Raw genomic sequence first — 106467 nt, 5'->3', positions numbered from 1 at the left:
TAGTCCCTCCACTATAGGTATATGCTTGACAGAATGAACTGTGCACTATAATACACTTGAAAGCAATGTGTCAGAGGTGAATAGCCTATATAGAGGACCTGAAATGTCAACTTGAAGGTGACATTTAAGCTTTTCAGTACAATGTTAAGATTTCAACAAGGTTCATAATTTTTTTAAAAAGTGCTTTAGTATTAAAAGTGTGAACAAAAGACCTTGAAGTGTGAAGAGCAGGATGTGTTCCAAGGACATAAAGCTGTTCCCCAATTAACTCTGTCTCTCATGGTACTGTGCTTTCTTTCCTTTAAAATACACATTGCAGCAGTGTGCCAGTGGCTCAGGCCTGTAATGCTAAGTAGGAGGCTGAGATCTTAGTGTATGAGCCTTGTATCTCAAATAACAACAAGAATAAAACAAAAAAGAGCCAGAAGTGGATCTGTGGTGCAAGTGGTGGAGCCCTAGCCTTGAGCAAAAGAGCTCAGGGGCACACCCAGGACCTGAGTTGAAGCCCCAGTACTGGCACAAAAAGAAAGAGGTGGAAGAGAAGGTAGAAGAAGAAAAGGGGAAAAAATTACTCATCTAACCTGTCTCTACCCTCCTCTCATGACCTTTCTTCCTGACTTACAATGTCTCCCTACTCTACCCTCCAATTCTCTACCACATAAAGGCCAAAGACCATTCTGAAGATATGTCTCAGATCAGAAAACCTGGAAAGGAAAGACTGAACATCAGGTCCAGAGCAGGGGGAAGGAAATTTTTTTTTGCCAGTCCTGGGGCTTGAACTCAGGGCCTTTTTATGCTTTTTATGCTCAATGCTACCTCCCTACCCCTTGAGCCACAGCACCACTTCTGGTTTTCTGGTAGTTAATTGGAGATAAGAATCTCATGGACTTTGGACTTTAGTGCCCAGGCTGACTTAGAATCACCATCCCAATATCTCAGCCTTCTGAGTAGCTAGGATTACAGGTGTGAGCCACCTTGCCTGGCTACTTCTGGCTTTTTCTGTGTATGTGGTACCAAGGAATTGAACCCTAGGTTCAAAGTGATTGCTAGGCAAGCACATTACTACTAGGCCATGCTCCAGCCCCTATACTTTTTTTTTTTTTTTTGCCAATCCTGGGGCTTAAACTCAGGGCCTGAGCCCTGTCCTTGGGCTTTCTCAAGGCTAGAGCTCTACCACTAGGGCCACAGCACCACTTCCAGCTTTTTTCTAAATATGTTGTACTGAGGAATGGAACCCGGGCCTTTATGCATGCTAGGTGAGCACTCTACTGCTAGACCAAATTCGCAGCCCATACTTTTCTTGAGAGTTAATGTTGCTGTGTAGCCCAACTCTGGCTGGCCTTAAAATCCTGATCTTCCTGCCTCAACCTCCCCAGTGCTGTGATTATAGGTTTGTAGCACCACATCTAGCCAAGATAAATACTTCCTCTATATGTCTATGCAAACATGTTAGACTGAGTGAATAAACAGATTAGCCTAATGTGATGCATGTGTGTTTGCCTGTTAGCTGGAGGTAAGAAGTGGTCAGTAACTGCTGAATGAGTATTCAGCAGTCAGATATGATTATTATTCAAGATGTATGGCAGGCCAGGCCCCGGTGGTCCATACCTGTAATCCTAGCTACTTAGGAGTCTGAGATCTGAGGATCACAGATCAAAGCTCGCCTGGGCAGAAAAGGCCATTGGCACTCTTATTTTCAATTAACCACCAAAAACCCAAAAGTGGCACCGAGGCTAAAGTAGTAGAGTGACAGTCTTGAAAGAGCTCAGGGGCAGCGGCCAGGACCTAAGTTCAAGCTCCATGATAAGAAGAAAAGTTGGGAAGGGCTGGTAAGGAAGGACCTTGCGTAGGGGTTTTGAGCTGTGTTTTGGATCTGTGTATAGAATCTGAGATGGTCTAAAGCCCTGTCTGTCCCTATAGAGCTTGCTAATTTACTTTCCCTTCCAAACCCGCGAGCTTGCCATTGTCCCAACATTTCTACAAACATTTCCAACTTCCACCTGTTTTCACATTTCTCCTGTTCTCAAAATCTGTTGCCGTAGACTGTGAGCACAGAAAGTACTCTGTGTTTCAAGTCGTTGGTGCACTCTGTTCCCTCAATGTTTTCTTCATTCGATGTGAAAAGAAGACTGAGGAGAAGGAGCATCTTCCCAATTGCCTTCTTCAGTCTTTCCCTCTCCACTTTCCACCCACAACGTGTCCCTCCCACTATGTCGTGTCATGACACTGTCATCAAAGAGGGAATACAGAACTTGAGAGCTCTTTGCTGCATCTTCCGTGCTGTGCTCCACGGAGATTCACAGGTGGCTGTCCTGACTGAGTTAGAAGTTGGGAACCCTTGGAAATCTTTTGCCAAGGAGACTCTGATTCATCAACTTTTGAGATGGTCATTCACTAGGTCAACACACAAGAAGATAAGGCACATGGCAAATGCAAAAACCCAAAACTTTGACCGGTTCTTAGTGGAAACCAGCAATCAGTTTGAACACAAATATTGTTATTTTTCTAGTATTCCACTTTCTCTTCTGAAAATGAGGTGTTAACCAATTCCATATAGCCTCCCTGACACCTTTCTACCCATTTTTTTCAAGTCCCTGGGCTTGAACTCAGGGCCTGAGCACTGTCCTTGGGCTTTCTCAAGGCTAGAGCTCTATCACTTGAGCCACAGTACCACGTCCGGCTTTTTCTATGTGGTACCAAGGAATCAAACCAGGGTCTTTGTGCATGCTAGGCAAGCACTCTACTGCTAGGTCATGCTCCCGACCCTGTAAGACTGGTAAGCTACTTTTCAAAAATTTAACTAGGGCTATTCTAAGGTTTTTGCTCCCCCACCCCGCTGCCCCGCTGCCCCGCTGCCCCACCGCCCCGCTGCTCCATGGATATGGTACTGAGGAATCAAACCCAGGTTTTCAGGCATGCTAAGCAAGCACTCTATCACTAGGTCAAACTCCTGTCCCTGTCCCTACTTTTTTGTTTCTGCACTGGGGCTTGAAGTCAGGGCCTGAATGCTGTCCCTTAGTTCTTGTTTGTTTTGTTTGCTCTAGTGCTAGGTCTTGAACTCAGAGCCTTGGGTGCTATACTTTTGGATTTTCTACTCTAAGCTGCTGTTCTTCCACTTGAACCACAGTTCCACTTCCAGCTTTATGGTAGTTAATTGGAGATGGGTTTTATTGGCTCTCCTGCATGAGCTGGCTTCAAATTACAATCCTCAGAACTCAACTCTCTGAATAGCTAAGATTATAGGTGTGAATCACCAGTGTCTGGTTTCTGCTTGTCCTTTTATATCTGAGAACTTTGAGCCCACTTTCCTCCCTCTCCCCTCCATCTTCCCTTCCCTTCAGTCTTTCCAGCTGAGGATCAAACCTAGGCCTCATTCATTCTAGACAAATGCCTCACTGTCAGCACATAGACACTTTCAGCCTTATTCTCCCAACATCTGTGTCTTCAAATATTTTCCTTGTGCCTGGAACACCGTTCACTTCCTGAAACACAGCTCTTTCATCTTATTCCTCTACCTGGCCAGTTTCCAATTCATCTTTCACATATCAGCTTAGAATCATTGTATTTATCCAATTTTGCTCTTTCTCTCTCTCCTAGCACTTTCACTCACACATTTTTTGTTGGTGGTGGTGGTGGTGGTTGTGGGGCTTAAACTCAGAGCTCTGTTGTGGGGCTCTGTCCTTGAACTCTTTTGCTCAAGGTAGGGCTAGCACTCTACCTTAGGCCACAGCTCCACTTCTGGTTTCTGAGTTGTTAATTGGAGATAAGAGTCTTACAGGGCCTTTTTTTCTTGGGCTGGCTTCTAACCTCAATCCACAGATCTCAGCCTCCTGAGCAGCTAGGATTACAGCTACTAACACCCAGAGCTACTCACACATTCTTATTGCAAACATTGAAAGCTTATCATATCTCAGGCATTGTTCTAGGCTTATCCAATAGAACTGCATTATCACTACTGGCTTTGATAATGTTTTATTTGGAATGGGGGCTCTAACTAGGGCTTTGCACTTGTGGTAGACACAGAACTATATATCGAGATCAATACTTTTTTGGATAGATAGTATTATATTGTAATTCATAAATGATACAATGACACCTTTTTATTGTGGGGTAATATATAGAGGGGTTACAGTTATATTCATCAGGTAGTGGATGTATTACTTTTCCCAGTTTCCCTCATGTTTTTGTCCCCATTTCCCTCCACCCACAATGATATCTTTTCAAATATATAATTAATGGACTCAGTATTTTCACATGGTTGTATAATCATCACATTATCTGATTATAGAACATTTTCATCTCTTCAAAAAGAAACAATGGGCTGGGAGTTTGGTCTAGTTATAGAGTTCTTGCCTACCCGGTTTGATTCCTCAGTACCACATAACATACACAGACAAAAGCCTGAAGTGGTGCTGTGGCTCAAGTGGTAAAGCTCTAGCCTTGAGAAAGCCCAAGGACAGTGCTCAGGCCCTGAGTTCAAGCCCCAGGACTGGCAAGAAAAAAGAAAGAAAGAAAGAAAGAAAGAAAAAAAGAAAGAAAGAAAGAAAGAAAGGAAGGAAGGAAGGAAGAAAGAAAGAGAGGAAAGAGAGGAAAGAGAGAGAGAGAGAGAGAGAGAGAGAGACAGACAGACAGACAGACAGACAGACAGACAGACAAGCTAGGTGGGGTGGCTTAAGCCTCTAATCCTAGCTACTCAGAAGGCTAAGATCTGAGGATCAAGGTTCAAAGCCAGCCTGGCACTAAAAGTCCATGAGACTCTTATCTCCAATTAACCACAAGAAAACTGGAAGTGGTGCTGTGGCTCAAGGGGTAAGGTGGTAGCCTTGAGCTAAAGAGCTCAAGGACAACTCCCAGGCCCAGAGTTCAAGACCCTTGCCCACCACCACCACCACCACCAACAACAACAACAACAAAAGAAAGAAAAAAAGAAAAAAGAAAGACAGACATACATACACGTGGAATCCTAGTACGTGGGCGGATGCCTCAAACTCCCAAGTTGGGATTCCATGTGTTTGAGGCCTTGAGACCCAATCACAACAAACAAAAAGAAACTTCTTAGTAGACTCTGTTCTTCCTTCCCCTCAGGTCCTGATAGCCAACAATCTGTCTCAAGGGATTTGCCTACTCAACATTTCAAATAATTACAATCATATAACTGGCACTTTTTCAAGATTGGCTTCTTAGTATGATTATTTCATGCTAGGTTCATTCATTTAGTATCATGTAGCAGTATTTTATTCTTTTTATGGCTGAATAATATGTTGTGGCATGGATAAATCATTATTGATTTATTTGCTATATCCATTGTTGGACACAGGTGGCTTTCACTTTTTAGCTATTTTAGATAATGCTTTCATATTGTTACGCTATATTTCATCTTTTTGAGGAATTGTCAGGCTGTTTTTTTTTTGTTGTTTTTTTAAGAGGAACTACACTATTTTACAGTCCCACTAGCAAGGTTTAAAGACCTGAATTTCTCAGCTTCCAATCAACACTTCTTATTGTCCTCTGTTCCATGTGGATACGAAATAGTTCTGAAGTTCTATGAGAACAAAGACTCCCTCTGACTTGTTTATTCTGTATCCAAGAATCTAATACAGTGCCTGACACTTACTAGCTACTAAATATTTTGCTAGGAGATGGGGCTTAGTGGTAGAAAGTTACCTAGAATGCTTAGAGTGTTGGGTTCAATCCCTCACAGTGCTGAATGAATAAAAATGGTTGTTGTATATTTATGCCCCAGTAGGGACAAGACAGGAATCTTGTCTGTCTCTGTCTCTTTTTTGTCTGTCACGGGGCTTGAATTCAGGGCCTGGGAGTTGTTCTTGAGCTCTTTTGCTCAAGGATTGCCCTCTACCACTTTGAGCCACATCCTTCACTTCTGGTTTTTGAGTAAAGTGGAGATAAGAGTCTCACAGGGAAAGGAAATTGGGAAACGGCTCGAGCTGGCTTCAAAGGGCTATCCTCAGATCTCAGCCTCCTGAATACCTAGGATTACAGGCACTGGCAACCTGTGATCTAGTCTCTTTTCTTTCTGCACAGTGTTTAACTACCTCCTGACACAATAGTCTTTTTTTTCCCCTCTGGGAGAAAATTGGGTTAAATATAAACTTGCTTTTCTTCCTTTCAGTCATTTGGATTTGAGATGTGCACATATTAATCATTAAGACACTTACAGATAATAACTTGAATATTGACTCATTTTGTTTCTATTTTCATTTGTTACAAAATTCTCAGCTTTCTTGTGTGGGGCTTTTTGCTCACCCCAAGGCACTCCATGCATGCAAAGAATCAACATCTTAATTGATTTACAGACTGATTTCACTGGAACAATCATTATATCTTTTTTTGTTTTCTTTTGATATTCTATTTGGATTTTAATTTGGAAGTACTTGGGGGCATTTAAGAGGGAATAGGCCAAGAACTAGGTGATGTTTATAACCAGCATCACTTGCAAAATAATTGTTTAATGAATGAATGATGTGAATATGTGAAAAAGACAGGAGCAGAAATGGAATGGAAAGGCAATTCTTGGTTGCAAAATGTAGATGTGGTCAACAAACATATTTTGGGTACTTAGTATATTCTTACCTTATGCTTCTGTTGGCAAACTGCTCCATAAAGAAAGCGTACAGAGTAGACTCAACAGGTCATGGTGGCCTGAGGAGAGTCAGGAGACATGAAGCATAATGGGGACAGGGGTAGAGGGCCTTAAGTAGGGTCCCAGGTGAGGGCAGGGTGGAAGATAGCTGTTGGGAATTTATAGTTCAGGTCTGGCTCCAGGAACATATTGTTTGAGCAAGTCTCCTGTCTCCCTCTGCTTTGAGGAACTCAAGTGCCAGTCAACTGGTGAAGTGGGGAAGTGAATTTTCACAATTTAGATTAAGATTCTGGGCTGGAGAATTTCTGGGAGGTCTCCAGGGAGGAAGATAGTCAGTGGGCCATGCCATGGAAGCCACGTTGAATTATGAGAACAAAGCAGATTCCCACCAGCTTCTATGCAAAATAATAATAATAATACACAATAGGTACTGGTGGGTCATACCTGTAATTCTAAGTACTCAAGTGGCTGATATACAAGGATCATTGTTCAAAGACGGCCTGGGTGAGAAAGTCCTTGAGACTCCTATTTCCAACTAACCACTAAAAAGAAAAAGAGGTTGGGCTCATGTGATAAGAGTGCTGGCCTTGAAGAAAAAAAGTCAAGGGAGGTTGCCCAGGCCCTGCGTTCACGCCCTAAATATCAGCACAAAACAGAGAAAGTAAGACATGATAAATAAAAACAGGGGCTGGTCTTGGGACAGTTTCTAAAAATCAATTCTTCGCTGCATAATCTTATTCCATGTCTACCTCACCTTTTAAAACTACAGTGAGCTGCTTTTTGAGGGTTACATATTTTTTCATATATTTTTTAATTGTAATTAATAGAAGGGTTGCATGATATTCACCAGATAGAAGGTGCATCCATTCACCTACATTGGTACCCTTTCTATGTCTTGGTCCCCCTTCCCCTCGCCCCACCCCCACGAGGGTTACATTTTAAGTGAGACATTGCCTCATTTAAGTCCAAAACAAGCAGTCCTGTTAGCAAAGCCTCACTTCACAAGCGTTCCCGGGGCACCACTGTGTGTCTTCCAGCTTTCCCTCCCCACCCCCCGAAATGTCCTTGGGCTGGGGATCCCCGGAAAGAAGGACCAGCACGTCCACCAGAGGGTGCTACAGGGGCAGAATAGGGCCGGGCGGGGCGCTCGACCGGTGACCCTCCAAAGCCAGGTAGGCGTGCTGAGGGCTTTCCTCTCTTCCCGGTTGGTTCCTTCTCACCCCCCGGGCCTAGAACCACGCCGCCCTCCTCGACAGGTGCCCCCCCTCCGCCTCCCCCCCCCCCGCGCTCCAGGCCAATGATTATCCACTCCCGAGAACCTTAGAGCTAGCTTTTGGCAGCTAATGTCCCCAAGGCATGCGCCACAGGGATGACAGGCCAGGCCCGGGGCGCGACGGCGGACGGAGGTGGGGGGGACCTCAGGGAAGCCAGCTGTCTGGGCGCCGCCCCGGCAGCGAAGGAGTTAAGCGGGCGGGCGGGGTGGAGGGCGGGGGGAGCGAGGGGCCGCGGGCCGCGCCTGCGCACTGCCGCCCTCCATTGTCTCCGCGGCGGCGGTGGCGGAGGAGGCGGCGGCAGCGGCGGCGGCGGCGGCGGCGGGGAGCGCCGGCGAGCGCGGCCCCGGGACCCAGTGGGGTTGACGGCGCGGCGCGGCTGGAGGGGGCCGGCGGTGGCTGGGGCGAACGCGCGACGCGACGCGACGCGACGGTGGCTTCCAGAGCTCCGCCTCAGCCTCCCGGCGCCGCAGCCTTCCCGGGACCTCTGGAGGGGTCCGGGCCGCCGTCCACGGTCGCCGCCGTCCTGAGGTGCGGGACGCGCCCGGCGTCCCCAGCCCTCCCCCGCCTCCTCCTGAGGGGCGGGCGGCCTCCCCGGCGCCTCCCCGCGCCCGCCCGCCCGCCGGCCCTCCTTCCCTGCGGCTCCGCCGGCGCTCGCGCCCGGGGCGGCCTGAGGCGCGCCGAGCCCGCCGGCCTGCGCGTCCTGGACCTGGAGGGGAACATGCCTTGGGCTGGGGTCGTCTTCAGCCCTTAGTGTGGGGTCCGCGCCCGCGCCTGCCTCTTCCGCTCCCCGGCTTTCTCTCCGTGGCTTTATATTTTTTCTCCCCCCCCTTGTTTTTGATCCCCCCCCTCGTTTCTCTCTCCGGGTCTCCTTTTTGACCCCCTCCCCCTGTATGCTCGCCCAGCCCTCCCCCCGCTGCTGAGAAGTGGGGGAGGGTCTCGGCATCCACGTTCCCGCCCCACCGGGGGGCCCGGGCGAGCATGGGGGGCAAGCAGAGCACGGCGGCCCGTTCCCGGGGTCCTTTCCCGGGGGTCTCCACCGATGACAGCGCCGTGCCTCCGCCCGGAGGGGCGCCCCACTTTGGGCACTACCGGACCGGCGGCGGGGCCATGGGGTTGCGCAGCCGCTCGGTCAGCTCGGTGGCGGGCATGGGCATGGACCCCAGTACGGCCGGAGGGGTGCCCTTTGGCCTCTACACCCCCGCCTCCCGGGGGACCGGCGACTCGGAGAGGGCGCCCGGCGGCGGAGGGTCCGCGTCTGACTCCACCTATGCCCATGGCAATGGTTACCAGGAGACCGGCGGCGGTCACCATAGAGACGGGATGCTGTACCTGGGCTCCCGAGCCTCGCTGGCGGATGCTCTACCTCTGCACATCGCACCTAGGTGGTTCAGCTCTCACAGTGGTGAGTCCACGGGTGGCGGAGGCCTTGGAGGGTGGAGTACAAGGGAGGGCGCGCCGGGGCTCCCCGAACCCTTTTCACGGGAGCGCTCTCCCGTATCTGCCATGCCTTTTCCTTTGGTTTCCAATACTAAGAGGATGAATGGGGTACTTACCTGTCCAGAAAGGTTGTCGTCTGTGAGGATGTCCGTTTTAGTACTCTAGGCATGTGTTCACTTGTGGATGGCAGGGTGAAACTTGACCATTTCAGACCTATTTATTGGCATCACCATCCTCGAGAGAGGTCCTGTCTGGTTTACAAGGAATCAACTTGGGCACATCCAGCCTGCCTCTGCAGCATATGGTGCCTACCTCATCATTAACCGAGACAGTATCTCTAAACAAAGAGTGTGAAAAGAAAGAAAATTGGGGGCAAGTAGTGCTTGGATTAGATCTCTCACCCTTGCTGGGAGAGGATGTGTGTGTGCAATTTTACCACCCTAGCTGGTGATCTGAATGAATTGTTTAAAATGGAACAGGCGGCTGACATAGACAGGTGTGGCCTGCTGTATGGATATGGAGAGGCTCCCTCCTTCCTGGTTTGCAGGACCAAGGCCCTGGTCTCTCCTGCTGCATGCAGTAGGCTTGGCTCCATGATTCTCACATCCCTCCATCTTTTTTTTTTTTTTTTTTTTCCTCCTGCTTCATGCTAGGTGCTTGCTCTTCCCATGAATCTGCATCTTTTTGTAACAGAGCCTGACATGGTGGGGTATTATTGCCTGGCAGTTAGCACATGACTGGAGAAGAGGCGGATTCAGAAAATCTAGATGAATTCATTTTGTGAACTTCTGGTAACAGGCCAGCTGAAGGCCCAAAGGGGATTTCCCAGGCACTGGCCCTGCAGGGCAGAAAAGGCCTGGCTGGCTCTTCTAGAGGAAAACAGGTCTGTCTGCTTGGCTTTCCTGAGAAGCCCGGTCAGGCCTCTAGAAAATTGGTTAAAAGGGGTGTGGGACTGCTGTTTGCTAATTGCCAAGCAGAGTGAAGAAGTTATATTCAGATTCCCTTGAGTGACTTAGGAATATTTAGACACTCCTGTCCTTAGGGTACTCTATGGAGGATTTCCTATTGAATTACTGTTGGAACTATTTGGAAATAGCCTCCTCCCCCACTTTGTTTTTTATTTTTTGGGGGTTATATCCACAAACTTTAATTTGGGGAATAACTGGGGGGGGTATACAGTGACTAGTTTAGGGTTATACTTGGAAGTCGCTTTTTAGCTGCTATTGAAATGGTATTTTAAATCTCTGCATATCATCCGAGCTTCTTTGGTTTACATCAAACTGTTGTGAATGAAGCCCAGCATTGGTGTTTACACCTGTAATCCTAGCTACTCAAGGGGGTGATACCTGAGGATTGTGATTCAAAGCTGGTTTAGGCAGGAAAGTCTGTGAGATTCTTGTCTCCAATAAATTACTCAGAAAAAAGAGCCAGAAATGGCACTGTGGCTCAAGTGATAGACTGCTAGCCTTGAGCTAAAAGAAGCTCAGGTTTAGAGCCCAGGCCCTGAATTCAAGCTCCAGGACTGGTAATTGTGTGTGTATGTGTGTGCGCGCACCCCCCCCCCCCACTTACCCTTATCCCTGCTCTGAAGGAGATGCAAGGCGTGTTTGCCTTTGGTACTTTTAGGCATTTGGTTAATTTAAAGCATCTTAAAATGAATAATCTTTCTGTTTGTATAGTCCAGAAAGAGTCAGCTGTATTTGTGAGATGATTTTGGTTAAATTTTAAAAAGAGCTCTCTTTAGTCTCTGTTAGTCTGAAAAATATTGTAAGCCAGTTCTTTAAGTCACTGAATTATGTGTGTAGCAGTAACAAATGTAATCTTTTGTGAAGGAGGAAGAAAACTATTTTTCTTTTTGCTAAAATTTCTGAAGTCTGTTTCTTTCTTATCCATATTCCACTACCAGGTCCAGTGCTAAAGTTAGGAGCTTATAGTTGGATTCCGAAATGTTTTTTGTTCTTCATCCAGTTGTGACGGTAGGGAGCACCACTGAATGGTGAGGGTACAGGAGAAGTTGGGGCATGCTAACACTCCTTTAAGGAGGGGTATCTCTAAAGTATGCATGGGTGGTTGCTGTTAATATTCTGGATAATACATTTTTTTAGTGTGTAGGGTTGTCCTGTCTGTTTGAAAGACATTGCACTTACTAAATGTAGCATCCCACAGTTTGCCCCCAAAATGTCTCTGTGAATTCCCAGATGTCTTGACTAAGAACCACTGTTTTAAGAATTCATTCTTTTATTTAAAAACACTAATTAGCTTTTCTTGCACTGTTCACTTGAGATGAGCCTGTGGTTCTATCACCTTAAACAGGCCAGGGGATTTTTCTGGGACATCCTTTCCCTCTCTTGTTCATTACTACAAGAATAAAAACTTGTTTCTACTTGGAAGGCTTTGAGTCAGGTCTGAGCATTTTTCTTTTAGCTCGTTAAGGTTCAGGTGGTAGGAATTTCAGTGCACAATTGACCAGATGCCTGGAAGTTGATAGGATGTTGTTGCTTGTGTTTTGTGGGTGTTGTGAGGACAGAAAGCAGTCGTTAGTGAACTAAGTAAAACAGGCAGGGTTTTGTTGTATCCAGCTCCTTTTGAATAATTGTGACCTTGGACAAGACACACCTCCTCTCTAGCCTCATCTTTGTTCTTTTAAAAATAGATGTGGTAATCCTCAATGATGGCAGCCCATAAAGGTTGTTCTCCAATCCTATTTGAGGATATACACACAGTCACATTGTCTCTGAATTGTGTGCTTCCTTATTCCTTACCCCTCACACATCCTGTCCTTGTACCAGGAATGCTTTTCCTTCCATTTTTCTTGGGAGCACATTCTCTGGAGCCCTTGGCTCAACAGAAATTTCTCCTCAGAGACCACTCTTGGAACTTGACCCTACCTGTGATTCTTCCCATCCATTTACTTTTACCTTAATAATCCTTAACATTATAAATAGTTTATTCATCTGTTTATTGTTAGTCCTGTGGCTGGAAATGAAGACCTGAGTACTGTCCCTGAGCTGCTTTTGCTCAAGGCTAACACTCTACCACTTGAGCGACCGTGCCACTTCTGGCTTTTTCTGTTTATGTGTTACTGAGGAATTGAACCCTTGGGCTTCATGCACTCTAGGTTAAAAGCACTCTACTACTAAGCCGCCACATTCTCAGCCTCATCTGTTTATTTGTATTTCCCCTATAGCTCGACTTATTCTTATTGCTTACTTGAAACATATTTCTCACTCTCTCTCTCCATATATATATATATGTATATATATATGTATGTATTTTTTTCTTTTTTTCGGGGAGGGGGTCATGGGGTTTGAACTCAGGACCTGGGTGCTGTCCCTGAACTTTTTTGCTTGGGGCTAGCACTTTATCACTGAATTACAGCTCCATTTCTGATTTTTCTGGTGGTTAATTGGAGATAATGGTCTCATGGACTTTCCTCCCCAAGCTGGCCTCAAACTGTGATCCTCAGATCTCAGCCTCTTGAGTATCAAGGATAATAGGCCTGCGTCACCAGTGCCTGGATTGCTTGTAACTTTTTTTTTTTTTGCCAGGCCTGAGCTTGAGCTCAGATCCTGGGCACTGTCCTTGGGCTTTCTCAAGGCTAGAGCTCTACCACCTGGCTAAAGCACCATTTCTGGCTTTTTCTATGTCTGTGGTACCTAGGAATCAAACCCTAGTCTTGGTGCATGCTAGGCAAGCACTCTGCCATTTGGCCAAACTCTCAGCCCTGTTTGTAGTACATGTATTTGCTAAGTGAGAGAATTTGACTAGCTTATGTCCATTATCTGAATTAATCATCATTGTAATTCTATGAGGTAAGGCTTTTCTCCATTCCCACCCAGTTTATAGGTGAGGAAACAGGTTTAGAGGGAAGTTAGTAAACTCACACAAGATCAGACAGCTAGCAGAGCAGAAACTGGAGTACAAGTATGGTGGTGCTGGACTTTGTTTTTTTTTTAAGACAGGGTCTCACTATGTAGGCTAGGCTATATCAAGTCTTGCTGTGTAGCCCAGACTGGCCCTTAACTCTGATTTTTCTGAGTCGGGTTCCCCAGGTGCTGGGATTATAGGTATGTACTGCATTCTGGGGTAAAACCAGACTCTTAACCATCACTGTCTGTCTTCTCATATGTAACATAAGAAAGCTGGGTAATAACCTGGAAACTGTACTAGCCAAGGAGTGTGAGGGCTAGACTCAGCTCATGGCTGGGCTGCTGCTGAAGTTTCTGGCCTGTGTGACCTCGGGTAGGTGACTCGTTTAGTCCCAAAGTTACTATATCTTCATCTGTAAGACAGAGAGGATGCCTGTGTTGCTTACCTTGCAGGTGTTTGGGCAGTTTTGTGAGACAATGAATACCAAAGCCAATGGGCATATAATTGGAAAGTGGTGGCACCTTGTGGGGATGATTCTGTAGTTCTCTGGGCGAAGAGAGTTACATGTGTAGAAATGTTGTCCCCAGGTAGAAGCTTATGGCATCTGAAGTCTGACCTACATTGATGAGCTTTGCATGAAGAGTAATGTCACTGAGGAGAGCAGCCTTCGAGACATAGGTCTCTTCCTTTTACTGTCCAAGTGTTAGTATTGCTATGAGATAATATTGTGTCTCCTGCTGCAAATGTTCTGGCTTGCTTAGTAGTCCTGTTTATCTGTGATTAGAAGGTTCCGGATGTAGAGGAAGAGAACCTGGAGGACTACCATGTTGGGAGACGTTACTGATTTCTGGGTCCTTTTATAAAATTGCTAGTCACTGAGGGTTTCACTCTATCTTCATTTTGTGTGTGTGTGTGTGTGTGTGTGTGTGTGTGTGTGTGTGTGTGTGTGTGTGTGTATGTATGTGTGTGTACCTGTTAACTATTTAGAATGGTCCACATTTTTCTCTTATAGTTAAGCCATCAACTGCAGTTGAGATGTACATTTTGATGTCTTTGAATATGCTAGCGGATTATCTGCTGGGTTCTATTTTGACCTTATCCTAGGGTTTAATGTTGTCTTCAATAATGAAGGAGGAGGCCAGGAGCATAGCTTAATGGTAGAGTGCTCGCCTAGCATGTAAGAAGGCCCTGAGTTCAATTCCTTGGTACCACACATAGAAAAAGCTGGAAGTAGAGCCATGGCTCAAGTGGCTGGCAGGGTGTTAGTCTTGAGTAGAAAGTGGTCCAAGGACAGTGCCCAGACCCTGAGTTCAAACCTAGGACTGGTAAATTAAAAAAAAAAAAAGAAAGGGTGCCAATTCCTTTGGAGTGACTCAGAAAGCCTCTTTGTATCTCTCCATAGATATACTAGAGGATATGGGCTCTTGAGTGGTTCCTAAAAGAGGAAAAGCCTGTGGTCTTCAAAATACCACCCCTTCTCCAGTTCTGTAGAAATTCTATTCTTTTTTTTCTTTTTGCCTAGGGCTTGAAATCTGGGCCTGGGCACTCTCCTGAACTGCTTTTGCAAAGGCTAGCCCTTTACCCCTTGAGCCACGGCACCATTTTCGGCCTTTTCTGTTTATTTGTTACTGAGGAATCCAACCCAGGGCTTCATGCATGCTAGGCAAGCACTCTACCACTAGGCCATATTTACAGCTCAGAAGTTCAATTTTTTTTTTGGCCAGTCCTGGGCTTGAACTCAGGGCTTGCGTGCTGTCCTTAGGCTTTCTCAAGTCTAGCACTCTACCACTTGAGCCACAGCACCACTTCAAGCTTTTTCATTGCTATCAAGGAATCCAACCCAGAGCTTTGTGCATGCTAGGCAAGCACTCTACTACTAGGCCATGCTCTTGGCCCTGGAAGTTCTATTCTTTTTTGTTGTTTTCAGTCTTGGGACTTGAACTCAGGGCCTGGGCACTGTCCCTGAGCCTCTGTGCTCAAGGCTAGCACTCTACCACTAAAACACAATATCACATCTTTTTCTATGTATGTGGTACTGAGGAATTTGAATCCAGGGCTTCATGCATGCTATGCAAGCACTTTATCACTAGACCACACTCTTGGCCTAGAATATCTATTCTTTTTTTTTTTTTAGAAGTTCTATTCTTAATGAACACTTATTTAAATTAAATGCAGAATTTCTACTTTTCTATTGCTATGAGGGCATGTTTTATAAGATAAGTAACTGAGCAAGAGTAATTCCTTAAGGTTAGAGTTAACTATTCCTCATGAGATTGGAAAGGCATCGCAAGTAAATAGCTCAGTTCTTAAAGTGTTTGTCTTATGAGATGTGTACATTTTGATACTAAAACCCACATCAAATATGCCATAAGGAATCTTCTGAGCTCTGAGCCATACTTTTTTTTTGTCCTAGAGCTTGAACTCAGGGTGTGGGCACTGTCCCTGAACTTTTCTGTTCAAGGCTAGTGCTGTACCACTTTGAGCTACAGCTCCACTTCCAGTTTTTCTAGTAGTTAACTGGAGATATGAGTCCACTGGACTTTCCTGCCCAGATGGCTTCAAACCATGATCCTCAGATCTCAGCTTTCTGAATTGTATTACAGGCTTGAGCCCATCAGTGCTCAGTTTCAGGCCACTCTTAACCAAATTAAAAGAGCTCTTGATTCTTTTTGGGAGAGGAAATGTGCTTTGTAGTCTACAAATGTGTTGGTATTCAACTCAAGCTTATTTGGCACTGAAATTTTAGTGTACCCAATTATAGCACTAACCTTCACTTATGACACTTTCAAAATTGGAAGAAAGGGCTGCAGATGTGGTGCAAGCAAGCAAGCTGAGCCAGTGCTCAGGCCCTGAGTTCATATTTGATACCACCAAAATAAAACAACTTCATGAGGAATTGGGATCTTGGTTCTGTGTCTCCTAGTGCTTAAGGTTTAATGATAGTGGATCATGGGGGATATAGTACTAGAATCTTAAAGCTAGCACCAAACCTGAATCCTAAAGCTAGTCTTTTAGAATGAGTACATATTTCAGTGTTTCTTTTTCAAGCTTTGCCCTGATCCAATCTGAATCATGTGGGTTATAACATCTTATTGTGGGGTATAGGTTTAAAAGTATAACAAGGGTCTTAGTAGAGACTGCAGTTTTCATGTCTACATTGTATGTCTTCCTAAGGACGTAGATTTATCCCTGAATTCAACATGGAGATGAGATAAACCTTCAAGTGTGAAGCTAATAAGGAATTAAAAAAGCAAAACTACTTTAATTGTAAAGAAGGGTTGTCTTTGTACTGATGAGACTATTCACCTTGAGTACTCCCTAGCCTTCTAGTCTTAGGAGTAGCATCACCTTCTTTTGTTGGAAGGCAAAACTGAAGAAGAATTTACTGGGTCACTATAAACTCCAAGTTAGGAGAGGCACAGTGAGAATTTCTAGTACATCTTTGGATCTTTAACAAGAAATCCAAAGGGTTCTTTTTTTCTTTTGTCCAGTCCTGGGCTTGAGCTCAGGGCCTGAGCACTGTCCTTGGACTTTCTCAGGGCTAGTGCTCTACCATTCGAGCCTCAGCACCACTTCCAGCTTTTTTCTTTGTATGTGGTACCGAGGAATCGAACCTAGGTCTTCATGCATGCTAGGCAAGCATTCTACCACTAGGCCAAACTCCTGGCCCCAAATCCAAAGGATTCTTACATTTGAATATGCCCAATAGTGACTATGTCTATAATACTGGACATAATACTCTCAGAATTCAGAAGAGCTGAAGAAAGACCCCTGAATCTGAATTTGGAACAAAAATACTGAAAGTGTAGTCAAAGAGCATCTATATTAGTTTTTCTCTTCCGAAACAAAAGAGGAATTCTGAATGCTTTTTTTTTGGCCAGTCCTAGGGCTTAAACTCAGGGCCTGAGCATTGTCCCTGAGCTTTTTTTGCTCTTTTGCTCAAGGCTAGCATTCTACCACTTGAGCTACAGCACCACTTCCAGCTCTTTCTGTGTATGTAGTACTGAGGAACGAACCCAAGGTTTCATGCATGCTAGGCAAGACTCTACCACTAAGCCATGTTCTCAGCCCACAGTTCTTTCTGAGGATCTTTGCTTCCTCATTTCTTGAGAGTGTGAGGATTGCAAATTGTGGGTTTACCTCCTTCCTTGGTTCCTCTGTTGCATAAGCAAATTTAGGTTTGTAGGACTGCTTCAAAGACACATTTCTTCTCTTCAGTCACACTATTCATTTCCCTGAACTTTACTTCAGGGCAGAGGCAAATCATCTTTGTTTTTGTGATTCTAGTCAAGTGCCTACTAAGACATTTTTCAGTTGGGCACAGTGGCTCATGCCTGTAATCCTAGCTTCTCAGGAGGCTGAGATCTGAGGAGCGTGGTTCAAAGCCAGCCTGGGCACTAAAAAGTCCCAATAAATCACCAGAAAACCGGCAGTAGTGCTGTGGCTTAGGGGATAGGGCAGAAGCCTTGAGCTCAGGGGCAATGCCCAGGTCCAGAGTTCAAGTTCTATGACTGACCAAAAAAAAAAAAAAAAAAGGGCCAGAAGTTTGGCCTAGTAGTAGAGTGCCTGCCTAGCATGCACAAAGCCCTGGGTTTGATTCCTCAGTACCACATACATAGAAAAAGCCAGAAGTGGTGCGGTGGGTCAGGATGGAACACTAGCCTTGAGGAAAGCCCAAGGACAGTGCTCAGATCCTGAGCTCAAGCCCAGGACTGGGGAAAAAAAAAGAAATTTCTCAAATGTCCTCTGTAAGGGGTTCTCTGTTCTCTCAATGACAATCTCAAAAGAACTATTTCACAAACTGTGTTAATCATTTGACTTCAGTGTCTTTGTCACCCATAGAGCCACATTTCTTTCTGATCATTAAACAGTCTTCTTGAGACATGATTCACCACTTTTAAAAATCTGTCTTTATAAAATTGGTCCCAAGCCACAAAACACCCATCAGGAAATTTCCTTGTTAGTGTAAGTTTCTGAGTTGCACAACGTTGATACTTCATTACTTGTCTCATTATTGCCAGTCCTGGCAATATCAAATCCAGAGTCTTATGCACAGTAGGCACGTATTCTACCACTGTTTCCTTTCTTCACCATTTTGAAGTATATAATTGAATGGTACTATGTATAAATGGATTCATTCAATATCTCTCTTTGCTTTTGGGTACTTAGAATCAAGTACAGGTTCTCATGTACCTAGGCAAGTACTCAACTACTGAGATATGCCACCAGTTCTTTTGGGTTATATATTCAGAATTGTTAGACTGTAAGTAATTTTATTTTAAATTCTTGGAGGAATCGCCATACTGTTTTCCACAGCAGCTGTATCATTTTGCCTTTCTATCAGTGGTACCTGTGCTTCTGGTTTCTCCACATCCTCTTCAGCACTTCTTTTTCTTTCTTTCTTTCTTTTTTTTTTTTGCCAGTCCTGGGCTTGAGCTCAGGGCCTGAGCACTGTCCTTGGACTTTCTCAAGGTCAGAGCTCTACCACTTGAACCTCAGCACCACTTCCAGCTTTTTTCTATGTATGTGGTACCGAGGAATCGAACTCAGGTCTTTGTGCATGCTAGGCAAGCATTCTACCACTAGGCCAAACTCCCGGCCAATCACTTCCTTTTCTTTTCCCTTTTCCCTTTTATCTTCCTTCCTTTCCTCTCTCTTCCTTTCCTCTTTTGCTTCCTCCCTCCCTTTTCTGATACTGGGACTTTAATTCAGGAATTCATGTTCTCGCTGAGCTTTCTTACTCATGACTGACATTCTACCATACGCCTCTAGCCCAGCATTTGCTGGTTAATTGAAGATGTTTGAAGATTTTTCTGCCTGGGCTGGTTTTGAACCATAGTCGTCCAGGTCTCAACTTTCTGAGCCACTTGTAAACTACAGCGCATGGCTTATTTTCTGTTTCTGTTTTGGTAACTATCAAAATGGGTACGATTATGTTGTATCTTGTGGTTTTGATTTACACTTCCCCAGTTGTTATTGGTGAACATCTTTTTGCCTTTCCTAGCTATTTATATGCTTTCTCTATAGAAATTCTTGTTAATGTCCTTTGCTTTTTTTTTTTTTTTTTTGGAGTGGGGAGTCCTGGGCCTTGAATTCATCAGGGTCTGAGCACTGTCCTTGGGCTTTCTCAAGGCTAGAATTTTGCCACTTGAGCCATAGTACCACTTCCAGCTTTTTCTTCTATGTATGTGGTACCAAGGAAATTGAACCCAGGACTTCATGCATGCTAGGCAAGCACTCTACCACTAGGCCAAACTACCAGCCCATCCTTTGCTCATTTTTGAATGAGGTTATTTTTCTTTTATTGTTTTAGTGAATTTGTCAAAACCTTACTTGTGATATTCAACACTTGTTATTCCCTAGCCACAATTAATCATACATATGGGTACTTTTTTCTCAAAATGAAAAATTCAAAAGACATAAGTCTAGCTATCAAGTGATGGCTTTAGAAAAAAATGTCACTTTACATTTTAGGTATATGTTGGTGTTAGAGAATTAGATTTATAGCATGGCTTTACCCTTCTTGTTGATAGCACCCTTAGCTTACTTAAAAGTATGGTTATGTTATGCATACTTCACAAAGAACATTTCTAAAACCAGTCACTTCTAAATGTTGTATGTCTTTTAAGGTCAAACTTGATTTGTTGGTATGTGGGAAATTTGAAATTTGGAGTTAACAGTATGGTCTGGAGCATAGCTAGAGAGAGAACCCAAGACTCTGGCCCTAGCTATTGTGGTCACTTTGACCATATTTCTCAGCTCTTTGAAGATCTTTTCATTTGTTTCCATCAGAAATAACCTTTATCCCTGCTGAGACGGTGTCTTTTCTTTGAGCTGTTAGGATTCTTTTATTCTGATGCCTGGCTAAGGACTCAGAATCCTATAGGGAGCCCTTGGGATTCCAGACTCAACAGTTAGATGTGTGTAATTCTGTTTTATTCCACTTAAATCAGTTTCATCCTCAAAGATGTAATGTTAGCCAGGCACTGGTGGTTCACGTCTGTAGCTACTCAGGAAACTGAGATCTGAGGATCATGCTTCAAAGCCAGCCCAGGCACGGAAGTCCTTGAGTCCTTTATCTCCAATTAACCCCCAGAAAACCAGCAGTGGCACTGTGGCTCAAGTGGTAGGGCACCAGATTTGAGCTGAAGAGCTCAGGGACAGTGCCCAGGCCCAGAGTTCAAGCCCCACAACCAACATCAACAACAAAAAAAGGAACATCATTTAAGCTACTGTTTCAAGCAAACTTTCTTTTGCTCAAGGCTAGCACTTTACCACTTGAGCCATAGTACCACTTCCAGCCTTTTCTATTTATATAGTACTGAGAAATGGAACCCAGGGCTTCATACATGCTAGGCAAGCACTCTACCTACCACTAAGCCACATTCCCAGACCTCAAACAGACTTTCTTATAATGTTGTTTGCTACTGTAACAAGCATCCCCAAATATATGTATATCATGAGGAAATTTAATAATTTCCTCAACCTTGGCTGAAATATTTATACCATTGCAGCCAGGTGCCCTGAAGAGTTGTGGGTGAGTTTTAAGATCTCTGATGCAGGCTGAGCAGTGATGTTTCATGCCTATAAAGTTAGCTACTTAGAAGGCTGAGATCTGAGGATTGATATGTGAAGCCAACATATAGAAAAGTCCATAAGATTTTTATCTCCAGTTAACCAGCAAAAAACTGTAAGTGGAGCTGTGTCTTAGGTGGTGGAGTGCCAGCCTCAAGAAAAACTATGTAAGGCTCTGAATTCAAGTTCCAATACCTCCCCCCTCCCCCCTGCAGTCCTGGGGCTTAAACTCAGGGCCTGGGCACTGTCCTTGGGCTTTTCCAAGGCTAGTGTTCTACCACTTGAGCCACACCACTTCTGGCTTTTTCTATATATGTGGTACTGAAGAATCGAACCTGGGTCTTCATGCATGCTAGGCAAGCACTCTTCCACTAGGCCAAACTCCTGGCCCCCAGTTGTTATTGTTGCTGTTGTTTTGCTAGTCCTGAGGCCTGAACTTAAGGCCTGGGCATTGTCTCTGAGCTGCTTTTTGCTCAAGTACTCTACCACTTGATCCACAGCACCATTTCTGGCTTTTTCTGTATATTTGCTACTAAGGAATCAAACCCAGGGCTTTATGCATACTAGGCAAGTACTCTACCACTAAGCCACATTCCCAGCCCCCAATACTTATATACCTGTTTGGGGGAAGGGGGTGGAAAGACCTGCAGTGAGGGTTAGCATACAAGCCAGCTCTCTTCCATCTTAAAATCTGGCAAGTACAGTCTTGTTATCAACATTTAATCCATCCATTTCCTATCTCCTTTCTCAGCCTATATGCCAAATATAACACACAAAAATATAAGTAAATATAAATGTTTCAGTATTTTGAGGTATAGGAATCTCCTATGAAGTGTCAGACCTTTGAAAAAATACTATTATGAGCTGTTCTGTTTTGCTGTGGCTTTGGAAAACCTTTGGATTCCTTTACTGAAATTTGTTTGAAAAAAAAAATCTCTTTAATGAAACAGTGTGAGTCACAAAGCAGCCACCTCTTCTCATAATAGCGTTTCTCACCAGGGGAATTTTTGGTAGCTGTTGGGGGAGGGCTTTGAGTAGGTTGTGATGATACATGCCTTGGTAGAACATAACTAGAGGCTGCCACATCAGAACTCTGGTGCTTTCCATGCTGACACCATACCATACCTTGAATTCAAACTGCAGGGCAGCATAACAGAATGGAGAAGCATGGTCCATTGGATGGATGCAGTAGCGTGAACAATGACATTGCAACTTCATCATTGAAAACCAGATCACTACAACTCTAATTCCACATAAAAGAATCGTAAAATGGAGCCTTGCGTCTGGCAACCAGAAACAGTCTGTAGACAGAACATCAGCTTTCTGGGTTATGGGATGGCTGTGGGTATAAGTGTGCCAATTTTTGAAGGTCATGAGTGCCTTCTTTCTTTTGTCTGTTCTGTGCCATGTTTTTCCGTGTTGTAAATTGGCAGCATGGCACTTGACATTGACCATGACGCCTCTTTATAAAGAGCAGATTCCTATAGACTCTTCTTTGCTTTTAATGTTTTAGGTCTAAAGCACACAGAATGCCACCCAAAGGAAATGCATTACCTAGTCATCTGCTTTGTAGGATGGTGAGAAAGATATCAGTTCTGCAGAGAGTAAGAGTTTAGAACTGGCCAGAATTAAGTTAACAGTGTCTAGTTACCTTCCCTAAATCTTTTTTTTTCACAGTTGAGCTGGAGTTTTAACACAGCTTCATTGATTTATAATATTTTTTTTGGCAGTTCTGGGGCTTGAACTCAGGGCTTGGACATTGTCCTTGAGCTTTCACAAGGCTAGTGCTCTACCACTTGATTCACAGCACCACTTCTGGCTTTTTCTGTGTATGTGGTACCAAGGAATCAAACCCAGAGCTTCATGCATGCTAGGCAAGCACTCTACCACTAGACCATTCTCCTGGCCCTGATTTATAATTCTTTGGTTTTATGTAAGCTACAGATTGAGGAAAGCCTGAAAGGTTATTATAACTCTGGTAAGACTCAAAAGTCATGGCTATTGCCCTTCTGTATTTTCTTGGCTTTGTATTTTCCTTCAAAGCATCTTACCAGCTCTGAGTCTCCCGTACTTAACAAAAGGGAAACAAGAAGTTAGTGTTTGATGCCCAGGAGGCAGCAACAACTAATAGAGGAAAGGGCACAAGCATGCTATTGGCACTGAGGGGGAATTCTGGGCCCTAAGCACTACCAGGCCTGTAGAATTATGGATAGTATCTTTCCACAGTGCCCTTCACTAATTCCTTCAATGAGGAAAAAGTAATAGGAACCACTGTTCAGAAAAGACAAAAAAATTTTAGGTTGTGAAACAAAATCTCAGCACTTTTAAATGATATCTTTTGCCTAAGAGCTTTAAAACACTTAAGGAGGTGGGTGCCAGTGGCACATGCCTGTAATTCTAGCTACTCTGAAGGCTGAGAAGTGAGGATTATGGTTCAAAGCCAGCCTGGACATGAAAGTCGAGTTAACCACCAGTTACCTCCAGTTAACCACCAGAAAACCAAAAATGGTACTGTGGCTCAAGTGGTAGGGTGCTAGCATCAAGCTGAAGAGCTCAGGACAGCATGCAGGCCCAGAGTTCAATTAAACAACACACACACACACACACACACACACACTCTCTCTCTCTCTCTCTCTCTCTCTCTCTCTCTCTCTCTCTCTCTCTCTCTCTGTCTCTCTCTCTCAGAAAATAATCAAATAATACAAGTGACTTTCCTGTCTCTCTCTCTCTTTTTTTTTAAGGGGTCTGATGCATGTGTCTTTATCACAGGATCCAGGGTAGAGTCAGCCCTTCCTTTTCCATTTGTTCATGAGCTCTAAAATTTTAGTACTGTGATGGCTGAATGGAAAGTCATAGGGGCCCATGCTGTTTCATTTTTGGTTTCAGTTGTACATTTTGGGAAATCAGTGAAGTAATCCTGAATGGGAACTCACTGATATCTTGGAATCTTCTAAAAATGAACTCTCAGGAATTTTAAAGAGACAATATACTTACCTACCAAGCAGATTTGTAGTAAAAGATTATAGATATAATGGTATATACCCTGTTTTATTCCCATTTCCTCCTCAAAAGTAGATATTGCCTTGATGCTAGTGTTAATTCTGCTATGTACAATTACATTTTTACTGTTGCATCTATCCAAAGCAGTATTCATTTTACTTGTTCTTCCCCCCCTCCCACTTCCCCAATCATGGGGCTTGAACTCTGGGCCTAGGCATTGTCTTTGAGCTCTTCAACTCATAGCTAGCTTCTGATTTTCTGGTGGTTAATTGGAGATAAGAGTCTCACGGACTGACTTTCCTGCTTGGGCAAGCTTTGAACCATGATCCTCAGGTCTCAGCCCCCTGAGTAGCTAGGATTACAGGCATGAGTCACTGACGCCCAGCTGCTTGATTAATTTTTTTTACATTTATTTCTGTTTATTGTAATTAATAGAAGGGTTACATTATATTCGCCAGATAGAAGGTGCATTACTTCACAAACATTGATACCCCTTCTCATGTTTTTGTCCCCATTTCCCTCCCCCCACCCATGCTTGATTAATTTTATATAAACATATATATGTGAAGTATTATATATATAATGTCTACATATATATGTATATACCACTAAACAGGTTTGAGATGTATAAATGCATTTACTACATACTACATTCATTTTACACTACTAGCACATTCATGTTCATTGCGTTATAACTATTACTATCTATTATTCTGTTCTCTTATCAGTGGCCTTTAAAGTTATTTTTAATTGTTTGGAGAATGAGAGACAGAGACAGACAGAGACAGAGAGACAGAAACAGAGACAGAGTTAGTTCAGCGCTTAATTAAATAGTGCTCAATAAGCCAGGTGCTGGTGGCTCACATGTGTAATCCTAGCTACCTAGGAGGCTGAGATTTGAGGATCACCTTTCAGTGCCAGCTCAGGCAGGAAAGGCCATGATAGTAGTGTATCTTGAATAAACTACTCAGAAAATGCTGGTAGTGCTGCCTTGGCATTACTATATCAAGTGATATAGTGCTAGCCTTGAACAGAAGAAGCTCAGGGATAAGTATCCAGACCTGGACAGACAGGAAAAAAAATTTTTTTTTTGTCCAGAAGTATCCAATATGTGGTACCAATTTACACTACCCAAATAGCATTTTTACTGGCTGTATGTCTTTGTCATATTTGTTATATTATTGTTTCTTAACTTTTGGCAAGTTCTGATGGAAAAATGGTATCTCATTGTGATTTATATAGTTGTTAAAATGTAGTTTTATATGCTATGTTATATGGTATATTTAATAATTATATTTCATCTTCAGTTAAATATTGCTTATATATCGTACCCATGTTTTTATTGGGTGTTTCTTCCTTTTTCACTAACCTATATGGATTTATGTTTTTGTTTCCTTTATTGTCATATGGAATGCAGAGCTGACTTATCTGTTTATCCTTTTGTGATTTTGTATGGTTTATTTATTTATCTATTTGTTTACTTGCTATCCTGGTGCTTGAACTCAGGGCTTGGCTGTTGTCCCTGAGTTTTTTTTGGTCAAGGCTACGGCTATACTACTTGAGCCACAGTTCTACCACATCCTACTTTCTGGTGGTTAATTGGAGATAAAAGTCTCACTGAGGGGCCAGGAGTTTGGCCTAGTGGTAGAGTGCTTGCCTAGCATGCACGAAGACCTGGGTTCGATTCCTCAGTACCACATACATAGCAAAAAGCTGGAAGTGGTGCTGAGGCTCAAGTGGTAGAGCTCTAGCCTTGAGAAAGTCCAAGGACAGTGCTCAAGCCCTGAGCCCAAGCCCAGGACTGGCAAAAAAAAAAAAAAAAAAAGTTTCACTGACTTTCTACTCAGAGTGGCTTTGAACCATGATCCTTAGATCTCAGCTTCCTGAGTAGCTAGATTACTGGCATGAGCCATCAGCACCTTCCTTTGGATGGTTAATTGTGCGCGCGCATATATGTGTGTGTGTGTGTGTGTGTGTGTGTGTGTGTGTGTGTGTGTGTCTGTGTGTGTCTGTGTTGATTGGTTGGTTGGTTGGTTATAGAATTTGAACTTGAGGCTTGTGCGCTGTCCTTGACCTCTTTTGGTCAAGGCTAGTGCTCTACCATTTTGACCATTACCACTTCTGGTTTTATGATGGTTAATTGGTGATGAGCTCTTCCCTCTCCTCTACCTCTCTTCTTTCTTTGCCAGTCCTGGGGTTTGAACTCAGGGCTTGAGCACTGTCCTTGGATTTTTTTCCTCAAGACTAGCGCTCTAACACTGGAACCACAGCACCACTTCTGGCTTTTCTTTTATATATGTGGTACCGAGGAATTGAACCCCGGTCTTCATGCATGCTAGGCAAGCACTCTACCACTAGGCCAAACAGCCCCTCTTTTTTTTTTTTTTTTTTTTTTGCCAGTCCTGGGGCTCAAACTCTCTGCTTTTTTGGCTCAAGGCCAGCACTCTACCAATTGAACCACAGTACCATTTCTGGCTTTTTCTGTTTGTATAATAATAAGGAATTGAACCCCGGGTTCAAGGTAGGCAACCACTCTTATCACTGAGCCACATTCTAAGTCCCTGGTGATAGAGTCTTACAGACTTTCCTTTCCTTCCCCAGCTCAACTGGTTTGAACTGTGATCCTCATATCTGAGTCTCTTGAGTAGCTGGGATTACAGGTATGAGCCACCAGTGCCTAGCTTATATAATTAATTTTTTTTTGTCAGTTATGGGGCTTGAACTCTGGGCCTGGGCACTGTCCCTGAACTCTTCAGCTCAAGGCTAGCACTCTGCTACTTGAGCCACAGTGCCATTTCTGGTTTTCTGGTGGTTAATTGGAGATAAATCTCAGGGACTTCAGTGCTTAAGTTGGCTTTGAATCATGATATGATTGACCAGACAATTCCTTTTCTCTTATTTGCTTATGCATTTTTATGTCAAATATCTTCTTTCCCTAAGATCATAAAGATATTATTTATACTTCTAAAAGTTTTTTGATGTTTTCCTTTCAGATTTGCATCCTTTATAGACAATTGAAAATTATGAATGGGAGCGATAAGGATAGCTTTTCCTTTTCCCATGTCACTCACCAGCTTTTCCAGCATCCTTGAGGGATAAAAAAATCCTTCTTTAATCTTCTAATTTGCAGAGCCACCTCTATCCTGTGTCAAGTTTCTTTCCAGATGTATTTGTTGCTGGACTGTTTGTTCTGTTCCACTGGTGAATTTATCTCACATAATACTCATAATAATTTTTGTAGTTCCATAGTTGGTCTTGCTGTGTGGAAGGGCAAATCTTTTTACCTTGATTCCTTTTTAGAACTGTATTGGTTAAATGAAACTTTCTAAGGGACAAATGAGGAACTTCAGATAGATAGGATCAACAAAATGAAATACAAGTACCAGGAACTGCTCTGTTTATAGCTGGTATTCTTCCTTAATGACAGGACATCTGGCAAACTCACCCTAATGGGCAATTTCACATTTTCTCCCTGCTATATTGCACAAACAGTAACATTTCCCTGTGTCTTTGTATTGCAAACAGCAGCACAAACAGTTCTGTATGTTACAGACGACAATAAAAACAACAAAAACTGCTTAGCTATTTTTGGCACTTTATGCTTCCAGAGGAATTTTAGAATCAGCTTTGTTAGGCTATTTATTGGCATTACCTAGAATTTATCAGTAACCGTTTTTATAAAATTGGGTCTATCCATGAACCCCCGATGGGAGTGAATTTATAGATATAAGAATAGACTTTTTGTGGTTGGAGACATGGCTCAGTTGGTAGAGCACCAGCCAGTAAGCAAATGTACCAGGTACCGAGTTTGAGTTTCAATCTCTGACCTAAAAAAAACCCTTCTCTCCCCACCCCCCAGTATGCTGAAAGTTGAACTTGAAGCCTGTAAGCATGTGCTCTACCACTTGAGTCCTCCCTCAGCCCATTTGCTTTTAGTTTTTCAGATAGAGTCTCAAACATTTATGTGGGTTAGCACTGAATAGTGACCGCCCCCCTCCAGCACATGAGTAGCTGAGATTATAAGAAGCATGTATATGCTCAGCCTGTTGTAGAGAAACATCAATGTAAAAATCAAGGAGAGGGGTCTGGGAGTTTGGCCTACTGTAGAGTGCTTGCCTAGCATGCATAAAGACCCAGGTTTGATTCCTCAGCACCACACACATAGAAAAAAGCCAGAAGTAGTGCTGTGGCTCAAGGGTAGAGCTCTCTCTTTGAGTAAAAAGCCCAAGGACAGTGCTCAGGCCTTAAGTTCAAACCCCACAACTGGCAAAAAGAAAAAAAAAAAGAAAAAAAATCAAGGAAAGGGTTGGGATTGTAGCTTAGTGGTAGAATGCTTATCTAGCACATACACACTTGGCCCTATGTTTCCCCAACATACACCCACACACACACATGCACACACATACACACATACAAAAGAAAAATAAATTCAAGAGAATCGTATCTTCTTGGAGGAGAAAATGTATTTTGCTTCTTTTCTAATCCTTTTGTGTGTCATTTGTCTTCTTTATTGTAAGATTTCTGGCTACTTCCTTTAGTAAAAACATTTATTATGGAAGTAGAGCTATAACTCAAGTGGTAGAATCCCAGTTACACAGAAAAAGCTAAAGAAGAGTTCATTCCAGACAACAAAAAAGGAAACTTAGAATATAGAATATATAATCAGTCTGGGAGCGTAGTCTAGTGATAGAGAGCTTGTCTAACATATATGAAGCCCTGGGTTCGATTCCTCAGTACCTCAAATGCAGAAAAAGTCAGAAGTGGTGCTTTGGCTCAAGTGGTAGAATCCTAGCCTTGAGAAAGCCCAGTCTCTGAGTCCAAGCCCCAGAACTGGGAGGGAAAAAAAAAGAAAATGTATATTATCATAGGAGTCTTTTCCCTCATATTCTTAAGTGTTTCTCTTGTATTGGAAACATTGCACATTTTTGATAGATAGCCTTTATTCCCATCCATTCCTTATTTCCCAAATTATCACAAATGGCTAGTTACCAAAAATTTCTCATTTATTAATGCAATCATCTAATCTCTTCCTTTCATTTGTAAATAAGATGAATTATATTAATAGGTTTTCTAATCTTAAACTATCCTTATTTCTCAAGGTAAACTTTGCTTGTTTTTTCCCTTAAAATTTTTTTTAACATTTGAGAATGGGAATGTGGTAGAGTGCTTGTTTAACATGCATGAAGTCGATTCCTTGGTATCACATACAGAAAAGGCCAGAAGTTGTGCAGTGGCTCAAGTGATAGAGCTCTAGCTTTGAGAAAGCCCAAGGATAGTACCCAGACCCTGAGTTCAAGCACCAGGACTGGCAAAAAAAAAAAAAAAATTGAAAATTGAAACTTGAACGTTTAGGGGCTGGGAATATGGCTTAATGGTAGAGTGCTTGCCTAACATGCATGAAGCCCTGGGTTTGATTCCTCAGTACCACATAAACAGAAAAGGCCAGAAGTGGTGCTATGGCTCAACTGGTAGAGTGCTAGCCTTGAGCACAGACAGACTCAGGGCCCAGGCCCTGAGTTTAAGCTCATGACTGTCAAACCGGCTTGAGCCGGTGGTGGCTCAAGCCTGTAATCCTAGCTATTCAGGAGGCTGAGATATGGGGAACCAAGGTTCAAAGCCAGCCTGGGCGCTAAAAACTCTGAGACTCTTCAATTAATCTCTAGAAAACAGGAAGTGGGGCTTGGCTCAAGGATAGGGTGGTAGCCTTGAGCTGAAAAGCTAAGAGACAACGTGAGCTGAAAAGCTAAGAGACAATGCTAAGGCCCAGGAGTAGGGCAGTAGCCTTGAGCTGAAAAGCTCAGGGACAGCGCCCAGGCCAAGTGCAAGCCCCATGACCCACTAAAAAAAAAATGTTTTTGGTTATGTTTTGTGGGGTTGTTTTTAGGTGTGTGTGTGTGTGTGTGTGTTGGCATGAGGCTTGAAATCAGGGCCTTGTACTCTTGGCTTTTTCACTCATGGCTGACACTCTACCATTTGAACAACACCTCTAGTTCAACTTTTTGCTGGTTAATTGGAGATAATGCCTTTTTGGACTTTTCTGCTCAGGCTGACTTTGAACTTTGATCCTAAGATCTCAGTCTCCTGAGTAGCAAGAATTACAGGGGTGTGCCACTAGCACCCAATTGCTTTGGAGATTTTGCACATATATTATGAAGTTTCATTCATAGCCTTGTTTTGTATACTTAATTTTCTTTGTAATATTAATGTGACCTCTCAAAAGAGGTTGAGAAATGTGTTAGTTCTTTTCTAGAAGAGTTTGTATAAATGCCTATATATATTAAAATTGTGGGTCCAAACAGATGGTATGCTCAGAGAGGTAATTAAATTAAATTTAATAAAGAGACAGTTTACAAAGGTGTGGACAGAGTGAAAGGAGCTCTCAGTGGAAAGATGAAGCACCAGAGTGACATCCCACTGTGCCCAGTGGGAAGCTGTTACCAGTTCTAGATCTGAAGGGCAGTGGGTGGGAGCTGTTCTCACACTTGGTGAAAACGGAAAACTGTAGCCTTAGGAGAGGCTATCCCACAGGACTGTGGATTTACTTAGAAGGATGAACTTACTGCCAAACCCTGGCCAGGCACAGAAAGAGCCAGTAATAAAACGCACAGTTGTTCTTCATTTTATCTTCTGGTCTCCTTCCAGGTACTTCCCACTGGCTAAACTCAACTGCAGTTTGAGAGTGTGGTAACCTTGTCAGAAGTGTCCCAGTGACACAACAGGGTAGGAAATGGACATGGAAGAAAGAAATTTTAAGGCCTGAGAGAACTCACATGAATTTTCTAAGAATATTATCTGTGTCTAGAACTTTTTTTACTCAGTAGGGTTTTGGGTTTGTTTATGAGTCATAGGACTTGAACTCTGGGCCTGGGCACTGTCCCTGAGCTCTTCAGCTCCAAGCTACCACCCTACCCCTGCTCAAGGCTACCGCCCTACCCCTTGAGCCACAGTACCACTTTCAGTTTTCTAGTGATTAATTGGAGATAAGAGTCTCGGGGTCTTTAGTGCCTGGCCTGGCTTTGAACCTAAGATCTCAGCCTCCTGAGTAGCTAGGATTACAGGCAGGAGCTACGGTGCCCAGCTAGTACGTTTTGTGTGTGTGTGTGTGTGTGTGTGTGTGTGTGTGTGTGTGTGTGTGTTTAGATGATTTGTTTTTCAATATTATTGATTTAGTTAAGTTTTCTATTGTTTGTTTTCCCAGTCCTGATGATTAAACTTTGAGCTCTCTGTCACTCAGTCATATCTCCAACCCATTGATAAGGCATGTATTTCAAGGCTAAATCTGTGTCTATTTATTTTTTTTAGTTTCAATTTTCTTTTCTTATGTTGCTTTTATATTTTCTTTCTGTTCTTGATTAGGCTTGCCAGAGGTCTATTTTAGCTTGCTTTCAAAGGGCCAGTCTTTTATTCTGTGGATTATCTTTTATCTCTATTTTATTGCTTTCTGCTCCTAATTTTATCTTACCTTTCCTTTTGCTTACTCTGTTGTTTTTCTAATGTCTTATTGATCTCTAATGATCTTTTCTAAGATAGGCATTTAAAGCTGTAGAGTTTCTTTTGACTACTTCTTGGTTCAGATCCCGTAATTTGTGAATATATACTATGTTCCTTATAATTTGTTTTATTACTTACTACTGTTTTTTATTTTTTCCAGTCCTGGGACTGAAACTCAGGTCTTAAGCACTCTCCCTGAGCTTCTTTTGCTCCAGGTTAGCACTATACCACTTAAGCCACAGTGATTTAAACCCGGGCTTCATGCATGCTAGGCAAACATTATACCACTAAGCCATATTCCGAATAATCTACTTGATATTGATGGTTTATTTTTATGAGTATTTGATTGGTGGCATGTAACATAGTTTTCATAAATACTGTTTTGTTTGTGCTTGAGAAGGTTGTATTGTAAATGCTTTTGTATATCCTTAGATAAGATTTATCCAGTGTGTTTTTTCTTTTTTCTTTTTTTTTGCCAGTCCTGGGCTTGAGCTCAGGGCCTGAGCACTGTCCTTGGACTTTCTCAAGGCTAGAACTCTACCACTTGAGCCTCTGGCTTTTTGCTATGTATGTGGTACCAAGGAATTGAACCTGGGTCTTTGTGCATGCTAGGCAAGCACTTTAACCACTAGGCCAAACTCCTGGCCCCGGTGTGTTTTTTTAAAATTTGAATATCTTCCTAAGTTTTGGTGGCTTTTTGTTGATTTCTTTTTGTTTGAATATCTTCCTAAGTTGTTTTTTTTTTTTTTTTTTTTTTTTTTTTTGCGCCAGTCCTGGGCTTGAGCTGAGGGCCTGAGCACTGTTCTTGGACTTTCTCAAGGCTAGAGCTCTACCACGTGAGCCTCAGCACCATTTCTGGCTTTTTTCCATGTATGTGCTACCGAGGAATTGAACCCCGGTTTTTGTGCATGCTAGGCAAGCACTCTACCACTAGGCCAAACTTCCTGGCCCCTGGTGGGTTTTGTTTGTTTTTATTTTTTGAGACTAGGACTTGAACTCTGTGTCTGATGCTTGCCTTCACTCACTGGTTGGCCAAAAAATGTGTTATGATTATATTAATATTAATTTAATATTTTATGTATAGCTTATTTGCTATCTGATCAATATATTTTAAAATAGTATCTTTGCTATATGTCTTCTTTGTATCTGGCTTCCTTCCCTGTCTTCGGTTTTCTTATCCACACTCACATTCATACCTATCTCCACACTACCATCTGGAAGCTTTGTTCTTTTAGAAGCTCTTCTTAAATTGTGGCCTACTTGTTTCATTAAAGTCTAAAGTCTAAATCATTATCTCTACTCTGTTCCCAAACAAGAGCCACAGTTTGTCTCACACATTACTGTGTTTCAATGTTATAATTCTACTGTTTTCATACTGTAGAATTTGTTATTGCTACTTTTTTTTTTTTTTTTTTTTGTCATGGGGCTTGAACTCTCAGCCTGGGCACTGTCCCTGAGCTCTTCAGTTCAAGGGTAGCACTCTACCACTTGAGCCACTTCTGGTTTTCTGGTGGTTAATTGGTGATGAGTATCATGGACTTCCTTGCCCAGGCTGGCTTTGAACCATGATCCTCACATATCAGCCTCCTGAATAGCTAGGATTACAAGCATGAGCCACCAGTGCCCTGCTTGCTATTTATTTTTTATTTTACTTATTTTTTTTTTTGCCATTCCTGGGGCTTGAACTCAGGCCCTGGGCACTATCCTTGGATATTTTTTGCTCAAGGCTAGCACTCTGCCACTTGAGCCACAGCGCCACTTCTGGCTTTTTCTATGTATGTGGTACCAAGGAATCAAACCTAGGGCTTTGTGTATATTAGGCAAGCACTACCACTAGGCTACATTCCTGGCCCTAATTTTTATTTTGTGCGGGTCCTGGCTTGAACCCAGAGCACCTGGCTGCTATTTGTTCTTGAAATATGAGATTTCATGTGTTAAAAAGCATTTAGGAAGTTCATTTTCATTTATCTCTTCAACTTTACGTTTTATCCTCTCTATTCTTTAAGAGATCCTGGAGGTCATATGTTAGCTTTCTTATTCCACCCTATTTTTTTTTTTTTGTCAGTCCTGGGCTTGAGCTCAGAGCCCGAGCCCTATCCTTGGACTTTCTCAAGGCTAGAGCTCTACAACTTAAGCCTCAGCACCATTTCCGGTCTTCGTGCATGCTAGGCAAGCACTCTACCACTAGGCCAAACTCCCGACCCTATTCTGCCCTTCTTGTTTTTGATTTCCAGTTCTTTGTGCTCTTACCACTATCTTTCAATACATTGTTTCTTCTACTTTTAACCTCTATACTGAGTTTTATAGTACATTTTGACTTTCCTGGAATAAATTACTGCATTGTTTGGTTATTGAATAAAAAACAAAAATGAGCAAATATCACTCTGTTTATGTTTTTCCTGTTTCCCTCTTTGGAAAAGTGGGCTTGGCTAACTACTTACTGTTACATTCTCTTCCTGCCCAAAAATTCCGTGAAGCCTTATCACCCTGGCATCATACTGTGGAGCAAACAAGCACTATGATCAGGAGACAGGAAACCAGAGACAAGCATAGTTTTGTGCTCCCAGAGGAAGAGCGGCTCCTGAGTCATGTGGGGAAACCTTTCAGCATTGCACCTCTGGGGGCTCACAGCTGCTACAGGGATCTGTTTCTATGGCAACAGAAGGCTTAACTCTTCCTCTATACTCAGAATATCCAGAGAGAAGTGACATGATAAACTTGTAGAGCCATTCTAGAACATTCTAAGCTAGTTTTATTCTCTTCTACTCCCTTCTGTCCAACTCTGTAGTTACTAGCCATGGTGGTTATTTAAATTTCAATGATTTAAAATTGATGCAGATTAAAAATTCAACTTTTGGTCCGGGAGTTTAGCCTAGTAGTAGGATGCTTGCCTAGCATGCGTGAAGACCCAAGTTCAATTCCTCAGTACCACATACATAGAAAAAAAAAAAAAAGCCAGAAGTGGTGCTGTGGTTCAAGTGGTAGAGCTCTAGCCTTGAGAAAGCCCAAGGACAGTGCCCAGGCCCTGAGTTCAAGGCCCAGGACTGGCAAAAAAAAAAATCAGTTTTTGAGTTATATTATTTGCATTTTAGGGCTCAATACCCACAAATGGCCAGATAGTACTTTAATTGGACAGAACATGTAAGGAGCACTCTGGTCATTGTGGAATGTTCTATTGGCATGTACTGTTCTGAACACTTCCACAGAGTTCTCAGTGTAGACACAATTGGTAAATGTGAAATTTTAGAAAATGGAACCCCTTGAAGCCCAGAATCTAGAAGGCTGTCCTTAGAATTTCTGCCATTTTGTTCTATCTGTGCAGGAAGAACGCAGAGAGGGTATTGCATTCTGAAAATGATTGGTGGGTCCTCGGTGATCTAAGCCTACTTATCTTAGCCATAATTTGGTACTGTGATTTCCTCAATCAGACACCTAGAAAGGTGAATGGACTGATGTCAAATAAGCTTTGGGGAAAATGGAGAACAATTTCTGCTCTAATCTATTACTTTATGCAACTATGATTAAGCCAAGACTTGGGGGGGAAGATAAGTTTGTAAAGTGACGAGGGAAAATTTCATTTGGGTAGAAAATTCTTTGAAATGAAATCATATTTTCACCTTTTTAAGTTGCTATACAATATTTAAAGGCTAAAGAAAAGAAATTGCCCCTCCGTAGCTTTAAAAATCACAACCATATTTTAGTGACTGGGCCCAGACAAAACAAGTTTAAGAACAAAATGGGTTGGGCTGGGAGTATGGCTTAGTGGTAGAGCGCCTGCCTAGCATGCAGGAAGCCCTGGGTTCAATTCCTTAGAACCACATACACAGAAAAAGCCAGAAGTGGTGCTGTAGCTCAAGTAGTTGAGTACTAGCCTTGAGAAAGCTCAAGGACAGTGTTCAGGCCCTGAGTTCAAGCCCCAGGACTGGCAAAAAGAAAAAAAAGATGGGCATAGTGGCTCATGCCACCTAGCTACTCAGGAGGCTGAGATCTGAGGATCAAGGTTCAAAGCCAAAGCCAGCCTGGGCTCTAAGGAACATGAGACTCTTATCTCCAACTAACCACTAGAAAGCCAGAAGTAGGGCTGTGGTAGGGGTTGGAGGGAAATATGACTATTGCCTGGAGCTGAAGAGCTCTGGGACAGGGCCTAGGCCTAGGGATAGGGTGGTAGCCTAGAGCTGAAGAGCTCAGGAACTGTGCCCAAGCTCAGAGTTCTATTCCCATAACCCCACAAGAAAAAGAAAAAAAAAATAAAAAAACAATAGGGGTCACATAAGCCTTGGTGTCAATAGGCAGTACAGAAAAGGAAAGGTCACAGACTCCAACCTTGTTTTTTTGCTTATGGCAGATATTGCTAATATTTAGTTAACTTTTTTTTTTAACCTGGAGTTCAAGGGGACACAGAATCTTTAGCCACAGTACTTACTACAGTGCCCATAGTTCATATCAACTGCTGGAACTGGCATATGAGACTAAACCTATTTACCTTCCTTTGTTAGGGATTTGGGGCCTGGGCTTTACTGTTTTGAGAAAAAATGTTGAATTTTTATTATGAAGCAATTATGCTAGATGAGAAAGTTGTTTTTTGTTGTTGTTGTTGTTGTTTTTGCCAGTCCTGGGCTTGAGCTCAGGGCCTGAGCACTGTCCTTGGATTTTCTCAAGGCTAGAGCTCTACCACTTGAGCCTCAGCACCATTTCTGGCTTTTTTCTATGTATGTGGTACCGAGGAATCGAACCTGGGTCTTCGTGCATGCTAGGCAGGCACTCTACCACTAAGCCAAACTCCCGGCCCGAGAAAGGTATTTTGTTTTGTTTTGGCCAGTCCTGAGGCTTGAACTCAGGGCCTGGGCACTGTCCTTGGACACATTTTGCTCAAGGCTAGCACCCTGCTAATTGAGCCACAGCACCACTTCCATCTTTTTCTGAGTATGTGGTACCAAGGAATCGAACCCAAGGCTTCATGTATGCTAGGCGAGTCCTCTGCCATTAGGCTATGCTCCCAGCCTATGTTTTGTTTTTTAATGGAGTCTGACAGGAGCATTTTTGGTCCATGACACAGCTAAGTAAAAGTTTAATGAAGATAAAAGGTAATTTGTATTGGAAAGAGTTTAGTACTAAGTTCATTCTGGTGATGTTTGTAGGGTTGGCAAACTAGCTTTGAGTTCACTTTCTAGAAAACATTAACTGGAAGGAAAAAGGATGGTTTGTAAGCTGGCAGGGAGCAATTTAGAAAGAATTCGGAGACAGCATTTGTGGAGGGAAGAAGTCATAAAGAAAAAAGTGCCCTAGAGAGGATGAGCTAATAGGTGCTGTCTTGTCCAAATGGCTTCTAATTCCATGATCTCTGTGTGGCTTCTAAATCAGTGGATTGTTTTTTTCTGTGACTTTTTTTTTTTTTTTTCCAGTCCTGGGCTTGAGCACTGTCCTTGGACTTTCTCAAGGCTAGCACTCTACCACTTGAGCCTTAGCACCAGATTCTGTTTTTTTATGCAAATCTGGAAGCATGGATTCTTTTTAATTATTTCCTGATCACAAAATAATCAATATGTACCATAAAATTTTCAAAAATGTATGTAAAAAACAAAAGTTCTCCTCTCCTCCCCAGCACCTCTCAGAGGCTCATTCAGTATGTATTTCTCCAAATGTTTGTCCCTGTAGGTGCATGCCTATATATAAAACAGTAAAAAATATGTTATGACATTATGCTATTTGTTTGTCTTTATTTTTAAATGCCTTCTTTATTGTTTCATGTTCCATGCTTCTGTAGATTGTATATCATTTTGTTCTTGTCTCTGCTGTAATTTCTGGAAACTTGTCCTACCTGGAAATTGTACCTATTTAACAGCAACTCTCTTTCCTTCTACCCCCATTGTGCCTGCTTGGGTGAAGTCATGATAAAATCCTTTTTCTTTGCAAAGGGGACTGTATCTACCATCTCCGTAAGTTGTCATAAGGACACCACAGGGAAAGATCACATAGCGCCTCCTATAAGGCTTAGTTGGATCTTAGGGAACAATTAAATCTTGTGATTTAATAGAAAGAGCTCAGTGCTTTCCTCCAACTGCAGGGAACATGTGCTCAATAAATAACACAGCCTCTAGGATTCACAGGAGCCTTATTCTTTCTTTCACCTCTCCTTTCCCCTCTTTGTTTTTTTTTTTTAGGACACTCCCCCACTCTCCCCTGTCCCAGGACTTGGAATTCTGAGCCTGGGTGCTTTCCTTGAGCTTCTTTTGTTCAGGGTAGGTGCTTTACCACTTGAGCTATATAGCTCAACTTCTAGCTTTGAGTAGTTTATCAGAGATGAGTCTCATGGAGTATCCTGCCTGGGCTGGCTTTGAACTGCTGCCTCCTGCGAAGCTAGGACTACAGGTGGGAGCCACTGGTGTTGGGTACTTTTTGGGTTTTTTTGGACTGAGTTTCACTATGTGGCCCAGTCTGACCTTGGGCTCTAGATTCTTTTTCCTAAACCTCCTGAGAAATGGGATTACAGAAGTATAACACTATACCCAGTTTTATAGTTTTTTTTTTAATATGAGCATTTAAAACTATAAAGTTCTACATAAACATAGCTTTGTTTCTGTTATATATCTCATAAATTTTGATATGTTATACTTTTATTTTCAGTCGTTTCATTATGCTTCCCTCTTTTTCTTAGAATTTTTTCTTCTATGATTTATGGGTTATAAAAACTGCCTTATATAATTTCCAAATATCTGGAGTTTTCCCATATGTCCTTCTTTAGCATAAATTTGCTGTTTATCTGGGGCCGGGAGTTTGGCCTAGTGGTAGAGTGCTTGCCTAGCATTCACAAAGATCCAGGTTCGATTCCTTGGTACCACACACTTAGAAAAAGCCAGAAGTGGTGCTGAGGCTCAAGTGGTAGAGTTCTAGCCTTGAGAAAAATCCAAGGACAGTGCTCAGGCTCTGATCTCAAGCCCAGGACTGGCAAAAAATAAATAAATAAAAATAAAAAAAAAATGTGCTGTGATCTAAGAACATACCTAGCATGACTTGAATCCTCTTACATTTTTTTTTTCAAGACTTGTTGTAAGGCCCAGAATGTGTTGTAGCTTGGTGAGTTATCCACATGCATTTTCTGCTGTTGGTGGGTGGATTGTTCTATCAGTGATAGGCCAGTTTGATTGTTGGTATTTTCAGTTCTTCTGGAACTATACTGATTTTCTATTAGTATTATTAACCACAGAGGAAAGGGTGTTAAAAAGTCACTATGCCATGGCCCGGTGACTCATGTCTATAATACTAGGTATGCAGGAGGCTGAAATCTGAGGATGGTAGTTTGAAGCCAGCCTGGGCAGGAAAGTCCCCATGAGACTCTTACCTCCAATTAACCACTCAAAAACCAAAAGAAAACTGGGCGAAAATGAGCTGGGTGCTGTGGCTCACACCTGTACTCCTAGCTACTCAGGAGGCTGATATCTGAGGATCATGGTTCAAAGCCAGCTTGGGCACTAAAGAACTTGAGACTCTTATTTCCTTAACTACTAAAAAATATGAAGTGGGGCTGTGGCTCAAGGGTAGGGCGGTAGCCTTGAACTGAAGAGCTGTGGAACAAAGCCCAGGCCCAGGGGTAGGGCCTTGAGCTGAAGAGCTCTGGGATAGCGCCTATACCCAGAGTTCAGGCCCCACAACTGACCCCCTCCCTGCTGCCAACCCCCCCAAAAAACCCACTATACTGTAAACCCAGCTCACATCTGTAATCTTAGCTACTTAGGATGCCAAGATCTGAGGATTCAAAGCCAGCCTAGGCAGCCAGTCCTGGGCTTGAACTCAGGGCCTGGCCACTGTCCTTGGACTTTTTCAAGGCTAGTACCACTTGAGCCACAGCACCACTTGTGGCTTTTCTGTGTATGTAGTACTGAGGAATCTAACCTAGGGCTTCATGCAATCTAGGCAAGCACTCTACCACTAGGACATACTTCTACCACTAGGCCACACTCCTGGCCCCTCTTTTTTGGGGGGGAGGGGGTCAGTCATGGGACTTGAACTCTGAGCCTGGGCAGTGTCTCCCAGCTCTTTAGCTCAAGGCTGTTGCTCTACCCCTTGAGCCACAGCGCCACTTCCGGTTTTCTGGTAGTTAATTGGACATAAAAAATCTCACAGACTTTAGTGCCTGGGCTGGTTTTGAACCATGTTCCTCAGATCTTAGTCTCCTGAGTAGCTAGGATTATAGGAATGATGAACCACCAGTGCCCTGTTTTGTCTGTTTGCTTTTTATGCCAGGATAGGTGCATGAACTCAACACCTTGTCTTATTGGTTCCTCGACCCCACTCATGACTGGTTCTCTGCCACTTGAGTCTCCCCTCCAGTCTAAGTATAAAGCCTTGAGTTCAAACTCCAGTGCTGCTCCCTCCACCAAAAGAGGTTTTTCTTATAGAAAATGTATGATGTGGTATTGTTACATTATTATTATTATTATTATTATTAAAATCCAGACTTTAAGTTTGAACTAGAGTATTCTCATTTTGATCCAATTGCCTAATATAATTGGGTCTAAGTTAGCTATCTTGCTTGTCTTCCTACCCTCCTTTTGTGCCTTTGTTTGTTTTGAGAAAAGTTTTCATCTTATTTTATCTCCACTAAGGGTTCTTAGCTATATCTCTTTAGCTTATTTGGGAGGTGGGGATGTTGCTCTGAGTTTTGATCCTTTTTTTGGGGGGTGGGTGGGTCATGGGGCTTGAACTCTAGGCCTGGGCATTGTTCCTGAGCTCTTTACCTCAAAGACACCACCCTACCCCTGGAGCCACAGCACCACTTCGTGTTTTCTAGTGATTATTTGGAGATAAGAGTCTCAAGGTCTTTTGTGCCTGAGCTGGCTTTGAACCACGTTCTTTAGATCTCAGCCTTCTGAGTAGCTAGGATTACAGGCATGAGCCACTGTGCCTGGCTACAATATTGATCTTTGAAATCATGGTATCCCTTCAGTTAATATTAAACCAGTTCTTGGACTTTGTGAGAACCATTTGGCAATATTTTTACATTTATCCCCTCCAGTTATCTCTGCAACTTTGTTGTCATATTTCACAACACACACGCACGCACACACAAATACACATTGTAAGTTCAGAGGGGGGCATTGTTGATTTTAACCAATTATCTTTTTTTTTTTTTTTTTTTTGGCCAGTCCTGGGCCTTGAACTTAGGGCCTGGGCACTGTCCTTGGGCTTTCTCAAGGCTAGAGCTCTACCACTTGAGCCACCATTTCTGGCTTTTTTCTATGTATGTGGTACTGAGGAATAGAACCTGGGTCTTCGTGCATGCTAGGCAAGCACTCTACCACGAGGCTAATCTCCGGGCTCAATTAATTATTTTTTGAAGAATTTTTGTTCTACACGGGTTAAAAAATACATGCTAGCTGTGTGCGGTGGCTCATGCCTGCAATTCTAGATACTCAGAAGGCTGCTGACATCTGAGGATCGCAGTTCAAAGTCACCCTGGGCACTAAAGAGTTCAAGAGACTCTTATCTCCAATTAACCTCTAGAAGTGAGGCCTGGCTCAAGGGTAGGCTGAAGAGCTCAGGGACAGGGCCCAGGCCTAATTCGAGCCCCATGACCCACCAAAAAGAAAGAAAGCAAGAAAGCAAGCAAGCAAGCAAGCAAGCAAGAAAGCAAGCAAGCAAGCAAGAAAGAAAAGAAATGAAATACATGCTACCCTTCATCACAAGAAAGGTGCATGAGTAGGTCCTAACTCAGAATTCATAGTTCATGTAGCAATGAAATAAGTAGTAGGACTGAATCACCTCATATTTCTAGTTCTGTGCTTCAAGTGGCTAAAAGAGTGAGGGAAATTTTTATTACAACAGTGACAGGTAAAGTTTGGGCTATAATTAGTAGGAGGCTGCCATCATTTAATGCCAGTTAGCATAGCAGATTCCACTTACATAACAATCAGAAAGGATTTCTACTGATTCTTACATACTCAGGCTCCTCTAGCAGCTGGCATTCTTCTGAACATCATTTATCTGCCCTGTTTCAGCTAAGCCTTCATTTTCTTTTTGGGAGCACTTTTGTCTACTCAAGAACCTGTTGCAAGCTGGGTGTGCGGCTTATACCTGTAAACCTAGCTACTCAGGAGGCTGAGATCTGAGGATCACAGTTCAAAGGCAGCCCAGGTAGTAAAAGTCCATGAGACTCTTATCTCCAGCTAACCACCAGAAAACTGGAAGTGGCATTGTGGCTCAAGGGGTAGAGTGGTAGTTTTGAGCTGAAGAGCTCAGGAACAACACCCAAAGTTCAAGTCCCAGGACCACCAAAAAAGAAAAAAAGAAAAAACAAAACAAAAACATGTTGCTTCCCAACATTAGGGATGATTGGTCTCAGTGAGGAGTAGGAATCATTAAGACTTGGTTAACTTCCTTGGGCTCCTGGCTTATCTTCGCAACTCTCCTTTTAAGGATGCATCTCTAGACAAGCATGGCCTTTTCTCTGGTAACTAAATTATCTGCTCATCCAGAGAGCTTTGGATAACCTATTCTCCAACATATAAAGGGAACTAAATTCATTTTCTTGTTGTTCAGTGTACCCTAGGATGGTGTGTTTGTGTGTACCTACATTTGCCTACCTTGAATTGAGTTATATGTGATTCAATTTCTTTTTCTTTTTTTTAATGTGTCATGGGCTTGAACTGGGCTTGGGTGCTGTCCCTAACTTCTCAACTCAAGGCTACCATGTTAACCTTGAGCCAAGCCTCACTTCCTTTTTTTTTTTTTTCCTAGAGATTAATTGGAGATAAGAGTCTCAAGTCCTTTTGTGCCCTGGCTGGCTTTGAACCTTGATCCTCAGATCTCAGCCTTCTGAGTAGATAGGATTACAGGCATGAGCCACTGAGCCCAGCTATTCAATTTCTTTAATGTGTTTGCTTAAGAAAATCTTTAGACTATGTAATACCTGTATAGTTCCATTGAATTGGGCTGGTAAAAACAGAAGGAATCGAGCTTGGCATTTTTTTTTTTTGCCAGTTCTGGTGGGCTTGAGCTCAGAGCCTGATCACTGTCCTTGGACTTTCTCAAGGCTAGAGCTCTACCACTTGAGCCTCAGCACCACTTCTGGCTTTTTTCTATGTATGTGGGACTGAGGAATTGAACTCAGGTCTTCATGCATTCTAGGCAAGCACTCTACCACCAGGCCAAACTCCCAGCCCCGAGTTTGGCATTTTTGAGTGCCCCTTTTGTGCTGGGCACTAGAATAGCACTTAATACAGACGTCTTTTCCTTACAACATTTCCAAGCAATAGAAGGAAATTATTCTAATATGTAGATGGGGAATAACAGAGCCAGAATTTATTGAGACAAATTACTTACTATTTAGGCCCTGGATACTTCTGCCTTAGCCACCTGAGTGCTGGAATTATAGGCTTGCACCAACACAGTTGGCTAGAGCCAAAATTTAAATCTGACTCCAGCAGTATCTTTTGCAGTCTTCACAACAAGTCTCATTTTAGATGTGGATGTGTTTATACTTGTTCCTGTTAGACAGTTATTTTTTTTCTTTTTTTTATTGTAATTAGTAAAAGGGTTACATGATATTTGCCAGATAGAAGGTGCATTAATTCACATACATTGATACCCTTTCACATGTCTTGGTACCCATTTCCCTCCCCCCCCACACCCCCCACCTGTTAGACAGTTATACAACTTACAAGAAGTGTTGGTATGGAGAGGAAACTACAAAGTAGATAATACTATTGAGATCTACAGCTTCCAGACCTTTTGTTCATTCTGTTTCAGCAAACTTAAGGGTCAGAGCACAGGGATAGATTGCTATGTGTAATGGCAGTTTATTTCCATTTTCTTTGTTAAATAAGAGAAACCAAAGAGAGTCAGTTTTGATGTCATTCAATCTATTTCCTATATTCTCTGAGAAAAAAATCGTGTTTTCTGGCTACCAAATCTATCAATAGACTGCTTAGACAGAGAAGTAGTGAGCCAAGAACATCTTACTCAGCCACTAAGTTTTTATTTTGGAGCCAATTTTATAGTTGAACTCAGGGCCTGAGCACTGTCCCTGAGCCTCTTTGCTCAAGGTAGCACTCTAAGACTCGAGCCACAGCTTCACTTCTGGCTTTTGGATGGTTAATTGGAGATAAGAATCTTACCAACTTTCTTGCTCTCTGCTGACTTCAAACTTCAATCCTCAAATCTTACGGCATGAGCCACCTGCGCCCAGCATCAACCACTCAGCCACTGATTTTAGTAAGCATAATCTTTGGAAAGTACATAATATACTGATGTAATTTGTTTTTAAATTGTGTGTGTGTGTCTGCGTGTACATGTGTGTACACGTGTACTGGGGCTTGAACTCAGGGCCTGAGTGTTGGGCCTTAGTTTCTTTGCTAAAGATGATATTCTACCCTACTTGAGCCACAGCTTCATTCCTGGCTTTTTTTTTTTTTTAACTCCACCTGGGCACTGTCCTTGGGCTTTCCTCAATGCTAGAGTTCTACCACTTGAGCCACAGCACCACTTCTGGCTTTTCTATGTATGTGGTACCAAGGAATCAAACTCAGGTCTTTGTGCATGCTAGGCAAGCTCTCTACCGCTAGACCAAACTCCCAGCCCCCATTTCTGGCTTTTTGTTGGTTAATTGGAGATATGCATCTCAGGGACTTTCCTGCCCTGGGCTGGCTTCAAACTGCAATCCTCAAATCTTCTTCTGAATAGGTAAGGTTACTGATGTGAGCCACTGACACCCAGCTTCAATATAAATTTGAGAAGCAACAAGACATTTTGCTGAAAGATGTGGGAAAGTCCATGATGTGGAAGCAAATAGTTTCTGACTAGTGAGTGTTTATTTTCTTCTATCTGGTAGTTACATTTTAATTTCACCACTGAGATGTGGAGATCAAGCCCATAAGATTTACCTAGAAGAATGACAGTAAACTCAACCCATTTAAGAAGAGGGAAGGAAGATAAAGGAGAATGATAGAGGGGGTAAATTTGATTGGGATACAGTGCATACATGTATGGAAATATTACAGTGAAACCTCTAATAAGATATAACTAATAAGATATAACAAATGTAATGACCGAAGACAGACAGACGCTGGTGGCTCATGCCTGTAATCCTAGCTACTCAGGAGACTGAGATCTGAGGATCACAGTTCAAAGCCAGCCCCGGTACTGTTATCTCCAATTAACCAGAAAACCGAAAGTGGTGCTGTGGCTCAAATGGTAGAACAGTAGCCTTGAGCTGAGGAGCTCGGGGACAGTGCCCAGGCCCAGAGTTCAACCGATAAATGACTAAGAACTATAGCCATTCTATATTTGAGCACAGTTCCGTGACAGGAATTCAGACAGGGCTTAGCTGGGTGGTTGTGCTCTATATGGCAACAGCTGGGGCGTTTCCTGAGGTTGTGGAGCTGGAATACCTAGGATGGCTTCTCATGTCTGCCATCTCAGCTGGATGACTAGGAAGAAGAGACCTCTCTCTCCCTGTGTGGCTCTGCCTCCACTTCTCTGAGTTAGATTCATATGGCAGCTGGGTTCCAAGAGTGAGTTTTCTGAATGGCCAAGGCAGAAGTTGTGGTTCCCTAGGACCCGTCTTCAGAAGTTATATGCTAAAGCCATCTGTTTTTATAGAATGATGATCTGTTTTTGAATCCTGATGCTTTCCAGTCATTGATGATTATGCCTTCTCACAGAGGGGCCGAAACCAGCGCACAAAGGCTTTTTTTTTTCCAGTCTTGGAGTTTGAACTCAGGGCTTGGGCACTGTCCTTGAACATGTTTTTGCTCAAGGCTAGCACTCTGCCACTCGAGCCACAGTGCCATTTCTGGCTTTTTTTTGTGTGTATATGTGATACTGAGGAATTGAACCCAGGGCTTCATGCATGCTAGGCGAATACTCTACCACTAGGCTACACTCCCAACCATACAGCTCTTTGAAAGGTTATCACAAGTACTTGATGTCCATACACACTGGATGTCTTGGCCTTCTTCCAGGTGAGGGGTGTGACTGAACACTAGTGTGAAAGAAGTCTCACTCCAGACCTCTCAATTATACTCCCAGCTATTGGCCTCATTGCCTCCCTGGTAAGTTGGCACTTCATGTACTTTTTGGGTAAAGTGGGAGAGCATCTAGGAGAAGAAAACAAGTGGAGGCCAGTATTTTATCATGACTCTTTTTTTGAGGCTTCTTTTATTATATGATGTAGTTTTTTTTTTTTTTTTTTTGTTTTTTTTTTTTTTTTTTTTTTTTTGCCAGTCCTGGGTTTGAGCTCAGGGTCTGAGCAGTGTCCTTGGACTTTCTCAAGGCTAGAGCTCTATCACTTGAGCCTCAGCACCACTTCTGGCTTTTTTTTCTATATATGTGGTACCAAGGAATTGAACCCGGGTCTTCGTGCATGCCAGTCAAGCACTCTACGACTAGGCCAAACTCCTGGCCCCAGTTTTGTTTTGTTTTTTAATAAAGTCTCACATTGTGTAGGTTAAGTGGTCCTTAAACTCACTGCTATCTTGTTTTATCTCCCAAATATTTTAGTATGTTGATAAATACCTGTTTATTCCTAAGTTATTAGCTTCTGTTACTTGAGTAAAGGGGTTTCATTGTGATACTCCCATCTATGCAAACAACTTCCCACAATCAAACTCTTCCATCCCTTCTTCTCAACCTGCTCCCTGCTTCTTAAAACAGATTTCCTTGTTCTACTCTCATATATGTGTATAGTGTTATGTCGGTCATTTTCATATGGCCCCAGCTGATACTCATCCTGAAACAGAACCCATTTTCCATTTTTTGGCCCGTTTTTTGGGGGGGCTTGAACTCAGGGCCTGGGCACTGTCCTTGGGCTTTCTCAAGGCTAGCACTCTACCACTTGAGTGTTCTACCACTTGAGTACCAACTTTCTGCTTTTTTCTATGTATATGGTATTGAGGAATCAAACCCAGGGCTTTGTACATGCTAGGCAAGCACTCTGCCACTAGGCTACTCTCCTGGCCCATTTCCCCCATATTTTATTTTTTGTCAGTTGTGGGACTTGAACTCTGGGCCTGGGCATTGTCCCTGAGCTCTTCAGCTCAAGGCTACTACCCTATCCCTTGAGTCACAGAGCCACTTCTGGTTTTCTGGTGGTTAATTGGAAATAAGAGTCCCATACACTTTAGTGCCCAGGCTGGCTTTGAACCATGATCTTCAGATCTCCGCCTCCTGAGTAGCTAGGATTACTGGCGTGAACCACCATGCCTGGTTTCTCCATGTTTTAAAGCCAATTTTATGCCAGAGTTTCTGAGCCATCTGGCCACTTATGTTCCAGGAGCGATGGACAGCTTTGAAGTTGATTGCATTTATCAGATTTGTCTCACCTTTTCTTGTCCAAGACATTATTACTCAAACTAGGCATGTTTTATCTTCTTAGAAGCTGTGAAACACACTTCACTCCAGTGCTTCTCATCCTTGATTGTGGATTGTGGAATTTATCACCTTTCTGCAGAAATTTTATGTTCATCTTTTAATATTTTAGATATAATTCCTTTTGAGCAAACTGACTTCCCAAACTGAGTTTTTCTCTTTCTTCCTCAAGAAGCCTTTTATAAGTTGGATTTACTCAGCTCAACTAGTATTTATTGAGTAACTACATGCAAGGACCAGCATAGGCCTTAATGTGCAGAAATGGATTAAATATAGTTTTAGCCCTCGGAGAGCTTAATCTGGTAAAAGTACTTGTGCTAAAAAAGTCGGAAGTGGAACTGATGGCTCAAGTAGTAGAGTGCTAGCAACCATGCAACAGAAGGCAACATTTAAGAGCAAGAACGGGGGGTGCTAGTGGCTCACACCATTAATACTAGCTATTCAGGAGACTGAGATCTGAGGGTCATAGTTTAAAGCTAGCCTACACAGAAAAGTCCCTGTGAAACTCTTATCTCCAATTAACCACTCAAAAAACAGAAGTGGTGCTGAAGCTCAAGTGGTAGAATACTAGTGTTGAGCACAAAAAGGCTCAGGGACAGGCCCCAGCCCCCAAGTTCAAGCCCTACAACTGATCCCCCCGCCCCCCAAAAAAAGTGATCTTGGGCATGCACTAGTGGCTCATGCCTATAATCCTACTACTCAGGAGGCAGAGATTGGGAGGATTGTAGTTCAAAGCTAGCTTGGGCAAAAAAAATGTTTAATAGACTCCATCTCAGCAGATCAAAGCTGAGTATGGTGGTGTGTGCCCATTATCCCAGCTACCTTGGAAGCGTGGAAGCGTAAAACAAGACAATCATAGTGCAGCCCCACCTGGGCAGTAAAGAAGATCCTATCTCAAAAATAATGGGAACTCGGCGGGGAGTTTGGTCTAGTGGTAGAGTGCTTGCCTAGCATGCACAAAGACCCAGGTTTGATTCCTCAGTACCACATACGTAGAAAAAGCCAGAAGTAGTACTGTGGCTCAAATGGTAGAGTTCTAGCCCTGAGAAAGTCCAAGGACAGTGCTCAGGCCCCAAGTTCAAGGCCCAGGACTGGCAAAAATATATAAATAAGTAGCAGGAACTGAAAAGGCTGAGGATATGGCTGAAGTAGTGCCTAGTATACGTTTATGTCCACAGGTATATGTATAATTTTAACTTTCAGAATTTAAGCTCAGTAGTTTATGCCACCCTTCCTTGGACAGAGTTCTTGACTTTTAGGGATTCTCAACTTCTATGAACTCACTTTTCTGCCACCAATCTCAAATTCTCAGACTGAAATGATCCTTTCACCTCAGCCTCCTGAGGATTATAGGCTTGTAGCACCAGACCCAACTTAAGCTAGATTTATTTATTTATGCCAGTATTAGGGCTTGAACTCAGTCCTTGGGATTTCCTCAAGGCTAGAACTCTTACCACTCCACACCACCACTTCCGCCACACCATCACTTCTAGCCTTTCCTTTTTATGTGATACGGAAGAATCAAACCCAGGTTTTTGCATGCTAGGTAAGCACTCTTTTTATCTTTATGTGGTACTGAGGACTGGAACCCAGGATTTCATGTATGGTAGGCAGGCACTACACTGCTAAGCCACATTCCCAGCCCCTTCAGCTAGATTTTTTTTTTTTTTTTTTTTTTGCTGGTCCTAGGGCTTGAAGTCAGAGCCTAAGTATTGTCGTTGGGTTTTCTACCACTTGAGCCACAGCACTACTTCCAGCTTTTTCTATGTATGTGGTACCAAGGACACGAACCCTGGTCTTCATGCATGCTAGGCAAGTACTCTACTGCTAGGACCTAGTTAGATTTTTTTGTTTGTTTTGGTGGGTCATAGGCCTTGAACTCTGGATGCTATCTCTGAGCTCTTCAGCTCAAGGCTACTGCTTTACCCAGGAGCCACTTCCTTACTTCCGGTTTTTCTAGTGATTAATTGGAAATAAGAGTCTCAAGGTCTTTGGTGCCTGGACTAGCTTTGAACCATGATTCTCAGATCTCAGCCTCCTGAGTAGCTAGGATTGCAGGTGTGAGCCACAGCACTCGCTCCGAGCTAGGGTGTGTGTGTGTGTGTGTGTGTGTGTGTGTGTGTGTGTGTGTGTGTGTGTGTGTGTGTCTGTGTATGAGTCATGGGGCTTGAACTCAGCCTGGGCACTGTCCTTGAGCTCATCAGCGCAAAGCTACCACCCTACCTTTGGGCCTGGGTATTGTCCCTGAGTTCTTTAGCTCAAGGCTACCACCCTACCCTGGAGCCAAGCTCCACTTCCCATTTTCTAGTGTTAATTGGAGATAAGAGTCTCAAGTCCTTTTGTGCCCAGGGCTGGCTTTGAACCTTGATCCTCAGAGCTCAGCTTCCTGAGTAGCTTGGATTACAGGTGTGAGCCACTGCGCCTGGTTTCCTAGCTAGATTTTTAATTAATTAATTAATTAATTTATTTATTTTTATAGACTTTTTTTTTTTTTTTTTTTTTGCCAGTCCAGGGCTTGAGCTCAGGGCCTGAGCACTGTCCTTGGACTTTCTCAAGGCTAGAGCTCTACCACTTGAGGCTCAGCACCACTTCCGGCTTTTTTTCTATGTATGTGGTACCGAGGAATCGAACCCGGGTCTTCATGCATGCTAGGCAAGCACTTTAACCCCCGGCCAACCTTGAGAAACTCTTATCCCCAACAAAACTCTTGTCTCTCTAACGGGAAACTCTTATTTCCAATAAACTACTCAGAAAAGGCCAGAATAGCACTGTGGCTTAAGTGGTAGAATGCTAGCCTTGAGCACCAAAAAACTCAGGGACAGCACTCAGTCCCTGAGTTTAAGTACTAGGACCAGCAAAAAAAAAAAAAAAAAGAAGAAAGAAAAGGGAATTGTATAACTAACCATTACCACAGTCAATTTTAGAACATTCTCGTTAGCCCCCAAATAAACTCCATACCCTTTAGATATACCTGTTTTCCTGAAGGTCCCCAATCCTGGGAAAGTTCTCTATGTACAGATTTATTTTTCCAGAACATGCTTTTGGGACTTTTCCCCCTAGGTTTTTCTTTAGCTGTATCCCACAAGCTCTTTTTATTCATAGAGGAATTATTTTCTGTCCTCTTTTTATTGTTTCTTTCTAAAAATCACTTTGATATTAACCTAAGAAACCATATGCTTGTTTAAGAATTCAGGATTTTTGATTATAGAATATAGTGAAATTATTCTTAGATCTTTTAGTGAAGTTGGCAGTTACATTTCTGTGTATGATCCAATACCAGTGCAAGCATTTGCTCTGTTTTAAGTAATAGGGACTTGAGATTTCAGGAAATAAAATTCCCCTTCAGTTGATCTCTTTGGGATTTCCTTATCTGTGCATAGTATTTGGGTTGGAACCACATGCAATTCTTCATTTAATTTTCTTGTTCTTTTATTTCTCTTTTTTAAATATATTTTTTATTGTAATTAATAGAAGGGTTACATGATATTTGCCAGATAAATGGTCCCTTAATTCCCACACATTGATACCCTTTCACATGTCATGGTCCCCATTTCCCTTCCCCTCTCCCCCACCCCTCATCTTGTTTTCCCTGTTCCCTATCCAATTTGAGATAACCAAATACAAATATCTCTTTTTTTTTTAACATGCCCATTATAATTTAACCTGACACACAGGTTCTTGTGTGCACATCTAGATGATTTTTTTTTCCTTTTCAGCTAATTTTGGAAATTTTAGAACCCACAGAAAACTTGAGAGAATAAAACAACGAAGTCTTATATATCTATTAGCCATTAGCTAGATGCAGCCAGTTAGCATTTTGCCATTTTGTATCAGTACCAAAGCTTGAACTCAGGACCTGTGCTCTTGCTCAGCTCTCTTGCTCACTGCTGGCAACTCTATAACTTGAGTCATAGTCTGACATTTTGCTGGTTAATTGGAGATGGAGGTTCTTAGACTTTCCTGTTTGGGCTTGCTTTGAATCTCAGTCCTCCAAATCTCAGCCTCCTGAAGAGCTAGAATTACTGGCATTATTTATTTTTTCTGAACCATTGAAAAGTAAAAGTCAGGTGCTGGTGACTTTTGCCTGTAATCCTAGCTACTTAGGAGGCTGAGATCTGAGAATAATGGTTCAAAGTCAACCCACCTAGACAGGAAAGCCTATGAGACTCTTAGCTCCAATTAACCACCAAAAAAGTCACAAGTGGAGCTGTGGTTCAACGGGTAGAGTACCAGCCTTGAGCAAAAACACCATGGACAGTGCCCAGGCCCTGAGTTCAAGCCATTACCCTCACTAGGAAGGCAGGGAGAGAAGAGAGAAAAGGATAAAGGGAAAGGAAACAAGGAGGGGATGGAGGAAGAAAGGGAGGGAGGCAAAGATAAAGAAAAAAGGGAAGGAAGAGTGAATGAATTATGCTTTGCTTACTCATTGTTGCTTTGGTCATTGTATAAGGTGAGGTTAGGTCCTCTGATCTCAAGTGTACGGTCATTCTCATTCCTGCAAGATGACTACGTCCATCTTTCAGCAAACAAGACTGTCAATGACAATAAAATTGAGAAGCAGTTGCTCATAATCTACTGACTCTACAGTCAACATTTTCCTATATTTGTTTAATCAAAACCACTCATCTGGGGCCAGGAGTACAGCCTAGGGGTAGAGTGCTTGCCTAGCATGCACGAAGACCCAAGTTTGATTCCTTGGCACCACATATACAGAATAAGCCAGAAGTGGTGCTGTGGCTCAAGTGGTAGAGTGCTAGCCTTGAGAAATGCCTGTGGACTGTGCACAAGCCTTGAGTCCAAGCCCCAGGACTGGCCAAAAAAAAAAAAAGAAATCATCTGAGCAACCCTCTCTTTTCTCTCCCTCCTTCCATTCATCCACTCTCTTATTTTATCTGCATTCTCGTGGCATCCTCTGTGATTCTGCTTCTGTGGAGCACAGACTTCCACACTGAAAGAGGAACTGGTGGCCTGTGTGAAAACGAGGAGAATCTTGGCCTGCATACAGAGCAGCTTTCTCATTGGTTGTCATGAGGGTTGATATCTGTAGATGTCCTGTGACTTAGCTCCATGTGATGTCTGGATTAGAACCAGGGAGAAACCTCCTAAGGAAAACTGACTTTCTGGAGTCCTGGCCAAGGTAGGCAGAGTGCCTTCCTGAGGCTCCATTTATAGACTTCAGAGGAAATCTAAGGGATTTTATCTCACCTCCCACCCTACCTTATAAAATTAGTTCAGGTGGGTGGTTAGAACCTTGGAGTTAAACACCAGTTATCTAAATATATATACGAGGTGGGAACACAGGGTCAGAAAAGAATTGTATTCTCTAATTTCAGGACTCCAACTGGAAAGATAAAAATCTCTCTTGCCTGATGCCTGCAGCTTGGGCATTTTCTTCTTGCAGTCAGGATTCCCATCATAGTTGTGCCTTGTGCTGTACAACAAGAATTTTTTTTTTTTTTTGGCAGTCCTGGGCTTAAGCTCAGGGCCTGAGCACTGTCCTTGATTTTTCTCAAGGCTAGAGCTCTACCACTTGAGCCTCAGCACCACTTCCAGCTTTTTCTAAGTATGTGGTACCAAGGAATCGAACCCGGGTCTTCAAGCACTCTACCACTAGGCCAAACTCCCGGCCCCAAGAATTTTTAAATTACTTAGTGTTTTGGAAGATAGGGGAGAAGCTCTTTGAAACAAAAGGATAGTGAGTTCAAAGCCAGCTACCTACTAAGCCCCCTGTTTTGATTATGCCAAAATGCAGTCTTTCAACCACTATCCTCAGATCTCAGCCTTCTGAGTACCTAGGATTATAGGCGTGAGCCACCAGTGTCTGGCAGCTAAATGCAGTCTCTTTCTGCATTATTATGGTGTTTTTTGTGATTCTTTATTAAGTTCTTATATGGTGAGAGCCACCATTGGCAATTCACATATTAAATAATTCGACTTTTTATATAATAGAGTTTTCCTCATAAGTTCAGATTTTCTTTTTTTTGTTTGTATTTTAAAGACAGTCTTGACAATACAAAGCACCTTTGTTTTTTAGGCTTGTTTATTATCTCAGCATGGTGGCTCACATTCTTCCCAAGCTATTGGTAAAACTTCATTTCTTGTTGAGTCAATTATGTATTTCTTCTTTGAGCTAATAGGGTTGTGTTTCTTCCTTTATTGTCATCTGGCTTTGTGTTTTTACCCAAGTCTAACAAGGCCCCAAGGCCTCTGAGGTTTTTGTTTGTTTTTCTGTTTTTGGTTCAAGGAGCAAGTTGGGCACTTGCTCATTGTTTTTTCTTTTTTCCTTTGGCCAGCCCTGGGCCTTGAATCCAGGGCCTGGGTACTGTCCCTGAGCTTCTTTTGTTCAAGGCTAGCACTCTACCACTTGAACCCACAGTGCCACTTCCAGCTTTTTCTATTTATGTGGTACTGAGGAATCGAACCTAGGGCTTCATGCATGCTGGGTAAGCACTCTACCACTAAGGCACATTCTCAGTCCCCCTGGTTCATTGTTTTCTTTTCTTTTTCTTTTTTTGTCAGTCCTGGGCTTGAGCTCCTTAGACTTTCTCAAGGCTTGAGCTCCACATTGCGCCTCAGCATTACTTCCGGCTTTATTCTATATATGTGGTACCGAGGAATCAAACCTGGGTCTTCGTGCAAGCACTCTACTACTAGGCGAAACTTCCGGGCCTGGCTCATTGTCTTCTGAGATTTTAGATTGATTTTCCCATAAGGCCTGTGAGGAAATGGGGTGGCAGCGGGGTGGGGAGGATGGGGCGGGGGTGGCCAGGGACAGAAATTGTGATATGATCATGAGAAGATAGGAGATGATCCTGGACTGTGGCTTCTGAGTATAAGCATCTGAGTCTCCATGGCTTTTTACTTAAGCAGTGATTTAATAATTTAGAAAATAGCAGTGTTCTATATTCTAATACCTCAGTGGATACCTGGAGACCCAAAACCTAAGTTTTTTCCTTCATATAACATACAGTGTGTTACCATATAATACTAGAGTTAACCTGTCTTTCCATGTTTTCCCTCCAGTTAACTTTGCATCTTTACCCTTCAGCTGTAGGGACATTATTAAGTAAAATAATAGTTACTTAAACAAGCACTGTTGATCTGATAACTGATACCTAACGGGCTGGTAACATATACAACATAGATATATACTGAGCAAAAGTATGGGTCCTATCTCAGGTAGGATGGAGCGTGATAAAGTATGATAGTATGTTCAGCATTGCATATAGCTTAAAGCTTGTGATGTATTTATTTATGGAATTTTCACTTAATATTTCTGTGCTACAATTGGCTTAAAGTGACCAGTACTTACTGATCCGCAGAAAGCAGAATCATGGGGTAGGGGTAGGGGGTGGATTTTAGGAGACCGTTCTGTGCTTCCATGACCACTTTCTTCCACATAGTTCTGTGTTGGCTTTACTTAGTCTCTTCCAGATATTAATCCTTCTGGGAGATTTGTATAGAACATGGCATCTTAGAAATGTGAGACTTGCTTTGTGGTGATGGTCTTTCACTGTCCCCCCCCCCCCACCATGAGACAGACAGTTCTGGTCTCACACATACTACTTTCCAACTGGTCAAGTTCAAACAAGAGTGTCTGGATGTCTTCCTTGTCTGGTCTCTCATGTAGCTTTCTTGTTTTAGAGCAGTAATTACAGGATCAGAATGTCTTGATCAGATCAACTTCCCAGAGCAAGTGTAGAATTGTAGCAGACAATGGGTGGGTGGGTGGGTGGCATTATTTTTAGAGTTGGCTTCCAGAACTCTCCCAGTAAGCAGGGTCAAGCATTGTCCCATGTTACATTGATACAGGACGTGAATTGAGAAGTATAGGGACAACATTTGGACTTTCCCCTTCACTTTCATCTTAATGCTTCCTAAAGAAACTATCCCCTGGTTTAGATAAAGTAACAGGACTGCCTTAGAGTTTTGTTTTGTTTTGTTTTTTGGCATTTCTGGTGCATGAACTCAGGGCCTGAGCACTATCCTTGGGCTTTCTCAAGGCTAGAGCTCTATCACTTGAGCCACAGCACCACTTCTGGCTTATTCTGTATATTTGGTCCAAGGAATCAAACCTAGGTCTTTGTATATGCTAGGCAAGCACTCTGCCACGAGGCCAGACTCCCAGCCCGAGAATTTTTTTTTTTGTCAGTCCTGGGGCTTGAACTCAGGGCTTGGGCACTGTCCTTGGACACTAAGGCTAGCGTTCTGCCACTTGAGCCACAGTGCCGCTTCCAGCTTTTTCTGGGTATGTGGTGCTGAGGAATCAAATCCAGGTCTTTGTGCATGTGAGGTGAGCACTCTACCACTAGGTTATGCTCGTGGCCTAGAGAATTCCCCACCCCCACTCCTGGTGTGTGGCATGAACTCAGGGCTTGGGCACTGTCCCTGAACCTCTTCCTGCTCAAGGCTAATGCCCTACTACTTGAGTCACAGCACTATGTTTGGCTTTTTCTGAGTAGTTTATTGGAGATAAGAGTCACAGGAACTTTCCTGCCTGGGATGGCTTTGAATTGCCGCTCAGATTTCAGCCTCCTAAGTAGCTAGGATTACAGGTATAACCCACCTAGCACCAGCAATCCAGGCATTTCTGATCACCATGTCCCATCTAAATCCTAAAGGCAGTGCTGCTAAATCCTGTATTTCTAGTGCTGCTTTCTAACAGTGATCCTGAGATCTCAGTTTCCTGAATAGCCAAGATTACAAGCTTGAGCCACTGGCATCTGACTTTTTTTTTTTTTTTTTTGCTAGTCCTGGACCTTAAACTTGGGGCCTGGGCACTGTCCTTGGGCCTTGTAAAGGATAGCATTCTACCAGTTGAGCCTTAGCACCATTTCCGATTTTTTCTGTGTATATGGCACCGAGGAATTGAACCTAGGGCTTTGTACATACTAGGCAAGCCACATTCAAGGCCAGGGTAATATCCCTAAGCTTTTTTTTTTTTTTCCTCAAGACTAGTGCTCTCTGCTTCTGTCTTGTTAGTGGTTAATGGGATGGGAGTCTCATGGATTTTTCTGCTAGCTGTGAACCTTGATCTTCAGACCACAGCCTCCTGAGCAGCTAGGATTATAGGTGTGAGTTACCAGTGCCAGGCAGACTTATAGAATTTAGAACAACTCCTGCTTGGACACATCTACTCATTTTTTTAGTCCTGTCTACAGAATTTAGAGTCTTACCTTATTGGGGAAGAACTTGAACCCTGACTGAAGATACTGGATGATTCTTGTAAAGAACTTAGTCTCAGGACATGCACAGTAGGTCATGTCTATAATCCCTGCCCTTTGGGAGGCAGAGATCATGAGAGTCATGATTTGAGTTAGTCTGGGCAAAAATTTAATTATACCTCCACCCTACACAGGAGCCTAATGCAGTATTCACCTGTTATCTCAATGTAGGTAGGAAAATTGTGGTCTGAAGTTGGCCACGGGCAAGAACATGAGACCCAATCTGAAAAATTGGGCAAAAAGATCTGGGGGCATGGCCCCAAGTGGTATAGTGCCTGTCTAGCAAACACAGAGCCCTTAGTTCTGACTCCCAAGCACCTTCATTTCTGTGAAAACAGGCCTAGGCTGTGTTCTATTCTCAGGCAGGGCAGATTTCTCTGGGCTTGATATCAGACCAGGGGTATTGATTGTACCCCTGAGAGAGGGGGGGTTTCCTTTGCCTTGTAGGTGCTTTGGTGTTCTCATTACATCAAATTGAAAGAGCTCTGAAAGCACCAAATACAAGCAGGGGATTTCTCTGATGTTTCCTTGTCTGACTGAAGAAAGTTCCTCCGGCAGAAATACAATTGTCATAGGCCTCTGCTTGGTATACCACTAAACAGAAAAGGTTAACACAGGAAAAGGAGAGCAAAAGTCTAATACCTCATCTGGAGAGGCTTTGCCACAGATCCATCTGTTCTTCTGAGGGTAGTTCCCTGGAGACCATGTTTGCACCGCAGGATAGCATTTGTTCACAGTGCATTTCTTCTGCTTACTCCATGGCCTGTATTCCCTGTGGAGGTCCTTTCCAGTCACCATCTCATGAAGAGAACAGGGAGGGGCTGCTCTGTTCCTTTAGGATGGGTAGAATACTTTTAGGCGGTGTGTAGCTTTGACCCACTTCATTTTGTAAAGCACTGGTTTTAATAAGCTACGATATCTGGAGTATAAGTACCCAAACTGAATGACTTACTGTTTATGCAAGTGAACAACTACCATCTGTCAGGCACACAGTGATACATAATCTATTTGTGCCAATACACAATTACACTGGCAAATAACAAACACGAGGTGTAAACTTGCTGGACATACCAGGCCCAGTGATTTAAGCAACTCCCTCATTTATATAAAAGGAGGAACCTCTAGCAATGGGACTTAGTGGCACACACACTAACAGCCAGCTCCTGAGTAGCTGTGCGTGAATCACCAGCTCCCAGCTTTGGAGAGGTTCTTGATAAAGAAAAACTACCTTAAGCTCTGAAAGTAAAGAACCTTCCCTTGGCAAGACAGCACAACAAAGATATTATTATTATTATTATTATTATTATTATTATTTATTATTATCTTCCAATGAGGAATTTCTCTGCTAAATTTTCCACACATTTGGAGTATGTTTTAGTCAGTCTCACTCATGAACATTATTTCTGCTCTTAGATTGTACTTTCTTTGGGTTCCTTTCACTTGTGAACCTTCTAGTTCTACTTCCAAAGGCTGACTTAGAATGGTGATTAGCTTTACAGAAGAAAAGTGAAACTTCCTAAGCGAAGGATTCCTTTTTCCTGACCTTAAGATTGTACCCTCGTAAGGAAGTCAATAGAACTAGTTTTTTTTCTGTTTGCCTTGAAAATTGCTATTTATATGTGGCGGGCCATATATGGAGAAGAGTAGGAAACAGTCCCTCAACAAATACGGGGCCTGATAGAGGACCTCTATTCTACCGTTTCTTGTCCTATGAAAGAAAATATATGATATTTGGCCTGGGCTTTTCCTTTTGCTTTCTAGGCAGGAGTGGATAGGTCTGTTAGGGCTGACTGCAGTTGGGTGGACTGTTCTCATCCATGACATGCAGTTTCTTTGTTGGCCTGCAGTAGCTTTGCTTGCAAGAGTCACTCTGAGAATAATTTGATGATATTTAAGTCCAAGGATCATTTTTTCTCATACCTGATGCTGGCTTAGTCCCGTTACAGGCATTGGAACTAAGAGGAGAGACTGTCTGGCCATGGCCTCTGAGAGCAGAGGGAAAATTAGTGAAAGATGGAAGCAGCTATTCCAGCAAGAAATGGTAGGGATTGAAGAAAAACTGGAGCCTTGCTAGAGTGTAGGGATCCCAACCCTTCCTGTGGTCACTTGGGCAGAAAGTGAGCATCAAACCTCAGCAGATTGCTGTGGGAAGAATGGTTTGGATTGATTTTGATAACTCAGTCACAGGAGACGCCAAGAGGTTGGATAGCAACAGGTAGTGGTCCTTATGCCTACTCTGTTGGATCCAGGAGAGCTGTTCCATGTTCTGTGGTTCCTTTTCTCTTCTTGTTTAGATGACTCAGGTCTCATGGCCTAGGAGATGTGTTGAACCTTCTAGGCATTAGTTGAAAGTGTTTAGCCAGGCCGGGAGCATGGCCTAGTGGTAGAGTATTCTCCTAGCATGCACGAAGCCCTGGGTTCCATTTCTCGGTGCCACATAGAATAAAAGTGGTACTGTGGCTCAAGTGGTAGAGTGCTAGCCTTGATAAAATCTAAGGACAGTGTCCAGGCCCTGAGTTCAAGACCCAGGACAGGGGGTAGGAGGTGACGGGAAGTGTTTAGCCACCTTGATTAAGCTCAGGCGATTTCTGAGCTAAGTATTTTCTACTCAAGGAGGTGCCACCTGCTAGATATTGGCCTCCATCCCTTCACTGTGTGGGCAGTGAAGACAGCCCTCAAAGTGCCCCAGGCCTACCTGCTGTAGGAAGAGCCATAGGAATTAATTTGATGTCTGAGCTGATTTAAATTAGGCATTAGGACTCCTTATGGCCACTTTGCAGCTACCCTTCCCTGTTACAGGCTTGGTGCCAAGTATTTTCAGGTTTTCAAAGAGAACAGCATAATAAATCAAGATCAGTCACAATAAATCTCTGATGCTGGAGGAGTATTAGATAAAACTGCAAGTGTGTGTGTGTGTGTGTGTGTGTGTGTGTGTGTGTAGTATAAAATGGCTCAAATCTCCTAGAAACCTCTTTTTTTTTTTTTTTTGGTGGATTATGGGGCTTGAACTATACCTTGGCGCTATCCCTGAGCTCTTTAGCTCAAGGCTACTACCCTACCCTGGTGTGGAGCCCCACTTCCCATTTTCTAGTGATTAATTGGAGATAAAAGTCTCAGGTCCTTTTGTGCCCAGGCTGGCTTTGAATCTTGATCCTCAGATCTCAGCCTCCTGAGTAGCTAGGATTACAGGTGTGCGCCACCTGTGTAAAAAGCACCTTTTTTGCCATCAAAAGATTCCTGTCTCTTGTAGTTGGTTCTCGGGTCTTTCTTAATCCGTCCATTTCTAGATGTGAGCCACAAAAGTGTTTGGAACCAAAAATTTGTGGTCTTCCTTCTATCTGTAGTGGTTGGAAGTTGTATATGTCAGTTTCAAAGTAAGATGAAATCTTAAGCTGATGGATTTAACTCTTTCCCTTTTTCCTTCAGGCTAGTTGTGTTTAACTCTTGTGAGTCATATTCTTTGTGTTCCTTTATCATATTTCTCCCTTTATTTTCTTACAAAGTCTGTTAGACTAGACTACTTTGGAAAGGGCTATATGATTAAGCATTCTGGTTTTATTATTTGCTTCAGTCCAGGATATGAGGCTTCTCTCTCAGTTGTAGAAAACGAAGAAGCACTTGAATTTGCCATTACCAACCAAGGTGAAATATCTGTATTCTAAAATAGGATAGACATGTTTGGCCTGTGGCAGGAATGTGAAAATATTTCTAACTGTAATATAGTTGAGCACCAAGCCCATCCAATTCACCCTAGCATACCAGATTCCAGAAAGCTTGATGTTTGAAGGGGAGTGTGTGATTTGAAAAACCTGGATTTAATCTTGACGAAACCTTTGATTTTGAAGGAAGAGTTGTAACACTGTCTTACTTAATACTCTACGATACAAGGGTCCTTAAATTTAACAACATAAGAAGGCCAGGAAAAGAAAGAACAAAGATCTAAACAAGGCCACTCAGGATGACTTCCTGAGTCACTGAAGAATTCAGACCCTGTTCTAGAGATCTAATATTCTTTTTTTTTTTTTTTTTTTTTTTTTTGCCAGTCCTGGGCTTGAGCTCAGGGCCTGAGCACTGTCCTTGGACTTTCTCAAGGCTAGAGCTCTACCACTTGAGCCTCAGCACCACTTCCGGCTTTTTTGTATGTATGTAGTACCGAGGAATCGAACCCGGGTCTTCGTGCATGCTAGGCAAGCACTTTAACCACTAGGCCAAACTTCAGGCCCGAGATCTAATATTCTTGCTGGCAGGTTTGTGATTTGGTATTTTGTGAGAGAGAGAGAAAGTGTGTGCGCACGCGTGCGTGTGTGTTTGTGTGCGTGTGTGCGTGTGTGTGTGTGTGTGTGTGTGTGTGTGAAAAATAGGATAGTCAAGTCATAATAAGCTAAAGTCATAAAAAGTATGAGACTTTATCCCTATGTACAACCTATTCCTCTGTGTGCTTCACAGACTTAATCTTATTTTCAGTTTGGTTTAAAGTGCTAATATATATAGGAGCTGGCAGCTGTGTGTAAGTAAAAACTGCTAGCCTTTTATAGTTGGGAGAGCAGTACTGCACTGAGACCTTGAAAGATATTGCTGTATGTTATATTTCCCTTCAGTTACTCTGAGAGAAATGTAAAATTGAGTTACATTTTTTACTTGACTAAAGTGTCAACGAGAAAATATGTTCTTGCTGTTAGGCTGCATAAAACAGTCTAAGCAAATGGCTTTCCAATAACTTCAAAAGAATTGAAATAGCTTAAAGAACTTGCTTTGACAGATCTGGTGTAGTTCATTTGTAATAACATGCCTTTAGAACCTTCTGTGTGTAAAAGCATCTTAGGAGGGCATTGCCTTGAAGTGTCTCACCAGAGCAGCATTAAATGCAAGAGCTGACTCAGCACCAACTTTCCAAGGCATCACTAAAGATGGCTAGAGAAGTTTCTACCTACAGTGGCTGGTGGTCAATACTCTGATCTCTGCTAAAGTTAAGAGTTAAAGTGAGATGAATTATTTATGAGTCATTAAAAGGGGGGCCGGGAGTTTGGCCTAGTGGTTAAAGTGGTTGCCTAGCATGCATGAAGACCCGGGTTCGATTCCTCGGTACCACATATATAGAAAAAAGCCGGAAGTGGTACTGAGGCTCAAGTGGTAGAGCTCTAGCCTTGAGAAAGTCCAAGGACAGTGCTCAGGCCCTGAGCTCAAGCCCAGGACTGGCAAAAATAAATAAATAAATAAATAAATAAATAAACAGCAGACTTGTTTCCTTATTTTGATACATAAGGACATATAATGTGAAGCTAATTGAAAGGACCTCCAGGATAGTGAAACAAAAGCCATATAATGAATGATTGTTGTCCTTAATGTAGTATGTTGTCTCTCATCTCCTTTGCTGTCCCTTGGTTATCTCATATTGGTATAGTATCTCACTTTGTTATCTGATAAATTGAATTTATGTGTATTTGGATATTTGAAATTTGATAGGGAAGGGGGGAAAACCAAGACGGGTGGGGGGTGTGGGGGGGGAGGGAAACGGGTACCAAGACATGTGAAAGGGTATCAATGTATGTGAATTAATGCACCTTCTATCTGGCAAATATCATGTAACCCTTTTACTAATTACAATAAAAAAATAAATTAAAAAAATGAGTCATTAAAAGGATCTCCGTGGAACAGTACAAACATGAACCTGCCTTTAACTTTCCATAACAGCTTTGGCAGCATGTCCTTGGGTTCACTTTTGTCATCTACTTATGTAGCAATAGGTGCTTGGTGGCAATCATAAGCGAGAAGCTGGATGTCTCCTTTCAGTTTCCTTATAGTGCCTAGCAAGTTGAGGGTCACTGCTGTGTTCTTTAGTCTTGAATCTCTGTGAGCATCTGTGCTTCAGGTCATTGTATGCAGCATAGATGGGGACAACATAGCACTAGGGCCAAAGAAGAGGGGTCCAGGGCTGGAAATGGGGCTTAGTGGTAGAGTGCTTTCCTGACATACATGAAGCCCTGGGTTCCATTCCTCAGTACCACTTACACAGAAAAAGCCAGAAATGGTGCTGTGGGCTCAAGTGCCAGCCTTGAGCAAAAGATGCCCAGGGATAGTACCCAAGCCCTGAGGACTGGCAAAAAGAGGGGCTAGCCTCTGGTAATGAGAAAGAATCTTCAGTGTCCAAGTTAATAAAGGAAAAATTCAGAGACACTAAATTTAATTATAAAATCAGGAGAGGGAGATAAGGGAAATTAATCAGTTAATGTCTACAGGTCCAAATGATTAACTCTCCCATATGTTCTCCTGAACATATGTGAAACCCTGAATTGAAACCCCGACACCACTGCCTCCTAGACTGCTGATTTCAGCTGATCTAGAAGCAATAATTAGCACTTATCCTTCTGCGCTGCTCTCATCCCAAAGCTTTCCCCATCTACCTGCTATCTCACCTTGTTGCTGATAGTCACAACATTTTATGTCCTTAGCTTGCTAATATCTTTTTCCTTTCTTTTTTTTTAAACTCACAGCCTGGGCACTGTCCTTGAGCCTCTGGTTACCCAAGACTAGTGCCCTATCATTTGAATCACCACACCACTTCCAGTTTTTGAGTGGTTAATTGGAGGTAAGAGTCTCATGGGAACTTTTCTGCCTGGGCTGGCTTCAAACTATGATCCTCAGATCTCAGCCTCCTGAGTACCTAGGCATGAGCTACTAGTGTCCACCTTGTATTGATACCTTTTTTTGTGTGTGGGTCATGGGGCTTGAACTTGGCCTAGGTGCTGTCCCTGAGCTCTTCAGCTGCCCTACCCTTGAGCCACAGCCTCACTTCCCATTTTTTTTTTTTCCCTTAGAGGTTAATTGGAGATAAGAGTCTCAGGTCCTTTTGTGCCCAGGCTGGCTTTGAACCTTGATCCTCAGATCTCAGCCTCCTGAGTAGCTAGGATTACAGGCAAGAGCCACTGTACTTTGGCTTTAATGATATCTTTAATGGTTCAAACCCTTTGAATTCTGGAGAGCCCTCAGTCAATAGTTGTGAATAACAAGTATTACCCCTTACCTTTTGTAATACAAACTTAAATAAAAATGATGCTGGTGATCACACCTAGGACTTTACGTTTACTAAGAAGGGCATTACTATTGAGATCTGTACTAATAGGCCTTAATATGACTCATACAGTGGCATGAGTTCTGATATCTTATAACATTTTCCATGTGTGAAGCCCAATTCCTTTTGTTTACCGGTAAACAGAACTCAAAATAGTCTTCTCCTTGAAGGAACTCACGCATAGTAAGAGAGATATACCACAATAAACTCTTAACTTTGGATTCTGCTTTTGTCCTGTAATAAAGGAGGGAAAATAGCCTTTTTGATTGACTATGAGTTCTGTGTGCATCTACTTCCATCTGCTTGATAGACTAGAAAGGCAGTCCTCTGGCTTAGAATTTTTGTTGAAAAGCCCCATTCCCTATATTCTTACAGTTCTTCCTGTTTATTTCTGTATCACCCAAGCAATATAGAAATATTACTCCTGAAAACTTCACTACTCAAGTCTCCTACCAACTGATCTTTATGACAGGTGCTTGATTTTTTTGTTGTTGTTGTTGTTGGTCATAGGGCTTGAACTCTGGGCTTGGGTGCTGTCCCTGAGATGTTCAGCTCAATACTACTGTCCTACCCCTTGAGCCACATCACCACTTCTGGTTTTCTGGTGATTAATTGGACTTTAGTGCCTGGGCTGGCTTTGAACCATAATCCTCAGATCTCAGCCTCCTGAGTAGCTAGGATTATAGGCGTGAGCATCACACCTGCCTGTTGCTTGATTTTTTTTTTTATAGTCCTTGGTTGAATAAGAAGTTTGGGGAGGGTGTTTGTTTTAGTCCCCCCCCACTCCTTTGCCTCAGGCTTTTTCTTTCCAAGTTGTGCTGGAGTCAGTCTGCCAGATTGGGATCCAATTACCCATTCCCTGTGCCTCAGTTTTCTCATCTATAAAGTAGAAGTAATAATGTGTCAGCACTAAGGTTCAAGGGACTAAGTGCATGAATGATGATAAAGTGCCCAGAATTGGCCTGGCACACAGGAGGGGTTCCAGAGATGTATTTTTCTCCCCACTATGCTTTCCCTCCCACTGCCTCCTGGGTGGATAGAAAAGCTAAGTGAGCAGCAGGTGCAGAGCTGCTGTGGAGAGGTTCAGAACAGAGAGCTGTTCTCTGCTATTCTTTCAGTGCTTGGCACCCTATGTGTCTTAGACCTATAAATGCCAAAGGGCTTTGCAGAATAATAGACTGCCTAGACTGCCCCAGCTTACTGTGTGCTCTCTGGATAGCATAAATGCCTGGCTATCCCTCCATAGGTGCCAGCAAGGGGCATAGGACACCACCACTGGAGGCATTGGGAAGCAGAACTGATCATGTGGGGACAAAACATCCCTTTGAGACCGATGGAAATGTAGAGATAAGTATACCCCTCTGGACTTTGCCCAGTAGCCCTTGTGCTTTCAAATAAAGAAAAGTAGAATGGGCTTCCATGGAGTGAGAAATTATCCCAATCCTGTTGCCTTGGTCATTATAGCATTACATATGCTAATGAAGGGAGCCAGAGCAGAAAACAGAGCACATAAGAAAATCTCATTCTACTGCAGTCTTCCAGTTAGGGTACCCTGCTGTTCCTGTTGATATGCTCCCTTAGATGGGGATAACCCTATAGACTATTGTCACTGTTAGATTACAGCATCTTTTTTTTGTGCTAATGCCATGTGTCCTGGTCCAGACTGGGTTATGCTTTTTAATTATCAGGCCCAAGAAAGTAAAAAGCAGGAAAACAAACAAAAAAATATACTTTCTGTTGTCTCTAGTCAAAGATGTGAACAGGATTAAATGATTTCATCCTCCAGATCCAAGTTAAGTATAACCAAAGTCAAGAGCATTTTAGTAGCATTACTGCCTATCCAGAAAAAGGAAGGAAGAGGGGATAAGAAGAGCCACTGTGCACATACCATACAGTTTAGGAATGTCACTTATTTTGGTGATGTGCCCCATGCAGTATACTGTAAATACTGTTCTTAGTTGTTCTCTTTTATTATCTGTGGCTACATGGGCTCTTCAAGCGTGATCCATTTAAGTGTTTCCCTCCTTGGTTATCTTCCTTAGGGCTAGATCTGAATCTTTTTTTTTTTTTTTTTTGCCAGTCCTGGGCTTGAGCTCAGGGCCTGAGCACTGTCCTTGGACTTTCTCAAGGCTAGAGCTCTACCACTTGGGCCTCAGTACCACTTCCAGCTTTTTTCTATGTATGTGGTACCGAGGAATCGAACCCAGGTCAAGCACTCTACCACTAGGCCAAACTCCCGGCCCTTAGACCCGAATCTTTATGACTTCTCCTGATCTGATCTTTTCTGATCCCCCAAGATTTTTTTTTTCCTTTAGTTATTTTTTTCATACAAGTATGCATACTTTTCCCTGGGTCTGACCTTAGAATAAGCTCTGCCACAGCACCACTTCTGGCTAGAATGTATGTGATACCAAGGAATCGAACCTGGGTCTTCATGCATGCTAGGCAAACACTCTACCCATAGGCCAAACTCCCTGCCTGTTTTAAACTAACCTAACCCATATTTCCAATGCACATACTTTTTCTGGGCCTTTGATATTTCCACTTGTCTGTCATTCCTCAGACTTGGTATGTCCAAAATAATCATTATTTTTCCTGCAACCTATTTTTCTAGGATTAATATCTCCATGAAAACCACTATTTAAACAATTGCCCAAGCCTAAAACTAAAATGCCTTTGTTAACTACATTTTTACTCCTTGGTGCACTTCCCCCCATTCTTCTGGCTGCTGTTATTGGTTTGTTTGGTTGATTTTGGTTTTGGTTTGGGATTTTTTTTTTTCAGACAGTGTAGCCCAGAAAGCCTTCAAATTTGAAATCTGTCTGCCTTAGCCTCCTGAGTGAATGTTGGGATTATAGGCATGTATCACTATGATCAGCAAAGTCCAAGAGAGTAAAGCCTTTGAAGATTTTTTTTAAATATGTTTTTCTGCCAGGGCCTAACACAATTATTAGGAGATGCTAAAAACACTTGGTAATCAGGGTAAATAATTGTGCAGAGTCAGGTCGACCAGATGTCCCTTCTGGATTTGCAGTCCACCAGATGGCCCATTGGGCAGTCAGCCCAGAGTACCAATAACATAGGGGACCTTGATATTTACCAGAGGTTGGCAGGGCAATAAGGCCTGCTTCTTTCCATTCTTACTACCAGCAGCCTAAATGGCCCTTAACAGCTATGCAAACTTTCATGCCCTCCTAGCCACTCTTTAGGCCAGAGTGGGATTTCTGAAATATAACCCATTTCAGAATTGTGCAATGTGCAGTGTTTCTGGAATGATTTATAAACCATCTGTGTAGCTCACTATACCCATACCACATCAGATCCGTTTTACAAACTTTCACTTTTGTGAGTTTTGCCACTCTAACTTGTAAACAAATTTAAAAAGGAAAAAAAATTAAAAAACAAAAAGATTAGAGAAGAAGTCAAGGCCAGGCTTCTTTTACAGTTGTATTTATTTTGTTTTTAATTATTATTACCAATGAGCTTTTATTCTCCCTTCCATTATCCTCTGGAACCTCCCTCTAATACACAGAATTGAGTTAATGCTATTCTATTCATGGCATCCTATCCTGTTCTGTCAAGGCTGCTCTCAGTTTTATTCATTATTACCATGTTTGTCCCTTTATTCCTATTCTTGGTTCCCTTCTGCTTCATGGCCAAACTCTAGAGTATGTTTGGTATGTATCTTTTATTAGTGTTTTAGATTGTCACTTAGTGTATGAACATACGGGTTTTGTATGTTTTGTGTTTGTGTGTTTGTGTGGGGTTTTTTGTTTGTTTGTTTTTGGTTTTGCCAGTCCTGGCTTGAACTCAGGGCCTGAGCACTGTCCTTGGACACTTTTTCCTCAAGGTAGTGCTCTGCCACTTGAACTATAGCACCACTTCCATCTTTTTCTATGTACCCAAGAATTGAACCTGGGTCTTCGTGCATGCTAGGCAAGCCCTCTACTACTATGCCACTCTCCTGGCTATCATGAAATATTTATGGGTAGATTTAGGCTTAGAATTTGCTTCAAAATAATCTAGTACAGGGGTTTTGGTTGAGGTAAAGCACAGATGTCCAGTAATATCACCCAATCTCAGGCACATTTGAAAGAACTAATTAATGACACCAGGACAACCAGGATTGACCTGGCAAACCAAAACAAGGATACCCTCGGGGAGTATTGTTGAAGCTAGGTGATGAGTACCTCTGAGCTCACTGAATCCTATATTTCGTTAGTTTGAAAGTTACCATAATAAAAGGGGCTCTTTTAAAAAATATTTATTTTTGTCGGTTGAGAGGCTTGGCCTCTGGGCCTGGGCACTCTTCCTGAGCTCTTCAGCTTAAGGCTACCGCCCTACCCCTTGAGCCACAGTGCTAGTTCCTGTTTTCTAGTGGTTAATTGGAGATTAAGAGTCTTGTGGTTTTTAGTGCCTGGGCTGGCTTTGAACTTTGATCCTCAGCTCTCAGCCTCCTGAGTAGCTAGGATTTTAGGCATCAGCTACTGGGCTGAGCTAAAAGGGGGATTTTAAAAAGAAAGTTTATCAGGCTGCTGATAAACATTTAGAAGTTTCCATTCGCTAGGATTTGGCTGTGGAGTTTCTTTCCAGTCTGTGACCTGTGGAGAAAGCCCAGGTAACCCTTCTGCTGGCTGCACTGGGGACACTTCTGATGGGCTGGAGTGGGGAGAAGTAGATGGAGAGAGGCTCCACCTGCTCTTGTTGGCAGGAAGAATGAGAAAACTGCAGGTTGTTCTGGCCTAGCATGACTTGGTTTAGTATGGGGCAAGGACTGACCTTTGTTGCCATCTCGTACTGTTAAGTCCTGCCCAGGTGACAACCAAAGCAGTTCCTTTTCTACCCACAGCACAACCTGGTAGCAGGGATGCTGATGTCACAGTCTGGGTACGTGCGCATGTAGTTATCTGTTATCTGCACCCTTTATCAAAACCTCGGGTGGCAGGAAGTAGCATGACCACAGTGGATTCCTAACAGGCATTCTGAGTATGCTTTCTTGTCCTACTTAACTCTGGCCAGGGTGTGGCAGTTGCTGAAACTTTGAGTGATAGAAGGCATTTTCTTCAGGGAATGGACTCAAACAAGACTGACATACATTTAGTGTATTATCTCTCTCCAGTTGTATAGCTGGCCTTTCCCCCACACTTCCACAAAGTGTGATATTCATTCACTTAACGTATTTTCAAGAGCCCCTCATATGCCAGGCTCTGGATATACAGCAGTAAAAGACTGCCTTCAAGGAGCTTATATTGTAATGTGGGGCAACAGACAACAGGTGCAGCAGTGGTGGTTGCTAAGAAAATAAATTGATGGGTGGGAGCCGAGGATTAAGAGTGGGGGCTTTTCTAGATGGATTGACTAAAAGCAAGTATCAGAGGGAGGCTACAAAGCAGGTTTGACGTTGGTAGGGAGTAGGCAGGTGGGGTAAGAAGGTCAACTTCCACATGATGCTGAGTGTCCAAGAATGAGTGTAAAGCCAGGCAGGGTTGCTCACGTCTGTAATCCTAGCTGCTTAGGAGGCCTGAGGATCACAGCTCAAAGCCAGCCCAGGTACAAAAGGACCTGAGACTCTTATCTTCAATTAACCACTAGAAAATGGGAAGTGAGGTTGTGTCTCAAGGGTAGGGTGGTAACCTTGAGCTGAAGAGCTCAGGGACAGAGCCCAGGCCCAGAGTTCAAGCCCCATCACTGACAAAAAGACTATAGCCAGGTGTGCTATAATCCTGGCTACTCTGTAGGCAGAGATTGGGAGAATCATGTTTTAAGGCCATTCTGGGGAAAAAGCTAGTAAAACCTTCATCACAACATTTCAGGCATGGTGGTTTATGTCTATAATCCCAGCTAGGGAGAGACATAGGTATAAGGGTAATGGTCTAAAGCCAGTCTGGGCCAAAAATACAAGACTATTCAAGACATAAAACAAAAAAGGGCAGGGTGCAGTGGTTCACATCTCTACTCCTAGCTACTCAGTAGGCTGAGATCTGAGGATTGCAATTCAAAACCAGCTCGGGCACTAAAGTCCATGAGACTCTCATCTCCAATTAGCCACTAGAAAACTGGAAGTGTTGCTGTGGCTCCAGGGGTAGGGCGGAAACCTTGAGGAATAGTTGAGGGCCTGCCCCCAGGCTCAGAGTTGCAGGGGTTTTTTTTGTATTTTGTTTTTTAAGTTTTGTGAGTGTGGCTCAAATGGTAGACTAGTACCTAGTTACCTATCTAGCAAGTACTAAGTCCTGAGTCCAAATGAAATTTAGGAAGTCACCAGTGAAAATGGTGAAGGAGGTTGGGGGGTTGGAATAGATTTAAGGGGTTTTTGGGAGCTTGGTTGTAAATGAGGCTGGAGGTGTAGGTGTGATTGAGAGCATAGATATAGCTGTAGGTGTAGGCCCATGTACACTGATTCCTTAGACAAGGGCAATGTGCTTAATGAACACCTTGTAAATGTCTCTCTTACAAGCTTTCGCCAGTATTAAACGACCCTGATTGTGAAAGGTAGGGCCCTACAGACCTAGGTCAGTGTTCTTTCTTTTTCTGTCATGGAAAATGTGTTTAATCTTATATCTGTAATCTTTTCATTGTAGTGCTGGCACTGGACTTTGGGACTGCAAGTTACTAGACCTTTTTTTTTTTTAAGTCGGTTGTGGGGCTTACAGTCTGAGCTGGGCACCATTGAGCCACCTTGCCATTTCTGGTTTTCTTGTGGTTAATTGGAGATCAAAGTCTCATGGACTTTAGTGCCCCGGCTGGCTTTGAACCACAATCCTCAGATCTCAGCCTCCTGAGTAGCTAGGATTACAGGTGTGAGCTATCGCACATGGCCTCTAGACCTTTTTGATCATCTAGATCTGTGGGTCCATTCACCTTAAAAGACACATCTGACTTAGAACTTGACATAATTTCTGGAAGTTGATCCTGAGTCTATCTGAAGAGGATTCAAGTTAAGAAGCTGTGCATTCATTTTACATCATTAGTTTGCTGCTGAAGGCTTTGAAAAGTAAGACAGAATAAAAGCTCGGTGGCTATGTATTTCCTCTTCCCTAATGGCTCATTAGTTCAAGAACAGAAATTATATTTAATGTTTAGGAATATTTCATTAGATCACTTAATAGGTACAATAAATATGAATGGACAGACTGACTGAGTGGTTGACCCTGCCTGAAAGTAGCTGCTACTTACAGTTTCCAGTGGTGCTACAATATGTCATGCCCTGATCCTTTAAAAGAATAATTGTATTTCCTGTAACATTTTGCACTTGTTTTTTTATATTGTTGCTGTTAGAAATGGCCACAAATTCAACAACACATGTATTTTCTTACATTTTTTAGAGAAAAAAGCCTAAAATAGGTACAATAGCCCATGCACATAAATCTAGCTACTTGGGAAGCTGAGATTGGAAGGATCGCAATTTGAGACCACTCCAGATGATAAGTATATGGCAGAGAGAGAAAAAGATAAGAGTCTTCCATTTTAAGAGTCTTAGTTTATCTGTATAAGGATACATTTATAGATTTTGGAGATTGTAAGGAAAGCATTATTCTGCCTACCACACATTGGTTTAGCTATGTGTACATATGCTCTGATTTCATGGCTCGGTTGGTTTAAAAAAAAATCCTGCTTCATACAGTGGACAGAATGGAAGCTCAGGATGGTGAAGTAAGTGAGTGACTTGCCTTTGGCTACATTATTCATGAACATAGAGACAGCACTTGAACACTAGAGTTCTGAACTCACTTGTGTGCCATAGTTCTATCTAGATATTTGAGTTTTTAGTTGTTTCCATGTATTTCAATAAGTGATATTTCTTGATGTTTATGTTCTCGAAGCCAATATTCTGAGCACCTTAATGTGCTGACCTGAAGTAGAGAAATATGTTTTTGTTTTGTTTTTGTTTTGGCCAGTCCTGGGGCTTGAACTCAGGGCCTGAGCACTGTCCTTTGGCTGTCTCAAGTTAGAGCTCTACCACTTGTCATAGCACCACTTCCAGCTTTTTTCTATGTATGTGGTACTGAGGAATCAAACCCTGGTCTTCATGCATGCTAGGTAAGCACTCTACCATTAGACCAAACTCCTGGCCCTCCTTTTGACCTTTTAATCAGTACCTTGTAGCCCTGTAGGGTCCTTGCATCTTTTTCTCAGTGATCATTATAAGTTGTAGGTAACAGAAAAGTAAGTCTGAAGCATGGAGGCCTTTTCACTTCCTATGATAGTTTCCCTTTGATAAGGTTGATTGTTGCTCTGTTGTTGAGCTTTGAAGATAACTCCAGACTACTCTTCTGGCTTCTTCTTTAGATGCTAGGTCAAACCACTGTTGTGCCCTACAGGACTGTGTCATCTGAGTTCTTGCCTCTACTTCTATGTTAGAGGTACAACTGTGCAGGGGTTGCTCTGATATGGAGGCCAATCTGGCTCCAAGCAAGAAGCCAAACCTGCAGTGTTGCTGTATGCCAGGGCCCAAGCTTGAGCTGATCATTTCTGTGAAATTAATATTGCAGCATGTGCTCTGCAACCTGGGATTGTATATAGTAGGAGCCGTGAACCTCCAGAGACATGAAGGCCAGGGTTGTTAGCATTAATCTTTGTTAAGTTATACAGCTTAGGCTAATGGTTTTAGTTCATAAGAGCAGTTGCCTGGAGATGACTGCAATTGTCCAGTTGTTAGATTCTACACTTAACATGAGCATTCAAGCATACTCTTTTTCATCACTGAAAAATTCCAGTCAGCTAGTGGAGAACTCAGAAATGAACTAGTAGTTCTGTATAGTAGCCTTTGTCCTTTTCCTTTTCTTCTCTCTCCCTTCCCCCACCCTCAGTTCTAGGGCTTAAACTCCGGGCTTGAGCACTGTCCTTGAGTACTTTTGCTCAAGGCTAGTGCTTTGCCACTTGAGCCACAGCACCAGCTTTATCTGTGCATGTGGTACCAAGGAACCCCAGGGCTTCTTGCATGCTAGGCAAGTACTCTACCACTAGGCTACACTCCTGGCCCTGGCCCTTTCCTTTACTAATGTTCCTTTGGTCCTTCAAACACACACACACATCTGCATGAATGCACATGCATGAATTCCCATAAAAAAATGGCTACATAACGATTAGGATTTGCCCCTCAGCCTGTTCTAAAATCTAAGCGCCAGTGACTGTATGTAGATTCCCTTCTTGAATACTTGCTTGTTAAACACGTCATTTGAAATATGATATAAAAATCAATGTTAATAAATTCTTTAATAAAAAAAAAAGATTAGGATTTTGGGGCCAGGAATGTAGCCTAGTGGTAGACTGCTCACCTTGCATGCACATAGCCCTGAGTTCAATTCCTCAGTATTACAGATACAGAAAAAGACTGGAAATGGCTCTGTGGCTCAAGTGGGAGAGTGCTAGACAGCGCTCAGGTCCTGAGTTCAGGCTCCAGGACTGGCAAAAAAAAAAAAAAAAAAGGATAGGATAAGATAGGACGCATTAATAAATATCCAAGGATATGAAAACAGTCTCTAACCAGTGGAAAAGCAAGCATACTGCTGGGCAGTTCCTAAGCTAGTCCTGTTTCTTTGGGCTGTTCTGTTGGGGGGAACCTGCTATGAATGAGGCTCAACCTGCAAAGCTGGTATTCTGCTCCAAAACTGCCCTCCCTCCCCTCCCCAAACCTAGAATAAATGATGCTACTTGCTTGCTTGCTTTTTTGTGTGTGGGGGGGGGTCTTAGGGCTTGAACTCAGCTTGGGTGCTGTCCCAGAGCTCTTCAGCTCAAGGCTACAGCTCCACCCTTGAGCCAAGCCCCACTTCTCATTTTCTAGAGGTTAATTGGAGATGTGTCTCAGGTCCTTTTGTGCCCAGGCTGGCTTTGAACTGTGATCCTCACATCTCAGCTTCCTAAGTGGCTAGGATTACAGGAGTGAGCCATCATGCCCAGTTGGCCCCTGAGCTTTTATGCTCGATCTGTTAAATTGTAAGATGTATATGCATTAAAACCAATGAATATATGAAAAATACATACTCGAGTAGACTCAATCACATACCCAATAAAGTGATTCCTGTTTACTTGCTGCAAACCAGAACAGACTCAATGGGGACTGCTTCAGCTGGGAACAAAGGGAAGGAATGCATGGTGTGCACTGAGGGGTCCCATTACTCAAACCTGCCCTGCTATATGCCAATTCCCTGCTGCAACAGCAGCATTCCAGCAGCATGAAAAACAAGAAAAGCATCTGTCAGCAGTAGGAGCTCCAGCTACTCACTGGTAATCTTCCCACTGACATTCTAACCCATTTCTTTCAGGGACAGGGGGTTCCTTAAGAGGGAGTAGATAGGAGGTGAAGACAAGCTGATAGCACGAGCCTAAACAGGCTTAAGAAAATGGAAATCTGTCTATCAAGTTCCCGGTATTTTTATTTTTAATTTCTTGTCACCTGGCTACCATGATCACGCATGTTTATGGGTTTCCAATTATCAACAAAAAGTATGCTGTAGGGGCTGGGAGTTTGGCCTAGTGGTTAAAGTGCTTGCCTAGCATGCATGGAGACCCGGGTTCAATTCCTCGGTACCACATACATAGAAAAAAGCCGGAAGTGGTGCTGAGGCTCAAGTGGTAGAGCTCTAACCTTGAGAAAGTCCACGGACAGTGCTCAGGCCCTGAGCTCAAGCCCAGGACTGGCAAAAAAAAAAAAAAAAAAAAAAAAAAAAGTATGCTGTAAAGTCTTTGGGGGGAATAATTGGCTTGTATTTTGGAGATGCCTTATTTAAAGAATAGAACATCTGTTGAAAGAGAAAGATTGCCCAGTAGGCAAATCTCCAGCCAGAATTTCTTCTAGTTCTTAGACATCAGGGGTTACCTTAAATAGGCAATCAGGATAGACGCGTCAGGCCAGAGGTGCTTAGTTATTTAGCTGGATAACACGTTCCTCTCCCTCCTGATGGTCCCACCTCTAAGTCAATCCCTAACATGCCACACACCTCTGCTTCTTGGACCCCAAACTCACAACCACTGTTGGTGTCTCAGCAATGTCTGACAATCCACTTAAGAATGAGCTGGGGGCCCAGGAGGCTGAGATCTGAGGATCACAGATCAAAGCCAGCCCCTGCACTAAAGTCTATGAGAATATCATCTCCAATTAACCAGTAGAAAAGTGGAAGTGATGCTGTGGCTCAAGGAGTAGGGCAATATTTCTTGAGCTGAAGAGCTCAGGGACAGCACCCAGGCCCACAGTTCAAGCTCCATGATTGACCCCCCCCCCCCAGAAAGAAAACCCTCCAAGGCCCTGTGTTTAAATCCCAGGACTGACACACATACTACCATCACAAAGTTGTAATTAGTAGCTATTTTCCCCTTTTCTCTAAGGTTCATAATGGTGCTTCTTACATTTTAGAGTCCAAAGCTAGTTTTTCACTTTTTATGTGAAGATACTGGAAATTTCCTTGAATAAGCAGATTTACCATCAAGTGATCCAACCAGTATTGATGCAGCCAGTGAGAAGGTCACCCATATTTTACATTACCTCACTTATTTTTTTCACTGTTTAAGGAATTTTATTAAAGCAAGAATTTTATAATCCAATTACTTTTCCTCCCAGTTATCAATCCTGTTACTTAGAATATCCTGAGCTATTCCACAATAAAGAATTACAACATTAAAGAAAGAATACGTTACCTTACTTATTTATGAATTTATTTTTGGGCCTTAAAGCATATCTAGACAGAACACTGCACAGATATTGCTATGTAACATGTACAAGGTTCTAGAATGGCAAACACTTTTTTTGTTTTTCTGTTTATAAAGAATGGAGATTGCTCCAGAAAGAGTCTATAGAGTGGATTAAAAATTGGGAATCCTACTCCTCCTCCAACAGAAGTAAAAAAGCACAGTATGTTAAATAATCAATATGGGACAAAGACATTAAGAATGTGAATTTTTATTGCTCCAAGGAAGTTTGTAGATTGAACTAATAGAACACTGAAGCAGGTGGAATTTGGGGATGATTCCCAGTGCCAACTGTTCACTTCTTTGAGTGGAGGACAGGCAGGCAGGGCCCAGATGGAGTTACTCCAGAGCCAGGAAGTAGTGACTGATGCCTACAATCCTACCTACTCAAGAGACTGAGGTCATCCAGGTACAGTGGCTCAGGCCTGTAATCCTAGCTACCCTGGAGGCTGAGATCTGAGGATCAAGGTTCAAAGCCAGCCTGGGCACTAAAGTCTGTGAGACTCTTATTGACAACTAACCACCAGAAAACCAGAAGTGGCACTGTGGCTCCAGGGGTAGGGCTGTAGCCTTGAGCAAAAAGCTCAGGGACAGCACCCAGGGCCAGAGTTCAAGTCCCAGGACCAGGGGAAAATTAAAAAAAAAAAAAGAGACTGAGGTCTGAAGATTGCAATTCAAAGCTAGCCCAGACAGGAAAGTCCATGAGACTCTCCAAGTAAGCAGTTAAGAACTGGAAGTGGAGCGTTGGTTTTAAGTGGTAGTCTTGACTTGAATGAAAAAGCTTAAGGAATAGTACCCAGACCCAAGGATCAATACACACACACACACACACACACACACACACACACACACACACACACACACATACACAACTATACCTCCAGAGAGAATGCTAAGAGAAGAGATACTTGACATACAAACAGCTGGAGTATCAGAGGGAGAAAAAGAAGGTGTATCAGACAATGGTAGACTAGGACTGGTAGAAACGGTAGAAATAAACACCCTAAGGCTCAAGAGTTGAACTCAGTGCATGTTCCCCCCATGATACAAGGGTGACTCTGCCCACTCTTAGCAGTTGTCACTTAGGGATCCAAGCTGACAAAGGCTTTTTCTTAACACTTGCTTCCCTAATCACTACAGCATTGCAAGTAGCCTGATGAATCATGCACCAGCTTTTCAAGTCTGCTTCAATGTGTGTATATGTTGCTTCTGCTCACATTTCATTGGCTTTTAACAAATTTGCTTTTAACAAATCCCAAACACACCCTTAACTTTAAAGAGCAAGTAAGCACAGTTGTACTATATAGCTAGTAAGAAGAAAAGCTAGAAGGACTGGGAATTTGGCCTAGTGGTAGAGTGCTTGCCTAGCATTCATGAAGACCTGGATTTGATTCCTATGTATATGTACCATATACATAGAAAAAGCTGGAAGTAGTGCTGAGGCTCAAGTGGTAGAGTATTGGCCTTGAGAAAGCCCAAGGATAGTGCTCAGGGTCCTGAGTTCAAGCTGCCAGCACTGGCCCCCCAAAAAAGGTAAAACTGATAAGACATGCCTAAGCACATCCTGGTAATATTTCTGAGAATAAAGGGAAAAATCAGCTCTTCAGCTCAAGGCTACCACCCTACCCCCTTGAGCCATACACTACTTCCAGTGTTCTGGTGGTTAATTGGAGATAAGAGTCTCATGGACTTTAGTGCCTGGGCTGGCTTTGAATTGTGATCCTCAGATCTCAGCCTCCTGAGGAGCTAGGATTATAGGCGTGAGCCACCATACCTGGCTGGCCTGGTGAGAAGTATCTTTCTTGATGTCTCTGTATTACAGAAAGGAAGCCACCACACCCAGCTTGATTGGTTTTATATTCCATGAATGTACCAATTTCTTTACCCACTCTGTTAATGGATGGTTGGGCTGTTGCCAGTCTTCCCTTGCTATAAATAAAGCCATGATGAACAGTCCCATAAATGTCTGCTAGTAGACATGTATTTTCATTGGAGGGGGAAGATAAATATATATGTGAGAAATTGCTTTGGTCATAGTCTAGGTGTGATGGTTTTATATGGAATTAATTTGACCTCCCAAATTATAGGAGAGTTTCTAGTGCCACACTCTCACCAACACTTGATATTGCTAGTCTTTCAAATGTTATTGTTTGGTATTTTAATATATAGAGACATTAGTCAGAATTCTTAAAGAAACGGAAACTTCTAATGAGATGTGGCTCAAGTGGAAAATCACCAGCTCGAAGAGAAAAAGCCTAGTGAAGAGCATGGGAGGCCCCGAGTCCAAGCCAGAGTCCCACTACAAAGAAAAAGAAGAAAAGAAACAAACTCTGTGGGCACATATAGGTGTGTTGTAGTTGATTGTAAGGAATTAACACACATGATTCTAGAGGCTGAGAAATCCCACAATGTGTGGTAGGAAAGACAGTGAAAGCCTGATCTGGATTGATGGTGGCATTTTTCATAGTGCACTTGGTAGAAACCCAGTCTCCTAGCTCAAGCACTAAACAGAGGAAGAAAGAAATCTCACTTGGCCTACCTACTTTGGGGGGCCAGTCTCCTTTTTATGGAGTACCAGTCTCAATGGTAATTTGTCTGGAAATACCCTTAGAGACAACACCCAATAAAGTATTTAACCTAATACATGAGATTCCCATCATCAGCTTTAGAACTTCAGGGGCCTTGTCCAGAAAAGAGGTCTTAAAGAAGTAAAAAACTAGAGCTCCTAAACCTTTAGCCTGGCCTATAATATTCTCCAGGAGACACTGACTCACACCTTAGCTCAGCAGTTGATAAATTGTACTGATTTTTAGCTGAGAGAGACAGATAATAAGATAGACTATACCTGTGTCTCTGTGAGAGAAGAAATACCAGCGGCACAGAAATGTCAACCTGTGTTACCCGGAGATAATCTATTTGTAATAAATCCCATTTAGTAAATTCACTGAGTCAAGTCCTATTGGATGTGTCAGGAAAAGACCAAGGCTGGCAACTGGGAACTGACTGGTAGAGGTGGAACTAGGGTGGTGCTCTCTAGGCTCCTGGCTGCATCACTTCTCTTCCCACCTAGGTGGACAGTCCCCTTCACCTGGTTACTGCTTTTGATGTCTCCACCTTTAGGTAATCCCAGAGTCAGCAGAACTGGGGCAGCCTTTAAAATAGCACACATTAGCATTGGGAGGGAGGGCCAGGAGAGAAACTGGAGCAACGTGAAGCTTGTACGTGGTCCTGCCCAGGAAATCAGGTCTTAAAGGAGAAGACTTGCAGTTTTAGAAATTGACATGCACCAGTCCCCAGAGCATGAAAACTCTGTTAATTTACATCAATAAATAAATGGTATAATGGATTGAGAGGGCTCGTATAACTTGAGATGTTTGTCCCTCACCTCCTTGATCTTGTGAGTGGTTCCCTTTGACTGGCCCTGAAAGGGAGGGGTGACTGGCAGTAGGTACAGACTTGTCTTCTCTGGACTCTGGGAAGTGACTGAATAACAAAGGATTCTCCACTTAAGCAAGGTATTTATTAGAACACAGGAACTGCTAGAGTCTGACTGTAGAAACAGCCTATCCAATGACAAGAGAAGTGACTGAGAAAAGTCCCAAGAACACTGGTGACTGCTCCCCCCTACCTCTTGGGTATGTGGGATGGAATCTGGCCTCAGATGCAGTAGGGAGAGTCCTGAGGACTCATCAGTGGCTCTCTCCCTGGAAGGAGAATAGTGCTTTTCTTACCCACTCTGCTCCAGTACTGCTGAGGCCTCTGAGGAAATCATGTGGTCAGGATGATGACGTAGACCTTTGGTTGATCATGCTTACAGAGATGACTCGAATTTGGTCCAGACTTCTTTCCTAACTAGAAGTAAATTTCCTAGAAATTTTCATCCTCAGGCAGCTCATAAATATTATGGTATTTATCATTCCACAGGCCTCTTGGTGCTGAATAGAGGCTGGGCAATTACAAGAGAAGTTTAGGAGAGTAGAGTGGTTGAATCTGTCCTTCAGTAAAGGCAGAGAACATGAGTTTTTTTTCCTGTTAGCTCTTCGTTTTTGCCATTTAAAGGTAATTGGCAAACTCAGCACCTTATAACTAGTACTGTAGAACTCTGTCCCTTCCTTAAATGGAAGTGAACTATCCTTTGTTTCCAATGGCATTATCTAGACACATGGGTTCTGTGTAAGAAATGCTGGGATAATTTGAAATGTTTTGTATATGTGTGTGTGAATATGCCAGTCCTAGGGCTTAAATTTGGCCAGGGCACTGTCTCTTTGCTTTTTTTCTCAAGAGTAGTATCCCCCTCCCCCCCTTTAAGCCACAGCTCTACTTCCAGCTTATTTGGTGGTTAACTAGAGATAAGAGTAGTATGTACTTTTCTTCCTAGATTGACTTTTGAACTGTGATCCTCGGATCTCAGCCTCCTGAGTAGCTAGGATTACAGGCATGAGCCACCAGTGCCTATATGTATTTTTATTTTATTTATTTATTTATTTTTGCCAGTCCTGGGCTTGAGCTCAGGGCCTGAGCACTGTCCTTGGACTTTCTCAAGGCTAGAGCTCTACCACTTGAGCCTCAGCACCACTTCTGACTTTTTTCTATGTATGTGGTACTGAGGAATCGAACCCGGGTTTTCATGCATGCTAGGCAAGCACTTTAACCACTAGGCCAAACTCCTGGCCCCTATATGTATTTTTAAAGACCTGTAGCTGTGATCTTTTTAACATGTAACTCTTCTTATACTTATCAGCTGTTAGCACAATATGGTTCAGGCTCCCTGGTGCTCTGTGCTACCTCTGGCTCCCTTGGCTGCATTAACTTAAACAAGTTATACCAGAGATTTTAAGAGCTTTAGTGTCTTTATCTGTAAAATGCTTATGATAGTTCCTCCCTTATACTTACATTGTGATCATTGAGAAGGTGTGTAAACACAGTAGCTCCCCATACAAATGAGTCAGTAAATGCAAACTGTCATTCTATCATTTATTATCACAGGCAAGAGGAGATGCAGTATAAGTCAGACTTGCCAGTAGTCACGCATCATGCTGTAGAATTAAATGTATATATATATATATATACATATATGTGTGTGTGTATGTATGTATGTATGTATGTATGTATGTATGTGTATATAAATATTATGGAGCCAGGTGCTGGTAGCTCATGCCTATAATTCTAGCTACTTTAGAAGGCTGAGATCTGAGGATCACAGTTCAAAGCCAGTCCAGGTTTTGATAAGAGTCCTGAAGACTCTTTTTTTTTTTTTTTTTGCCAGTCCTGGGCTTGAGCTCAGGGCCTGAGCACTGTCCTTGGACATTCTCAAGGCTAGAGCTGTACCACTTGAGCCTCAGCACCACTTCTGGCTTTTTTCTATGTATGTGGTATCGAGGAATCGAACCCGGGTCTTCATGCATGCTAGGCAAGCACTTTAACCACTAGGCCAAACTCCCGGTCCCCCCCCCCCCCCCCGGAGACTCTTATCTCCAATTAACCACCAGAAAATCAGGGGTGGCACTGTGGTTCAAGTGGTAGAGCCTCAGCCTTGAGCTGAGGAGCTCAGGGACAGTGCCTAAACCCAGAGTTCAAGCCCCACAACCAGGCGGGGTGGGGGGAAGCATGGAACCCAGCAGTTAATGGCTGCTAACAACCCCTAACACAATTTTTATGGCTTGAAGCCAATGTGACCATGTTCACATTCCTATCAGTGTATCCTCCTAAACTTTTGTCCACTTAAGTCCTTACTAAACAGCTTATGTTCCTTCCTCCCTAGTGAGTACCCCTAAACTCAGTGAGGGTGCTACACTGTATTCAATTCCCTTCATTTCAAGAGTGAGTTCATGGGCCAGGGATTTAGCCTAGTGGTAGAGTACTTGCCTAGCATGCATGAAGACCTGGGTTCAATTCCTCGGTACGACATACATAGAAAAAAGCCAGAAATGGTTCTGTGGCTCAAGTGGTAGAGCTCTAGCTTTGAGAAAGCCCAAGGATAGTGCTCAGACCCTGAGGTCAAGGCCCAAGACTGGCGCAAAGAAAAAAAAGTGCTTTCATGTTTCTTATCTCATTTAACCTTTGTAAGAAAGAGTAAGGTTAATTCCCCTCACCCACCTATTTCATGTAAGGAACCTGCAATCCAGGGTTAGGAAACATTTTGCCCCTCATCTTGCCATTTCTAATTCACTTAGTAGATCCTGATTTTTTTTTGGTGGGTTGTGGGATTTGAACTCTGGGCCTGGGCATTGTTCCTGTGGGAACACAAAACAAAGGCACCCAGGGTCACTGACACTACTTTAGTTACACTGCAGATCTCTACTGTCAGGGTGCTGTTTCCTCTCTAGAGGTAACAGCTCTTTTTCAGAGTAAACTTTCTTCTCTGATGTAAAGGTCTTTAGTTTGGGAGTTGGGAAAGTTTAAACTATGTCTGGCCTCCACCTTCTAACCCATGTGACCTTGCAGATACCCTCCTCTGTATGATTATGGGATTGATCTGTGCCTGTGAGTCTGACCAGTCTGACCCTTTTTTCTCCCTAGGACATATTCGTGGGGGGTGTGTGTGTGTGTGTGTGTGTGTGTGTGTGTGTGGTGAAATTGCCTTTTTTTTTTTTTTTGCCAGTTCAGGACTTGAGCTCAGGGCCTGAGCACTGTTCTTAGACTTTCTCAAGGCTGGAACTCTACCACTTGAGCCTCAGCACCACTTCCGGCTTTTTTTCTATGTACCTGTACCGAAGAATTGGTACCCTGGCCTTTGTGCACGCTAGGCAAGCACTCTACCACTAGGCCAAAATCCTGGCCCTGAAATTTCCTTTTTAAGGGTGTGTGTGTGTGTGTGTGTGTGTGTGTGTGTATGCATGCACATGTACTAAACTCAGGGATTGGGCACCTGAGCTTTTGTTCAACGCTGGTGCCTGGCCACTTGAGCCACAGCTTCACATCCACCTTTTTCTATGATTAATAGGTGATAAGAGTCTCACAGATTTTTCTGCCCAGGCTGGTTTCAAACCATGATCCATCTCAGCCTTGTGGGTAACAGGATTACAGATGAGAGCCATCAGTACCCTACTGTGACATTTCCTTTCTAAACCTTATTTTGGGTGGCCTACTTGCCAGCACCTTAGCTGTAACTTGACCCCTTCTATACTCAAGGAATCCCCTGGAAGTTCAGGGGAGTAAATGGTACTATTATAGGGATAACCTTGAATCTGTTCTGAGTTTTCAGGGAAGATATGCACACAGCATAAGAGGTGGAAGTCTTTTTCTGGTAACATTACCTGTGTCTCATAGGGAACAGAACATGCCTGAGCTGGGGCTGAAGGATTTTCTCTGAACACCTCTGTTTGTACTGTTACAGCCCACCCCTTGGCTATATAGAGGGTGATAACTGAGCAAATTCAACAGACAGATATCCTGTTGCCATTTGTAGTGTTACAAAATCTTTGAATTGAGTAGAAGAAAGGAAAAACAGCGTTTGTGTACCAGAACTTACACTAGACAAGAGCAACTTCATTCTGTGAAGAGCAAAGTTCATTTCTCATCTCTCCATCTCATGTGTGGCACTGGATCTGCACATTCTAAACTGAGTTAGAAAATAATCCATCTGGTGCATTTTAGATCCAGTTATGCTAAAAAATCAAGGCTAGAACACCCCATCTGCATCCCTCAGTTTCTTTTCAGTCTTCTGGTTTTGTTACAAATAGACTTGTAACTTAGCACCGGCCATTCCTTAAAGTTTGGACTTCCTGGGTCCCTGAGTTGCGACATGTCTAAGACTTTTCAGTTGGGATACCCAGAATGCCGAGAATCTTCCAGGAAAGGAGTAGGAGTAGACTATGCCATGGCGTGTCTATAGTTAAACAACTCCTGTGTCTTAAGTGTTTGGCCCTATTGTTCAATTTAGTATCACTGAGAAAAAGAATTTAAAGACTTTAAGTCATCCAGCCACAGCTTTCCATAAAGATTAGCAGGCAGCCACATGAGGGACTCTGGGAAAGGTGTGAATGCTTCTGTCCCCAGAGTGGCACCAGTGGCCCCTGAACACTTGACCACTTATCTGTTTCATAAGAGACGTTATAGCCCGTCATTACTGTTGTCAAATAAAATGCTGTATGGAAAACTTGACTGACAATTTAAAGAGTGAATTCTGTTCAGCAATTATTGTATGTTAGGAAGTATAGACCAGGAAGGTAAGAATCATTATCACAAGAGAGCAGCTGTGATATGTACAAAGTGGCGCAGACAGATCAGTAACTTTTTAATGCCAGTAGACCTTTTGGGTAGATTTTATATGGAAAATTATTTATTTGTTTGAAAATCATCTTGATAAAGACAAAATTGAAACTAGTTCATTTTTAGATATGTATTTTAATAGGTCAGGGGATGAGGTTTGCTTAATAGAGTTCAACTCAGAAATTTTTCAGCCCAACTCTCTAGTCCTGATGAAACTCTTTGGGTACATGAGTCCAGACTGTTCTGGAGATAAAATGGCCAGTCACAAGACCCTGTGCTCTGTTTACCTGGCATCTTGAATCAGCTGTTTTACTTCATGACTTTGGGGAGCACTCTGGGGGGCCACCCATTGCTCCTAACACTTCTCAAACACAGCTGCCATACCACAAGGGCTATGGCAAAGGGTTCTTGGGTGAGGGATAAAGGTTCTACCTGGGAGGGCAGATGAGGGGTGGACCAGGGTGAGCGGGTGGAGGTACTGATGATGATGGTGTTAGTGATTTCAGGCCACTAGACCTGAGGGCTGTGAGGTAGGATATTAAAGTCTTATTATTCAGCTTTTTCAGGTTGTTTCCTTGGTATATTCTCATTGTCTACTAGGTCCTATTGAGAAAGAAAACACTAAAAGACACCGGTGGCTCACAGCTGTTATAATCCTAGCTGTTTAGGAAGTTGAGATCTGAGGATCACAGTTCCAAACCATCCCAGGCAGGAAAGTCTGTGAGACTCATGTCTCTAATTAACTACCAAAGAAGCCAGAAGCTGTGGCTCAAGTTGTAGAACTCTAGCCTTGAGCCAAAAAAAAGTTCAGGGATAGTGCACAGGCCCTGAGTTCAAGCCCAGGATGAAAAGCTCACGTCAGGGATCAGTAACCTCCTAAGGGGGTTTACTAGGAATATATCACAAGGACACTAGTGAACACTATTCCCTAAATGCAAAGCCTTGGTGACTTAGTGAAGAGAAGCCAGGTCCAGGTCTGTTCACATTGCCATTGTGCATAGTGGTTGACTCCACACACCGTCATCACTGAGTGGGTTGAGGTTTATGGTGAATATTTGGATTTGAAGATATTTACCGTGTTTCCTCTCTTTCAGGTTTCAAGTGCCCCATTTGCTCCAAGTCTGTGGCTTCTGATGAGATGGAAATGCACTTTATAATGTGTCTGAGCAAACCTCGCCTCTCCTACAATGGTAAGGTCTGGGCCTCACCAGCCTCCTGGTCAGTCAAGGGAATCTATCATCCAGTTAGGGGGGACCCTTCAGTTGAGGGAGGCTTAACAGTTTCAGCTGCTTTCCATCAGAAATGTCTGTGTAGGAAGGGATTCTGAGGAGTGCAAGTTGGAATGACAAACTAGTGTCTTTAGGTACATGAGTCCAGACTGTTCTAGAGATAAAATGGCCCATCACAAGACCCTGTGCTCTGTTTACCTGGCATCTTGAATCAGCTGTTTTACTTCATGACTTTGGGGAGCACTCTGGGGGGCCATCCATTGCTCCTAACACTTCTCAAACACAGCTGTCATACCACAAGGGCTATGGCATAGTGTTCTTGGGTGAGGGATAAAGGTACTACCTGGGTGGGCAGATGAGGGGGTGGACCAGGGTGAAAACTCTCCACTACTGAGTCCTCTGCCTCCTCCTCCTTTCCCCCAACCCTACCCCCTGTTTCCTCACCTATTCCTGTACCTGACCAGGGTAGGCCCTTCCATGACAGAGTTTGTGTCTTAGCCCTTAGGAACTGGAGGTTGCCTTAGAAATGAGCCTTGACTACAGCAGAGGGTAGGGCCTGGGGATTATGTAACACTCAGATCACCCCAATATGGTGTCTTTGGGAACAAAATAAATGTCAGCATCTATCTGAGACAGTACCCAGGCCCCACCAAGTCCTGAGCTTGAACTTATGGCCTGGGTACTGTTCCTGAATTTTTGTTTAAGGCTAAAACTCTACAATTTAGGCCACAGGGCCACTTTGACTTTTTATGTTTCTGCAGTACTAAGAAATTAAACCCAGGACTTCATGCATGCTAGGCAAGCATTCTACCACTAAGTCACATTCCCAGCCTGTGCCTGGTATCCTTTGAGTAAGAATTTGGAAATCCTTCTTCTACCACTCACTAACTATAATCTTAGACAAATTGCTAACCTTAGTAGAGCTTGTTTTCTGATCCACAAAGTAGGGATGGCAATCCCTGCACATAAAACCCTTTAGAGCCTGGCACTCAGTCAGTGCTTGCCTAGGACAGGCAAGGCCATCAGCAGGTTGCTGGGGTTGCTGATTTCCCATTCTTAGGTTCTTCATAATTTTAGAATTCAAACTACATTTGTCAGAGAACTTCATCCTCTAAAAGAACAGGCTGTGGATCTGAGGGGTGCTCTCCTACCCCCAGTGCAGGCCCAGCTTCTTGCATTAGAGTTAGAGCAGGACCTAGGAAAAGATTTCTGAGAATCTGAGGAGTCTGCCCCCATCCTTACAGTAGACTTTTCCTGGGGACACTCTTATGGCATCATGTGTGCCCTTTCCATACACAGACTAGGGAAGTTTTCTGATTCAAAGGTGGTCCTGGGGAATAAATCTCACAAATCTGATCCTCTTGTGTTCTCTTGAAAACATATTCTGAGAAAGCTCAAGGACAGTGCAAAGCCCAAAGTTCAAAAAAAAAGCCTACTACAGATTAAGTATCCCATATCTGAAATGCTTGGACCAGAAGTGTGATGATTGTAGAGCATTTACATAGATATTAACAGGTAAGCATCTAATTTGAGAATTCAAAATCCAAAATTGGGCACTTTTTGAGTGTCATGTCACCACTCAATTTTTCAAGGACTAGAAGCACAGCTTAGTAGTAAAGTGGTTATGTATAGGGTATACAACGTCCTACATTTGATACCCACACCAAAAAAATAATTTCAGATTTTTAAGTATTTTTAGCTTAGAGACGGTCCTTTCATATTCTTATATCCCCTACTTACTTTCTTAGCTAAAAGATTCTAGTTGCCAGAAGTCATATTACCTACTTCTTTTGGTGCATGCTGTCTGATAACCTTTGCTCGGGTTGGGCAGCTCTAGGGCGCACATGGCCCTGTCTGTATCCCAATGATAGCTTTTCCTGTTAGACCCTGCCTGGTGCCCAGAATCTCCTCTCCTCCCCACCCCCACCCCCGCCACTCCAGGGGACTGATGGCTGCCATGCCTCTGGATTTGCTGTCACATGATTTTGGGGTTCGCATGATCATTGTCCCTATTGACCATCTCTTCTTGATACCCTGGAGAGAGAAGAGTCTCCCTGGTGTCTCACAGCCCTCAGTTATAGACTCAAATGCTGTATTCACTTTAGCCCTCCATGTGTTAAGACCTTATGAAGACCTTTTTGTTCTATGGGTTATTAGGGGGAGCTCTCTGTAAATACTGCCTTTGCTATCATAAGAGCACAAAGGAGCTTCAGTGGAGACTTGGCCTGAGAGAGCTTGGCTCTTGGAGTCATCAGAGAGAACTTTACAGGAGCAGCATGGGGGCGGCGGTGGGGGGGGAGGGCAAAGTGACCTCAGGGCCACCCTGGGTCAGGAGTCTCCCCGCACCAATGTACAGAATGGGAAAGGTGAATAATATCTCCAGCCCTTCTCCCGAAGAACTTCCCATGGCACCCCGAAGTGTCCCCCCAGGTCCTCTTCCATATCAACATTTGTTTGTCTGGAACTGCTCGTCACCCCACCAGCAGTCTGGGGAAGGACCTCTTAGTGGAAGGACAGGCTGGCCATCTGAGGCACAGCCATTACTGTTCTTAAATTGTTTCTCATTTTCCCCCAACCTCTGCTTGAAGGAGTGGGTAAGTTCTAGCAAAGGCCAATCTTTGGTTTGTTGTTGTTTTGCCAGACCTGGGACCTGAACTCTGGGCCTGGGTGCTATCTCTGAGCTTCTTTTGTTCAAGGTGAATGCTCTACCACTTGAGCCATAACGCTTTTTGTCTGGCTTTTAAAAAATAGTTGATTGGATATAAGAGTTTCATGGAGTTTCTGTCCCCTGGACTGGCTTTGAACTCCAATCCTCAGCTCCTCAGCCTCCTGAGAAGCAGGGATGACAGGTGTAAGCCACTGGCACCCTCAGTCAAGGGCCAGTCTTTACCACCAGAGGCTGAGAGGCCAGTCATCTCCACATTTATTGTCTTAAAGTGCCTTTAGAATCAGTGTCTGGACCCTGTGGCACATGATTCACATGGAAAAGAGGCTTTGAAGTGGAAGCTCCTCATAGCCAGTCTTTGTTTTTGTTTAAACCTTCCTGGAAAAAAACAAACAAACAAAAAACCCCTTCCTGGTACCAGGGCGCAGCTAGTAGGAGGACACACTGGTGTGGAACGTAGTCTTCCAGGCATGTCGGGCCACAGGCCAGAGCTTCCAGGGCAGGAGTTCCAGGTTTATTTTGTTTTCCGGGATTTTTCCTTTACATTTTTTCATTGTTATTGTAAAGATGATCAGAGTTTATTTTGGTTTTGCTTATAACATTCTACCCACAATTCCTCGGGATCCTAACATTACCAGCTTCACATTACTTTTCTACTTAAAAAAAAAAAAAAAGTAAAGAAACTGAACAAGTCTCTGAGGTGTGAGCTTTCAGAACCTTTCTGGAAAGAGGCAGGGTAAGGCTTAATCACATGGTGGCAAGTTCTGTTTTCTTAAGAAGTCAGTAAGGCTGAGAATGTAGTTCATGGTAGAGAACCTGCCTAGAATGTCCAGGCATATTCCAGCACCACCAAAAAAAAAAAAAAAAAAGTCACTCTAATGTGTAGTCTTTGGAAACTTCCATCTGTGCACATGAACACACACACACACACACCTACCTTTCACAATTGCTGGCACTAATTGGAGAAAAAATTTTAAAAATATATAATGATTGAATAAGTTGAAATTCAGTTAACCATCCAAGAAAAATAGTAGAAACTTCCTAAATGCAGCAGATAGAGAGTAGTATTTTTCTTATTATAAGGGCTGGCCTGAGCAGAAGGTTGGAAGGCCTCCAGGAGCTGCCTGCCAGATTTTTTTTTTTTTTAACTTAGGAAAAGCAAGACCAGTTTAACTGGCTCAACCAATGCAACCAGAGGAAAGTGAGTGCCAGCACCTAGTGCTCCAGGCACATACCTGGCTGGGAGGCTTGTGGATAGCAGACCTCTCCTGGAGGTGGGGGTAGGGAGAGATGGACCCTAAAGAACTTAACTCTTAGACAGCTTCTCCTTCTGACTTTCCTTGCAGCCCTAAACCTAGGACTCACCTCACTTCTGGAGGTGAGGGTGCTGTGTTTGTGCTAGAGGGAAGGAAAAAATGGGAGCCCTCTGGGTAAATGTGTGGATAGCTTCTGTGGACCTTTTACTAACTCTCCCAGTATCTCTGTGGCTCTGAGACTTACGGCATTGGCCTTGAAAAATATGCCGTAAACTCTGACCACCAAACTACCTGACTTAGCAGAATGTAGCCTGGGATAGAGATCCGATCTTTGTTCCAACAGAAGAGACTCCTGACACTGTGGCGTGGTCAGAAGGTTTAGGGGTGCAGTTCTAGGACTCCTCTGCACTGGGAGAGTCTGGTGGGGCAGGTGATTTGCTGCTTCAGGAAACCCCTACCCTCTTATCTCTGTTCTAGAGTACAGACTCCTGTCTACTTCTTGGCTCAAGTTGCCCTCCCCTTCTGTGCCACAGATAACTGCCTTTTCAGGGTTCTGGAAATGTTGTATAGCTTTAAAAGAAAGGGAACCTAGCTTCCTTAACAACAAAAGGCCTCCAATAGCCAGTCTACCCTGAGCCAGACACCTGGGCAAACAGGTCCTCCTGCATCAGTCCTCTCTTGCTCTTGCAGCTTTCGTGGTTGGGGTGGATGTGCCCTCCCTTTCTCAGGCCTGGGTAACTGCATCTTGGCTGGAGTGTTGGCCCAGTCCCAAGTGGGGCTTTGCCCAGAGCTATTGTTAGATGCTGGAGCAGTGGTGAAGTCTGGCAACTGTGGAGGTGTCTGTCCTAAGGCTCCCTCTACTCGGGGTGAGGGGAACAACAGGGCGGGGGCACTAACCTAGTGTTCCTAGCCACTGCTGACCAACTGTACTCAGTGCCAGTGTTAAAAACCAGAAACTGTGGCCAGGGGAGAGGGCACTACTTAGGGGAGCTATGGGAAGTTGGACATGCCAGGCCTGTGCTTTAATTGGCAGACCCTGGTCTGTCCTTATTGCAGCCTAGCTCAGCAAAACAACTAATTGATTACCATCACAGTCTTAGGGTGTTGGGATGGGTTACAGCTGGCAGGGGATGCCCTCTGCTTAGGATCTCCCCTTTGAAGACTAGAGCTCCCCAGATTCCTAAGGAGGGAGCCTCAAAGTCTGGCCCTAGTGTTGCTGGCTTGTCCTGTCCCTCAGCAGATGCCAGCAGCTTTGCACCTGATTCAGAGGCACTCCTCTCTTGCACCTAAGTTGGCAATGAAACCAGGACTTTCATCTTGTGCAAGGGTTCTCTCTTCCTCTGGCTTCCACCTTCTCCTTAGCTGCCACAGGGCAGAAGGGAAAAGCATGTGCATGTTCTCACTCCTCACTGCCGACTCAGAGCAGCTCACCAGCCTTCCCCGCCCCCAGCCAGCTGGCAGAAACGTGCCTTTGGGCACTTCCCTCAAGCCCTGGCCCACCTGCAGCCCTGAGAGTCCCTTGAGGAAATTCATTACGAGAGCTCTCTAGGGGCAGAAACACCTCGGCATCCCCAACTGCTTCTCAGTCTGCCTTGTCCACCCAGCATCTGGGTAGCTCCACACCCAGCTCTGCACGCCTCACAAAAAGGGAACGTTGGAAGCAGTCTGTGAGAATGGGTGGTGGTTTCCAGCCCCAGAGGAAGAAGAAGAAAAGTGAAAGGAGAGAAGTAGGCAAGGACTCTGGATTTTTAGGATTTCTTGGAACATGTAAGGTTCTTGGTGTATAGCTGACTCAGAGAAATGGGGGGCGCTGTACCTCTTCTGACAACAGCAGCTGTCAGAAGCACTATCTGGTCTCCCAGGGAGCAGAAGTATGCCCTCACCACCTCAGCTCATCCCAGCATCACACCCGCTTGGGTCCAGAGGGCTTTGTCTGCCCTCTGGTTGGTCTGTGGTCTGGCTGGAAGTGCAGACAGTAGTGCATGTGCACGTGCTCTCAGGCACACACAAACACACACAAGCTAGGCCTGCCTCTCCTCTGGCCAGACATTGCTTGCTTTTGCAAGCCAGGTATGTGCCTGGAGCACCAATGCTGGCCCTCTGGTTGCATTGGTTGAGCACTTATTGAGCCCCTCTGTCCTGGCTTCTGAGCTTGCCCATGGGTGCTTGAACCCAGTGTAACCTCAGTTAATCTTCAAGACCACTTGAAGATTGGAAGCAGATTGAGAGGCAACAAGACAATGCGCAGACACAAAAGCAGAAAGCTGTACTTCGTTCCTGCATTTCTCATTGTCCAGCACTTACTAAGCCCCTCTGTCTTGGCTTCTGAGCTTGCCAAGGGGTGCTTGAATCCAGTGTGACCTCAGTGTCTGCTGGCTCAGAGACCTTGACTGTTTTTCTCCCTTCCCCCCTCCAGAGCTTTACTCCAGCAGTGGGCCTCGCCCTTATTCTGTCAGATGAGGGTAGAAGTCTGCTGGATAACCATACTTCAGCGATATCTCGCCCCCAGATACCTGGGAACTACTGACTCTCAGAGCCTCCAAACAGGAACGTTTACTTAGCTCACACACAGCCCACCTCTTGCAGGCCTTTTGTGGTGGAAGAATGCTATTCCCTGAGTACTGGGCTAGATGTGGGCACTACCAGTTCCCCCAAATGGTCCAATTCCAAGTCTCTCCCACTACTCCCAGGAGCCTCTTTGTGGCCTTTTGCAGCCTCATTCCCAGTGGATTGTGTTTCCCCCTCGTGGCAGGGCAGCTGCATACTTCTTCCCACCAGTGTCCTGACCCAGGCTGCTAGGGAAAGCACAGAAAATTGCTCATGAAGTGATCAGGAGAAGCTGTATAACTGACAGGTATACAAGTCTCAGTCCTTGAAGGCCCAGATCTCCTAGGGAAATGACTCACCCTTTTGTCTGCTGTCTTTCCCTGCATTGTGAAGAGAGAGGAGACATAAATTCAGTCATGCTAAGGAAGAAAGCCCCTAAGCCGAATCTATTTCTGCCTCCCCTGTCCTCAGATCTGTCACCTATGGAGGCTATGGGGGCTGTTGTCGGACAGATAACCTATGGGGGTGAACACAGCTGGCAAGGGAGGCTGTGCTGTTTAGAATTCAGAGATGTCTGACTTGCTCCAGAGGCACACAGCCTGTAGGAGAAAGGTGAGGGGAAACTCAGCCTGCCGTCACATAGGGAGGCTCTTCTAGGTCAGGAGGGCTGCTACACTCTGAGTCCTGAGGGGCGCAGGAAGGAGCACAGGGCTACAGCCTGAATGTCCATGTGAGGGTACCAGGAAGAAATGGCTAAGAATGTCTATGGGATGACCATGCTCTCAAAACTAGGTCAGCTTTCCTCTCGCTTCTATATTTGATCATGAAAAGTAGCAAATATAATGCAATATTGAAAGCAACCTATGGTAAACATCCATACATCCACCACCTAGGGCCTGCATCATGCCGTCTACCAAGCCACCCCTCTTGCCCTTTCAGTGCACTTGAGAGTAAAATGAAAGTTCCAGTCTGCTCTTGTCTCAAGCAGTGGAGCTGGTACATGGAGGTGTGTAAGGAAAAGTCCGCGTGAAGGACACTGCTTGTGTTGTGCTGCCCTTTTGGTTCCCACATTGGGTGCATATATCTTGTCTCCACAGGGTAGGGGTGGGGTGGAGGAGTTTAAGTTCAAGGTCTCTTTCAGACTTCTGTGTCATCCACCTAGTCCCTAGACCTGTGCCTGCTCTGTGCCCCCTCCTGCTAGCCCTCTTTCCCTGTCTCCCTTGCAGATGACGTGCTGACTAAAGATGCGGGTGAGTGCGTGATCTGCCTGGAGGAGCTGCTTCAGGGGGACACGATAGCCAGACTGCCCTGCCTGTGCATCTATCACAAAAGGTACGTGGGCCTGGTGGGGGTGGCTCAGTCACATCCTGAGGATAGACCTCCGGCCAGAGGCTGGCCTCCTAGGGGCATTATCCGACTATGCTGACAGAGGGTTTAAGCACCCAAGGGCAAGGCATAGGTGACACCAACTCTGCATCATGGAACCCCACAGGTCTGAGATAGTCAGGATTGGGTCTAGAGCTTGGCTTTCCTTCCTCCATAAGCCCTTTGCTCCTGAGGTAAGAGAGGCGATGCGGAGGGTGTCCTTGCTGCCTTGTGTTTGCCCTTTTCTCCAGAGGAGCAGGAGGTAGCAGAGCCACTACCTATGGGCACACACTGCTATAATTAGCAGGGCCAAGATTTGTCCTCAGCCTCCAGGAAGAACCTTGTTCTTGTTCCCAACTGGAAAGAAGACACCTCCTTGCCCAGGACAGGAGGACACTCTGTGCTCCCGTGCTCGTCACCTGCTCTCTCCTCCTCCAGCTCTGCGCTGCTGCCCAGCACATAGGCTTTTCCAAGTCCAGCCTGGGCCATTGGTCTACAGGATGATGGCTGTGTCTGCGCACAATTGGTCTAGAGAACTGATTCATAGTCTGGAGGTGTCCCAGGGGGCACTAAGCAGAAGAAGAAGGGAAAAAATACACACACACTCACATGCACGCACGCGTGCACCTTGACACTAGGGGAAATGTGTGCAGATTATCTGAGTTGAAAATGCCCAGGTGTTGGTTTATAAATTCTAGTCGCTGTCCTGGGGCATCTACTGTTCTTTCTCTGGTGCACACAATCCTCTTTAAACACAGGGGATCCAGACTTTATTGTAAGCCCCTCCATGGCTCACTTATTCAGCTTAATCAGAGCTCTAGGGTCTGGCCACCTTTCACCTTTGTGGCCAAGCTGGGTAGACTTAAAAGACGCAGCCTGGGAAGGGAGCCATGCAGCTGCTGTCTTGGCCAGGAGGAGGCTGTCTTAGGACCCCACAGCCGGGAGTCAAACCAGCCTCCCAAGTCTGCTTGCCATTGCCTGCCCTTAAAACCTTGGTCATGGACCAGCCAGCCTCAGTCCATTCACCCTCACCTTCTCCCTGCAGCGGTTGCCAGGCTTCCTGCAGGTGGGCCTCAAGGCCACTCCTTCAGGCAATGCCAGATCCCCCTGAGCCTGTGCCGGCCATCCTCCCCACTGCCAAGTCCCTTCTCCCTGCTTCAGAAAGGGGGCAGAGTAGTTTTTCCCTGGGGCCCTTTCAGAAGGGAATTAGAAAACCCTGTCAGGAGTCTGACCCTGTCCTGACCCATTGGCAGGAGCTAAGGTGGTTCTTCTTGCCCCCCTCTGCCCCACAGTTGCATAGACTCATGGTTTGAAGTGAACAGATCTTGTCCAGAACACCCTGCAGACTGACCCTGCCAGGCTTGCTTGCCGACTCCTCTCAAAGGTGAGCCCATACACAAAGGGACTCCAGGCTCAGGGTTGAGTTGCTGAGGGCCTGTTGGAGGGGCGGGGGGGCTGCCCTGACATGCAGAGGAAGCAGAGGGAAGGATCTTCTGTGATAGGATAAACATGCCCACGAAGAAATGGAATTGGTTGGGGGAAAGACCAGTATGTCCCAACATCTAAGGCAAATCTCCCTGAGGAAGCGTGAGGAGAAGCAGATGAGCCCTTAGCTGGGTGCTGGGTTTACAGCCAGGTATGCTTCATTCTCACTCACCTCTTAGAGTCTCCACTTCTCTAGAGATGGAGAATCATTTCCTGTCGTCTTATGGACATGCACTCATTGAATAGCCCATGGGATCTGTGCGTTGTCCACCTCAGAGGCTCACCAGCCGTCATTCCACAGCTGGCTTTTTCACCTGCAGGCCGCCTTCCTCACTGTGCTCGCAGGGGACTCTCAGGCTTCCAAGCCAGACTCAGCCCCTTTGTCCCATAGCACAGGGTCCTGATTGCAGCACACTACACCACACCCCCCCTGCCATTTCCTCCCAGGGCGTCTTTACTGCTGGCTACCCTCTCCTGCCCTTCGCCCTACCTGTTCCTTCTCAGTTCTGGGCTGACATTTTCTTTTTTTCTGGTAAGCAAATAAACACAAGCTCCAGAAAAAAAAAACAAAAGTTTGTTTCTACCTAATCTCACATCCAAAGAGTGGGGGCCTATTTTCTTTCTGCTCTCTCTCTATTTTGTTTTGTTAGGTTTATTTTATTTATTCCAAGTAAATGTCCAGAACAGCTGATGTCAGACAAATCGGGGACATTTGCTCTTTTTACCTTCACCTCAAAAATCTGATGGCAAGGGGAGAAGAAAAAGCAAGGGCAAGAGTGAGGCAGAGGGAGTGGAGCCTGGCCACATAGTGCAGGCCAAATTCCCAGCATGCTGCTTGGCTTCTGGGGGACCTGCCTGGACCGAACCACAGACTCCCTGCCAGCCTGCCCTCGGTGGGACGTGCTGCTGCTGCCATGGGATACAGCCGTGGCCCTCGGCCAGACGGAGCACAACTGACTTCTTCTGACTCACACAGGGACAGACAGCCCCTGTTCCCGGGAGGAGGCTCCTCAGACACTGAACAGAGCTGAGCTTGGGACCCCCAGAAGGAACAGGGCACCCCTTCTGCACTGACTTCCAGAAATCGGTCCTCCCTCCTCCTCGAGGACACCCAGTCAGATGAGAGCGAGTCTGAGAGAAGAGCGAATCTACTGCTATCCTTCCCCTCCCCCTCCACCCATGAGGGGAAAGGGCATTTTCTTTTTCACCTTTGAAAAGTGTGTGGGTCTGTCTTTAAAGTGTTTACAAACAACAAAAAATTATATAAAAAAAGTCTAGTGTCGACTGGTGTTTTCCCTCGTGATGTTTACAGATTGCTGTTTGCTGCCCAGCTGTGACCCACTCAGTGACAGAACCACACATAGCCATGTCCTCGCTGCCAGCGCCCTAATGGCAGGCAGTGTCCCTTCCTTTCCCAGCCTCCCAGTTGGTTCTCTGCACCACCAACCTCTCTACCTTGGGGTTTTGGTCTTGGTTTTCCATATATATAATATATTTTTTTCTGGCTTTAGTTTTGCACTTTTTCTCCCCCTGAGAATCCTGATAGCCACTTGATTTCATTGCCAAAAACAAACGCCCATGGAGGGTTTTCTCCCACCCCATTCTCATGTCTTCCCCTTTCTTTTCTCCTTGTTCTGGTCAGTTCAGAGGATTCAACAATCGCAAGTGTACTGCAAAAATATCTGAACATTCTTCTTAGGCCCTTATGGATTTTTTTTTTCCCCAGAAAACTTAAAACAGACAAGCAAAAGACTTTACTAAAGAAACATGTACCACTACCTGTTTTCAGGTTCTCTGAGAACATCTAGCCATGATGTTCATATGTGGATCAGCCCATGCAAGATAGGTTTCTGTATTTATATATTAAAATACAAAAAAAGAAACAATGTTCAAAGCTTGGGAGAAAACCTTTCTTCACTAGTCAAGGTGTTTTGATATGGTATTAAAATAATGTCTAACAAAAGATGCATTGTGTGATTTTATTTTAATGAAGTATTGCCATACAAGTAAGAATGGGGGCAAGGCCCATGCCCTCCCCCACACCTGCCTCCTTCATAGGCCGTCAGCTCCCATAGCCGCAGCTGTGCAGAAGGAAGTAGTGGTTTAGGTGTGCATCCTACATGCTCATCTAAGCACATGGAACCTACCTGCCATTATCTGTGAAGTAATCATGATGGAAGTTTCCTGCAGAGATCACTGGAGGATGCAAGCATGTGGGTTACACACACACACACACACACACACACACACACACACACACACATACACTAGGTGCCAGCACCCTCTCTAGAAGCCTCTGCTTCTTGTACCATGTTCTGCCCTGCCTGCCTGTTGCTGTCAAGCCCTCTCATCTGAGTGCTGACTCATGGGCATGCTTCTTGAAGGCCCAGGAAGAGGCCTTGCTTTGGAGCTGAGCCAGTTCAGAGCCCTTGAACCAGAACCAGCTACTCAAGCTCTCAAACGTTGGCAAACAGCAGACTGGGCCGGAAGCTCTGGGCAGCGGGGTAGCAGTCCATGCCTGGCCTGCCTCAGAGCCAAGCTCCAGAAGCTGCATTTCAGGGCCTCCTGCAGAACCAGTCAAGGGAAGCTGAAGAGAAGGAAGACTCCACACCTCTGGCCTGATCCTTCCCAGGTCTGCTTCTGCTGTAGCTTCAGGGCTCAGTCCTCCCAGTCTACAAGTCTGGACTGTGCTGCCACCAGGGCCTCTGGCTCTTTAGTCTCTTCACTCTATACAAGGACATTCATTGCAAGCTAGTGGGCAAGGCAAGAAACATGCTCAAAGAACTGAAGACATTGAGATTTTGGTGCCTTGGGTGTCAAGAGTGGAGGCCTACCTGGAGTAGAAACCGAGGGACACTGCTGAGAGTTAGCAGTCAGAACGTGGGCCCTTCTCTGCATTTGGACTCTCTACTTGGAAGAATGATCCGGGGGTACTGTTTTATTCATCTGATTTTCAGATTCCATGTGAGAAGTGGGGACAAAATGCGACCCAGAGGCCATCGTGAAGGTCAGGATTGGCCCAGAAGGCCTGGCACATGTGCAGTGGGCTTCCTTGGAGCTTTGTCACAGCAAAGGGCACTGTTCTATTCACAGCAATTCCTGTTTCTGCCTAGCAACTGTGTCTCCCTGTTCTATATTTAATTCCACCAGCAAGAAGGAAGTCTCCTTGTCTGACCCTGGGCCTGGAAATAGAGGCTGTGTGTGCCCACGATGGTAGCAAGAATCTGGCTGCTTTGGCAGTGCCATGGCTGAGCCCAGTGACTGGCAGCCGGGTGGGACAAAGCTGGGGCCCACACTAGGTGCTATTCCAGTCTCCGGGGAGGATGTTGGTCTCCTCCCCCAGTGACTTCTGCTCCCACCTGGCACATGACAGCCCCCTGCTGGCTGCTATATCCTCTGAATTCAGGTCCAAGTTGCTGGGCCTTGGTACGGAGGTAGGTTAGGGTTTGTCTGGGCTCCCCAGGTAGAGCTGGTGTTTGTCACTTTCCATCCAGAAAGCATCTTTTCACCTTTGTGACAGTAGAGAGGACATGGAGAGACAAAGGTGAGTGCTGCTGCTCTGCCAGGAGGCCCGGCATGCTTTCCTAGACACAAGCCCTCCTGGAAACCACTCATGTAACAGCTACTTAATAGTGTACAAAGTCATAAGATGTTTTTATTCTGAGATAAAATTATGTAGGTGAATGATTTTGAGGCATGTATAATCCTAACTCCAGATTTTTTCCCCAAAACACACACAAAGCAAGTAAGACAAAAATGTCTATTATTGGGCCAGGAGTTTGGCCTAGTGGTAGAGTGTTTGCCTAGCATGCACAAAGACTGGGTTCAATTCCTCAGTACCACATACATAGAAGAAAGCTATAAGTGGTGCTGTGGCTCAAGTGGTAGAGCTCTAACCCTGAGAAAGCCCAAGGATAGTGCTCGGGCCCTGAGTTCAGGGCCCAGGACTGGCAAAAAAAAAAATGTCTATTATTGAATCTTCACAGAACAATGTGGTTATTTCAAATTTTCTGTATGTTTAGAATTTTTCTTAAGAGAAATTGTTGGGAAATGGCATTTGCCTAGCAGATACTAGCTGCCAGGTGTTAGAAGGCACATCAAATCAGGACAGCCTCCGCTCAGTTATGGTGGGCTGGGGGAAGGGGTGCAATCTGCTTGGAAGGAGAGGGGGTTGAAGAGTGTTTATAGGACGAGCCTGGACCAGTTTGGGGGGTTGTTCACTTCCAATAGTGGTTTGGAAGAGGGGTGACAAGAAGCCAGGGGTGGGATTGCAAGAACTGAAGTTGGATTTTGGAGAGAGCCTGGGCTCTCCAGGTTCTGGAGGCTGCCTGCTGCTGCCCACCTGCTGACTCCCACATCCCTCGCCTCGCTTCTTTCCTGAGGGGGCCAGGTTGGGAGACATGGACAGCACCGTGAGCTACTAGGACCTGCAGGAGGTGGGAGATTAGAAACTGGCCATGCACCTCCATCCTGGGAAGTGAATGGACCAGGGCTTGGAGCTACAGGCTGTAAGACAGTAGAGTGCTGGACAGCTGAGGCCCAGAGCAGATGGTGTCAGGCGCCCTCTTGTGGGCTTAATAGAAACAACTGCCAAGTGCTCCAGACAGGCTCAGACCTGGGGAATCCTAAGACAGGCAGGCCCAGGGTGGACAGGGCTTCATGTTGAGGACAGAAGCTGGTCATGCCATACATTGCAACATGGAGAGATGTGGTACAAGAAGGAGGATCTCACTTTCATTTCTAATGAAGCAGCAGCTTCCAGAATGTGGTATTCTCAGGCCTGGTCCAGGCCTGGTGGGGGGGCTGCCAAAATTAATGTCCACCATAGGTTGGGGTTCAGCCTGAGGCTCCCAGAAGCCGAAGAGTTGGGACAGGGACCTGACTTGCTTCTGTAGCCTGCGCACCACCTTCTTCCCCGAGTTTCTCTGTCAGAGGACAAGGCTCAAAACAAAGATTAGAACCTGAAGAGGAGACGGTGGATATGGGGGTGGTGCTTACTGCTCCCCTGACATGGCAATGGGGTGCAGATAAGTTGTGGGGGGACAGGGAGAAGAGTAACTCCCCATTCTAGGAAAGGAATATTCCTGTCAAGTGTAGGATGAAGGATCCCTGGCCTAGAGGTGGGAAGGCCTCTGTAGAGGGACATCATCTTAGTCTTCAGGTGAGCCCACGACATGTGTCCAAACCAGGGCTAGGATGTGTAAGAGCAGAGAGGGGCTGGCTGGCAGTGGCTCTCACCTGTAAGCAGAGCTACTCAGGAGGCTGAGATCTGAGGACCATGGTTTCCCAGGCCAGGCAGGCAAGTTTGTGAGACTTCAGTAACCCATCAAAAAGCTAAAAGTGGAGGGGCTGGAGATGTGGCTCAGTGGTGGAGTGCTTGCCTAGCATGCATGAAACCCTGGGTTCAATTCCTCCATACTGCATAAACAGAAAAAGCTGAAGTAGTGCTGGGCTCAGGTGCTAGAGTTTTAGCTTTGAGCACAGAGAGGCCCAGGGACAGACTGCAGGCCCTGAGTTGAAGCCCCAGAACTGGCCAAAAAAAAAAGCCAAAAGTGGAGCAGGGAGAGGCTCATTTCTCACTCTCTGATTTTCTGCTCCTGCTATACAAGACTAGCTGGCAGCGTAGTCACTGTCCATCCTTGGAAGCTTCCAGGACAAGGGCTCTGCGGTCTGGAGGTTTGTAGAGCAAGCACTTGAAGCTTGTCACAGCACCTTGCCAGGGTTCATGAGGCCACGGGGGTCCAGCGTGACCTTGAGCTGCCGCATGGTCTCCAGGGCCACAGTACCGACCTCTTCCTGAAGCAGCTGCCGCTTGCCCAGCCCGATGCCATGCTCCCCGGTGCACGTCCCGTGAAGTGTCAGTGCTCTCCTAGGGTGCCATGAGCAGGGGTTCTCAGCAACCTTGTTACTCTGACTCCCGTTGCCTTCCCTCCACTCCCCCTTCCCCAGCTCAGCTCCTACCTTCCCAGCCCTTCTGTAAAGACCTTGACTCGATGCAGCTCCTCAGCATCATCTGGCTTGACCATCAGGACGCAGTGGAAGTTGCCATCACCCACATGCCCAAGAATGCCTCCTGGGGGCCAGAGTACAGAGCTGCCATTGGCCCTGGTCTAGTCAATCCTAACCCCTCCCTCAGCATAGTGGTGAGTGGGCAGAACCTGTGAGCCCCGAGGCCTTCAGCTCCTCCTTGGCCTGCACCAGGATCTCAGGCAGCCGGGAAATGGGTACACACACGTCCGTGGAATAGCCCTGAGACAGAAGACGGGCCAATGAGTTTCTTCCCATCACCCCTTGCCTGCCTGAAGTAAAGGGGGCTCTGTGATCAAAGTTAAGGGTGGGTCGGGGGTGTAGCTTCAGCTCTTGACTTCACGGACGTGAACAGCCTGCTCTTCTCTAGGTGACTGGCCTGGGTGTGTTTACCACGCCTCATGAGCCAGACCTTCAAACCTGCCCTGGATGCCTACCCTCAACTATGTACAAACCTCCTGCACCCACACTACTGAATCGGCATGCCCTGCCTGGAGTCCAGCCTTCCAGGTTGGTCTAACCTCTTCTCTTCTTCCATGATTCCTTCCTTCTGGGTTTAGAAAGCCCAGAGCAAGGCTTTCTGTAAGGACTCCCAAGCATTAGGCCGACAATTCACTTCTAGATAGCATGTGGTAAGTAGCTGGGTAGCACAATCTGTGGCCTGGGTTCCGGTGCCCAGTCAGCCAGGCCCAGCCCTCTAGCTGGTCTCAGCCCACGGCTTTCTCTCTGTGTATAGTGGGTTGAGGAAAGGGTTTATGGGCCAAGTGCAGACCCCAACATCATCCCAGTCCCAAGCTCACCTTGCAGCCAGGAAACGCAGCTAAGAGTGCGTACCAAATATTATGGCGTGCTGCCCAAAGCTGTTTGCGCTCCTCAGCTTCACGGGCCCAAGAGAACTGAGAACCTCCATTGTTTTGCGTGATTGTCTCTGCAGTGGGAGGAGGCAGGTTGACTTTGGGCCTGACACCAAGGTAAGCCTCACAACCCTACCCTCTCCAGCACACCTGCCAGCTGCAATTGCTCTTCCACTGTCTGCTGGGAGCCATGGAACTCCAGGAAGAGCGTGGGAGCCACAGGACAGTTGAGTCTGCTGTATCTGTTGCAGGCATCCATTGAGACATCATCCAGAAACTCTGAGACCAGGAAAACAGATGGCTAGATGAGGCCAGGTTGTGAGAGGGGCCTCTTCCACGGACCCCACCTCGACTGCTCACCAATGCGGGCCACGGGCACTGCAGCCTGGAGGATCTGCACAGTGCTGTCCACCGCAGCCTGGACACTGGGGAATGCACAGGTGGCAGCAACTGTGGACTCCGGGAAAGGATGCAGGCGCAGAGTGGCAGATGTGATGAGGCCCAAGGTCCCCTCAGAACCCACAAACAGCCCTGTGAGGTTGTAGCCAGCTGCACTCTTCCTGTACACCAGGGACACGAAGTAGCTGAGTTCCCTGGCCCAAATCATGAGGAATGACTGCCCAGAGTCTGGAGCTGGGCCCCAAGGCACCCGGAAAGCCTGGGCTGGCCTTCCAGGACCCCAGCTGACATCACTGAGCTGCTTCTGAGCCCATATCCAACCCACCTAAAGCTGTGTGTGTGTGTGTGTGCACCCTGCTCCCGCCTGTCCTGGGGTTTGAACTCAGGGCCAGGTACTATTATTGAGCTTTTTTTGCACAAGGCTAGCGAAGACTCTACCGCTTGAGTCACAGCTCCACTTCTAGCTTTTTGGTGGTTAACTGGCGATAAAGAGGCTTATGAGCTTTCCTTCCTTAGCTGCCTTTGAACCAGGATCCTTAGACTCAGCCTCCTAAGTAGCTAGGATTATAGGCCAGAGCCCCTGGACCCCGGCCCCGGCCCCACATCAGCCCCGTGAAGGGTGAGAAACGCCGGGATCATCAGTGGCCCCAGAGTCGTGGCCAGGGCCGCCCATCCATCCGGGAGGGAGGCGGGAGGAGGGAGGCAGGCCGGAGAGGAAGCCCAGGGCAGAGGGCACTCACCGGAAATGGCGCCCCTGGCCCGCAGTGTGAAGCAGCCGGCCATCGGGCAGCACCACCCCCAGATTGAGCACGTTGTCCCGCATGGTGCCGTAGCGCACAGCGTTGGTGCCCGAGGCTCCAGTGGCAGCCATGCCGCAGAGAGAGGCGTCTGCACCTGGGTCTGGAGGGCAGAATGCTGGGGAGGGGCGGCCCGGGCAGGCGGGTGGCCCTTGCCCTTGGGTGGTGAAACCCGGGACCCTGCCCCGTCCCCAGCGAGCCCTCTGGGGTCAAGGGCAAGGTACCCGGCCTACCCACGGGAAACCAGAGGCCCGTGTCGCGCAGGTGAGCGTTGAGAGCCTTCCGGGTGACACCGGGCTCCACCACCACCGAGAAGTCCTCCGCGTTCAGCTCGGTGATCCGGTCCATGTGGGTCAGGTTAACGCACACACCGCCCTGGCAGGCGTGGCAGGAGCTGATGGGAGGGCGCAGGGCCCGTGCCAGGCCCCGTCCCCCCTCGAGGCGGGGCCGGGCACTCGGGGACGGCTGGGGACCCCCCCATACCTGCACGGCGCAGACGCCCCCCTCGAGGCCGGGCCGGGGACTCGGGGATGGCTGCCTCCCCCCCCCCCGTACCTGCACGGCGCAGACGCCCCCCTCGAGGCCGGTGCCCGTGCCGAACGGGACTATGGGCACGCGCTGGCTGTAGCACAGGGCCGCCAGCCGGCTGACCTGCTCCACGCTCTGGGGCCACACCACGACGTCGGGCGGCTGGCACCTAGGGGCGGGCGGGCGGGCAGGGCGTGGCATGCCGGGCCAGGTCCCCGCTCCCCTCCAGGACGGCGGCCCCGGGCCACCCGGCAGGCCTTCTGCACGGGGCACCCCAGAGCAGCTGCCGAGGGGCGCGGCCCGGGACCCCCGCCCCTACCTGTGCATCGACTCGTCGTGCCCGTGGTGCTCGCGGACGGCGGCGGCCGTGGACACGTGGGGGTCCCCCACCACCGACTTGAGAGCCTCCACGAAGCCGGGGCTGAGCCGGCCCTGCAGGGCAGACGTCGTCCGAGTCACCGGAAGGGCGGGGGAGGGGGGCCGCGGAGGGGTGGCGTCTCGGGACCCCCGGACGCTTGGGACCCTCCCCACCTGCGCCCCCCCGGAGCAGCGGCCCCTCCGGGGCAACAGCCCCCAGGTTGCAGCCCGGAGCCAGGCCATGGCGGGTTCGCAGCCGGGTTTCGCAGCAGCCCAGGGGACGGGGAACCGAGACTTCTGCCCTGGCTCCGCCCATCGCCAAAGCCCGTTTAAGGAGGCTCAGGTTTAAGGTCTCCCCGCCCCCCCCTCCCGCCGCAGACCTCACCTCGCTGGGTCGGGGACGGCTGGGACCCCAAGGTCAGCACCAATAATGCTTGCTAGAAACATTGGGGAAATGAAGGAGAGACTCTCGCAAACTCTCTCAAACACCAATTTCTCCTGGAAACCTTAAAACCTTTGCTTACCAGTGGCCTAGGTCTGTAACCCTATCTACTCCGGAGGCTGAGCTATGAGGATCCTGGTTCAAAGCCACCCTGGGCAGGAAAGTCAGTGAGACGCTTATCTCCAATTAACCGCCCCAAAGCCAGACACAAAAGCTCAGGGACAACACCCAGGTTCAATCCCCTGGAGCTGCACCAACATGAACAGATAGGTCAATGAACCGAGTAATACAATCCTGCCGCCTCCAGCCTACCATTCATTCACCCGAGTTCCTCCCAACCTCCTTTCAGACCTGCTCTTTTTCTGTCCAGGTATAAGGATGCTCCTTCTAGGTTCTGCATGCACAGCATGCACTCCACCCAGACTCATCTTCTGATTTTCAGCCAGCTGAGTTCTCCCCCCACCCTGAAGGTCTTAGCACCTGTGTCAGGTAAGAGCTGCCAGGAGAACCATGAGGAGGGAAATCCCAGGATCCCCTTCCAGGATGGAAGGGCATAACATAGTGGGGTATCCCAAGAGTGCTTCCTGGAAGAGGAGATCTGAGGATGAACAGTGTAGCATCAGAGAGGTATAAGAAATGATTTCAGGGAGCATGGCCTAGGGTAGTGTGCTCACTCACTTAGCATGCAAGAAGCCCTAGGTTTGATTCCTCAGTACCACATATACAGAAAAAGCTGGAAGCTGCGCTGTGGCTCAAGTGGCAGAGCACCAGGCTTGAGCAAAAAGTGTCCAAGGACAGTGCCCAGGCCCTGAGTTCAAGCCCCAGGACTATCAAAAAAAAAAAAAAGGCTTCATGTACCACTATGAAGCATCTCCCCAACCCCTTTCTATTCCACAGCAAATTCAAAGGCTGTGGAAGACTCACGGAGGCTCGAACCTTGTGCAGATAAACTACACACATCTTTTTTTCCTCTTCTGAGTCAGGGATACAAACTCTTACCTCACTCTAATGGATTCCTCACCCCAGCCTTGCCTGCCTGCCTGCCTGCCTGCCTGCCTTCCTTCCTTCCTTCCTTCCTTCCTTCCTTCCTTCCTTCCTTCCTTCCTTCCTTCCTTCCTTCCTTTCTTCCTTCCTGGCCAGCCTGGACCTCAGTCCTTCTCTAAGTGTCCTACCATGCTCAGCTCTCTTGTTGATATAGTGCCTTGATAACTTTTTGCCCTGGGTAACCTTAAGCTTTTAACTTTTTGTTTGCCCCTCTGATATTGGGGTTTGACCTTTGTTTAGTTTTCTTGATCACTGCTGGCAATCTACCGTTTAAATCACACCTTCAACCCTGCTTTTTTCTGGTTATTTTTCTTTATTCCTAAGGGGAAGTAAGAGGAAATAGTATAGTTTTAAAATTTGTGAGGGTTTTTTTGGAAAAAAAATATCACATACAAAACTAACTCAATAGTATTGTGCATAAAATGGTTAGCAGAATGTGTGTGTGTATGTGTGTGTTGTGTTTTGGAGGGTTCTCTCTTGTCTGTACATTTCAGGGCTTAGTCTTTTTTAAATAGCTCTACAAAGTAGAGCCCATTTTACATATTTGCATATCAGTGATCTCTGTTCTTTTCTCAGTGAATTAGACCTCTTCCCCCATTTCCAATCTTAGATGCCATCATCACATTACTTACCTTGGCTGAAAGCTTTTTAGATATTTCTAATATTAAGGACCAGCCTGTGGCTTAAGAGCACCTGCCTAGTCTAGAATATTTCCAATGTTTTGCCACGTAAGTGGCAATGTGAGGTGCCTTCACACACACACACACACACACACACACACACACACACACACACATATATATATCCCTTTTTTTAATTTTTTGCCAGCTCTGAGGCTTGAACTCAGGGCCTGAGCACTGTCCTTGGGCTTTCCCAAGGCTAGAGCTCCACCACTTGAGCCATAGCATCACTTCTGGTTTCTTCTATGTATATGGTACCAAGGAACTGAACCTGGATCTTTGTAGATGTTAGGCAAGCACTCTACCCCTAGGTCAAACTCCTGGCCCATCTTTTTCCATTTTTGATAAATGAGCTGGCTATATCCAACAGTGGAAGATTCTCAGAAAGTGTGAGGGTATTTCCAGAGATGATTAACTCACCAAGGCTCTAACCTAGTGAATATTTTAATTCCTTGATGAATTCAACATTTGAATATATTATTGGGAGGGGGCAGAACTCCTTGTCTGGTTGTGAGATGGTCCCTCGGAGCAGGTCTTTAGAGGCTGTACCTTTCTCTGACTTCTAGCTGCTAGGCTCTCTGCTTCTTGTCTGCCTAGCTGTTAGTTGATCTGCTTTGCTTCCTGGATGCCACAGAGTTTATCAGCTCTGCTCTACCTTCCCTGCCCAGAGGGACTGAAGCCTCTGAAACCCAGAGTAGAAAGAACAATTTCTCCTTTGCTTTGTTAATGTCAGGCTTTTTTTTTTTTTTTTGCCAGTCCTGGGCTTGAGCTCAGGGCCTGAGCACTGTCCTTGGACTTTCTCAAGGCTAGAGCTCTACCACTTGAGCCTCAGCACCACTTCCGACTTTTTTCTATGTATGTGGTACCGAGGAATCAAACCCGGGTCTTCATGCATGCTAGGCAAGCACTTTAACCACTAGGCCAAACTCCCGGCCCTTTTTTTTTTTTTTTTTTTTTTTTTTTTGTCAATCCTGGTCTTGAGCGCAGGGCCTGAGCACTTTCCTTGTCCTTGGACTTTCTCAAGGCCAGAGTTCTACCACTTGAGCCTCTGCACCACTTCCGGCTTTTTTCTTATGTATGTGGTACCAAGGAATCAAACCCTGGTCTTGGTGCATGCTAGGCAAGCAGTCCACCATTAGGCAAAATTCCCCGCCCCATGTCAGGTATTTTGATGACAGGATCCAAAGTCTAAGATCAAGAGTAAACTCTAATGTGAACTATAAACTTTGAGGACCAAGGATATGTTAATATAGGTTCAACAGTTGTATCAAATATACATTTCTCTAGATGGGGAGAGGATATGCCTGTGTAGGAGGAAGGGAATGTGGTGAAATTCCCTGGATAATCCTATCCTGAAAGTAAAGGGGAAAATGGTGCTATGGCTCAGGTGGGACAGAGCCCAGGCCCAGAGTTCATGCCCCAAGACTAACAAAAGAAAGGGGGGGAGGGTTGGAAGGAGACTGATGGTGAGGGAGAAATGGGGATTTGATCAAGGGTATAGAAAATTCCATCATGCAAAGTGAACAAATTCTGCAGTTGCATACAATGTGTTAACATGTTCATTGCATACTTGAAATTTGGTAAGAGGGGTAGATCTTAGTCTTTTTGCCAAACACAAAAGGTAACTATGTGATGCGATTTTAGGTATGTTAGCTTGATTAAAATGAGTAATTCATAATGTATAAATTATTCAGTTTAACATCTAAATGTATATAACCTTTAAAAGGGTCAACCATACCTCAGTAAAGCTGGGAAGGGGTGGGGGAAGAGGAGCTGGTAGCTCATACCTGTAATCCTACTCAGGAGCTGAGATCTGAGGATCATGGTTCAAAAGAGCTGAGGCATGAAAGTTCCTGAGACAAATCTCCAATTAAACACCAGAAAACTGAAGTGGCTCTGTGGCTTAAAGTGGTAGAACTGAAGAGCTCAGCAACCAGGCCCAGAGTTCAAGCCCCACAACCGACAAAAATAAATAAATAATGTTAAGAGGTGACA

The 106467-nt window shown here is 44.6% G+C and overlaps 2 protein-coding genes across 3 annotated transcripts; one reads left to right on the top strand and one right to left on the bottom strand.

Annotated features, from left to right (window-relative positions):
* Positions 1 to 8173: 8173 nt before the first annotated feature.
* Znrf1 (zinc and ring finger 1) lies at positions 8174 to 94626 on the top strand. 2 transcript variants are annotated; one of them, XM_090357319.1, is made up of 5 exons: positions 8174 to 9277; positions 83892 to 83987; positions 91721 to 91826; positions 93152 to 93243; positions 94321 to 94626. In XM_090357319.1, exons 1-4 carry the CDS (start codon positions 8854 to 8856, stop codon positions 93207 to 93209), a joined length of 684 nt encoding a protein of 227 aa, XP_090213445.1. In that variant the 5' UTR covers positions 8174 to 8853; the 3' UTR covers positions 93210 to 93243; positions 94321 to 94626. The 2 variants fall into 2 exon arrangements, with proteins under 2 accessions (XP_090213445.1, XP_090213444.1); XM_090357318.1 differs by having other exon boundaries at positions 8175 to 9277; positions 93995 to 94626.
* A 2348-nt stretch (positions 94627 to 96974) lies between these two features.
* On the bottom strand, positions 96975 to 102560 carry Ldhd (lactate dehydrogenase D). The gene is made up of 11 exons (XM_090357273.1): positions 102481 to 102560; positions 102269 to 102381; positions 101977 to 102118; positions 101655 to 101796; positions 101365 to 101524; positions 100586 to 100785; positions 100376 to 100504; positions 100172 to 100299; positions 99503 to 99593; positions 99306 to 99417; positions 96975 to 99213 (listed from the first exon to the last, which is right to left on the bottom strand). The coding sequence occupies exons 1-11, from the start codon at positions 102547 to 102549 to the stop codon at positions 99048 to 99050; spliced, it is 1452 nt and encodes a 483-aa protein (XP_090213399.1). The 5' UTR covers positions 102550 to 102560; the 3' UTR covers positions 96975 to 99047.
* Positions 102561 to 106467: the final 3907 nt, after the last annotated feature.

This window comes from Megascapheus bottae, chromosome 24 (genome assembly GCF_031878675.1).
Source record: "Megascapheus bottae isolate mThoBot1 chromosome 24, mThoBot2.hap1, whole genome shotgun sequence".
NCBI classification, from domain to species: Eukaryota; Metazoa; Chordata; class Mammalia; order Rodentia; family Geomyidae; genus Megascapheus; species Megascapheus bottae.
The sequence above is the reverse complement of the archived record's forward strand: the minus strand, read 5'-3'. Positions and strand labels throughout refer to the sequence as shown.

What these genes read in the sequence shown, in the direction of transcription:
- Znrf1 (XM_090357319.1), top strand. Translation starts at nt 8,854, where the DNA reads ATGGGGGGCAAGCAGAGCACGGCGGCCCGTTCCCGGGGTCCTTTCCCG. An exon ending in GTGGTTCAGCTCTCACAGTG is followed by an intron (nt 9,278 to 83,891) that starts GTGAGTCCACGG and finishes CCTCTCTTTCAG; the next exon opens with GTTTCAAGTGCCCCATTTGC. An exon ending in ACCTCGCCTCTCCTACAATG is followed by an intron (nt 83,988 to 91,720) that starts GTAAGGTCTGGG and finishes TCTCCCTTGCAG; the next exon opens with ATGACGTGCTGACTAAAGAT.
- Ldhd (XM_090357273.1), bottom strand. Translation starts at nt 102,549, where the DNA reads ATGGCCTGGCTCCGGGCTGCAACCTGGGGGCTGTTGCCCCGGAGGGGC. An exon ending in GGGGCGTCTGCGCCGTGCAG is followed by an intron (nt 101,797 to 101,976) that starts GTACGGGGGGGG and finishes CACGCCTGCCAG; the next exon opens with GGCGGTGTGTGCGTTAACCT. An exon ending in GGGCCTCTGGTTTCCCGTGG is followed by an intron (nt 101,525 to 101,654) that starts GTAGGCCGGGTA and finishes TCTGCCCTCCAG; the next exon opens with ACCCAGGTGCAGACGCCTCT.